This window comes from Macaca mulatta, chromosome 9 (assembly GCF_049350105.2).
Source record: "Macaca mulatta isolate MMU2019108-1 chromosome 9, T2T-MMU8v2.0, whole genome shotgun sequence".
Lineage (NCBI taxonomy): Eukaryota > Metazoa > Chordata > Mammalia > Primates > Cercopithecidae > Macaca > Macaca mulatta.
This window is the reverse complement of record NC_133414.1, coordinates 71,446,600-71,590,778: the sequence shown is the minus strand read 5'-3', so window position 1 is coordinate 71,590,778 and position 144,179 is coordinate 71,446,600. Positions and strand designations below refer to the sequence as shown.

At 46.4% G+C, this 144,179-nt stretch overlaps 1 long non-coding RNA gene across 4 annotated transcripts; it reads left to right on the top strand.

The window, feature by feature from the left end:
* Positions 1 to 61,567: 61,567 nt before the first annotated feature.
* On the top strand, positions 61,568 to 136,964 carry LOC144331123 (uncharacterized). Of its 4 annotated transcripts, XR_013398060.1 has the most exons (6): positions 61,568 to 61,579; positions 116,279 to 116,320; positions 120,850 to 120,880; positions 128,255 to 128,338; positions 131,226 to 131,368; positions 133,248 to 136,964. It is a non-coding gene; the product is annotated as an uncharacterized LOC144331123 (long non-coding RNA). The 4 variants fall into 4 exon arrangements; XR_013398059.1 differs by lacking the exon at positions 61,568 to 61,579 and having other exon boundaries at positions 116,270 to 116,320; XR_013398061.1 differs by lacking the exons at positions 61,568 to 61,579; positions 120,850 to 120,880 and having other exon boundaries at positions 116,270 to 116,320.
* Positions 136,965 to 144,179: the final 7,215 nt, after the last annotated feature.

Genomic DNA, 144,179 nt, shown 5'->3' with positions numbered 1-144,179 from the left:
TACCTTTTGTTCTGGAAAGAGTTTTACAAGGTGGGGATTATTGTCCCCATTTCATGGTGTGATGAGGATGCTAAAAAAAAGCAAATGTTGCCCTCAGCTGCCGCCATGGGAGGTGGGCATCTGGAGCGAAGGCATGGCAGGTTCTGCTCTGCCCTATCTCCCGTTGGACCCCTTCTAGGGGTTATGTTGGATTTGGAAGTCACGAGGAAGAGTCCACTCATACAAGAGCATCCTGATGGGGGCTGCCTTGAGATGATGGAGAGTGAGCTCTGTTTAGCTGGAAATGAGGAGAGAGAGGTACCCTTGGTCAAGGGCTATCATGTGAAAGAAGGGTAACATTTGTCCTGGAGTGTGGAACATATGGGGAAATAATTTGGCCTGGATAGCAGGCAGTTTTTAAACATGGAGCAGGCTGGGCGCAGTGGCTCACGTCTATAATCCCAGCACTTAGGGAGGCTGAAGTGGGTGGATCACCTGAGGTCAGGAGTTCGAGACTGTCCTGACCAATATGATGAAATCCCATCTCTACTAAAATACAAAAAATTAGCTGGATATGGTGGAGGGCACCTTGTAATCCCAGCTGCTTGGGAGGCTGAGGCAGGAGAATTGCTTGAAACTGGAAGGTAGAGGTTACAGTGAGCTGAGATTGTGCCATTGCACTTCAGGCTGGGCAACAAGAATAAAACTCCATCTCAAACAAACAAACAAATAGACAAAAACAGAAACAACACCACCAAAAAAAAAAAAAAAAAAAAAAAAAAGAGAGAAAGAAAAAGAAGAAAAAAAGGAGAAAACCTCGGAGCTAATGGAAGGGCCCTACCCTCTGGGAAGCAGCAAGCTTCCTGTTGCTGGTGGTACACAAGCAGAGCCTGGCTGCTTTCTAGGTGAGGCGGTTGTAGAAACTCTTTGGGTTCAGAGTCCTGGGGGATTTTTAGGGTTTCCTTGAACGCCCAGAGCCTGTATGTCATAGCTTCTGATTTCATAGGGACTTCCTGTTCACGCAGCTGGGATCTCTCCCAGCCCAGATTCATCATGTCTCGCCCATCCCGAGGGCTAAATTTGGAATTTAATAACAACACTTTGGATGTATGTGGTCCGTTTCCTTGGAGTCATTACATCTGTTACCCCATTAATTCTCCTAACATTCCTGGGTGGAAGGTGAGGGAGCCTGAGAGGCGAGAAGGAACCTCTTTGGCTTCTTCACCTCCTGAAGGGGAGAGGAAATGGCAGAGCAGGAGCGGGCCAGGGCTGGGGGAGCGTCTGCACCACAGCCCTTCTGGCTTTCCCCTCTCGTAAAGAGCAGGTTGCTCACTGGATGAAGGGGTGTCTCCCAGCGGGAAGCTCCTGTGTTGGGCACAGTATATGGGTGCATGAGTCTCCAGGTGGACTCTTTCAGGGCTGGGAGTGGAAAGACATCAAGATGGGCAAGATGAAGCCTGAGCCCCAAGCTTGGGAGGAGACCAACATGTCTACTACGAACCAATTTACAGATCGGGGATGGTCTGGAGGCAGCAGGATGGCACCCTAGGGAAGGGGGATTTGAGCTGGGTTTGGAAACGGTCCTGGAGAGCACCCTGGAGTTCAGTTTTCCTACCTCCTAGTCACGTGGTGTGGGTGAAGGCCATGCCTTGGTGAGCTTTCCCAGGGCATGGGTGGCCTAGGGTGCTCCTCAAGATCCTAAGGCTTGGCCTGGAGTGCTCCTGGGTGAATGGCCAGAAAGCCTGGGCAGGCAGAGGAGGGCTGGGGATTAGTGCAGGGAAGGAGCCGCTGGCACTGGCCGTGAAGGAGGAGTGGGAAGGGAAGGGAAGGGTGGCCCTGGTGGAGGGCTCTGTGGGGCAGAGGCAGATTGGAGTGGGGGTTCTTGTGTACTCCAGACCATGATGTTTTCATTCCTCCCTCTGTTCTGAGGCTTGAACTCCTGCAGGTACCTGGCTTTTTTTTTTTTTTTTTTTTTTTTTTTTTTTTTTTTTTTTGAGACGGAGTCTTGCTCTGCCACCCAGGCTGGAGTGGCTTTTACAGCCCTCCCAAGTGCTCTTCCTTCAAGCTTTGCCACTGACTGCTGCTGATCTTCCCTGGTACCAAGTGAGGGAGGTTCAGAATCCCAGGCCACAGGCTCAGAGCAGGTTGGCTGGAAGGCACCTGGACAATCCTCTGAGACTACTCTCTCCTTCCCGCTTTTGCAGATGAGGGAATTGGGGCTTGGAGTGCAAGCGCTGGGAAGAATTTCCCAGGAAGGGAGATGTACAGATGTGAAGACCTGGAAGGCAAGAGAAAGCAGGGGGATTGTGTGGCAGGTAGAAATGCCAGGACCGTGGAGTGTGTGGACATGTGGCAGATTGCAGAGGGGCTGTGGCAGGTATTTACAGGTGGGCGTTACCTGGAGGAAGACTGAAAACAGAGAACAATGCTGCCAGGTGTGCCTTTTAGAGAGGGCACTGGTCAGAAATGGAGACTTGATGTTGCCTGCCTCACCTGGTCCTGCTGGTTCTCTCCACCCTGTGGACAGCGACTTGCTCCTCCACTTGCCGAAGCCTTGTCAGCAACCTTGACTCTGTCATACCACATCCAGGCCATCAAGAAGTGTTTTGGCTCTTTCTTTGAAATCCACCAGGAATCCCGTTGCTTCTCCCCACCTTCCCGGCTCTTTGGTCTGGGCCACTGATGTCACTGTCATGCCCACCTTGCTGCATTCCTGAGGATGCTTCATCCCTCCACCTTCTTCTCCACTCAGCAGCCAGCAGTGCACCGTGGAAATCGGAGTCAGATGAGCTGGCACCTCTGTTCAGAACCCTCCAGGGCTCCACATCTCACTCACCCAAATGCTGAAGACCTCCCCAAGCCCCCACAATCCTCCATGACCTGGCCTCTGGCCTCCCACCACCTTCCAGCTCCAGCGGCTCCTACCACATTTTAGGCTTGCCTTCCTAGTCTTAATTTTTCCTCCTCAGCAGTTGATTTTATTATTTTCTTGTTTATTGATATTTTCCCATTAGAAATGAAGCTGCATGAAGTTACAGTTTTTTTGTTTGTTTGTTTGTTTTTGGTCTGTGTTCCTAATTAGCTCATTGCTGTACCTCTGGCACCTAGAACAATGCATTGGACACAGCACACAGTAGACTAAATAAATACTTGTTGAATGACTGACTGACTGACGGAATGACGGCTGTGTGGGGAGTGGATTGGGCTGTGAGGCAGACGCTGCGGCAGAAACTCAGGCAGGAGGTGATGGTGGTTCTTGGGGCTGTGGAATGCCAAGTTTAGAAACTCTTTCTCTGCTGTGGCACATGAACCGGTCACTCGAGAAGGCTTTTAGATTTAGTTGCCTAATCCCCTCTTAGTGCATGTGGGGCAACTGAGGTACACAAAAGGAATTCCCCACCAAGTTAGGGGCAAAACTTAGCCCCCCTTGTCTCCCAGATGGATATCTTCTTGTTTTTTCTTTTCTTTTCTTTTTTTTTTTTTTTTGAGATGGAGTCTTGCTCTGTCACCCAGGCTGGAGTGCAGTGGCACCATCTCAGCTCACTGCAACCTCCGCCTCCCAGGTTCAAGCGATTCTCCTGTCTCAGCCTCCTGAGTGTCTGGGATTACAGGTGCGCACCACCATGCCTGGCTAATTTTTGTATTTTTAGTAGAGATGGGGTTTCATCATGTTAGTCAGGGTGGCCTCAAACTCCTGACCTCATGATCCACCCACCTCAGCCTCCCAACGTATTGGGATTACAGGCATGAGCCACCGTGCCCGGCTGGACGTCTTCTCCTCTCTTTGTGGGGGAGGGGGAGATGCCTCTGGTGGGAAGACCAGTGTGGCAGTGACTGTGAGTGTCTGTTAGTGAACTTGGTGGCTGGTTGAGAGTCTGTTGTGGTGACTGAGGACACAAACAAAGTGCTTTTCTCAGTGGTCACCTTGGGGTTGGTGAATAGGGAGTCAGAAGATGGCTCCGGTCCTAGGGTACTGCCAGTCGATTTGGAAGATGAGATGCCTGCTTAGCAGTTTGAGGAAACACAGACCTTGGAGGATCTTCTGGTTGCCTCTTCAAGAATTCATTCTATTCCCCTTCCGCTCTCCCAATTTGTTTTTCTTGGGGGTGTGTCTTGATTGGCCAAAGCCAAGAAAGTGTGGCGTCTACTCTTGCTGTAGCGATAGCTCAGGAATAGGCAATGACCCAGACCTGAACCAATCAGTGCATGGAATTGCCCCTGGCCAAAGTGGTTGATTGAGGCTGGTGCAACCAGAGTTGCGAGAAGGCTCTCATTTGATGGTTGGAGAGGTCGCACTTGCTCCAGAGGTCATGATGTGCAGATCTGAGGCTTGGAACTGCTGCAGACGTTTTGCTACCACAAGTGAAGCCAGGCTGAGGACACAGTTGACAATTTGGAGCAGGGCAGAGCTGAGAGAACAGCAGGGAAACAGCCAGAGTCTTGCTCAAGCCTCCCTGAAGAATGAAAACCCTTGGACTCTAGTTATGGGGGCTAATAAATGTTGTATAGAGTTTAAGGTAGTTTGAGTTGGTTTATCTGTCATTTGTTATTGAAAAAGCATTTTTTTTGGCTGGGTGTGGTGACACACATCTGTTAGTCCTAGCTGCTTGGGAGGCTGAGGCAGGAGGATGGCTCGAGCCCAGGAGGCAGAGGTTGCAGTGAGCTGAGATAGCGCCACTGCACTCGCTCTGGCAACAGAGCGAGATTGTCTCAAAAATGAAAGAAAAGAAAAAAGAAGTTTTTCCATTTTCATCAAAAATTGTATTAAAGATTTTCTGTGTGCTGGGTTCTATAATATATTCTTATAGGGAATAAGATCTATATTATCCTTACCCTCTGAGAGCAATAAAAAAACAGAAATACCGAGGCAGGCAGATCACTCGAGCTCAAGAGTTCAAGACCAGCCTGGGCAACATAGTGAGACCTGTCTCTATTTAAAAAAAAAAAAAAAGAAAAGAACAGAAACACAAATATCACACGTAATTATAGACAGACACATAGCCAAGTTGAGGAATAATAGAAGCAAAACCAAAACAGTTTTTCTGGCCTGATCACTGATGAGATAGAGATCATTTATTTGCCTGGTCTTTGCTCTAAAGATCTGGTTTCTTGTTGGTTTTCTCCATGTTACTCATGAACCTCAGGAATTCTGGAAAATTCTCACCTTTCTAAGATCAAGAGAAGGTGTAGCAGTAGGGAGCACTTTGAGTGTCAGGGTGACAGAGCCCAGAGGCAAGGCCCATCTGCAGGAAGTGAAGTGACAAGTTCCTGGACGGCCCCTTGTTTAATCCTAGCATTGTCAAGGAAGAAATCTTAATTGATATTTGGGTGATAGGCAATCATGGGGAAGTGTGGGTGTGGATGGGGACGGCCAGAGACAGATGTGACTATTTTTTCTTTCTCTTTCTTTTTTTTTCTTTCTCTTTTTTTTTTTTCTTTTGGAGACAAGGACTCATTCTGTTGTTGCCCAGGCTGGAGTGCAGTGCCGTGATCAAAGCTCACTGCAGCCTCGACCTACTGGGCCCAAGTGATTCTCCCACCTCAGGCTCCAAAGTAGCTGGGACCACAGGCGTGCGCCACCATGCCTGGTAAAATATATTTATATGTGTGTGTGTGTGTGTGTGTATATATATATAAATACATATGTGTACATATATAAAATATATATGTATATATATATTTTCTTTTTGAGACAAGGTCTTGCTCTGTCGCCCAGGCTGGAATGTAGTGGTGTGATGATTGTTCACTGCAGCTTCAACCTCCCAGGTTCAAGAGGTACTCCTGCCTTGCCTCCTGAGTTGCTGGGACCATAGGCACACACTACCACACTTGGCTAATTTATTTTTCCTATTTTTTGTAGTGACAGGGTCTCCTTATGTTGCCCAGGCTGGTCTCGAACTCCTGGACTGAAGCGATCCTCCCACCTCGGCCTCCCAAAGTGCTGGGATTACAGCTGTGAGCCACCACATCCGGCCAGCTGATTGTGTTTTATTTTTGTAGAGAGGTGGTCTCCCTTTGCTGCCCAGGCTGATCTCGAACTCCTGAGCTCAAGTGATCCTCTCTCCTTGACCTCTCAAAGTGCTGGGATTACAGGGGTGAGCCACTATGCCTGGCCAGATGGGACTTTTGCTTGAAATGTGCTCCAGAGTCCTGCCTAAGTCCCGCTCCTCTGAGAAGCCTTCTCTCCCACCAGACCTGGAGGGCAAGTGCCAAGAAATGCTCTGAGCTGTTTCTTCCTGAAAGTGGCGCAGCTTGGGCTGTCAGCATGGTTTCTAGCACTGTTGGGGCCATGGAAAGAAATCTGTCTTCCTACAGAGTCACCGGCTTTTTATCCTTCCCTTCTGTTCGTGGACACGTACCCTCTTGGGAGGGTATTGATCAGAGGGGACAGCACTGATCATGCCTTTGACAGAGGTCTGTGCACACGTCCGCATGGGCACCTGTTAGCATGTGCTTACTAGAGCTACAGATGGCTTCCTGCTGCCCCACAGGTGGAGTTCTTTACCTTACTTTGCCCCTTGGTGGGTGATGACCAGTGGGCTCCCTCCTGGAGTATTTATACATGCAGAAAAAACATGAACTTACAAAGAAAACCAAGTCTGTTCAAGTACACTTAGCAAAATATTTAAACATTTGTGATGAAGTAACATAAATGTTTCCTTATTAATGCAATAATAGCTATCTTGTGACAGGTCTAATTACTACTATAGTTCAAAGTAGGGATGGAGACCCTAGTGACATTTGAAATATCTGTAGCAGCTGTGATGTTATATGGAAATATCTGTGATTTCTACTGGCCACGAAGTCTCTGGAAATGCTCAAAGTACAGGGATTTGTTATCTACATTCATGTTGGAAAAATCTTAGAAAAGAACCAAAAAAACAAAAGTCTTGAAGTTCAGGGCTGGGCGCGGTGCTCACGCCTGTAATCCCGGCACTTTGGGAGGCTGAGGTGGGTGGATCACCTGAGGTCGGGAGTTCAAGACCAGCCTGACCAACATGGAGAAACCTCATCTCTACTAAAAATACAAAATTAGCTGGGGTGGTGGTGCATGCCTGTAATCCCAGCTACTCGGGAGTCTGAGGCAGGAGAATCGCTTGAACCCGGGTAGTGGAGGTTGCAGTGAGCCGAGATTGCACTATTGCACTCCAGCCTGGACAAAAAGAGCAAAACTCCGTCTCAAAAAAAAAAAAAAAAAAAAAAAAAAAAAAAAAAAAAATCTTGGAGGTCAGTGAAAATAAAGATGTAACTTTTTTCCTATCCAAGTTCATGGGACCCCTGCATTCTATCCATGGACCCCATGGGGAGTGGTTGTGCACCCCAAGTTAAGAACCCCTGGGTGACAGGTAGTTCAAAAAATGCTTGTGTGTGTGTGTGTGTGTGTATTACATTGTGTAGATATATGCACCTATGCATCTACCAGGATTCTCCTACCCACAGTGAAAGCTACAGGGGACACCTCTTCCCACTCCAGGTGGACCTGCTGTGCACACACACACACGCACACAGTCACAGGCATGTCAGAGACACACTGCATGTGTACATGCACATGCTTGTATGCAGCACATGGGGCCATGTGCACACACCCCCCGCAGAAGTGTACACACAACTTACACTTATACCTGCCCACAGAGCTGCCGGGACACATGCTCACACACACAAGCATGTGGACACATACGCCTAGCTCTGTACCCAGCGCTTCCTGTACACATGTGCACAATTCTAAGTTCTAGGCAGGGTGGACAGAGGAGGTCAGATTCATGCCATCTGGACTGCCCCCAGGCACTAAGGAGGCCCAATCCAGGAGGATCAGAATTCTACCCAATCCACTCTCCCCAGGTGCAAACCAAGGAGCCAGTGAAGCTCTAATCTGCACCCTAATGGGATTTGATCAACGTGCCACCATGAGTGGGGCTGCCACGGAGCCCTCGATTTGAGCTTGTCTGACCCTGTGGTGGGGGAGTGGGGCAGTGGGCCCAGTACAGTGCGGGGGCCTCCTCAAAGGAAAGCATTCTTCATTGGTAATGAACATTATGTCTGCAGAAACTAATGGCCCAACCTCCTATTCAGTTTATGTAAAATAAAACAGGCCATATGCTGCTGCTTTCAGAGTTTGGGTGTTTAAATTAAATGTTGTTCAATGAATATTCAAGCCCATTTGCTCCAAAGTTGTGCTCAATGTGTTGGTGGCTCTCATCCCCCTCCTTCCTCGCAGCCCCTCCCTGCTCCAGTACCCAGGGTATTAAGCCATTAGAACGGGGTGTGAACATCCAGGCATCTGTCTTCCAACGGAAAGTTGGATATTAAAATGCCGGAGCAGATGACAGTATAAATAAAGACATACAGTGAGAGGCTCGTCTGGTTATTTTTTTGTTTGGTAATTAAGACTGAGGAGGTTTTGACTTAAGTTCTGTCTTATTGAGAAACAGAGGTAAGGGGCTGAGATCGTTCCACCTCTTCCCTCTTTACTTTGCCCATCTGCCTAGAGAGGGGCTTCTGTGTTGGCCTCCATGTAACTGGCTTATTGACGAGTGTCATGTTGGTGGCATAGAGATGTGAAATGATTTAATTTTTCTCCAGCTCCTTCTCTTTGCTGAACTCTGTCAAATTATCCTTAACCCAAGCTGAAGCAGAGTCCAGAGTTTTGTGGTCACTTATAGCTAAGTCTGGTTCAAAACTGGCTCATTTCTGTTGGAGCCCCCACCTTCCCCATCGGAGGCCGGACGTGTGCTTGGGTGAGGAAAGTGGGGAGGGGCAGTGTCTCTTCTCTCATGCCTCTGCCCACTCCAGAGTCTTGGGTCTTCCTGTCTGGGGTTGGAGGCAGGGCTTCCTGTGGGGGTGGAAGGTGACTCTACTGTGACCCTGCTTCATCAACAGTTTGCTTCCCTGGCTGGTGTGGTGGTTTCCATGTAGATGGTGGGGCAGGTGTCCTTGGGACAGAGTTCAGCTCATGCCAGCATCATCCATCACTGAGTATCCCTTCCAAGAGAAGCTGGGGGCTCTCTTCAGCCCTGTGAGTGGTGCACTCCCCCAGCCCTCTTTCTGAGTGGGGCATTGTGTCTCCTGGACTGTCCTGGGATTCCAGCCCATCCTCTAACCTCCACATCTCCATGTGGCTCCACAGGAGGGGCCGTGAAATGGGGGTGCAGAGGCCCCTACTCTTTTATTCCTGAGCAGTCTACCCTGTGCCTTCCATACCCTGCTGGTGGTGTGGGGTCTTCCACAAGCCCTCTGCCTTCCAAGTTCTCTAGGGGGACGTGGGCACCGATGCTCACATCTATTCCCAAGCTCCAGGTGTCCTGGGTTAACCTCATGGGAGCACTCCCTCCCTAGATCTTGTTCCTCTCCCACGGCAGCCACAGAGTGGTACTGCAGATCCTGCAGGTCGGCAGGCACCTGGCTGGGGAGCGAAATGCCATCTTCCATCTTTCAGGCACCCCCATTTCTTTTTTTCTGTGATAAGGAAGACTGGGGACTCTTTTTACATTTAATTTTTGAATAAATAATATATTTACATGATTCAAAAATTGAAAGAATGTAAAAGGCAAATATCAAAATATCTTTTTTTTTATTATACTTTAAGTTCTGGGATACATGTGCAGTACGTGCAGGTTTGTTACAAAGGTATACACGTGCCATGGTGGTTTGCTGCACCCATCAACCCATCATCTACATTAGGTATTTCTCCTAATGCTATTCCTCTGCTAGACCCCCACCTTCTGACAGGCCCCAGTGTGTGATGCTCCCCTCCCTGGGGCACCCTCATTTCTATGAGGGATTCTTTTGGAGCTCCTCTCATCACAATGATGGCTCTCTACATGACCACGTCCCCCACCCCCTCTTTTTTCTCTTCCCTCACCAGTCTTTCCTATAGACGGTGTGTGTTTGTGGTTTGGAGTGGAGCCTGGTATTAGAGGGGCTGGTTCTGTTTCTTTTTGATGAAGACCTTGGGGACATGTCTGCCACTGGTGGGTCTCTTTAGATATGTGATAGCGAGCACATCTTTGCCTTTAGTTTTGTTTCCAGTGTCTTGGGGCTACAGTTAAAAAAAAATCCCACTTGAGATCCTGTTGCACACATTTAGACTGAGGGTTTGTTTAGGACTGGAAAGATTTTAGAAACATCATGAGGTTCTCCTGCTTTTCCCCTTCATGTCTATCCCTAAGTCACCTCCCAACCCAAATTGCTCCCATGCCTCTAATTATCCCCTCCATGCGGGAGACCCCCAAGTCTCCTCTACCAGCCCTGAGCTTTCTCTGCAGGAGTCCTCTGTGGACCTCTGTTTCTGTCTTATTGAGAAACAGAGGTAGGGGGCTGAGACCATTCCACCTCTTCCCTAAGGTGGGAAAAGCTATCCCACCAGTTTCAGTCTGCTCATACCCAACCTCATCATCTTTCCTTCCCTTCTTTCTCCCACAATCCAAGCCAGTGTTTTCTCTATAGTAAGAATTTGCCCCACAAGCACTCAATTGAGCAGGTACTATGCACAAAGTCCTGTGATAGGTGCTGGGGATGCAGGGACAACCAAAAATGGTTGCTGCCCTCAAAGAACTCTTGGCACTGTGGGAGCCATTGACCCAAGGAGAGATCCTCAGTATGAAATGGGAAGAGCTAAGGTAAGCACAGGGCATGAATATGCCACCTTTCCTGGGCACACAGGAATGGCTTCTGGGAGGGATGATCTCTGGGCTCAGTCTCGAATTGCAATAAATGACAAAGTAAGAAATAGGAGGCATTGCAGGGAAAGGAAACGACAGGAACAAAGGCATGGAGGCATGGACTAGCATGTGCTAAGAACTTGGAGCAGTTCCATGTTCCTGGGGTCAAAAGTGCAGGGTGGGGAATGGGAAAAGATAGGCTGGTTTCCTGACTCTGTTCCTAGCACCTCCCTCCTTTCAATCATCCATGGGCAAGTTGTGGTTGACTCCTCTGCACCAAACCTTCACCGCTGCCGTTCATCCCACCACAGGGTTAATGATGGGGTGGGGTGGCTGACCACATGGTATCTTTTCACTTGGATGCCATGTTGCCAGTAGGTGAGGATAGTGAAGTCTCCCCTATGGGAGGTGGCCTGGAGGGACCATTTGGGGTAAGACAGGTACCATAAGGCCAGCCCCTGTGCCCTCACCCTGATCCTTCCTCTAGGTTCCGCTCTTGGTCTGAATTCTTAATCTCCTCGATCTTTGACTTCCCTTTGCTTTCTTAATCCTTGACTTTGCTGCAGAATTTGGCCCCCGGTTTCCATCTGGTCCCTTGAATAGGCAGCCCGGTTGGATCCATCTCCGTTGGCATTGACATTTTACACATGGCAGGACAGTCCTCAGGAAAAGGATCTGTGTTGTGTGGACCCTGAGGTATCTCTATGAGTTCTGGCCTGGCCAGCTCCCCACAACTCCTGGCTGCCACTCAACTGTCCAAGAGGATTGGGACCCTCTAGCTGAGGTCGGTTGGTAGCCTTCTTCCCTAGTGTGTGTGGGTTGAGAGAGATTGGCTCAGAAGAAGCAGAGTGTCCCTGCCTAGTGACCCAGGGACATTCACAGATACGTGGTCCACAGTGGGTGTGCTCCATCCCAGTTTGATGGGAGTCCCGGTCTAAAGCATGTACCTAGGCTCCTGGCTCTTCTAGGCAACTGGTGAGAACTCACAGAATACATTTTCTTTTTTTTTTGAGACAGGGTCTTGCTCTGTCTTTCAGGCTGGAGTACGGTAGTGCGATCATGGCTCACTGCAGCCTTGACCTCCTCAGCTCAAGTGATCCTCCCCCCTCAGCCTCCCGAGTGACTGGGACTACAGGCTTGTGCCACTACACCTGGCTAATTTTTTTATTGTTTGGCAGAAACAGGGTTTTGCCATGTTGCCCAGGCTGGTCTTGAACTCCCGAGCTCAAGCAATCCACCTGCCTCTGCCTCCCAAAGTGCTGGGACTACAGGCGTGAGCCACTCTTCCCGGCCTAAATGCATTTTCTTGATAACTAGAGCCAAATAATTCTGGAGGGGAACATGCTATAAGGAAACCATTCATTGATTTCTTCATTCTTCCACTCTGTGGCAGAGCCTGCAGTGGGAATTGGAGGATAGCAGAATGAAGAAGATACAGCTCTTGTTCTCAAGGGGTTTGTGGTTTAGTGGGAGCTGTGAGCAGGCTCTGTGATGTGTGTGTTTAATGGCAGTGGGCAGCACAGCCAGCCACCTGCAGAGGGGGAGGGGTGCTTCTTAATACCTGGGTGCTTTTAATCTATGTGTTGGGGCAGGCTGACCTACAGGAACAAATTGCAGTGCATCAGACTATGGGGTATAGTTCTGGGACATACTGTGTGATACAGAGAGGGTGAGGTGCCCCCCAGGAGAGGAATGCTCTGAACTGCGTCCATCAAGAGTGGCTCTGGGGTTGACAGAAGTGATCTGTTCCTTCACTGGGCAGAGGCAGCCCTCCTGGCTTTCTGAGATCTAAGAGTCCGGTCGTGCTAATCGTCCTGGACCTATTCCAGGGGTCCCTCCCACCACCCACAGACAAAAGGAAGCAGCTCCAAGGCTTGGGACTTCCTTATGGCCCTGAAGCTGGGAAAGGGAGTGCCCAGGAGAGGAACAACTGGTCCACCCATGTGGGGCTCCTCTCTGCAAAGGGGAGTCGGATCATCCCAGTGAGAGGTGGGAAGGGCAGGCGGGAGTCAGATGCTTTTTCTGTGAGTTGGGATCGCAGTTCTGCCTCCCCCAGAATGTTTGTTATGAGCAAATACATAAATTGTGAAAGTGTTGGGAAAAGATCAGCTCCTATGAAAAAAGAAAGCACTATTCACACTTCTACCTGAATTTCTCTCACTCTGGTGGAATTCCCCCCACCACAGATGAGTTTCTTAAAACCAAACAACAAACCAATCAGTTCACCCCCACCCACCCCATCACAACACGTTTATTTAGTGCCTACTTGTTGCTGGTTACTTACAATGAAAGAAAGGCAGGCAGATGGATAACTTCGTTCAATATTTTACGTGAGACGCATTATTTTACTAAATCGTTTCCAAACCATACCCATCAGATACTATCTCCATGGGAGTGGAGAAATTTGAGCAACAGAGAAATTTTCCTGAGGTCACAGGGATAGGCAGTAGCAGAGCCAGAATTTAAACCCCAGTCTTCTGTCTCCAAATGGCCTGCTTGGCTAATGCTAGATTGGCCTTGAAAGGTTATATTTTTATTTAGTTGAGGAGACGCTTTCAGTTCCAGGCGACCAAAACAAACAATTCTTTATGCCGTGGCTGGGTTGAAACTTCCTCAGTGAAGGGTAGTGGCTCCGGGAATATTTTACACATCTCTTTCGTCATCTTCAAAGGCGGCTGAGCCATGGTGTCCTGAGTTCTGTGGTGGCCTCATCTGCAGACTCCCACAGGAATTTAGGGAAGTCTTTGCAGGCATGTAGGGGTTGGCCCCTTGGGAAGAACAATCAGAAGTGTGGAGCCATAGCCCGTCCCATGGCCAAGAAGATGCCCCGCTGCTCCTTCGGGGTGCCCCACGGGAAGGGCAATCCCATTGTTGTGGGCGGGATTCTATGGAGCCAGCTCAAGGCACGAGGGTTGCAGGTGGGGGGGCCCGGGCAGGGCGCGGTTATTGGAGTGGGACAGGAATGGATCTCTAGATGGACAGTGAGGCCAGCGGCTGGTGAGAACTGGATCTTGGAAACCCCAGAGAGGGAGCAGCTGCTCTCTCTGTCTCCTGTCTCTCTTGGGCTAAGCGTGGCTTAGCTCTTTGCCTATTTCTGAGCTTCTGCTCTGTTTTCCAATTTGAGCCAAGCTTCCCCTGCTTGCTCTGGCTTCTCTGCTCTGTGCGCCCCCCTCCAGCTTCAGTTTGCAGGTAGCTTGATTTTCTAGAGGGCCCCTTGTGGCCGTGACCACACACAACCCTAAATGCCATCACCATCTTACCTACATTCTGTTTTTTCTTTCTACATTTTGTGATATTAAACTAGGCGAAGAATTCCATAAAACACGCGAAAAAAGCAAGGATGTGCCCAGTGCTGAAAGCCTGGGCCTGGAGTGAGAGTATGGGGGCAGGAGGCAGCGGTGGCTCCCGGGTTAGTGTTGAGGAGCTGCATTTAGGTTAATGGGGACTGGGCCAGGGCAGGGGCGGGCCTGATGGTGACATTAGCAGTTGTTATGTGGAGCAGCCCTGGGAACCTAGCTCTGTGGAAGGCAAGGCAGGGGTGGTGTCCCCAGGGGAGGGGTGGCATCAACCCACAGATGCACTCAAGGCTCAGAATCATTGGAAGGGGTGGGTGGATGCTGGTCAGCGGGTGCCCAGGCTGGACAAGTGAGTGCCCCTCCAGACACAGGCCTTGGGAGACTCAGCATGTGTGCCCCTCCCCATCACAGAGCAAGGCAATGTTTAAAAACTAGAACGGATGCCTAGGAAGAGGTACTGTGGCCATTCCAGGCACCTAGAAAAAGGGCAGGCTTCAAACAGGGAGGCCTGTGGCAACGCCTCCCATCTTTGGAGCTGAGGGAGGAGACGGGGGAGCCAAGAACAGAGAGAGGAATATTTTACACATCTCTCTTCTCATCTTCAAAGACGGCTGGGCCATGGTGTCCTGAGTTCCGTGGTGGCCTCATCTGTAGACTCCCACAGGAATTTCGGAAAATCTTCGCAGGCATGTGGGGCTTGGGCCCTTGGGAAGAACATTCAGACAGTGTGGAGTCATAGTCTATACCCAGGGTCAAGAGGCCTCGGAAGATGCCCTGCGGCTCCTTCGGGATGCTCCATGGGAAGCGCTATCCCACTGTTGTGGGCACTGGGAAAGTGGCCAGGGGGACAGACAGAAGGAGGACGGTCTTCTTGACCCCATCATCCTCAGGGCCAGGGGCACAGAGTTGGCCCATCCTGCCAGCCTCATCGCCCCTCAGAAGAGGCCACAGTTCTTCTGGCTATGATTTTTTATTTTGAGACAGGGTCTTGCTCTGTCACCCAGGCTGGAGTGCAGTGGTGTGATCGTAGCTTGCTGCAGCCTCTAATTCTTGGGCTCAAGCAATCCTTCTGCCTCAGGATCCTAGTCCCAAGAAGCTGGGACTACCGGTGCATGCCACTGTGCCTGGCTATTTAAAAAAATTTTTTTTTGTAGAGATGGGGTCTCACTCTGTTGTCCAGGCTAATTTTGAACTCCTGGCTTCAAGATATCCTCCTGCCTTGGCCTCTCACAGTGTTGGAATAATAAGCATAAGCCACCACACCCAGCCCTTCTGGCTGTTCTTGATGGTGACGTCAACCGTGCTCTACACATTCTGTTTTTCGTGTTGGTGACAGCACAGGTGACGTGTGCATGGATCTTCCTGGTGTCCTTGCACTATTCAGGCCCTCTCACTTAACTCTGATGTAGCTGGCGGCCTTGTCAGACTTGCTGACCCCTGTGTACTTGCGGAAGCAGATGGTGGGGGCTGCATGTGATCTTCTCCTCACACAGGTCCTTCTTCTCGATGAAGAGGATGACAGATGTTTCCATGACCACTTGACACAGATGCTGCCAAACAGCTTCATGTTCCGGTGTGTGCTCAGCTGGCTGAGCAGGGCTGATTCAGCTCATGCTCAGCTCAGGCCACAGATGCTCAAGGCTGCACAGAAGATGGTGGCTGTGATGCCCTCAAAGCAGTGGGTCCACTGCTGCCCAGACTGCTGACCACCACCTCAGCCATCTCGAAGAGAGTAGGTCCCTGGAGATGAAGGGTGTCTTTAAGTAGCTCCACAGCCCAACCTGTTGTGTGGGGGCGTGGTCACTCTGTGCCCTGTGACTCCAGGTCATTCAGGTGGAAGTCAGCTGAGCTGTGGAGTTGGTGTCCTATGGGTAACCAAAGCAGGATGAAACAGGCATCCCATGGAGCAAATCCAATGGGCAGCCCAGAGACTCTGGATGATGCTGGACAGCTTCAGTTTGCAGGTGGCATCTGAACAGGTTCTCAGGGAGTGCACCCTGGCCCACAACTGTGCAAAACATTGCAAACCATTGCCTGGCGTCATCCATACAGAAGATGTTGGCAAAGTCAGTCTGTAGGTTGCCTGCGGCCTTGACGATGGCCATGACGGCCTGGAGGGTGTGGCTGTAGATGACTGCCCTGCACAGCCAGCCTTCCTCCTCTGAGTAACCATCCTCTTGGATGATCCGCTTTGAAGTCCTTAGGGCAGGTATCTATCTCTAATCAAGGGAGAGTGTGTGGTACAACCATGGCTTCGTACTTCCTAGAGATGCACCTAAGACAAAGATGCTTTAACATATCTGCCTGGACCGGGGGCTAGCTGAGGACATTTGCTTCACTCCAGACTATCAGCGGGAGGGCAGAACCTGAAGCATGGCTTCCCGGGCTCAGTGTCTCATGGTCTGATCTCTTCAGAGTGGGCAGCTGCCTCTGAAGACTCTGAGCTGGGAGACTGTGTTTTTGGGGAGGACCATGAAACAGCCATTGGCTGGTGAGTTTCCCTTTGAATTCAAGTCACTGGGAGCCCATGAAGAAGACGGAGTGCTGTGGGAGACCCGCAACCACAAACTCAAGAGTCTAATAATACCCTGCTCTGAGCATCTCCCACATGCCAGGCACTGTGCTCAACATTTTACTCAGGGAATCTCATTTCATTTTCACAAGCCTGCCAGAAAAAAAGGACCTGATTACTACCATTACACAAATGAAGTCACATCCATTCGTTCGTCAAGTACTTACTGAGTGCTTCCTGGGTACCACGGCTGTGCTGGGGATATGATGGTGCACAATGGATAACGCTGCTGCAAGCTAACTACGGACCAGAGATCGTGCTAACTAAGGGTTTTACATATACATATCCCCCCACCCCTTTTCTTTTGAGATGGGATTTCACTCTTGTTGCCCAGGCTGGAGTGCAAGGGCGCAATCTCGGCTCACTGCAACCTCTGCCTCCCAGATTCAAGTGATTCTCCTGCCTCAGCCTCCCAAGTAGCTGGCATTACAGGCACCCGCCACCACACCCAGCTAATTTTTGTACGTTTTTAGTAGAACGGGGCTTCACCATGTTGGCCAGGCTGGTCTCAAACTCCTGACCTCAGGAGATCCACCTGCTCTGGCCTCCCAAAGTCCTCGGATTACAGGCGTGAGCCATGGCGTCTGGCCCGTGTCCCTTTTAATTCTTAGAACAACCCTATGAAAGAATTTCCATTAAAAAAGTCATATCCCCATTTAATTCAAGAGACTTCCCTTTTAAACCCATTTTACAAATAAGAAAACTGAAGTCCAGGGAAGTTAAGTTCCTTACAGAAGGTCACACAGCTAGTAAGTGTAACAATGTGAATTGGAGCCCAGGCCTGATGGCCTCTGATCACACAATATAAAAATTCTGGGCAAAGATGAATCTCTGCTGGCCAAGGGGCAGCCTGGGGAAGAATGTTGTCATGGCCTTGACCTGAGCTGCTTACTGCGAGTATTGAAGTGGGGATGGGGAGTGGGGTTTTTGCGTGTGCCCCTCCTACCTTCCTCCTTCATTTCTACCTCCTGTCCTTAATCCTGCTCCTCCTGCCTGGTGCTCCCCATCTTGGGGTCACAGGTACGCTTGGCCTCCACACTGTGGCATTGTGTTTGTGTCTGGAGCTCTGCAGGCCCAGCTGGCTGAGCAGGGCCATGTTTGTCAGAGCTGCCCCTGCCAGCCATGTCCCCTGTGCCCCTGTGGACTCTCCTGATGTTGGAGTCATGTCTTTACTGAATAACAAGCTGTGTGTGTGTGTGTGTGTGTGTGTGTGTGTGTGTGCGTGTGAGAGAGAGAGAGAGAGAGAGAGAGACAAAAGGAGGCCTTGGCATTAGGCCTTTTAATGAGCAAAGTGACAAGGTGACTGTCCTTAATTGGCTATCACAACAGCCAACCAGGTCCTGCTCCCTCCGTACAGGCCTCCTGCCTCTTGAAGTGGCAGCTGCCCCGCGATGCTCAGAAGGCTGGGGAGCAAGCGGCAGCTTTTCTCTCACCCTCCGGATCCGAGACAGCTTCTCCCCAGCAGGCACCAACTGGCTTGGCTGGCTTTCTGGAACCTGGGTGACAGCCTTCTCCCCTCTGCCTGGTTGCCTTCATTGCATAGAGAGACAGCTTTTGGCTATTAGTTTGAAGCTCCCAGGTCATTATGATAAACTCCTTGTATTAGAGCTACTGCAGAAGCCACCACTGAGAGGACGTGGTGAAGGGGCCAGTCCTATTTTGGATAAGCTGGGAGAATGAGAGAAGACCTTGGGTTCCTGTTGCTTCAGGATTTCCATTTTAGCTGAGGAGAGAAAACACTTATCAATGTCAGAGCACTAACCTGGCAAGAGGTGGCTTTGATGTCATGCAAAGAGCACTAATGTTGCAGTCAAGGGACTCGGAGCCAAGTTCTACTAAGATAGTAAGTAGCTACCAATAGTGTGTAGTGCTTACTATGGGTGAGCACTCTTCTAAACACCTTACATATTTTAATTCACAACAGCCCTGTGAAATAGATACATTACTTCCTCTATTTTATAGTCGATGGAACTGAAGCACTGAGAGGGTGGTGACTGGCTCAAGGTCACAGAGTCATTAGAGGCAGAGCAGACAGTCACGAGCCACTTCCCCGCACTCGGGGCCGCTATGTTGCCACTGTCCTGCTGCCGGCTTGGGGGCAGGGCCCTGGGCCTCATGACACAGGGGTAGCTGGTCGCCTGGCCCACCTGCCTGTTCCGCCCACTGCAGCTGGGCTATGGATGGGACTGTCCCAAGAGTGTGAGGCAGCAAGGGATGGAGCTTCTCTTCCCAGGGACAAAAGGAGCTGCACGGAGGGCGTCAGCACAAAGCTGCCCTAGCCAGCCTTTCCTACTTGATCACACCAGTCATTAATCCACATGCAATACGCAGTTTGGGTCCGGGCTCCAGGCCCCACAGTCATTTTCACGGGCCTGACAAACGATTCTGCTTTAGAGGCTTGAAGGGCATCTGTGCAAAGTGGTTCTGAGCAAGATTCTTTAAGACCTTTTAACACATTCCCATTGATTCTGAGGACACCTTGGGACCAGGGGAAGGAAAAGCTGGCAGTGTTGGGAAGCCAGAGATCTTTGGTCTGGAGTCAGAGGAAGCCTGTAAGGTCTTGTTCCCAAAAGTCAGAAGAGGAGGGCCTTGGAGAGCATTTAGTTCATGTTTTCCACAGTATATGAGAGGAGGCTTGGGTCCAGACAGAAGAAGCTCAAGGTCGACCAGGATTAGTCTTGTTCTGGGGCTCGTAAGACTGCCTGGCCTTTCTGAACCCTGTTACAACACATCACATCACATGCATTATCTCATTTTAATCTCCACACAACCCAAGGAGGTGGGTGTTATTAAGGCCATTTTACAGATGAGGAAATCAAGGCCCAAGTGGCAGAACTGGGATTTGACCCCAGATACTTCCATATTATTTCATGTGCTTCCCTTTAATATTAAGACCCTCTTTGTATCTTCCAGAGCACCTTCTCTTCCATGCGTAGTTTGTTTGTCCAGTGGCCATAATTCCTGAGCCAGCAATTCCTGATTGGATGGTCAGTCTAAACTCAGATAGGCGAGGTTCAAATCCAGCTCCACCATTTAATAAGTCTGACCTGGAGCAAGTCATGCAATTGTTGAAACCTTAGTTTCTACTTTGTAAATTAGGGATAATAACGTCTAATTACAGGACATTTTTTATTTTATTATTTATTATTTATTTTTTTAGAAGTAGTCATCAAAGGTAATTTATTAATCACTGACCATTTACTAAAAGTGAGACATTTATCTTCCACATTATCCCTCACAGCACCTCTGTGAGGTAAATATTATCTCCATTTATGAAACTGAGACAGTGGGATTTGAAAAGATTGTAGTACTAACCCAAAATCTTAAAGTCAGTAAATTTCAGATCAGAGATTAAAGTCCAGGGTCAGGTCCCATTAAGAAAAAAGAACTAAAGAACAATTTCAAACTACTTCATTTAGTGCATCTCTAATCCTCTTTGTGAAGCTATTTTTTTATTCAAAGTTTCCATCATTTTCAAATATGAAAATATTAATGAGGTGACATTAAAACCTTCTATCTATTTCCTTCAGGGCTACATTCACTGTTGCCCGAGGGAAAGAGCTCCTGCCAGCCATCGTTCTCTTCTGTAACTTTTTTTGCCATTCCCATTGCTATTTCCAGAACTAAGGAGAAGCTCACCCGCAAACTTGGCTGAGTGCTTTACTTTTAATCAGCACCCAGTTTACATCTAATTTCCCTCCACTTTGAACACTCCATAAATTAAACGATTGTCATAATATTCCCTAGCCATGTTAGTGCATCTGAGATCTTTTGCAATGGTAAGAATGTTTTGCTCATTATTTCCCACATAGTTCCTAGCAAAGATTCAATATTTCCTTAAAGAGTTTAACAGAACTTCATAGTTTTGTGTGTCTGCGGTGCTCAAATCTCAGCCACTCTAACTTCTTAGCCTGCTGGCTTATTAGTGGCAATTGTTTAAGAAATGCTATTTAAGCTGTTTATAATTTCTTTTTAGAGGACTATATGCTTTTCTCCACTTGTTCTTTCCTTTGGAGAATTATTAGATCCAAACATGAACTTCCTCAAATCTGAATTTACTAGTTCCAAAGTTTTTCCCCTCTAAATTTTACTTTTACATTATATCTTATACATATATATTATTTGTCCACATTCTTTAACAATCCTGTTTAACAATACTTGATCAGTAGTCAGCATAACTGCTTCCTATTGGTAAATTATTATTATTATTATTATTATTATTATTATTATTTATTTTTGAGACAAAGTCTGTCACCCAAGCTGGAGAGCTGTAACTCAATCACAACTCACTGCAGCCTTGACATCCTGGGCTTAGGCTATCCTCCCACCTCAGCCTCCTAAGTAGCTGAGGCCATTGTCCTGTGCTGCCTCACCTGGCTAGTGTTTTTTATGTTTTGTAGAAATGAGGTCTCACTATGTTGCCCAGGATGATCTCAAACTCCTGGGCTTAAGCGACCCTCCTGCCTCAGTCTCTCAAAGTGCTGGGATTACTGGTGTGATCCACTGTGCCTGACCCATAATTTTAAGTTTACAGGATGTTTTTTAAGGATGAAATGATACAGTCCTTGGAAGGCACTTATTATATTGCCAAGGATGTAAGTGGTAGCTCTAAACTTTTATTATTATTGATAAGAAGTGCCAGTATTTGATACTGAGTCTTACCCTGAAAACCTGGAATTATGTTTGTTGCAACTTAGTGCAGTCTGATTAATGCAATAATTTTTGGTTAAGACCTAAAGAAGGCATGGCTATTATTGTAATCTTAATAGGTTTTATTTTTATTTCCATAGGTTTTTGGGGAACAGGTGGTGTTTGGTTACATGAATAAGTTCTTTAGTTGTTACCATAATAGGTTCATTGCCCGACACACACAGCAAGTCAACATGCCAAGACATGGGAGACATGGGGTTGCGGCAGATAAAGAGATTTGATCATAGAGTCACTGAATAAAGAGATGGGAGGGGACCTCAAATCCATCTCCGCAAGGAATCTGGGGTAGGGTTTTAAGGGTTTTGGAGTGGGCCAAAGTGTGGAGGTGGAAGAGTAAAGGGTGAAGTCATTGGGCAGATTGAAGCAGCAGCTGTATTCTTGTGCCAATCCCATTCCTCTCTCGGAGTCTTCAAACTGGTGCTGGAATTGGTGACTGAAAAACATCTTAAGTGATCCTTCAACAAAAGCCTTATGATTCTAATGTTAGAGACCTTGTCTGTGGGAACAATGGGGATGCAAGTCAATTCTTTTTTTTCTTTTTTTTTTGAGATGGAGTCTTGCTCTGTTGCCCAGTTTGGAGGACACTGGCTTGATTTTGGCTCACTGCAACCTCTGCCTCCGGGTTTAAGAGATTCTCCTGCCTCAGCCTCCCGAGTAGCTGGGATTACAGGTGTGCACCACCATGCCCAGCTAATTTTTGTGTTTTTAGTAGAGACAGGGTTTCACCATGATGGACAGGCTGGTCTCGAACTCCTGATCTCAGGTGACCTGCCTGCCTTGGCCTCCCAAAGTGCTGGGATTACAGGTGTGAGCCACTGCGCCCAGCCGCAAGTCAATTTTTAAACAGTGTTATGATCCTAATGTCAGAAATCCCATCTACAGGAACAAGGGGATACAATTGGTCAGGATCTAGTGCTGCATGACTTTCAGCAACATGGAAGTGAGCCAAAATGCAGCCTGATTAATGCTTAATTATAAGTATATTTCTGCCCAGAACTCAGCATGCAATTCTTGTCAACTCTATAGGAGTGGTTTCATTATGATTTCATTTAGTAAGGTCTGTGGTTGAATAACGGCTCCCCAAAATATCCCAGTCCTAGTTCTGGACCCTGTGAGTATGTTAACTTATGTGGCAAAAAGGACTTTGCAGATGTGGTTCAATTGAGAATCTTGAGATGGAGAGATTGTGGTAGATGATCTGGGTGGGCCCAATGTAGCCACAAAGGTCCTTATAAGAAGGAGGCAGGAGGATCTGAGATGGAGAAGATAGGATGATGGACGCAAAGGTCAGACACAGAGAAAGATGAGGGTGGTTTGTTGCTGGCTTTGAAGATGGAAGAAGAGGGGCCATGAGCCAAGGAACACAGGCAGCCTCTAGAAGCTGGGAGCAGCTTCTCCTCTAGAGCTTCTGTGAGGAGTGCACTCTTGCCCACTTATTTTGGGCTTCTGACCTCTAGAACTGTAAGGCCATAATTTTTTTTTGTTTTGGAGACAGAGTCTTGCCTTGTCGCCCAGGCTGGAATGCAGTGGTGTAATCTCAGCTCACTGCAACTTCTGCCTCCCAGGTTCAAACAATTCTCCTGCCTCAGCCTCCCGAGTAGTTGGGACTACAGGTGCACACCACCACGTCCAGTTAATTTTTGTATTTTTACTAGAGATGGGGTTTCACCATATTGGCCAGGCTGGTCTTGAACTCCTGACCTCGTGATCCACCCTCCTTGGCCCCCAAAGTGCTGGGATTACAGTTGTGAGCCACTGCACCTGGCCTGAGTGGGCTTTGATGTAGAAGATCTGAGCAGGAATCCCAGCTCCACTCTCATTTGTGGTGTGATCTTGGGCCAGTCACCTGACCTCTCTGAGCCTCAGTTTCCTTATCTACAAAGTAGAGAGTTTAACACAGGAAAAGTACTTGACGTGGTGGGCTTGGCACTTGGCAGATTCTCACCCAATCCATCTTGCTACCTCCTTCTCCCAGGCTTGGATGCATCTGGGGATTCTCTTCCCTAGGAGAGCCCCTTTGACTCTGGGGGTCATGTTGAGTGTTTCCTGTCTAGGGGATCCCCTCAAGGACAGAATCAGGACTGGGCAGTACAAAGAGCTCACTTTTAGCCAGGGCTTTCCTGAGGTTGAAACAGCTCCTTGATACCTCCCCTGTTTTGGGGGACCCAGATGTTATAACTGTCCTCACCTGGGGCCTGTCCCACTTGGGCATGGATGGGACATTCAGCTCAGGGCTCACATTATCAAAGGCTTCAGATATGGACTTTTGAGGTCATTGCCCCATGAGGTCATACTTGCACTCCCAGAGCTTAGCTGGTGGGCCTGAAAGAAGATGTACATCTTGGGGTTTTGAACTCATGCCTCAGTCCTGCCCCTCATTACCTGTCATGTTCTTGACTTTGACTTCATACTTGTCAGGAATACAGGATTTATTTTATGACCAGCAAAATCACATTGCATTGCACTTTGTTTTGGGTTGGTGGGTTAAAACAATGTACTGGTAAATGCACACATTGAAAATTCTTCACGTTTTTTTTTTTGGCTTGCATTCTGGCTTTGGTAGTTCTTCATTTTTCACTCTACTCTGAGCTTCTAGAAGGGGAAGTAGCCTGAGTTGATCTTAATCACATGAAAGCTTTGTCCCTAACCTTCCTTTTTATCTGGATCTCCTGCATTTGAATAGAGGCTTTTCGCTTTTGAAGCCCTGTCCTGTTCATTACTTCCTGCAATGCTCTCAACAGGTCTCTGAGTGAGGTATTATTATTCTGCTCCGATTCAACAAGGATGCACGGGCAAGCAGGTTACTGCCACCGTCCACTCCAATTGGTCAGGGCCCGTGCTCTACTGATGGTTACCTATTTAAAGAGTAACTGATTATCCCCATTTTACAGATGAGAAAACTCAGGGGAAGAATGTGTGTGAAGCCAGGCAGCTGAAACCAGGGCCTCTAACTCCGAGAACCCATGAGTTTTCCCTCTGTCCAAGCTGCCCCTCTTTATGGAAGGTTTAGTCACACTGGCTTTAAAGACCCCATTACAATATCTCAGTTTCTTTTCTTTTTACCACCTTGAAAGTGGCTGTAAAAATATTAAAACCAATTGCCATCATGTTTCAGACCGCTGCATTTATGAGATGTAGCTTTCAAATGAATGGAAATAATCGAAACTCCCTCCCTGTTCCATTCTGTGGGGATATTTCAGATTTATACAATATTTCTGAAAGCTCTTATAATAGAGCATATGCACTTAGGGCATTAATGAAGTCGGCTCAGTGCTTGCTGGTCTCATTTCATGGAGCTAATTGTTAAGTGTTTTGCATACTTACAATTGAACTAAATTATTCCAAGCTAGCTGGTTTCAGGAAGTGTTAATTATATTTCAGTAAAGGAAAATCAAGGCTAAAAAATCATCCACTTAGAGCTTATCTATTTATGAACATCTCATTCTGGAGATCTCAAACATATATTTTAACGCCATGTGAATATTGAGATTAATATTTCTTCACCAAAGAAACCTTTATTCCTTCCTTGAATAGGGGCCCTCATCCCATCCTTCCACTTTTATTTAGCAGTCTAGTCTGGAAGTTGAAAGAAACCTTCCTTTGTATTTCTGGCGCCTTGAATCTTTAAGTTGGATGCCAAGAACAGCATTAGCTCCATTCATCTGGAGAGCAACTGGCCTTCTGTAAATGATATTAAGTAATTAATTTATGGGTCCTGCACAGGCCATTTAGGACCAAGTGCTCCCTTGCTTCTGGGGGTTGAGGAAATAATCATTGGGACAGTTTTCACCTGGGACTTAGCTTGGAGTGGTTGAGTGGTGAAGGGTTGTCACTCAGGCCTTAGTTCAGGGACAGGTGTGAAGGTGGAGGGCGGGTGGGAGTGGGAGGTGAGGTCCCAGTGGGAGAGGGGAGTCTGCAACACCTACATTGTCCTCTGCCACCCTTTTCTTCCTCCTCATTGGATCAGCAGGGCTGAATGAATGCCTGAATGGAGTGCTCTGAGCTTCTTTTGTATCTGATGCTCAATTTCTCTTCCACTTGTTTTGAACTTTCTGTTCATTCACCATGTATGCATTCATTTGCTCACTGAACACATACATATGAAGCTAAGGAAGGCCCATCACTCGAGAGCACTGGTCCAGGGCCTGCTAGGGAAAGCTGAGGCTGGCAGAGCCCCCACCTTCCGAAACTCACAATACATAAATGGACCTGGACCCGGGCATCAGCACCAGTGCAGGGCCTGTTCAAACACAGAGTGCTGGGCCCCACCCCAGAGTTCTGATGCACTGGGGCTGAGGAGGGCTGCTAATTGGCATAGCTAACAGGTTCCCAGGGGACACTGGCGCTCCAGTGTAGTGATCACCCTCTGAGAACCACTGCAGGAGACTGGTTATATGCCGAAACCATCTTGATTTGCTTATTTATTTATTTATTTTTTTATAGACAGAGTCTGGAATGCAGCCTCGTGATCTTAGCTCACTGCAACCTCTGTCTCCCAGGTTTAAGCAATTCTCCTGCCCCAGCCTCCCAAGTAGCTGGGATTACAGGCACATGCCACCACGTCCGGCTAATTTTTGTATTTTTAGTAGAGACGGGCTTTCACCATGTTGGCCAGGCTGGTCTTGAACTCCTGACCTCATGTGATCCACCTGCCCTGGCCTACCGAACTGCTGAGGTTACAGGCATGAGCCACCATGCCCGGCCTGCATCTGGATTTATATACACCACTGTCACAGAGCTCTTTTTGGTTGGTGTTGATGAGAGGGGCATTTTTTTTTTAACAAATAAAGATTTTTTTTCGTTAAAAAAAATCACTTTACTTCATAAATAATGACTAGAGAATAACCAATACGTGTTGAGATGTGGATGCTGGTGGTTAGTTGGGCTCAGGTGTCTGCTGCACAACTCCTGCATGCCAGCCTTCCCACCTGAGATTCTAACCCACATTTCTGCAAAATGACAAACTACTCCTTTGCAGAGGCCTGCAGGGATGCTTGTGTATCTGTGGGACATTGGATAGATTTAATATATATATATATATATATGTATGTGTGTGTGTGTATAGATAGATAGATAGATAGATAGATAGATGGAGTCGCCCAGGCTGGAGTGCAGTGGTGCAATTTTGGCTCACTGCAATCTCTGCCTCTCGAGTTCAGGTGATTATCCTGCCTCAGCCTCCCAAGTAGCTGGGATTACAGAGGCCCGCCACCACACCTAGCTAATGTTTGTATTTATTTTAGTAGAGATGGGGTTTCATTGTGTTGGCCAGGCTGGTCTCGAACTCCTGACCTTATGATCTACCCACCTCAACCTCCCAAAGTGCTGGGATTATAAGCGTGAGCTACCTCACCTGGCCTGAATTAATATTTAAGAGTAGTTACATGAATGTGATCTCAGTGTTAAGTCTTCACAGGTCCAGGTCTGCCCAAAGCTTATACAGGCCTGAGCTTGGTCCCTGGGCACTGAGCCAGGCATGACCAACAGGCAGAGAGAAGGGGGTCAGGAAAGGTCACGGGGGGTGGTGAGGTGACAGTTCACTTGGGGTCTTGAAGCATGAATCGTTTTCTAGCACTGGAGCGATGGTAGGATGAGGGACGTTTTGAGCAGAGAGAACAGTCTTTGTAAGGCACAGAGGTGAGAAAGGGCAGGAGTTGTTCAAAGAACAGAGAGAAAGGGTGCAGACGTTGCTTTGTGTGTCTGTGTGCTGAGGGGCAGGAGGAAGAATGGCAGGAGTTGAAGTGGTATTACAAAAGCCTTGGGCATGAGGCTGAAAAGTTAGACTTTATTCTGAAATACAGGTGATAGAGGATTTTATAAGAGTGGGGAGTGACTAAAAAACTGCTATTGAGTGGGGCTGGGGCTACAGAAGAAGTCTGACAGTGCTGGGAGCCAAGTGGGAGGTAAAATGAATTAAAGAAAAATAAAAAAATGAGTTCTTCAGTAGTAGCAGCCACATCCCAAAGGCTCCATGGTCACATGCAGGCCACGGCTACCACTGGACAGTGCAACTGCAGAACTTCTCCATCCTTGCAGAAAGTTGTGCAAGGCAGTGCTGGTCTAGAAGGGGCCCATGGTGTCTGCGTGGGCATATACCCTTGGATCCACAGATTCCTCACCTTGGGGGAGAGAGGGGTGTGGCCACAGGAGGACCAGAGTGGAACACTCTAAACGTGGAGGGCACGCTTGTTGCCCAAGGTCAAGGACAGTTGGCAGGTGGTGCTGAGTTGGAAGGTCATTAGACTCAGGGCCTGGGGCTGCCATGTTTGGGTGGCTGGGAAGGCTGAGTGCAGGGAGATCAGAAGCCTGTCTGTGTAGAGAGAGGGAGCAAGGCAACAGACCTGCACCCTGCATGTGACAGAAGCAGAGAGAATGGGGCCCTCATGGACTTCCAGTTCCCATGACACCTAGGTGTCTTCAAATCAATGCTGCCCCCATTTTTACCCAAGAGACTTTGAGTGAGTTTTTGTTTCTTGCAACCCCAATGATGAGGAGTGGTTGACTCCCCGTCACCCAGCCCAGGACGGGGAACACACCGGTACTCCACCAAAGCTCGCTGAGCTGTCAAGTGAACGTGGGACAAGCGGAGGGAGGGAGAAGGCTGGGGGCTGCCCCTTTTTTCCTCCTCCACCTCCTTGAATGCAGATGGCGATACTGGGGATTGGAACCTGAAAGATGTTTCCTTTTCCCTTCACCTTTGGCATCTGGAATATGGTTCCCCTCCATCCCAAGCTGCACGTGTGCATTGGTGGTGCTGTCTCTGATGTCTTCCCTCACATTACCAAGCGCTCACATCAATTCAGGTGGCAGTTTAGAGCCAATTAAAATGTATAAGCCACAGGTAGTGAGTGAAATCCCAAGGATTAATTTGCTCAGTGCAGTGTTAATCTGTGTAATGTCATAGGTGCTCCTTCCACCAATGCGGCAAGATGGAGCCGGGAGGTGCTTCCCCTCCCCTGTTTTCCTGTAAATGCCCTAATTGGTCCCCCTGGGCTGGGTGGGTGTGGTTCTGTCTCCTCTGAGCACTGGGAAGGGCTGAGTCAGCTTTTTGGGCCCTCACCTGAGCCTCCTAGAACCCAGTCCTTCTTGCTACCGGGCGGGACTGCCATCCCCTTCCCGCACTGGCAGAGATAGGCCCTCTCTTCTCTGACCAGCCTTCCTTTGCTCTGTGCTCCCTTTCTGCACTGCCCCTGGGGCAAAGTACGGGCAGGCACAGTAATGGGCAGATCCAACCTGCCCCCAGGACTTGCTTCCTAGGGCTTTGTAATTAGAATCCTTCCCAATTATCAGGTGGAGTGGATCAGCATCGCGATTCCCACCTGTCCAGCCAGCCCCTCTGCCTCCAAGACAGCCCAAAGAGCAGGAGAGAGGACTTACTGATGATGAGTTGCACGTCCAATCAGGGCTCCGTGGCTGGCTGGATGTGAGCCTGTCCACTGAGTCTTGGTGCTGGGATTCAGGAGACCTGTGTTCTAATTAAATTCCTTCCCCCACCAGAGCTTAGCTCAAGAAAACCTTGTCTCAAGGGAGCTCTGTTTTCACCTGGAGAATCTAAATGTCAGTGTGCAAGTCAGAGCACTCACTTTGCAGCCAGTGACACTGGACCCTGGCTTATGTCGCTTGTCTGGAGAGCTAGGCAGTGGCCAACAGTGGGAGCCATTTAATATAATGGCTAAGAATTATCACTTTGGAGCCAGACAGACCTAGATTCAAGTCCTTTCTCTGAACTTAGTAGCTGATGCCCTTAAGCACATTTTTTAACTTCTCTGAGCTTGTTTCTTATTACTAGAATGGGGATCCAAATACCTACATGGCAGAGTTGCATGATTTATATGAAGTGTTAGCACAGTACTTGCAAATAGCTATCCCTTAACAAGCGGTGGCTTGTATTATTGCTGTTAATAGTAATGATAACAAATGTACCCTTAAGTGTCCTGAGCTCCAGCCTTCATGCTGTCTGGTCCCTATCAACCTCCCCTGCCAATAACAAAGACCTGTTCTGTCTACCTCACCTGTGGGCTCTGACAATGAGGTGGGACAATAGATAGGATAGCTTTGAAAAGGGTATAGTTGGCCAGGCGCAGTAGCTCATACCTGTAATCCTAGCAGTTTGGGAGACCAAGGCAGGTGGATCACTTGAGGTCAGGAGTTTGACACCAGCCCGGCCAACAAGATGAGACCCTGACTCTACTAAAAATACAAAAATTAGCCAGAAATCGCTTGAACCTGGGAGGCGGAGTTGCAGTGAGCCAGGATCGTGCACTCCAGCCTGGGCAACATAGCGAGACTCTGTCTCAAAAAAAAAAAAAAAAGGTTATAATTGATATTTAAGCATAAAGGATATTGCCCATGGGGTGGGCAATATCAAGGAATCCAAGTCCTGGCTGCCATCTCTGAGGAGAGGATTAATATCTCACTCTGCCTGGGAGCCTAGCAATGCAAGAATAAAGAGATCCATGGCTGGGCATGGTGGCTCACACCTGTAATTCCAGCACTTTGGGAGGCTGAGGTGGGTGGATCACTTGAGGTCAGGAGTTCGAGATCAGCCTGGCCAACATGGTAAAACCCTGTCTCTACTTAAATACAAGAATTAGCTAGGCATGGTGGTGCATGCCTGTAATCCCAGCTACTTGCAGGCTGAGGCAGGAGAATTGCTTGAACCTGGGAGGTGGAGGTTGCAGTGAGCCCAGATTGCGCCGCTGCACTCCAGCCTGGGTGACAGAATGAGACTCTGTCTCAAAAACAAACAAAACAAAATGAAAACAAAAAACAAAAAAAAAAAGAAGGGAAAAGGGTAGGGGAGACTACATTGCCTGGTGGCCTCTGATGGGCTGGGCAGTGCATAATACAGTGAAAAGGGGTCGGGAGAAGTCTCAAAACCCCAGGGGCACACCCTTTTAAAAAGGAGGGGCAATAGCAACTCTACAGCTACAGAGGAGGCCGGTCTGTGGAGGGCTGAAGAGAGGTGGTTGGAATGGGCAGCGAGGAGGCCCATGGCAGCCCGGCGTGATGGTTTTCTAGGGCACGATGGTGGCAGGATTAATGCTGCTGCTCGAACTACACAGCTAGTCGGAAATGCAAACACTGCTGGACCTGGCACACCACGACTGGGCATTGCTAATTAGCCCTGAGATTATTCCTTGCAAGGAAGCAACTCCATCACACCTGAGTTATGGCTGAACTACCTGAGCAGGAGGCAGGTTGAGTTCGTGGCTGCCGGTGGACACCTTTCCCCTTGTTTTTTTTTTTTTTTGTTTCAGAAATGCCCCCAAACAATCACCCAGCTCCTGCCTCCTGGTCCTACCTCTCCAGGATGACAGTTCTTAGGTCTTACTAGTTAAGAGAGGGACTGATTTGCGTAACAGAAAAGTCATGAAGAGAGAATGTGGTGTAAATGTTAATCGTTTTTTTAACTTCGCATTATGTGATCCGTTAACATTAATATTTAATTTAATGCAGTCAAAGATTAATGCATGTGTTTATTTCTAAAAAAGGCAAGGATGCTTCAGGCTGCTTTTCAGCTTGGTTGAGCTTTGGGAAAAAAGAAAAAAAACACCACCACAACAACCCACCCAGCCCAGAAGAAATGTATTCATGCCATAATAATACAAGTATCCTCTCTCCCACCCGCTCTCCCTCCTCAATTCCTAAAAATAAGCCACAGGGTTCTAATGGGGACCCTGATTAAATATTCGGCTCTGTAATTTATGCCCAAGTGAATCCCAACAGGAACCAGAGGCCCTGGAAATCTGTTGTGAAATAATTATCCTGAATGACATTGTGGAGATGGTCTGCAAGGGTGCTGTCAATAATGCATTAGCCCAAATCTGTTTGAAATACAGCAAGGAAATTACAAGATATTCATGGGAACCTGAAAGAATTACCAGTAAACAAATTTAATCAACTTGATGTTATGCATACCACTCAACCTCTTATTATCTGATCATCTAGGTTTAGAACACGCAGGGGAATTGAATGACGTGGGATGCAAGGCTGAGGCTGTGGCTGTGTGTGTGTGTGTGTGTGTGTGTGTATGTGTGTAAGCTTGCTGGAATTGGCCTCAGATCTTTGCATTTCTTCTCCTTAGCTGCATTTCATTTGCATTTTTCTCTAGGCCTGATTGTTGGCTGCCAGCTCTCATCCCAGTCTGGCCCCTGAACTCCCATTTTTTCCCCCCCAGTGTCAGAGCCATCTTGAGAAAAGTCAGCTGACTGCCCACCTATCCTCCAGATCCCTTCTGTCTTCCAAAGGAGTGGCGGCCTCTGCCCAATATTTCAGAATCAAAGAGGTAGGATGGAGAGGAAGTGAGTGCTGTTATCTGGAGAGATGTTTCTGGCATAGAAGAAAGAGCCCTATAACCTCAGGGTGGGAGTGAGGATCTGCTGCTAATTTGTTGGGTGATCTTATTTAAGTCCCTTTCCATCTCTGGGCCTTAGTTTTTCCATCTGTAAAATGGAACTTGGGATGGATGTTCTGTGTGATTCTATGACATCTTGGTATAAGCTTGGCAGCATCTCATTTGCTCGATTGTTCTCTTTGTCCTCTGGAAGCTGATGGGTATCCAAGAGGAAAGGAGCTTTCTCAAGATCTTGTGGGAAGTGGAGGCAGAGTCAAGATGAGAGCTTTGAGATCCCCTTCTAACAGCTCCTCCACTCACAAAGTCAGAACATTGCTTTTCCTCTGCATTAAAAGCCCTGAGAAGCATTTTGGAGTCTTTATTTTAAACTAAGCTCTTGCTTTGCTGAGAGGGAACTTGGGTTGTCCTTCCCAGGTCTACAAATTCCTTTCAATTTATAGACCTCAGCTTCCCACTCTCCACATGACAAAGGGGTTGGATGAGGCAGCCTTTCAGAGACCTTTTATCCTAGCTTTGACATTCTACACTGTTATCTATGTTTTAAATTCCTTAATTGGCTATAGCTTTGTGCTTTGAGGGAAGGAGTCTAGTTTCCACTTCTACACTGAACGCTCCTTTCCACTTCGTTGTGAAGTGCAAGTGTATTCTTGTTGAACACCTGCTGTGGTTGGCACCCAGGACCAGGCCCTGTAGGGTGGATATGCTCATTGAGTCCTATTTTGTGCCTGGCCCTGCACCTGGTGTTGGGATAACTTGATGGAACTTGGAAGTTCTACCTGGGCACTAAGTAAAAGTCAATTCACTCAACAAGTTCTTTGGGGGCACCTACCATGTGTCTGTCCCTATTCTTGGCATTAGGTGGGATAATAGTGTTTATTGAATATGGACTATGAGCTAAGCACTGGGCTAAGCACTTCACATGTTTAAAAGCGTGGTGAATTCCCCTTGTCTCAGAATGGATCATCAGGAAGTAAAGGTAGGGAGAAGAGGCAGAATGCACTTGTATCATAAAGAATACTCAAAACAAAGAGGAGCAGGCAACCCCCACAGAAGCTACCAAATGGGTTCTTCTACCTCCAGCTATCACTGAAGCTCAGCCCTGCATGAAGCCCACATAGTCCCAGCCTAACAGATGAAAGTATATGTCTGGCACTGTCCAATAATGGTAGTCACTAACCTCAGGTGGCTGTTGAGCATTTGAAATGTGACTAGTCCAGACTGAGATGTGCTGTAAATGTAAAATATACAATGGATGGTGAAGACTTATCCAATAAAATAGTGTGAAGTTATCTCATTAATAATTTTTTATATTGAGTACATTGCAATATTTTAGAGATAATTAAGTTAAATAAAATATAGTATTAAAATTCAACCAATAGTCATATTACCTGCTTTAATATGACTAAAATTTAAAATTACGTATGTATCTTGCATTATATTTCTGTTGGACAGTGCTGGTTGAGATATTCAAAGAATTTATCTCAAGAGCTTAGGGAGTCTTTGGAGGATAGTGACTGTGGCTCCCCTGATTTCTCAGGGAGAGGTTAGAGGGGAGTTTGTCCTCCACCCCATGTAAAGAGTTCTAAGAGAATTACTCATAGAGATTTGGAGGAGCTGATGAAGATTGGTGATATGGTTTGGCTTCATATCACCCAAATTCACCCAAATCTTATCTTGAATTGTGGGAGGGACCAGGTGGAGATAATTGAATCATGGGGACAGTTTCCCCCATCCTGTTCTCATAATAGTGAGTTAGTTCTCATGAGATCTGCTGGTTTTATAAAGGGCTTCCCCTTGCTGGCAAGATGGCCGAATAGGATCAGCTCTGGTCTTCAGCTCCCAGTGAGATCAACACAGAAGGCAAGTGATTTATGCATTTCCAACTGAGGTACCTGGTTCATCTCATTGGGACTGGTTGGACAGTGGGTGCAGCCCAAGGAGGGTGAGCCGAAGCAGGGTGGGGTGTCTCCTCACCTGAGAAGTGCAAGAGATTGGGGAACTCCTTCTTCCAGTCAAGGGATGCCATTAGGGACTGTATCATGTACTCCAGCCCAGATACTGCACTTTTCCCATGGTCTTCACAACCTGCAGACCAGGAGATTCCCTCTGGTACCTACACCACCAGGACCCTGGGTTTCCAGCACAAAACTGGGAGGCTGTTTGGGCAGACACCGAGCTAGCCGCAGGAGCCACAGGAGTCTTTTTTTTTCATACCCCAGTGGCACCTGGAATGCCAATAAGACAAAACCATTCACTCCCCTGGAAAGGGGGCTGAAGCCAGGGAGCCAAGTGGTCTAGCTGGCAGGTCCCACCCCAACGGAGTCCAGAAAGCTAAGATCCACTGGCTTGAAATTCTTGCTGCCTGCGAAGAAGTCTGAGCTTGACCTGGGATGCTTGAGCTTGGTGGGGGGCGGGGCGTCCTCCATTGCTGAGGCTTGAGGAGGTGGTTTTACTCTGACAGTGTAAACAAAGCCTCCAGGAAGTTTGAACTGGGCAGAGCCCACCGCAGCTCAGCAAGGCTGCTGTGGCCAGACTGCCTCTCTAGATTCCCTCCTCTCTGGGCAGGGCATCTCTGAAAAAAAGGCTGTAGCCTCAGTCAGGGACTTACAGATAAAACCCCCACCTCCCTGGGACAGAGCACCTGGGGGAAGGGGCGATTGTGGGCACAACTTCGGCAGACTTAAACGTCCCTGCCTGGCAGCTCTGAAGAGAGCAGTGGATCTCCCAGCACAGCGTTCGAGCTCTGATAAGGGACAGACTGCCTCCTCAAGTGGGTCCCTGACCCCCGTGTATCCTGACTAGGAGACACCTCCCAGTAGGGGCCAAAAGACACCTCATACAGGAGAGCTCTGGCTGGCATCTGGCGGGTGCCCCTCTGGGAAGAAACTTCCAGAGGAAGGAACAGGCAGTAATGTTTGCTGTTCTGCAGCCTCTGCCGGTTATACCCAGGCAAACAGGATCTGGAATGGACAGCCAGCAAACTCTAGCAGACCTGCAGCAGAGGGGCCTGACTGTTAGAAAGAAAACTAACAAACAGAAAGGAATAGTATCAACATCAACAAAAGGACATCCACTCAGAGACTCCAGCTGAAGGTTACTGACTTCAAAGACCAAAAGTAGATAAATCCATGAAGATGGAGAGAAAACCAGTGCAAAAAGGCTGAAAATTCCAAAAACCAGAACATCTCTTTTCCTCCAAAGGATCACAACTCCTTACCAGCAAGGGAACAAAACTGGATGGAGAATGAGTTAGACAAATTGATAGAAGCAGGCTTCAGAAGGTGGGTAATAACAAACTTCTCAGAGCTAAAGGAGCATGTTCTAACCCAATGCAAGGAAGCTAAGAACCTTGAAAAAAGGTTAGACAAATTGCTAACTAGAATAACCAGTTTAGAGAAGAACATAAATGACCTGATGGAGCTGAAAAACATAGCACAAGAACTTCATGAACCATACACAAGTATCAATAGCCGAATTGATCAAGTGGAAGAAAGGATATCAGAGATTGAAGATCAATTCAATGAAATAAAGTGAGAAGACAAGATTAGAGAAAAAAGAGTGAAAAGAAACAAACAAAGCTTCCAAAAATATGGGACTATGTGAAAAGACCAAATTTATGTTTGATTGGTGTACCTGAAAGTGACGAGGAAAGTGTAACCAAGTTGGAGAACACTCTTCAGGGTATCACCCAGGAGAACTTCCCCAACCTAGCAAGGCAGGGCAACATTCAAATTCAGGAAATACAGAGAACACCACGAAGACACTCCTCAAGAACAGCAATCTCAAGACACATAATCATCAGATTGACCAAGGTTGAAATGAAGGAAAAAATGTTAAGGGCAGCCAGACAGAAAGGTTGGGTCACCCACAAAGGGAAGCCCATCAGACTAACAGCAGATCTCTCGGCAGAAACCCTACAAGCTAGAAGAGATTGGGGGCCAATATTAAATATTCTCAAAGAAAATTTTCAACTCAGAATTTCATATCCAGCCAAACTATGCTTCATAAGCGAAGGAGAAATAAAATCCTTTACAGACAAGCAAATGCTGAGAGATTTTGTCACCACCAGGCCTGGCTTATGAGAGCTCCTGAAGGAAATACTAAACATGGAAAGGAACAACCGGTACCAGCCACTGCAAAAACATACCAAATTGTAAAGATCATCGATGCTATGAAGAAACTGCACCAACTAATGGGCAAAATAACTAGCTAGCATCATAATGGTAGGATCAAATTCACACATATCAATATTAACTTTAAATGTAAATGGACTAATTGCCCAATTAAAAGACACAGACTGCCAAATTGGATAAAGAGTCAAGACCCATTGGTGTGCTGTATTCAGGAGACCCATCTCACGTGTGAAGATAGCCTCAAAATAAAGGGATGGAGGAATATCTACCAAGCAAATGGAAAGCAAAAAAAAAAAAAAAAAAAAAAAAAAAAAAAAAAAAAAAAGCAGGGGTTGCAATTGTAGTCTCTGATAAAACAGACTTTAAACCAACAAAGATCAAAAGAGACAAAGAAGGCCATTACATAATGGTAAAGGGATCAATGCAACAAGAAGAGATAACTATCCTAAGTCTATATACACCCAGTACAGGAGCACCCAGATTCATAAAGCAAGTTCTCAGAGATGCACAAAGAGACTTAGACTCCCACACAGTACTAGTGGGAGACTTTAAAACCCCACTGTCAACATTAGATCAATGAGACAGAAAACTAACAAGGATATCCAGGACTTGAACTCAGCTCTGGGCCAAGTGGACCTAATAGATATCTACAGAACTCTCCACCTCAGATCAACAGAATATACATTCTTTTTAGCACCACATTGCACTTATTCTAAAATTGATCACATAATTGGAAGTAAAACACTCCTCAGCAAATGCAAAAGAATGGAAATCATAACAGTCTCTCACATCACAGTGCAACCAAATTAAAACTCAGGATAAAGAGACTCACTCAAAACTGCACAACTACGTGGAAACTGAGCAACCTGCTTCTGAATGACTACTGGGTAAATAACAAAACGAAGGCAGAAATACAGATGTTTTTTGGGGCTGGGTGTGGTGGCTCATGCCTGTAATCCCAGCACTTTGGGAGGCTGAGGCAGGTGGATCACGAGGTCAGGAGTTCAAGACCAGCCTGGCCAAGATGGTGAAACCCCACCTCTACTAAAAATACAAAATTTAGCCAGGCATGGTGGTGGGTACCTGTAATCCCAGCTACTTGGGAGGCTGAGCAAGATAATGGCTTGAACCCAGGAGGCAGAGATTGCAGTGAGCAGAGATTATGCCACTGCACTGCAGCCTGGGTGACAGAATGAGACTATGTCTCAAAAAAAAAAAAAAAAAAAAAAAAAAAAATTCTTTGAAACCAGTGAGAACAAAGACACAATGTACCAGAATCCCTGGTACACATTTAAAGCAGTGTGTAGAGGGAAATTTATAGCACTAAATGCTCACAAGGGAAAGCAGGAAAGATCTAAAATTGACACACTAACATCACAATGAAAAGAACTAGAGTAGCAAAAGCAAATAAATTCAAAAGCTAGCAGAAGACAAGAAATAAGGAAGATCAGAGCAGAACTGAAGGAGACAGAGGCACGAAAAACCCTTCAAAAAATCAATGAATCTAGGAGCTGGTTTTTTGAAAAGATCAACAAAATTGACAGACCGCTAGCCAGACTAATAAAGAAGAAAAGAGAGAAGAATCAAACATGCAATAAAAAATGATAAAGGGGATATCACCACCAATCCCACAGAAATAAAAACTACCATCACAGAATACTATAAACACCTCTACACAAATAAACCAGAAAATCTAGAAGAAATGGATAAATTCCTGGACACATACACCTTCCCAAGACTAAACCAGGAAGAAGTTGAATCCCTGAATAGACCAATAGCAAGTTCTGAAATTGAGGCAGCAATTAATAGCCTACTAACCAAAAAAAATCCAGGACCAGATGAATTCAGAGCCAAATTCTACCAGAGGTACAAAGAGGAGCTGGTACTATTCCTTCTGAAAGTATTCCAAACAATAGGAAAAGAGGGAATCCTCCCTAACTCATTTTATGAGGCCAGCATCATCCTGATACCAAAACTTGGCAGAGACATAGCAAAAAAAGAAACTCTCAGGCCAATATCCCTGATGAATATCAATGTGAAAATCCTCAATAAAATACTGGTAAACCGAATCCAGCAGCACATCAAAAAGCTTATCCACCATGATCAAGTCGGCTTCATCTCTGGGATGCAAGGCTGGTTCAACATGCACAAATCAATAAATGTAATCCATTACACAAACAAAACTAATGACAAAAACCACCTGATTATCTCAATAGATGCAGAAAAGGCCTTCAACATAATTCAACATCTCTTCATGCTAAAAACTCTCAATAAACTAGGTATTGATGGAACGTATCTCAAAATAATAAGAGCTATTCATGACAAACCCACAGCCAATATCATACTGAATGGGCAAAAACTGGAAGCATGCCCTTTGAAAACCTGCAGAAGACAAGGATGCCTGCTCTCACCACTCCTATTCAACATAGTATTGGAAGTTCTGGCCAGGCAATCAGCCAAGAGAAAGAAAGAAAGGGTATTAGGAAAAGAGGAAGTCAAATTGTCTCTGTTTGCAGATGACATGATTGTATATTTAGAAAACCCCATCATCTTAGCCCCAAATCTCCTTAAGCTGATAAGAAACTTCAGCAAAGTCTCAGGATACAAAATCAATGTGCAAAAATCACAACCATTCCTATACACCAATAACAGAGAGCCAAATCATGAGTGAACTCCCATTCACAATCGCTACAAAGAGAATAAAATACCTAGGAATACAACTTACAAGGGATGTGGAGGACCTCTTCAAGGAGAACTACAAACCACTGCTCAGTGAAATAAAAGAGGACACAAACAAATGGAAAAACATTCCATGCTCGTGGATAGGAAGAATCAATATTGTGAAAATGGCCATACTGCCCAAAGTAATTTATAGATTCAATGCTATACCCTTCAAGCTACCATTGACTTTCTTCACAGAATTGGAAGAAACTACTTTAAATTTCATATGGAACCAAAAAAGGGCCCACATAGCCAAGACAATCCTATGCAAAAAGAACAAAGCTGGAGGCGTCATGCTACCTGACTTCAAACTATACTACAAAGCTACAGTAACCAAAACAGCATGGTACTGGTAACAAAACAGATATATAGACCAATGGAACAGAACAGAGGCCTCAGAAATAACACCATGTATCTACAACCATCTGATCTTTGACAAACCTGACAGAAATGAGCAATGGGGAAAGGGTTCCCTATTTAATAAGTGGTGTTGGGAAAACTGGCTAGCCATATGCAGGAAGCTGAAACTGGATCCCTTCCTTACACTGTATATGAAAATTAACTCAAGTTGGATTAAAGACTTAAACCTAAGACTTAAAACCATAAAAACCCTAGAAGAAAACCTAGACATTACCATTCAGGGCATAGGCATGGGCAAAGACTTCATAACTAAAATACCACAAGCAATGTCAACAAAAGCCAAAATTGACAAGTGGGATCTAATTATACTAAAGAGCTTCTGCACAGCAAAAGAAACTATCATCAGAGTGAAAAGGCAGCCTATAAAATGAGAGAAAATTTTTGCAATCTATCCATCTGACAAAGAATCTACAAAGAGCTTAAACAAATTTACAAGAAAAAAACAACACCATCAAAAAGTGGGTGAAGGACATGAACAGACACTTCTCAGAAGAAGACATTTATGCAGCCAACAAACATATGAAAAAAAGCTCATCATCACTGGTCATTAGAGAAATGCAAATCAAAACCACAATGAGATACCATCTCACACCAGTTAGAATAGCGATCATTAAAAAGTCAGGAAATGACAGATGGTAGAGAGGATGTGGAGAAATAGGAATGCTTTTACACTGTTGGTGGGAGTGTTAATTAGCTCAACCATTGTGGAAGACAGTGTGGTGATTGCTCAAGGATCTAGAACTACAAATACCATTTGACCCAGCAATCCCATTACTGGATATATACCCAAAGGATTATAAATCATGCTACTATAAAGACATATGCAGAGCCCACAGACTCCTTTCATTTTCAATATTTAAAATGAAAGTCTAGTCTGGCTTCAAATTGAAATTGCATGTCTAATTTCATCCTCCCCTTCCTCTCAGGCCAGCCGCCAATCAGCCTGAGAATCTGGCCATGAGGAGGGGCCACAGCCTGCTCTTTTGCCCTTCCAGCACATAGTAGGGTTATACTTTTCTGTCCCCTTGAAGTTAGGTGGAGCCATGGGACTTGATATAATAAATGCCATGTGAGCATGTATTCCACTAGGATGAGTAGAGACAGACATGAAGAATGAACAAGAAAGATTTCTGTATTGTCATAAGGCACAAAGATTTGGGGACTTTGTTACTTAGCATAGTCTAGCCTATCTAACTAATATGGGTGGCTAATGGCTCTCACACAGCCCTCTCTTTGCTGTCGCTGGTAAGAATCCCTATGTGGTAGCTCCTAAACTGATCTTGGAATGCATGCATGAGCTCTTCAGGAGATCCCACAGGAAGGGAGGCTGTCCACTAGACATCCCCAAGAGTGGCTCAACTTGACCTCCTCTGATTCCCCTCAACCACCACCCTTGGAGGACCATCTCAAAGGCTTTTGCTCTTAAGCTTTCTTCCCCTGCAGGCAGCTGCTTAGGATGGGTCTTGACAGAATGGCTCAATTCTGGCCATATATTAGTCCGTTTTCATGCTGCTAATAAATACATACTAAAACTGGGCAATTTACAAAAGAAAGAGGTTCAATTGGATTTACAGTTCCACGTGGATGGGGAAGCCTCAAAATCATGGAGGAAGGCAAGGAGGAGCAAGTCCCATCTTACATAGATGGTAGCAGGCAAAGAGAGAATGAGGAAGATGCAAAAGCAGAAGCCCCTGATAAAACCATCAGATCTCGTGAGACTTCTTCACTACCACGAGAACAGTATGGGGGAAACCACCCCCATGATTCCATTATTTCCCCCCAGGTCCCTCCCACAACACATGGGAATTATAGGAGTACAATTCAAGTTGAGATTTGGGTGGGAACACAGAGCCAAACCATATCATTCTGCCCCTGGCTCCTGCCAAATCTCATGTCCTCACATTTCAAAACCAATCATCCCCTCCCAAGAGTCCCCCAAAGTCTTAACTCATCTCAGCATTAACTTAAAAGTCCACAGTCCAAAGTCTCATCCAAGACAAGGCAAGTCCCTTCTGCCTATGAGCCTGTAAATCAAAAAGCAAGTTAGTTACTTCCTAGGTACAGGCGTTGGGAAAATTCAGCCATTTCAAATGGGAGAAATTGGTCAAAACAAAGGGGCTACAGAACCCACGCAAGTCCAAAATCCAGCAGGGCAGTCAAATCTTAAAGCTCCAAAATGATCTCTTTTGACCCCATGTCTCACATCCAATTCACACTGATGCAAGATGTGGCCTCCCATGGCCTTGGGCAGCTTTGCCCCTGTGGTTCTGCAGGGTATAGCCTCCCATTCTGGCCGCTTTCACAGGCTGGCATTGAGTGTCTGCAGCTTTTCCAGGTGCATGGTGCAAGCTGTCAGTGGATCTACCATTCTGGGGTCTGGAGAACAGTGGTCCTCTTCTCATAGCTCCATTAGGCAGTGTCCCAGTGGGGACTCAGTGTGGGGGCTCCAACTCCACATTTCCCTTCTGCGTTGCCTTAGCAGAATTTCTCCATGAGAGCCTCACTTTTGCAGCAAACTTCTGCCTGGACATCCAAGCATTTCCATACATCTTCTGAAATCTAGGCAGAGGTTCCCAAACCTCAATTCTTGATTTCTACACACTCACAGGCTCAAGACCTTGTGGAAGCTACCAAGGCTTGAGGCTTGCATCCTCTGAAGCCACGGTCCAAGCTCTATATTGGCCCCTTTCAGCCATGGTTGGAGTGGTTGGGATGCAGGGCACCAATTCCCTAGGCTGCACACAGCACAGGGACCCTGGACCCAGCCCACAAAACCACTTTTTTCTCCTAGACCTCCTGGTCTGTGACGGGAGGGGCTGCTATGAAGACCTCTGACATGCCCTGAAGACATTTCCCCATTGTCTTGGGGATTAACATTCCGCTCCTCGTTACTTATGCAAATTTATACAGCCAGCTTGAATTTCTCCTCAGGAAATAGGTTTTTCTTTTCTATCACATTGTCAGGCTGCAATTTTTTTGAACTTTTATGTTCTGCTTCCCTTATAAAACTGAATGCTTTTAACAACATCCAAGTCACCTCTTGAATACTTCACTGCTTAGAAATTTCTTCCTCCAGATACCCTAAATCAGCTATCTCAAGTTCAAAGTCCCACAAATCTCTAGGGCCAGGGCAAAATGCCACTAGTCTCTTCACTAAAACATAATAAGAGTCCCCTTTACTCCAGTTCCCAACTAGTACCTCATCTCTGTCTGAGACCACCTCGAGCTGGATTTCATTGTCCATATTGCTATCAGCATTTTGGGCAAAGCCATTCAACAAATCTCTAGGAGGTTCCAAACTTTCCCACATTTTCCTGTCTTCTTCTGAGCCCTCCAAACTGTTCCAACCCCTGCCTGTTACCCAGTTCCAAAGTTGCTTCCACATTTTCAGGTATCTTTTCAGCAGTGCCCCACTCCACTGGTACCAATTTACTGTATTAGTCTGTTTTCATGCTGCTGATAAAGACATATTTAAGACTGGGCAATTTACAAAAGAAAGAGGTTTAATTGGACTTATAGTTCCACATGGCTTGGGAAGCCTCACAATCATGGCAGAAAGCAAGGAGGAGTAAGTCCCACCTTACATGAATGGCAGAGCAGGCAAAGAGAGCATGAGGAAGACGCAAAAGCGGAAACCCCTGATAAAAACATCAGATCTCATGAGACTTATCCACTACCATGAGAACAGTATGGGGGAAACTCCCCAATGCTTCAATTATCTCCCACTGGGTCCCTCCCACAACATCTTGTACAATTCAAGATGAGATTGGGTGGGGACACAGAGCCAAACCATGTCAGATGGGGTTTCGCCATGTTGCCCAGGCTGGTCTTCAAGTCCTGAGCTCAAGTGATCCTTCTGCCTTGACTTCCAAAGTGTTGGGATTACAGGCATGAGCCGCCATGCCTGGCCCAAGTATGCACTTTTAAAAGCCATCCTTGCTATCTTGTGCCATTTTCCCGATATAAGTCACCCTTCTAAAGTAGACAAGGTAAGACATTTACATTATTATTCGTTTGTGGGTAAGAGAATAAAATTAGGAAGTTCATCAGGAGGTAGCAAAAGGGCACTTACTATGTGCCAGGCCCCACTAGACACTTGGCATGTATTATCTCATTTCACTCCTATGGCTACTCTAAGGTAAGCAATTGCATTCCAATTTTGTGGATGAGTCAAACTGAGGCATCAAGAGATTATGTGACTTGCCATTGTCAAAAAACTAGTAGGTGAGATTTGAACCCAGATCCGTCTGTTTTTCAAAAGTCTCCACCCAGCTACAATTTCCCAGTGAAAGAGTTTTGGAGTTACAGGAAGGAGAGGCCGTTGTTGGGTGGAATAGTCTTGAGGAGGGACTCGAGGATGAGGGATGGCCTGGAAGCAAGGAGGGTGGCAAGCAAAGGTGCTGAGATGAGAGTGCACACAAAGGGCTCAGGGACAAAGAGTAGGCAGAGCTGATTGGCACTGAGAACGTGTAAGAACAGAGTGGGCAAGAGAAAAGGCAGGTTGGAACCAGATCGGGAGTTGTCAGGCATGCAGGCTGAGGAGTTTGACTGTGCTCACTCCTTTTTTTTTTTTTTTTTTTTTGAGACGGAGTCTCGCTCTGTCGCCCAGGCTGGAGTGCAGTGGCCGGATCTCAGCTCACTGCAAGCTCCGCCTCCCGAGTTCACGCCATTCTCCTTTCTCAGCCTCCCGAGTAGCTGGGACTACAGGCGCCCGCCACCTTGCCCGGCTAGTTTTTTGTATTTTTTAGTAGAGGCGGGGTTTCACCGTGTTAGCCAGGATGGTCTCGATCTCCTGACCTCGTGATCCGCCCGTCTCGGCCTTCCAAAGTGCTGGGATTACAGGCTTGAGCCACCACGCCCGGCCGACTGTGCTCTCTCAGGCTATGGGGGAACATTTGGAGTGGGATTTGGCATGCTAATGAGGGGGAATAGGAAGCCTGGGAGTCTGCAGTTCCTGGGGCTACCATTGAGCATTAGCGCTGGGGCTGTCTGCCCATAGAGTCATTATCCCCTTAGCAGGTGGGAAACAGGAAGGGTCTAGTTTAGGCAGAAACATCCCTCAAGAGAAAGGCATGTCAGGGTTGGTGGAGACAGTGGGAGAAGGTTCCAGATGTAGCAGGACAGACCCTGGAAGGCAGGGAGGCAGGGGGGTGGCATAGGGCAGCATCAAGAATGCATCTCTGGCTCATGGCAGATCTTGTTCAGTTCTCAGCCTAGTCTTTGTGAATAAGAGTTATCTGAAAATAAATTTGGAGGAAAGAGACTTTATTCCAGTCAACAGTTTGCAAACCAGGGAGAGGCAGCCTTCAGTGTAAAACAAAGGTGCATTCCAGAGAACAAAGAGAGGGCTGAGCGTTTTTTTTTCCTTTTGAGACAAAGTCTTGCTCTGTCACCTGGGCTGGAGTGCAGTGGCATGATCATGGCTCACTGCAGCCTCGACGTTCTGTGCTCAAGTGATTTTCCACTTCAGCCTCCTGAGTAGTTGGGACTACAGGTGCATGTCACCATGCCTGGTTAATTTTTGTATTTTTTGTAGAGATGGGGTCTTGCTATATTGCCCAGGCTGGTCTCAAACTCCTGAGCTCAAGTGATCCATGCAACTCAGCCCTCCCAAAGTGCTGGGACTACAGGTGCGAGCCACTGCACCAGGCCAGGGTTTGAGTTTTATAGCAAAATTTCCAGCCCAGGTTTCTTTATGCAAATGAAGAATTAAAACGTGCTTAGTTCTAATTGGTTCACACAGCTGAGTTCCATTGGTCAATACAGCTGAGCCCTGGTTAGCTGAGGTAGGTGAGCTCTGATTGTTTCTGAGTTCAGGTGAACTCAGAAAGTTAAAAAGTTGTGGGTTTTTGGAGAACTCAGAGTATGTGACCTCTAGTCAGCAAATGGTCACTGGCTCTGTTTTAAATTTAGGCCCAGTTAGCCACTTGGGATCTATCTTTAAGGATTTGCTCTTTCAAGTTCACATTTGTTCACATCTTTTACCATCTGTATGACCCTGGGCATGGAATTTTGCTTTTCTGACACAAAAATTAAATGGTAGAACCTGTAAATTTCCTCAAATCATACTTTAATATGCTGCAACATGTAGCCCCTCTAGTTCATCATACCTTCCTTTTGAGCCCCTTTTCTATAGGAGAACAGGGACACTTAACAGGCCAGTCGAGTGTCTACCAGTCTGTTTAGTCGCTTTCAGTGAAAATGTTTCCACTCTGGCTTTTCTATCTTGCTATCAGGGCTGACTCAAATAGTCTTTTTGGGATTACTCAATGACTCTTTAAGTAAAAGCTCCATCTTTCAGAGTTTCACTCTTTTTCCTTCTCCTCTCCAAGATGGTGCCTGGGTATTTAAGGGGTTTACTGTAATCACAAGACAGCAGGGATAAGGAGCCTCAGGTCCACACTGTGTCCTCCATATCCAGGGCTAGTCCAGTCTGCTCCCTGGACTGTAGGCTACTAAGGCATGACAGGCCTCTTCTTGCCTCCTTGGTGATGGACAGCTGGTGGCATCTATGGTTTTGGCCATTTGTCCTCAAGTCACAAGGTTCCTATCCATGGTGGCCTCTTTCTTTGATCTCAGGCCTCTGTCCTCTTGGTACTTTGATGTGCTCTCCTGATGGAGTGTCAGGGGTGCTGCCACAGGCTCATTCATCAGACCATTTCCTGCAGTCTTACTGTGCCATCACCCTCTGCCATGTTGGAAATGAGTGGCTTTTCTTGTAGGCGCACAGACTCCTGCTAATAGACATGGGAAGTAGGTCTTTAGTTTTTTGGATGGCCTTGGTTTTCCTCTCAATCTATCTAATGTATCCTCGAGGTGAAACACAGCTTGAAGAGGAAAGGTAGAACACATTGACTTCACCTCCAGCTTCCCTTCCCTCCACCCATCTTTTCCTTTCCATGAAGGGATGAACACCTTGGCTTTACTTTGCAGAAGTACCTTGTTCCAGGCCATGTGGTTCTTGGGTGCTGACTCCATGTCTGAGTTCCAGAGACAGACAGGTAAATCAGTCCTGTGTAATCAGAGTATCCCGTTCTGGTCAGTGGCTGGTCCAGGGATGAGCATGTGAGTCACATCTGTGCAATGAGAGGCAGCTCTGAGAACTTATTAGACCTTTATAACAGAGAAGCTCTCTCTTTTTCTTGAATTGGGATGTGATTTACATAGGGTGAAAATGTATAAATCCTTAGAGTTCAGTGTAAAGAGTTTTGACAAATGTATACACATTTGTGTAATCAATACCCAAACAAAGATATAGATCATTTTAATCACCCTAAGAGATTCCAACAGGCTCTTTTCCAGTTTATGCCAGAAAGTTCCCTCTGTCTCTTCCTGGTCAATGCCACCCTCTCCCTAACACACATACACCAGAGGCAAGCGCTATTCTGATGTTTATCACTATAGATTATTTTCCTTCTTCTAGAACTTTTCATTCTCTTCTGTTTATTTATTTGTATGTTCTTAATCAAATATCACACTGACCTGATTTATGTAGTTTTATAGTAAGTCTCAAAGCCAGACAGTATACATTTCCTAATTTTTTAAAGACTGTTTACTTTGTAGGTTATTTATGTTTTTATATAAATATTAGATTCTCAGATAGCATTCTGGGATTTTGGTTGGTATCTGATTGAATCTATAGATTAATTTGGAGAAAGCTGACATCTTATTCATAGTGAGTCTTCTGTTCCATGAATATGGTATATCTATCCATTTATTTAGTTCTTCTTTAATTCCTCCCAGTAATGATTCATTGTTTTCAGTGAAGAGGTCTTTTATTATGTTCATTCCAAAGTATTTTATATTTTTTGGTGCTACTGTAAAAAGTATTTTAAAGAACTTTTTTTTTTTTTGGAGACAGTCTCGCTCTGTCACCCAGGTTGGAGTGCAGTGGTGCAATCTCTGCTCACTGCAACCCCTGCCACCCAGGTTCTAGAGATTCTCCTGCCCCAGCCGTCCAAGTAGCTGGAATTACAGGCACATGCCACCACACCCAACTTATTTTTGTATATTTAGTGGAGACGGGGTTTCACCATGTTGGCCAGGCTGGTATCAAACTCCTGCCCTCAGGTGATCCACCCACCTCAGCCTCCCAGAGTGCTGAGATTATAGGTGTGAGCCACCGTGCCTGGAGGAAATTTCATTTTTAATTGTGTGTGTGTGTTTTTTTTTTTTTTTGCTAGTGTAGAAGTTCCCTTTTTAGAGTTTGCTAAGCTGGTGAAAAGTAAGCTAGGCAAGAGCTACCATAGGGAGGCTGTATCCCTGAGAATGAATTCAAAACAGAGGAAAGCAGAGCTGAAAAATGGAGGGTGGGGGAAGGAGAGAGAGAGAGAGAGAGAGAGAGAGAGAGAGAGAGAGTTGAGGGAGAGAAAGAGGCTTGAAGAAAGGGCTTGAACTCCTATATTCAATTCTGAGTGAACTTAGGTCTACCCTGGACTTTACTGGAGACAATACATTTTATTTTTTAAAGTCATTTTGAGCTGGATTCCTGTCACTTGCAGCTGAAAGAGTCTTGACTAATCCCATTTGTCTGAGATGGCCCAGCCTTGAAGGCTAGTGTGTATGTATGAGTGAGTTTCACGCCAATGAGGAAAAGAAAAAAAAACATGGCTCACTAATTGTTATTTCATCTTCCCATAAATGAGAACTGTTGACCTGCTAATTTCCTTACTAGGTGACTGTTAAGAACTAAATGTTTGTATCTTCCAAATTCATATGTTGAAGCTCTACCCGCAGTGTGATGGTATTTGGAATGAGGCCTTTGGGAGGTAGCTAGAATTGGGGCTTAATGATGAAACTAACCCTTATAAGAAGAGATATCAGAAAGATCAGAGCTTATGCTCTCCCTTCGCTCCTTTGCACCCTCTCCTTCCCCCGCAATTTCATGCACAAGCACTGAGGAAAGCCATGTGAACACACAGTGAGAAGGCAGCCATCGGCAAGCCTGGAAGAGATCCCACTCCTGACCATGCTGGCATCCTGATCTTGGACTTTCAGCGTCCAGAACTGTGAGAAAATAAATTTCTGTTGTTAAGTCACCCAGTTTATTTTATTTTATTATGGCAGCTTGAGGAGACTAATAGAGTGAGCCCACTACTCAAAATCTTTCCTTCCTTCTTTTCTTTCCCTTCCTCCCTCCCTCCCTCCCTTCCTCCCTTCCTTCCCCCTCCCTCCCTTCCTCTCTCTCTCCTTTCCTCCCTCTTTCTCTTTCTTTTTTTTAGAGAAGCACAATCTAAACCTGTATGGAAGAAAAAATTTGTCCCTATCAGCAGGATTATGGTCCTGCCCTTTAAGAGACAACAGATCTCCACAGTTTTGCTGAAGAACATGGGATCTGTTCTTGCTTCTTTTGGGTCTATGGCATCACAGATAGCACACTAGCTTTTGATGGCTCCTTTCTCTGCAAGTCATTGCCTCTCATTAAAATCTTTTAGCTTAGTCTCTCTGATTAAGACAAGAACTTGGGGGGGTAGGAGGAGGGAGTGTGTGTATGGGAAGCACTTGACATTTTCTCCAATACAATTTAGTCATTTATCTGTTCAACCATCCATCCTATTAGCACTGAGCTTTTATTGAGAAGAAAGGTAACATATGTATTGCGTGCATTTCATACACATTATCTCACTTGATTCTCATTGCAACCCTTTGAGAGAGACATTGTTATTACTCCATTTTACAGATGAGAAAGCTAAAGTTTAGAGAGTTAAGCCACTCATAGGTCCAGACAATGAGAGTGTGATGAAGCTGACATTCACACCCCAATGCCTGTGCTCTTTCTATCTTGAGACTCCATATTGATTTTCTGTCTGCAGGGTCCATGCTAAGCAGTGCAGGTGAGGTAAGAGTTTTAGCAGGTGCCTGGGTGTGAACCTTGTCATCAAACCCAGCAGTCTATTAGAGGAGCTGAGAAAGTGAGGGAATAATTGTAACACAAAATAGAAAGCAGGAGTATCTTAATGTAGTGATACCAATCTTTAGGATTCTGGAACAACAACAACAACAACAACAAAAAAAAAAAAAAAAAAAAAGAAAAAGAAAAAGAAAAAGAAAAGAAAATCAGAACTCCAATGGCTTCTTGGGAATTTTTAAAATCATAAGTTATTCTTAAGATACTAATGTCCTTCATTTTGTGTGCTCATTATTATGTATAGATACAGTTTTATTTAAGAAATAAGAAATACGAAGTTAGTAGAGTAGAACTGTAGCCTGTAGTGGATATTAAACCATGGGAAAATGCCAGGGAACATTATTGGACAGTATTTAAATAATGTAACATTGAGATCTCCTAGCAAGGTTAACAGTACCATGCAGAATCATATATCAAAATTATGAATTTAGGGACTTCTCTTTTGTTTCCAAAACTTATTTCTTGGAACACCATTCATAGAATTTGTGTAAAGTATACAATGCATATGAACATGTTAATATTATTTCATTTGCAAGAATAACTCATTGATCACAGCAAAAAGAGCAACAAACACACACCAATAACATGACAACAGTTACACGTAAGATTGACTGATGTCAGACTTAACCTTCAACTCTGGATGTCAGCGTTTCCTATTTTTGGGAGTGGCTCGACATCAGTGAATTCCTTTGAGCCAGTAATGTCTTTGAATTGATAAGCTCTAATTCTCACAGGAGAATTATGATACTTTCTCTTGTTTTCTCAGTTTTTCTTAGGGAATTGAGATTTGGAAAACATTTAGACTTCCTGAAAAATTTAAGTTTAGAAAGGAAATTTAAATTTAGAAAAGAATTTCTGAGTGGATACACTAGTGTGGAGGCAGGTGAAGATATGAGCTAAATTTGGGGAAGGTAAGTATAATTAGCAGCTGTAGGAATCCTAGTAGACTTCCGGTAGGAGCTGGCATTGGAGTTGGGCTGTGAAGGGCGGGCAGGATTTAAAGATTGGAGGTGGGAGTAGGAGTAGGGAGGAAGGCATTCCGAGTGGAAGATGCAGCTTGAGCAAGACAGACTGAGAAGTGAAAACTGGAGGGTATACCAGGAAGGTAGATTCACCTTCAGCAGTTTGTGAAAGGGAGTGGTTGATGATAAGATGGAACAGGTAGAGTAGGACTCAATCTTTGAGGGGTGGAGCAGAGCTCATGTATCATTTGTACCACCCACCCTACAAAGTAGGGCTGTCTGTTTCCACGTTATGATGAGGAAACAGAAGCTCATGAGTTAAGAAACTTGCTGAAGGTCTCACGGGGAATAAAGGATATGAGTTAGGGAGTATGAACTCCAAAGAGCACATGTGATGTCTTGCTCAGCACAGACATTGGGAGTCTGTGGAATAAGATAGTCACTGGGGCTTTCTTAAATGTCTGTTGAGTTAAATTGATGTGTAGAAATTAGAGGGAGATAGATTTTGGTTCAGTATGAATAAACACGTTCAGGAAAAACAAACTTCAGTAACAAGTTGTTTTAACTTTTTTTTTGTTATCTATGTATCTGTCTAATGATCTATGTATCTTTTATTTATTTCTTACTGATGCTGTGATTTGTAAGGGATGGTGGTTTCCTCTTTCTTTTGGCCACAAGGAAACTTCACATCAAATTTGTAGCTCTATAGAATGGGATGGTTTGCTTTTCTAATGTTAATCATGCTAGTCATACTACTTGATTTATTTTGCTGTTCATTTTACCCCTTGGCGTTGGACACAACCATTCAAGCTGTCTCAAGTTTGGATATAATTAACTAATTAATTGGACAGACTGAGAAATTCTAATAGTCAGATGTGTTAAATGGTATGTGCTGCCATGTGAAATCATGACCTCCCCGTCAGCAGAGGTGTGTAAGAGGAGATCGGAAGAGCTTTTGGCTCAAAGTTCCCTTCAGCTCTGAGACTTTCTGATTATAAAGAGTTGGAAATAGGTCACTGTTTCACTGCGCCCTCAGCTATCCCCCAACAAGCCTCACCTGAGTTCTGGTAAAAAAAAATTCTCAAACTCTTACAGGCCTGAGGTCCTCTGGCCACACAGGCTAATGAGACTCTGGGGCTTGGGGATCCAGGCTGCCTGGTACTGGGACAACAGTGCAGTTGACATTAATAGCATGTGACTAGCAGTGGATTGATTAAGCAGATGTTAAGGTTTTGGCTGATAATGATTCATTACTATTTGGGAAAAACCTGATAGGGATGCTCCCACTGTAAGAATTAATTAGTTTATGCTTCATCAGTCGTATTGAGCAGAGTGTAAATGGCCCTTCTGAGTATAGAGCTCTCCAGTTAGAGGAATTAGCATTCCTTCCACCCAGCAAGACATGGGAGCAGGGCGCTTCCTTCCATGGAAGAGCAGGCAGAAAGGGAGAGGAGTAGCAAGGAGATCGAGAGGCCTACATGCTTGATGCTTGCCCTCCAGGATCCATCTTGTTTTCCCCTCTGCCTATCATTTGGGGATGCTCTCATTTGCCACTCTCAATCCGTGCTACCGTGGGGCTTCTCTCCAGCTCAAGTGAGGGGCCAGCATTTGATTAAGGCTGGGCCAATCATTGCACTGTATTAACTGGGCAATGGTGATTGGCTCAGTGATGTATATGTGAGACCCAATCAGATGCTCTCAGGCTCAATGAGACATTTGCTGGGAATTTAGGGAAAGCCATTCTCTCACTTTTCCTGAAGGGGATGTACGGCAGGAGCTGCAGCGGCTATTTTAATTCCAGGCTTGAAGCCATCGAGTCACTCCCAGCATTTGAACCTCTTCAACTGGTGCCACACGGAGCAGAGACAACTGTCCCCACCAAGACCTGTCCAAATTGCGGATTTGCAAGGAAAAATAAGACTCCTCCCCGCAACAGCCCCGCAGACAGTCTCACTCTGTCGCCCAGGCTGGAGTGCAGTGGTGGGATCTTGGCCCACTGCAGCCTCCGCCTCCTGGGTTCTAGCGATTCTCACGCCTCAGCCTCCTGAGTAGCTGGGATTACAGGCCTGCGCCACCACACCCAGCTGATTTTTGTATTTCTAGTAGAGACAGGGTTTCGTCTTGTTGGCCAGGCTGGTTTCGAACTCCTGACCTCATATGATCTGCCCGTCTCAGCCTCCCAATGTGCTGGGGTTACAGGCATGAGCCACCACACCTGAGCAAGACCATTGTTGTTTTGTTTTAAGCCACTGTTTGTGGTGATTTGTTACTCAAAAACTGATAACTGGAACAGCTCATGTCTTATATTTTGGACTCTAGACGGATCTTTCCTTATTGAGAACCTGATCATCTTACTCCTCTGTTTAAAAAACCCTCACAAGCTTGTAGGTTAAAGGCCAATACTTTTGTGTGTTATTCACAATAACTTTCTGGATCTACCTCAGATCTCACTGCCTTTCCTTTCCTTTCAGGAATCCTGTCCTTTTGTTACACAGAACTGTTTGTGGTCTCCTCAACAGTTCATGCTCTCTCAGTCCTCTGCATCTTTGCACATGCTGTTCCCTCTGTCTGAAATGCCTGTCCCATCACTGTCAGAAGACATCTCTCTGATGAAGTTACTCTCTCTCTTTTTCTTTAGACCTCTTGGATGAATCACTGGATTATCTCCTCAATTGTTTTTGCACAAATACTTTATGGAGAATTTCCTTGACTGTCTTCTAACCCTTATGGAAAATTTTATTTCAATAATCTCATTTTAAATTTCCAGCAGCTTTTTCTTGTTCTGTTTTTCACCATACTTTGTTTCATGTCTTATGTTTCTTGCTTCTTGGATTAAATATCTTCTTGAATCTCTCTGCTTTTCTTTCCTCTTTTTTTTTTTTTTTTTGAGACAGATCCTTGCTCTGTCACCTAGGCTGGAGTGCAGTGGCGCGATCTCGGCTCACTTCCACCTTCTGGGTTCAAGTCATTCTCATGTCTCAGACTCCCTATTAGCTGGGATTACAGGCATATACCACCACGCCTGGCTAATTTTTGTATTTTTGGTAGAGATGGGGTTTTGCCATGTTGGCCAGGCTTGTCTTGAACTTCTGACCTCAGGTGATCTGCCCACCTTAAACTCCCAAAGTGCTAAGATTACAGGCATGAGCCACCTTGCCCTGCCTGTCTCTGCTTTTCCATTTACTGAATTATCATAGCTCTGAAAGAGATTCTTTGCTTGACAAAACGTAGGTGTCTGAACTTTCTCTTAGGCCCATCTGTGTACTTCCTTGCAAAGTTCTGTTTTGGCAAAGAGCCTTGTGTTAAGTTAGTTTAGTAAGAATCCCACACCCTTGATACTTGATCACTTATGAATCTGATTTAAAAAAATCCTTGCTCCCTATCCAGCGTATCTGATTACCTGGCCTGCCTTCAGCAGAAATCCTTTCAGAGTGTTTCAGCCAGAATTCCCCCACACTTGATATCTCCTTAGTAATTTTCTGTCCACTGACCTCCCTGCTCCTTGGCTATAAATCTGCACTTGTCCTTGCTGTATTTGGAATGGAGCCTAGTTCTATTCTGGGGACTCTGTTCCCCAATTGCAATAGCACTGAATAAAATTTGCCTTTGCCACTTTGATACTTCCTCAAAGATCTGTTTTTCTATCTTTTGGTCTCTCACTTTTGTGTTGGAGGCTTGCCTCAAATGCCTGAGGATCATTAGCTGTCCATTTTGTATATAAGAAAGAGGTGCTGAGGATCCTTAGTTGTCCATTTTGTGTTTAAGAAAGAGGTGCTTGGAAGCTCTGAGGACATAGGGCTTGCAGGGTTCCCCCATGGAGGGTGAGCAGGAAATTACTAATACCATGGGAGAGTTTCAGTACCAGAAGGTGGAGGTCACAATGCTCACACGAGCTATCTTTCGTCTTCCCAGGTAGTTTAGTCCAGCTCCTGAGAGCACATACTTCCTCCTCACATCATCCCCTAACTGGATATGAAGGGAAAGGGAGGCACTCCTCATAAAACTTCAATTTAACCCCCTCCCTTTTCACCCCCATTCTGCCCTCCCACCCTCCTTCTTACCTGGCAACTTTGAGTCTCGAACATCTCTGTGATGGGACATGGCAGGATGGCTTCTGCACTGGCTGTAACCCCATTCCCATGTGTTCTAGGCTGCCTCTTCTTCCATTCTACGTCGTCAATTTCTAATCAGTTTCTATATTCAAGACATATGTGAAATCTTCTCTCCATCAATGTTCTATCCCTGTTCTCTTTGCTGTCTTGGGTTTGTGCCTTTTTAATTCCCTGGCTGTCACTTTACAGGGGTGTCACTTTACAGGCACTTTACATTGCACTTCACTATATGAACTGCAAACTCAAACTATGCTGTCTGCCTCCTTGGCCTGAAAAGGACCTTAGAGGCCACTGAGTCTATCTGAAATAGGGAAAACAAAGTTAGAGTGGGTCTAGCAACTAGCCAAAGAGGAATGGCCCAGCAGGGACAATGGTGGAGTATATTACTCAGAGGACAGATGGGCTGGGATTGAAGTCCTGGCTCCAAAACTTATAACCCTTGACAACCTGAGAGAATATTTAGCATCTCTGAGCCTCTTTTTCTTACCTATAAAATAGGAACAAAAATATAGACTTATCCCCCAAGCATCTGGAGAATCCTTCTCTTGTCTCTTATGTTGCTGCTTTGCTGAGCTTTAAATCTGTTTTGAAAAATAGACTTTTTTCTTATTTATATTCTGGCTCCCATCAAGATGATGAACTCCTGGAAGACAAGGACTGTGGCTTAGTCATCTTTATCCCCTCTATTAGGTTGGTGCAAAAGTAATTGCGATTTTTGCCACTTGAAAGTAATGGCAAAAACTGCAATTACTTTTGCACCAACCTAATAGAAAGCCAGTGAAGCACCTCATACCAAGCAGGAAGTAACAGCTTGGAGATGGATAGACCTGGATGAAGTCTCAATGCCTCCAATGAACAGCTGTGCATCCTTGAGAAACGAATTAATTTATTTGGGCCACTACTTCCTCACCTGCAGTTTGAGTCTCAAAGAAGATATACCAAACCCTGTACAAACCTAAGGGACTGCGAGAGGATGATTTCATTGAGGACATGCTGGTGATGAGACAAGCTGAATGGCAGTACAGTGACATGGATCCCCCTCAGGAAGGATGGGTTATGAGAGCAGAAACTCCAAGGATGTGCCAGAGGGAAATGGGCAGAGACAGGTAGTGGTGGGCACCCCAGGCGGTCCTGGCAGGATTGTGTGCCTGTAGGCTCATGTGGGATGTGGGAAACAGGTAAGCTGAGATGACAGGAATCTTTAGTGTAGCTGATTAGAAGGATGCTGGTGAGTGACGAGGATGAAGATAGGAGGAGAGCAAGTCTGGGTGCCAGATCAGGTGTTAAGTTTGAGAAATGTGAAGTTTGAAGTGGGGCTCCCATGCAGATGCTCCATCACACAGATGAAAGTGTGAAACTCGTGCATGCAAACAAATCTTGGATATCTCTTGTATTGAGCTGATTGTTGGTCCCCAAGAAAAAGATGTGTTGCCTGAAAGGATGTGGAGATGGAAGATCAGAGAGCTGAAGACAGAGTTTCTGGGAAAAGAGATATCTTTTGAAGATTTAGACAAGAATTGTAGCCCATGGAAAGAGGAGAGTGCTTCAAGATATAGCAGAGACCAGGAGAGAACTATGCCCAGGAGCCTGTGAGTTGGGAATTTCAAGAATGAATGTTAATTGCTGACTGGGTATTTGATGATATTAGAAAATTATTGCGAAATTTTTTTTGTTTGTGATAATGGTATTGTGTTTACATTTTGTAAAAAGTCCCAATCCTTTAGAAATATCTACAGAAGGATTTACAGATGAAATGATGTGATGTTTGGCATTTGTTTTAAAGTAAACTACTGGGCTATCTATAAAAGACACACTTTAGATTCAAACATACAAATAGGGTTAAAATAAAAGGATGGAAAAAATATACCACATAAATAACAACCAGAAGAGAGCTGGAATGTCTATACTATTAGCGGATAGAATAGACTTTAAGATGGGACTTGCTTCTAGAGGCAAAGAAGGACATTCATAATGACGAAGGGGTCAGGCCATCATGAAGACATAAAAATTATAAAAACATGTGCATCTAACAACAGAGCCTCAAATACAAAGAGAAACTGACAGCATTGAAGGGAGAAATAGACAATTCAACAATAATAGTTGAAGACTTCAATACCCCACCTTTAATAAGAGATAGAACAATAAGGCAGAAGATCAACAGGGAAATAGAAGATTTGAGCAATGTTCTAAACTAGATCTAACAGATACCTATAGAATACCCAACAAAAGCAAAATATACATTCTTCTTAAGTACACATGGAACGTTTTCCAGTTTAGACCATGGTATGCCATAAACCAAGTTTCAACAAACTTTAAATAGAAAATAGAAAAACAATAGAGAAAGTCAATGAAACTAAAAGTTGTTTCTTTAAAAAGATCAACAAAATTGGTAAGTCTTTACCTAGATTGACTAAGAAGAAAAGAGAGAAGTATCAAGTGACTAAAATCAGGAGTAAAAAGAAAATATAACTATTGGTCTTACAGAAATAAATGGATTATAAGGGAATACTATGAACAACTGTATGCCAACAAACTAGATAATCTAGGTAAAATGAACAAATTCCTAGAAAGACACCAACTACAAAAACTGACTCAAGAGAAATGGAAATTTGAACAGACTTATGATGAGTAAAGAGATTGAATTAGTAATTAAACTTTCCACAAAAAAATACCAGGGCCAGATGGCATCACTAGTGAATTCTACCAAATATTTAAAGAAAAATTAGTAACAATCACAAACTCTTAAAAATAGCGGCAGCAGAAGAAACACTTCCCAACACATTCTGTGAAGTCAGATACCATATTACCCAGATACCAAAACCAAAGACATCACAAGAACTAAAATTAAAGACTGTATCCTTTATGAATATAGATGCAGAAATCTTCAGCAAAATACTAGTAAATCAAGTCCAGCAACATAAACAGAGGATTATATGTCATGATCAAGTAACATTTATCCTAGGAATGCAAGGTTAGTTTAACATCTAATGATCTATCAATGCAATATATCATATCAATATTATGAATAACAAAACCCACATGATCACATCAGTAGGTACAGAAAAAGCACTTAAAATGCAACATGCTTTTATATTAAAATTACACAATAAACTAGGAATAGAAGATGTAGTGGGTTGAATGGTGCCCTCCTCCCCAATATGTCTGTATTTCAGAACCTGTGAATGTGACCTTATTTGGAAAACAGGTCTTTGCAGATGTTGTTAAGGATCTAGAGACGAGATTATTCTAGTGGGCTTTAAATCTAATGACATGAGTCTTTACAAGAGAGAAAAGACATAGAGACACGGGGAAGAAGTTCATGAGAAGACGGAGGCAGAAATTGAGTGATGCAGCCACAAGCCAAGGAATACATAGTCACCAGGGGCCAGGAGAGGCACCTCCAGTGCCTTTGGAAGGAGCATGGCCCTACAACACCTAGATTTTTAAACCTTGGCTTTCAGAATTGTGAGATAATACATTTCTGTTATTTTAAGTCATGAATCTTATGGCTATTTGTTATGGCAGCCATAAGAAACTAATACAGAGGGGAAATTTCCTCAACCTAATAAAGAACATCCATGAAAAACCCACAGCTAACATCATACTTAATGGTGAAAGACCGAATGCTTCCCCTCAAGATTATGTACAAAACAAGGATGTCTGCCCTCCTGCTTGTATTCAGCCTTGTCCTGTAGGTCCTAGCCAGAACAGAAACAAACTCATATAATAGAAACTCAACACAACTAGATTAAGAAAAATGAGAAATTTATTGACACTAGTAACTGAAAATATGAGAATCCAGGCATTACTGGCCCTATTTTATTATCAGAAATATCTTGAGGCTTTGCTTCTTCTGTGTTGGGTTACTTCTCAGACAGAGTCTCCAAAAATTGCCACCAGTTGCTTCAGGTGTACATCGTACCAGCTAAACAATGCCAGCAGAAGACAGAGTACCCTTTTCCTGAAATCCTCAGCAGAGGCCTTGGAGCTGGTTCTTACTGACCCAGCTGGTATTCCCAGCCCATCAGTGATCAGATCAGTAAGGCCAGGCCTCTTTTGGTTTCCTTTATTGGTTGGCTAGATCTTATCACTAGGAAGGGTTTGATTGGTGCTCTATTTCCTGAGAAATTCCCATTTGTTTCATACATGGTGACACTTTGACTGGGTTTATAAAAATTGTAAGTCATATCCTGCCCACTTCCAACCCCTGAATTCTGTGAGTTTTCCTTTCATCTTTTGACATGGACTATTGCAGAGAGGAACTTTGAGGCAAGCTCACTGTGTCCCCTCATAGCTGACTTGATTTCTTTGCTGGGTTGCCCATTGGAGTTTTTATTTCTTGAGTAAATGAGTCTGAGAGCACAAATTGTAGCTTTGCAAATCTTATCTGCAGTTTCAGATCTTTCTTTATTTTAGAATGTTGTCTTCTGTCTCTGTCCATTTTCTGCTGCTATAACAGAATACCACAGACCGGGTAGTTTATGAGGCAAAAAGTTTATTTGGCTCATAAACTATTTGGCCTTGGTTCTGAAGGCTGGGAAGTCCAGGAGCATGGTGCCAGTGTCTAGTGAGGGTCATCCCATCACAAGGAAGGGAAAGAGAGGGTGAGAGTGTGCGAGACAGAGAGAGGAAATCAGGCTGAACTCATCATTTTTATCAAGAACCCACTCCTGAGATAATTAACCCACCTTCAAATAACAGCCTTAGTCCCTTCATGAGGGTGGTGCTTCCATGGCCTAATCATCTTTTAAAGGTCTCACCTTTCAACACTGTTTGTGGATTAAGTTCCAATACATAAACTTTTGGGAGACACATTCAAAGCATAGCATTTTCTATCATATCTTTGGCTATTTTTCTGCTTTATGAATATTTTTTAAAAAATAATTCAAGAACATCAAGAAAGTACTTGCGGTATGTAATTTATCTATCCTCAATACAGAGATTATCTCTTTGATTTTTTTAATTTTGCATATTTCTCTAAAGTTGTCTTCATGTCTTGATCCTGTACCTACTTCTTACTGTTTCTATAATAACACGGTTTGCATTTCCATAATTAATTTTATTGTTTTCTTTCATTTCTTTCCTGAGGTCTAATTTCTTATCCACTTCAGGTCTGCTTTGGTCTTTTTCAAAAACTTATGTTCTTTTTAATTTCCCTGGAAATTTAAAAGAAGGCTCTTGCCTCACACCCAAGATCAAGGTGGGAGGGGGATTGTATAAAGATCCAGGATGCCTGAGGACAGCACTGAACTATCTCATAAGCATTTATTTCTTCAGAAATTGCTGAGTCATTATTTTTGCACCTAAAGTTTGACTGATGGAAAAGATTAACTGTTTTAATAAATATTATATTTTTGATAAGTATTTCCAAAATATTATGATTATACACATCAGTTTTTTTTGTACATCAGATTAAATGACTGAGTGTCCTAGTCAGCTTGGGCTGCCATAACAAAATACCATAGACTGAGTGGCTTAAACAACAGAAACATATTTCTTATAGTTCTGGTGACTGGAAGTCCAAAACCAAGGTACCAGCAGGATTGGTATCTGGTGAGGGCTCTCTCCTTGGGTTACAGATAGCTGTCTTCTTGTTTTGTCTTCACATGGCCTTTTTGCAGTGCATATGGTTGGAGAGAAAGAGAGTGAGAGTGAGAGTAAGAGCGAGGGAGAGTGAGAGAGAGAAAGAGAAAGAGAGTCTCTGGAGAGTCTCTTCTTAAAGGGAGCACTAATCTCATCATGAAGGTCTCAACCTCATGACCTCATCTAACCCCAATTACTCCCTAAAGGACCCATCTCCAGTTACCATCACATTGGGGATTAGGGCTTCAACATATGAATTTTTGGGGACACGATTCAGTCCATAGCACTGAGGCACCGTTAATTTTACCAGGTGACAATATGTAAATTGTATAGCAAATGTAAAATTACATTAGAGAATTTCTCCTGTGTTCCAAGAAACTAAGATCAGATTCTTTACCCTCCAACCATGTTGGCCCTCACCCAGAGAACATACCCTCTTCAGGTGTCAGTAAAGCAAATGCAAGGAATAATTCTGCCTCCTGCCTACTCACATGCAGCCAAGGGAAAGAGTCCCATCCTTGGAGAGAGTGAAGGGGTATGAGGCCCATCTGTTTAGACAGGTTGTGGTACACACCGATGGTGGGTACCTGTGGCCAGTCATCAGACTATACAGGAAGCATAATGCTGGCATCTGCTCAACTTCTGGGGAGGCCTCCAGTAGCTCACAATGGTAGGAGCACTGGATTAAGAAAATGTGGCACATATACACCATGGAATACTATGCAGCCATAAAAAAGGATGAGTTTGTGTCCTTTGTAGGGACATGGATGCAGCTGGAAGCCATCATTCTTAGCAAACTATCACAAGAACAGAAAACCAAACACTGCATGTTCTCACTCATAGGTGGGAACTGAACAATGAGATCACTTGGACTCGGGAAGGGGAACATCACACACCGGGGCCTATCATGGGGAGGGGGGAGGGGGGAGGGATTGCATTGGGAGTTATACCTGATGTAAATGACGAGTTGATGGGTGCTGACGAGTTGATGGGTGCAGCACACCAACATGGCACAAGTATACATATGTAACAAACCTGCACGTTATGCACATGTACCCTAGAACTTAAAGTATAATTAAAAAAAAAAAAAAAGAAAGAGAGTGAGGAAGGAGGTGTTACACATTTTTAAACAACCAGATCTAAGGAGAAACCTCATTCACTATCATGAGGACAATGTCAAAGGGGATGATGCTAAACCATTCATGAGAAATTCACCCCCATGATCCAGCCACCTCCTGGCAGGCCCCACCTCCAACTTTGGGGATTACAATTTGACATGAGATTTGGTGGGGACACAGATCCAAACCATATCAGGCATCATTTGTTGAAGACTTCTTTGTGCTCCATTTTCAAGGAGTTTTGTTGAAAAAGGAAAGAGAGACATGGAGTGGTAACTGGGGGGAAAAGCGGGGTTAGGAGAGGCTGTTTTTTTTTTCTTTAATTAAAAGAAAATAGCGTTTAAATAAACATTTTTTCCTTTAGAGACAGAGTCTTGCTCTGTTGTCCTGGCCGGAGTAGAGTGGTACAATCACAACTTACTGCAGCCTCAAACTCCTGGGCTCAAGTGATCCACCCACCTTAGCCTCCCAGGTAGCTAAGACTACAGGTGTGTACCACCACACTTAGCTAATTCAAATTTTTTTTTTTCTAGAGATGGAATATCACTATGTTGCCAGGGTTGGTCCCAAACTCCTGGGTTCAAGCGATCCTCCTGCTTTGGCCTTCCGAAGTGCTAGGATTACAGGTATGAGCCACCACACTCGGCTGATAGTATGATAGTTTATGATAGTTTTTTTTTTTCTTTCTTTCTTTCTTTTTTTTTTTAAGATAGGGCCTCCCTCCATCACCCAGATTGGAGTGCAATGTGGTAATCTCTGTTCACTGTAACCTCTGCCTTCCGGGCTCAAGCAATTCTCCTGCCTCAGCCTCCCAAGTAACTGGGACTACAGGTGCATACCACCACACCCGGCTAATTTTTGTATTTTTTGTGGAGACAGGGTTTGCCATGTTGCCCAAGCTGGTCTTGAACTCCTGAACTCAGGTGATCTGCCCGCCTTGGCCTCCTTACATGCTGGGATTACAGGTGTGAGGCACTGCCTGGCCCGATAGCATGTTTATATGCTGAAAGGGATGATTCTGTAGAAAGGTGAACATGATATAGGAGGGGGGGGGGATGAGTTGCTGAAGCCACATTCTTGAGTAGGTAAGGGAGGATCTAACCATGGAAGGTTGGCTGTAATTAGACGTTTGGTAGAAATCCCATACCCTTCAGGTCCCACTCTCTAGGAGGGGGTTGGTAAATCTTGGCAAAGAGCCCTCTGGCTTTGCCTATGAAAAGACTGGGTCTCTAGTGGCCCTGTGCTTCCACTGTAGGGCCTAGGACAGGCTGGGTAATCTCTCTGAATCTCAGTTTTTGTCTCTTTTGTAAAAGGCAGATGATCCCACCCACTCCACAGAATTGTAAGTATTAAACAAGGCAATGAAAACAGATCTTGCAGCTTGGAAAATAAAACGGATTTCATCATTGTGAGATAACTATGTTTACCATTTCAGTGTATTTTTTGTAACAGTCTTTTTTCCAAATATACAAATACATACCTAAAATAGTATCATTCTATAATATGCTTTTAGCACTTAAATATACTAAGGACAATTTTCCATGTCATTAAATATTTTTCTATAACATCATTTAAAAATATGTAGATCATTCTAGTAAGTGGACTAATATTCTGTTTTAACCAATTCCTAGTGCAGACATCACGCAAGTTATTCCTTACTATTTTCTCTTATAAACAGCACTGTTATGATCTTCCTTATGGCTTGACTTTTACATACATCCATGGTTATTTCCTTTTTTTTTTTTTTTTTTTTTTTTGAGACGGAGTCTCGCTCTGTCACCCAGGCTGGAGTGCAGTGGCCGGATCTCAGCTCACTGCAAGCTCCGCCTCCTGGGTTCACGCCATTCTCCTGCCTCAGCCTCCCCAGTAGCTGGGACTACAGGCGCCCGCCACCTCGCCCGGCTAGTTTTTTGTATTTTTTAGTAGAGACGGGGTTTCACCGTGTTAGCCAGGATGGTCTCGATCTCCTGACCTCGTGATCCGCCCGTCTCGGCCTCCCAAAGTGCTGGGATTATAGGCGTGAGCCACTGCGCCCGGCCCATCCATGGTTATTTCCTTAGGGCAATTTCCTGACAATGGAATTTTAGCTGAGTTTCAGACAAATTCTTTTGCCTTCCTCCAGATAGAGGAAGGAGCAGATTTTGGGTGATGGCACAGCCAGCCAGCATGAACAATGGTACCCAAAAGGTGCTGATAAATGGGCTGCTGTCAACCTGGAAGCAGGACTCTGGGGGCCAAAGATAAGTTTCTAGATGTGGCCTATCCCCATCAACAAGTTAATTGCTGCTATGGTTGAAGATATGAAGGCAAGCTTATCAAAGATGAGGAAGCTGTGAGGTTGAGAAGGATATGCTGAGTGACAGAATCAAGATGCAAGGAGACCCTGACTGGCAGGGAGGATGGGCTGAAACAAACAGCACAAATTGAAGGGGAAAATTGTAATGTCTTGAAAATGGTAACATTTCAAAAATCTAGAGCATACATGTGAAGGCTAGGGGAGACCTGGCAGGACACTAGGTGATTCAAAATAACAGAGATGTGGATGTGAAGTGGTTACCCTCAAAACTCATGCAAAATACCCCATAGACTCAGGCTGTATCAGTTTGAGTGTAGTGTCCTGACCACATGTTGTCAGTGGATGTTGACAAGCTGGAGCTCGACCCAAGAGAAGGTGATCAGGCTATTGTATGATGTAGACCACAGCTGTTCAGTAGAAATGTGATGTAAACCTTTGTGTGTGTGTGTGTGTGTGTGTGTGTGTGTGTGTATACAGCTGGCCCTCTCTGTCCATGGGTTCCACATCTATGGATTCAACCAACATATTCAAAAATGTTCACAAAAGGAAAATTGGGTGGTTGCATTTGTACTGAACATGTACAGACTTTTTTCCCCTCATCATTATTCCCTAAAAAATACAGCATAACAACTATTTACATAGCATTTTGCTTTGCATTAGGTATCATATGTAATCTAGAGATGATTCAAAGTATATGGGAGAATGTATGTATGTTACATACAAACACTACACCATTTTATATAAGGGATTTAAACATCCACGGATTTTGGTATCCATGTGTGTGTTTAGGGTCCTGGACCCAATCCCCCACAGATACTGAGGTACAACTGACATACAGACGGTCCCTGACTTATAATGGCTCACCTCAGGACTTTTTGACCTGGCAATGGTGCGAAAGCAAGACACTTTTATTTTTTCGAGACAAGGTCTCATTCTGTTGCCCAGGCTGGAGTGCAATGGCGTGATCTCAGCTTACTGCAACCTCAGCCTCCTGGGTTCAATCTATTCTCCTGCCTCAGCCTCCCGAGTAGCTGGGATTACAGGCATGTGCCACCACTACTGGCTAATTTTTGTATTTTTAGTAGAGACAAGGGTTCGCCATGTTGGCAAGGCTGGTCTCAAACTCCTGGCCTCAAGTGACCCACCTGCCTCTGCCTCCCAAAGTGCTGAGATTACAAGCATAAACCACCGTGGTGGGCCACCAATACATTTTTGGTAGAAACCGTACTTAGAGAATCCATACAACCATTCTGTTTTTTACTTTCACTGCAGTATTTAATAAATTACATAAAGTGGTCAAAACTTTATTATGAAATAGGCATTGTATTAGATGGTTTTGCCCAATGTAGGCTAAGGTAAGTGTTCTGGGCACATTTGTGGTTGGCTAGGCTAAGCTACAATGTTAGCTTATTAGGTTAGGTTAGATGTATGAAACGCATTTTTAATTTACAATATTTTCAACTTATGATGGATTTATCAGAATATAACCACATTGTAAGTCAAGGAGCATCTGTATATATATAAAAGTATACATATACATATATAAAAATATACATATACATATATACACATATATAAATATATATACATATATATAATTTCTAGTAGCCAATAATATATTTTGTTTTATTTTGTTTTGTTTTTAGACATGGAGTCTTGCTATGTTACCCAGTCTAGTCTTGAACCCCTGGGCTCAAGTAATCCACCTGCCCAGCCTTCTGAGTAGCTGGGATTACAGGCACAAACCACCATGCCTAGTTGATAATATATTTTAGGTAACTCAAGATATCAAAAACATTATCATTTCAGCATGTAATCCATATAACCACATTATTAATAAGATATTACATTCTTTTTTCCCCCTAAGTACTAAGTCTTTGAAATTTAGTATGTATTTTACACTTCCAGTGCATCTCAATTCAGATGCTCGATTTTTAATGATTAAAATGAAATAGATTCCTACCAAAATAATAAGTTATGTTTAGGGAAAAAATATTTTATACGGCTTTATTTTTTAATTTAAATTTTATTTATTTATTTATATTTTTGAGACAGTGTCTTGCTCTGTCACACAGGTGGTGTGCAGTGGTGCAATCTTGGCTCACTGCAAACACCGCCTCCCGTTTCAAGCAATTCTTGTGCCTCAGCCTCCCAGGTAGCTAGGATTACAGATGTGTGCCACTGTGCCCGGCTAATTTTTGTATTTTTTAGTAGAGATGATGTTTCACCAGGTTGGCCAGGCTGGTTCCAAACTCCTGGCCTCAAGTGATCCACCAGCCGTGGTCTCCCAAAGTGCTGGAATTACAAGTGTGAGCCACCACTCCCAGCCTAATTTAAATTTTAAATAATTAAAATTAAATACAGTAAAAGTTTTGTTTCTCTGTTGCACTAGCAACATTTCCAGTGCTCAGTATTCACATGTAGCCAGTGGCTAGCAATATTAGATACTGCAAACTTTGAATTGCAATTTGTATTCAGCAAATTCTCCATATGGTTCCTCTGCCAGTTAAAGGTTGAGAAGCCCTGTCAGGAGTTCAGGCCATGATTTGGGGGAATGTCTGAAGAAACTGAGTATACATTGCAACCAAAAGGGGAAAAGCTCCAGGAAGCTATGATAACAATCTTCAGATAGTTAAAGGTCTGTTGTGTGCAAGGTGAGGAAGATGTTCCAAAGTGGAAGAGCCAGGACCACAGGCAGAGGTGGGGTGGGGGTAGGAGGAAGGGAACTGGACTTTAGGAAGCTTTCTTTAGTTAATTATCTCACTTAATCCTTGAAACAAAAGAACTGAACTTGGATCAAGTTCACATTTCACTTCTGCCAATCACTGTGCATCCTGAAGGAAGAATTAACCTCTCTGAGCCTTAGTTTACTATCTGTAAAACAGGAAAAATAATAATCTGCCTCCTAGGGGTAATGTACAGACTATGTGGGCAGGGACCATATTTGCTACATTTACTGCAGCATCTCTGGGCTTGGCACAGACCTGCGGCAGAGTGAACCCTCAAGAACTATTCCTTTGTAAGGCCAGGCACAGTGGCTCATGCTTGTAATCCCAGCACTTTGGGAGGCTGAGGGGAGGATTCCTTGAACCCAGAAGTTTGAGACCAGCCTGGGCAACATGGGGAGACCTTAGCTTTACAAAAAAAAGAAAAATGATCGTGCGTGGCAGTGTGAGCCTGTGGTCCCAGCTACTCGCAAGGCTGAGGTGAGAGGATTGCTTGAGCCTAGGGGTTCAAGCTGCAGTGAGCCATGATTGTACCACTGCACTTTAGCCTGGGTACCAGTGAGAGACCCTGTCTCAAAAAGAAAAAAAAAATCCAAAACACAAAAAATTATTTCTTTGTAAACTGGCACAGCTCTAATTTGAGAAGGGTGGCTATTACTGGTTCTAGCAGGCTCGTGATTTGAGGTGACAGTTTGTGTTTCTCAGGGCACACAAACCAACCTAGCCCACATGCTCCTTCTTCCCACTGAAAGCCCGTTTTTTTTTTTTTATTTACAGTTTCAAATTGATCTGGATCAATCTATCCTCAAACCTTTTCATCAGGCGAGTGAGAATAGAAGAGCAGGGAGGGGAGGTTGGGCTCCTCCACCTTCCCTTGCTCATCAAGTAGTGGTGGATCTCGGGCCATTTCCCCACTGTTGAAACAAATAGCACCAAAGCGGAGTACTGAGTCACTTGAAGGGGTGGGGAGGCTACTCTGGCCTATCAAAGTGTTTCTTTGCAAAAGACCCCACCACAGGCTTACCAAGCCACATTTGTGCTTCTGTCAAGTAAACAAAGAATATCTACTGCTCTCAGGCAGGCACTAACATTAGCCAAGTAAGGGCTCTTTGGGGACCAGGGAAAGGAGGTTTGCATTTGAAAATGAACCACTGTACGTGGATTTATAGTGCTGCTTTTCCGACGGAGAGGGGGAAATATTTTTCTCTGGGAGATTAGAATTTACTAGTGGATTCAAGTGTAACTTTGGAGAGTGGCGGAGGTATTAGATGTGGCAGTATCACAGTATTGTTTTATTGGCAATTAGATTTCAAACTGGCACGAATGTATGAAAATAAGTCTCAATTATGGGCCTGTGAAGTTTCTCCACCATCTGTCAACAGTTTGCTCCTTATGCCACAACATGTGTACCTTTGGAGGGAAAATGATTTAATAGCCCAAGTGAAGAGGTATAGCTCACCAAATTGTATTGGAGTTTATAGCCAATGCCTGCATTTATGATTTCTGACGCAGGGAAAGCAAATTTAAGCTCACACCCATGCATGTGCATATACACAAGAGCGTGCATGCACACACACACACACACACACATCCCTTCCAGGGCCTCATAGACTCACAAACTGTCAGAGGTTGAATACAACTTCAGAAGAAGTGAGCCCAACTTTCCTACTTTGCAGTTGAAAAAAATCAAGCCCAGAGAGAGCAAAGGGCTGGTCCAAGTGACACTGTGTCATGGGGCAGAGCTGGAAATATAACCAACATGACACTTGGTGTTGGGGGCTGTGGTATGCTGGTAAGTGTGTAACGAGTTCTCTGGGAAAATTCAAGACCTGATTTGTGGCGCTTGCCTATTTCCATGGTGTAAACATTCCTGCAGTGGTTGGTTTCATGCTACCAATGTGATGTCACTGAATGTGGAGTTTGGAAGAGATGTGTCTTTCACAGGCCAATATGAGCCAGTTCCACTATACCACTGGAAAGGGGAATGAGTTTGCTGTGTGGAAATGTGTGGTTCACTTGTCCTGCATCCATTTCCCCTTCTGGCAAGAATGCCCCGATTTTTCCACAAGGCATCAACTCCTACCCTATTCTTGGCCCATGAGTTTTGGGTATGATGACGCTTTCATCAGCTCTGAGGATGACGCATGACTCGGGACTGAACCATCAGTGTATCCCATCTCCCTGGACATTGATTGGTTCAGGGATGGGCTTGCGACTCAATTCCGCTCTGGGAGTCAGGCCCAGGATTTTAAATTATGAAGGAGTAGCCAGTTTGCCACCATAAAAGGAATGGTTGTCTGAGAGTGGAGACAAACATAGAGAAAACTGAACTGGGAGATGGAGAGAATGGGCTCTGATAATATTGTTTGCTCCGGGATCTATCCCTGCTTATAAGAATCAATCAGTTCTCATGTGTCTTTTTTTTTTTTTTTTTTTTTGAGACGGAGTCTCGCTCTGTCGCCCAGGCTGGAGTGCAGTGATGTGATCTCGGCTCACTGCAAGCTCCACCTCCCAGGTTCACGCCATTCTCCTGGCCTCGGTCTCCAGAGTAGCTGGGACTACAGGCACCTGACACCACGCCGGACTAATTTTTTGTATTTTTAGTAGAGACAGGGTTTCATCATGTTAGCCAGGATGGTCTTGATCTCCTGACCTCGTGATCCACCCGCCTCAGCCTCCCAAAGTGCTGGGATTACAGGCGTGAGCCACTGTGTGTCCAGTTCCCATGTTTCTTTATCAAGTATGTCATTTTTAACAGAAAGGCTCCTAACTGATGAGTTTCTCTCTGGGAGTTATCCTAGAAAGTCTCTAGGGCCTTTGGGACCTGCTGTTTATTGAGAGTGTGAACTTTATAGGGCCATGGGTCTTGTCTGTCTCAAAGAATTCATGCTTTTACAGAACCTAGCACAACCTAGGAGATGCTCAGTAAATATTTGTTGAATGTCTTGTATCTGGCAGCTTTTGCTATATTATGATGCAGTAACAAACAATTAAATGGCTTAAGACAATAAAAATTTATTTCTCACTACTCTCTTTTGTCATGTATGTTGGCTGCAACAGTGTTCCAGGTATGTTCATCCTAGGATCCAGCCTGGTAGAACGGCTCTCATTGAGGACATGATGTTCTCATGGCAGAGGAAAAAAGAACAGAGGCAGAACTTTGTGGCGGTTCCTAAAGTTTTGGCTTAGATAAAGTACTTGTCACACCTGTTCATGTTCCACCAACTAACACAAGTCATGTGGCAGGGAGGTATATTCTACACAGCAAAGCGCTGCAAGCCATAGGTGTGGGCAGGGATTTATAATCAATGCTCTTATAGGTTGGAGAGTGATAATGGGAAACAACATTGCAGGCAGATAAAGAGAGAATGTGAGAATGCTTTGGATAGTACCTTGTGAAATTCATTTGAATATCAATTGATCCAGCCATGTTGCTTGTAGGTGTACAGCCCAGAGAGCCTCTTGCATATGAATGGACACCATGAGATGTGTACAAAAATGTTTACAGTAGCATGTGAGTACAGCACAGAAACCTCAACAATGCAAACAACTCCAATGCCTGTAGGCAGGCCAATGGATATGTAAAATTAGGATACATTTACACAAAGGAATATTATACAGCAAATAAAATGAACGAATCTCAGCTATCCAGAACAATGTGGTTGCATCTTAGAAACATAATATTAAGTAAAATAAGCATGCCTGCAGAAGGCTACATGTAGTATGAGTCCAATTTTATAATTCATTTATATGAGAAAACATTATGTACAAAACATAAAGGAATGATGTGCATAAAATTCAAGATTTGGCTACTTTGGGTGGGGGATGTCTGGGGATGGGGTAGGTGGATGCAATTTACTGGTGATGTTCTAGCTTTTAAGTTGGCTGCAGAGTTGAGGGGCAGTCATTTTAATATTACATATTTTAACTTATATGTGTTACATTCATTCTCTTCTCTACCAAATATTTCTAAAATGTAATTAGAAAGAATGCAAATAATAAAAACTAGGAAAGGAAATAATTTAAAAACAGACAAAAGTGATTATGCAAACAAGTTAGCTTATAAAAGCACGATTTCTGGAAGCAAATTTAGCAAAATTCATTTTTGTGCAGTGTCCAAAGATCGGGAATCTCAGGTGGTGGCATTGAGCATTCTAGGTCCTCTAGATAGGCCACGTACAGTGGGCAGCTCAGATCACTGGGCCTCCCTACACTATGGAGAGGATCTACAGCCCCATTGGCCCCAATATCACACTTATTAAGCCACTTCAGGGGCTGAGATACCCGGAGAGGCCCTGCTTGTAGGGATGAGTGCTCCAGGTCTACAAAGAGAGGGCCACCACTGTGGATGGATATTGGCCATCAAGTTTGTCCAAAAGTGTTCTTATTTAACTGTCACCAAGAGTTTGGACCTCTCTGGGTGTCTGAAGAAGGGCTCAATTTGGCCTTGTAAAGTTGAAGAGGCCACAGTCGGATGGCAGGTGACATCTGCCTCCTCTCCCGACCACCCCCATTCAGTGCTGACTACTCCCACAGAAGCTGCATACTGCTGGAAGGCTTCCTCATCTGCTTTCCAATCTCGGGACACGAGGAGGAAGTTTCAGATGGCAGATTCTGGGTCTTTACTTGAATAACCCACAAGCACCTGCCCCCAGGTGCCTCCCTGCTTTCTTGGGCTGAGCAAAGCACGTTACCGAGGGAAGCCTGTCCTTCTGTGGTAATTCCAGGTAATTCCAGCCCAATTATTCTCTGAGTCTATTCCCTTGGATGGAGAGGGAGAGAAGGGGGCTGCAAGCGGCCTGGAGACAATTCACAGCAGAAACCAGAGAGCAGGCGAGACCTCACTCTGAGAGAGGGGAGCTTCCTTGCTCACCTGTGGGGATCATGCAAAATCTGTCCTCTGCTCTTTGCTGGGCAGGCATGCTTGCGGATCTGTACACATTTAGGCTCATTTAGCTTATTTTAGTTTAGTTGCTTTTGGTTGCAAGTCACAGAAGCCCCTCAAAAAAGGGATTTTTTGTTTTTTTTGGTCTAATGTCTTTATACCGAAGTAGGTCTAGCTTTAAGTGGAATTCGATCCAGGATTCAAAAACCGTCACAGAGCCCGCTTTAGCTCTTGACTCTTTGGCTCTGCTTCCTGGTGTTGGCGTCATTCTCAGGGGGCTTCTTCCCACTCCCACGTGCCAGGTTTCTCCCAGAATCTCCCGGGACTACATTAAAGTCCAGCAGGAAAGAGAACTTCTTTGTCGCCGAATCCCCAACAGAAGCCCTGAAATTCGTTGTTTGGACTCACTTGGTCATGTGCCCCTACCCTAAGCCAATCACAGTGGCCAGGGAATTTGATGCCCTGATTGGCAGAGCCAGGTCACATGAGTGGGTATAAGGGGTGGAGTCAGCTTCTCTCGAACCTCATGGGTCCTTCAGTGGAAATCAAGGGCTAGGAGGAATAGGAAGGGGGATTGGAGGCTGAGAGTATAATCAACAAATGGTCATTCTTATATATTGATGCTTAAGTGAATGTGAGTCATTTGCAGAAGCTCTTTGCACCTTAAAGATAATGGTTCTTGTGCTATATTGGTAGTAAAGGCATTTTTTGCTTTGGTTGTTTGCCTTGTAGATCTGTGTTGATTTCTAAAACTTTTAAAAAAGTTTGCTTTTAACCGTGGACAGTTTTGAACATACACAAAAGCAGAGAGTAGTATAATGACACCCTCCCTGCCTTACCCATCATCTGGTTTCAACCATTGTCATACGTTGACTTTTGACTTTCAGAAGTTTCAAATTTGTACATAGTTCAATCTTGAGCTTTTCCATCGTGGTTCCTCCCACTGTTTATGTTTAGAAAGAACCTAGATAAATATTCAGCTTCATTTTCTCTGAGTTTTGGGGTTTTTTTTTTTTTTTTGATATAATGTTACAAGGTGAAGCTCTGAAAGGATTTTTTTCTCAGGTATCCACTTTCCCCAACTCTGTGTATTGAATCATCCATCGTGTGCTCACTGGTTTGTGATGCAGCCTTGATTTGATATTAAGTTCTCGCATACACTAGCGCTTGTTTCTAGCTACATATTCTGCTTTTTTGACCTGTGTGTTCTTGCACTAACACTACTTTTAAAAATGTTGTAGATGTGTAAATAAGTTTCATAGCCAATATGCATAGTTCTTTATCACGATGTTCCTTTCTTCAATATTTTTCTGCCCCATTTTATCTATTTGTTCTTCCAGATGAAACTTAGAATCATCTTTCCAAGTTCTAAAGAAAATTCCCACAGGATTTTGATTAGAATTGGTTCAAGTCATGTGCTAAGTTGGAAAAATGAATATTTTCTCCATAGTCACTCTCCAAATCTAGAAATATGGTGTGCCTCCCCATTTATTCGGGTCTTGTAAGTCCCTCTGTAAAAATGGATGGTGTTGTTATCTCCTATGGGGGTCATTCCTGGGTTGTTTATATATTTTGCTGTGTTTATGGAGGAGAGATTTAAGATCTCTCATTTTATCTTCTTTGTTCGTTCTCAAAGTCTTTTTATTTTCATTAAATCTGGGTTGTTGTGAGAGGTTTAGACCATGTTCTGAGAAGCCCAGCACCCCAACCTGCCCGAGTTTGTATTTCCTGTAAAATGGGAATCCTCTGAGATCTCATGCACAGTGGAAAGAGCATGAGATTTGACATCAAGACAGACCCAAGCTTCAGTCCCTGCTATACCCTTTACTACCTGTGTGTCCTTGGGCAAGTCAGTTTGCTTCTCAGAGTTCCATTTTCCTTACCTGCAAATGCGCATGGGTTGTTTTCTTCATTTTTCATCTTCTTTCTTATATTGTGTTTATTTCTAAACGTGTCTTTCTTCTCTAGGATGATCTAAGCTCCTTGGGAGCAGGGGCTATGCCTCCTCCATGGTTACACCTGGGGAAGATAATCACGTAACTGTGGAAGTTCAGTACCTCCAGGAAGTATTGCCAGCAGAGTCCGGCCTTGAGATAATCTAGAGTTCTTGCCAGGATTATGGTTTTTAAAGAAAACTTTGAAATACAGATAATAGTTGATAAGATTAAAATAGTTAAGGCTTATTGTGTTCTCAGCACGTACCAGGCACCAGGTAACCACATTTCAGGCATTATTTCATCAGACTCCACAATTCCCTGGCAATGAAGGTATGATCCCATTTTAGCTCAAAGATGATAAGAAACTGAGATCACACAACAAGATGTGGTATGGCTGGGATTTGAATCAACTCAGTGCTCTGTACTGGAGCATCCTACTATTTTCCCTGTAGTAATCAAGTAGAGTGTCCTAACAGTGCCTCAGGCAAAGGAAGTAGCCAGAAATGCAGGTCTGTACCTGCCTTCCCTCTTGTCCTGTTTTTAGCACAGAAGTCAAGTTAGAAAGCCATAGGTACGTGTTAGTTGCCTTCCTCTCCTCCTTCCATTTTTAGCATCCCCAGAAGAAGGGCTGCCGTCAGCACTTCTCACTCTTATGTTAAACTCTTACCCAGTCTCTGCCACCCTGTGCTCTCTTTACAAGAGCGACAGCCTGGCATGGCTGTGGAGGACCACTGAGTGGCAAGAAGGGGTACAGAGTATGAAGGGAGCACAGAGAATAGAGGCAAAGGACTTGGAACTTGGCAGGATGACAATGCGGAGAGAGCTCTGGCCATGGAGCCAGAGGTATCCACCACTTGATAGCTATGTGACTTGGTGCAATTCTCTTAGCAATCTCTGCCTCTGCCTCCTAACCCCATAGATGGTGGTTGGATACCCTTGATGGGCTGGAGTGATGCTGGTAGTTTACTCTGGACCATGCAACTGAGGGCATGTGAAGGGTGGTGTCTTTGTTGTTATTTGCACTAAAAATGAAAGAGGAGAAGAAAATAAAAAGCAGGAGAAGGCTATTCCTGACCTCTTAAACTGACTTCTGAGCAGTAGAAGCACCAATGCACCACTGGTTTTGTAGGGGACTGGAGTCAGAAGGAGGGTGACTAAAAGGGTCTCACATGGTTTCTGGGTTATACAGATTTCAGGGGATACTTTCACTTTTTGTGATTTGGATTCATTATTTTTCAGGGGTACACTGTGGTGGTATAAGGTCAACAATAGGACCAATAGCTAACATTTTATGCACTCTTACTATGGGCCAGGTATTATGTGTTTCAGATGGATTATCTAACTTGGTCCTTAGAACAGTCCTATGAAATAGGGACGATTGTTTCTCCCATTTTAGGGATAGAGAAACTAAGGCCAGAGGGTTTAAGTAGTTTAAATTTCCTAGGGTTATGGATCAAGAAAGAGGATTTATGCCAAAAGGCTGAAGAACTTAAAAACCCCTCAATGCCTAAGCCCCACCTCAGAACAATTAAATCAGAAGTTCTAGGGTGGGATTCTAGGGCAGTATAGGTGAGCAGTGCCTGAGTGATGTAAGGTGTGGCTAGGCTGGAAAACTGAACCCGACATCTCCCTGGTGGGCAGATGAGGCCTGAAAGATAGAAGCAGAGGAGGGTGAATGTGAGTTTGTGTTGGCATTGGCAGGGAAATGGCGGTAGCTGTTCTTGCTCAGGCACAGGTAGTGCTGAGGTCCCTCTGGAAGCTCCTGAGTATTGGGAGCAATATGATTTTTCTTTTGTTTTCTTTTCCTTTTTGTAGAGATGAATTGTCTTTATGTTGCCAGGCTGGTCTCAAACTCCTGGCCTAAAGTGATCCTCCTGCCTCGGCCTCCTGAGTAGCTGGGATTACAAGTGGCTAATAATGTGATTTTCCTCCCTCCTTCCCTCCCTCCCTCCCTCCCTCCCTTCCCTCCTTCCTTCCTTCCTTCCTTCCTTCCTTCCTTCCTTCCTTCCTTCCTTCCTCTCTCTCCTTCTCTTTCTTTCTCTCTTTCTTCTTGGCTTACAGGTGGCTAATAATGTGATAATGTGATTCTTTCCTTCTTTCTTTTCTTTTCTTTCTTTCTTTCTTTCTTTCTTTCTTTCTTTCTTTCTTTCTTTCTTTCTTTCTTCTTTCTTTCTTTCTCTCTTTCTCTCTCTCTTTCTTTCTTTCTTTCTTTCTTTCTTTCTTTCTTTCTTTCTTTCTTTCTTTCTTTCTTTCTTTCTTTCTTTCTCTCTCTCTCTCTCTTTCTTTCTTTCTTTTCTTTCTTTCTTTCTTCTTTCTCTTTCCCCTTCCTTCCTTCCTTCCTTCACTCCCTCCCTCCCTCCCCCCCTGCCCCCCCCCACCTTCCTTTCTTCCTTTCTTTCTTCCTTTCTTCCTTTTTCTTTTTTGTTTTTGAGACAGTGTCTCATTCTGTCGCCCAGGCTGGAGTGCAGTGGTGCGATTACAGCTCATTGCAGCCTTGACCTCCTGGGCTTAAGAGAACCCCCCACCTCAGCCACCCAAGTAGCTGAGACTACAGGCATTTGCCATCATGCCTAACTATTTTTTGTATTTTTTTGTAGAGATGGAGTTTCGCCATGTTGAAACTCGCAGGCTCAAGTGATCTGCCCACTTTGGCTTCCCAAAGTGCTAGGATTACAGATGTGAGCCACAGCACCCAGCCTGATTTTTCTTTAAGGGAAAATAAAGACGGCCAGCAGCCTGAGCCTCTGTGTGTGTGTGTGTACGCACACTCATGTGTGTGAGAGAGAGAGAGAGACAGAATGGGTATAGACGTGTGTGTGCGCATGCATGTGGTTGAGTATTTGTGTGCTCATATGTGTGCCCCACGTACTTGTATAAATTGTGTATGAATGTATATATGTGTGTGAAAAAATGTGAGTGTATCTGTGTGTGTGTGTGATTGCATGAGAGTATGTGCATGAGTATATGTGTGTGTTTGTATATGTGCGAGCACATGTATGTGAACATGTGTATGTGTATGTATTTGTGCATGGGTATGTATGGGCATGTGTATGTATATATAGTTTTGGGTGTGTATGTATACAAGTGCATATATTTTTGGCTATATACATAAGTACTTGTGTTAATATAAGCATGTGTGTGGATGTGGTTGTGTGAATATGTGTGGGTATGTGCATGTGTGCATGACCATATATAAGTGTGTGTTTGTGTATGCGCACACAGTTGTGTATGTATGTGAGCACTTGTGTATGTCTATAAATTGTGTGTGTGTATATATGTGTATAGGTATATCTGTGTGTTCTATGAGTGCATATGAGTGTGGGCAGGAATAGATATATATGTGCTCACGTGCTGCATTTGTTCATGTGTGCATGCATGTGTAGTGTGTATTTGCCAGCATGAGTGTGTGTACACTTGTTTATGTATATGTGTTTGGGAGTGTGTGTGTGCACGTGAGGGAGAATTTAAGAGTGTGGGGCTATGTGATTATGTGTGTACGTTGCACATGCATATTTGACTTCACGGCATGATGAGTGTGTATGGTTGTGTATATCTGTGTATGGGTGTATGGATGACTGTGAGTGTGCATATGACTGTATAGCTGGGGAGGCATGTTTCTATGTGTGCGCATGGTTTTGTGTATGTGTGCATTTGTGTCTGTGCACATTTGTGTGTATTCACGAGAGAATGCATGTGTAGGAGTGAAACTTCATGTGTGTGGGATTCTGTGGATGTGTGCGCATGTTGTGCATGTGGCTGCATATGTATGTGTGCATGGGTCTGTGTGAGTGTGAGCATGTGTGTGTGTGTGCAGGCGGAGGGCCTGGGCTATGGAGCGGGGGGACTTTCCTTCGCTCCTGACAGATGGTCCAGCAAATGAGGCCCCTCTGCCACCTGCCTGCTTGCCCTCCCTAGGGCCTGCTTCCTCCCAGCAGTCCTGCTGGAGCCCCTGCGGCGCTTCCTCCCTCCCTCTCTCCCTCCCTAACATTTGCCCCCCTTGGCTGCTGTATGGGGAACATGGGGTTAGGAAAGAGCTGGTCAGGGTGGTGGGCCTTGCCCCAGCTGGCTGTGGCAGGACTGGGAGGCTCAGAGTGTTATCTCTGTGTGTGTGTGTGTGTGTGTGTGTGTGTGTGTCTTGTTTCCACGGCAGGGAGGCAAAGTCCGGGCAGCCCTCACCAGCGCCTGGGCTCCATCCACAGGGTGGGCAGGCAGCCCAGGGTGGAAGGGCCTATGCTTTGCAGACAAAAATGCCAGATGGTGGGAATTTGGGGTGGAGAAGGGGGGCTCCACGGCCTGGCTGCCAAGGGTTAGAGGTTTCCAGGGCTCTGGAGAAGGGGTCTGGGGAGTTTGGAGTGTGCTGCTGTGGGCTGTGGGTTTTTTTTGGTGGTGGGGGGCATCATGTTTTTGCATATTTCAGGATATATTTCCCCTTTGGATGTCTATCAGCTTGTTAAAAAGTTGCATCATAAAAATTTAGCTGTTTTGATATAAGGAGAGTACATTTTCCTGTAAGAAAGCCAAAACTTTTTTTTTTAACAGAAAATATTTATTGACAAGTTATTAAAGCAGCACCAAATAAGACAGACAATTAGACGGGGCGGTTGGATTGTGAGTCAACCTAGGGACATGGCCAGAGGCTGGGTTCCGGTTCTTTCAGGACTGGATTTCACCTGCTGCTGGTTGGTTTTCTGAGCTTTGCTCTCCCTCAGTCTCACGTCACAGTGTATGGAGTTTTCCCAGATGGATCCACTTGCAGTGATGCATTTCGCCATGTTCTGCTGTGGACAGGTGTTGCCATCTCTGCCCCTCCAACCCAGCCAGTGTGGGTCTCTATGAAGAAGCCCCAGCGCCTTTGCCGCAGAGCCTTTGTCCCCACCAGGATGAACATGTGTGAGCAGCAAAACTGTGGACAGAAACCAAAGGCTTTTTTTTTTTTTTTTTTGGCAAAGGGAAACACTGAGGAGAGGGATGATTTTATGTGAGCATGGTATTTCCTGGCCCTTCTCCCCTCCCAAATGCTAGCGTCTGCACAGGAGGGCGGGGTGCCTCAGAAGGAGCCGTGGAACAATGGGTGGGAGCAAGAAGCGGGTTGGAAACAGGTGGCAGTCTTCACAGCCTCAAAGAAACTGCCAGCTCCCTGCCCCTGGCCTCATCCCCTTTGTCCAGGACGGTGTGGTTGTCACCAGGCTCAGAAAACTTCCATGCTTTCACATTGAATAAAGTCCAAATTCCCTGGACAAGGCAGTCCTGGCTGGAAATGTTGTCCACATCCCCACTGCACTCTCCCTTTGGTGGTCCATCTATCACTCTAACCTTTCTAGCTCACTCCAGGCTCTAAATGCCATTTGATTTTTTTAAAACAGAAAATATTTATTGACAAGCCATGAAAGCAGTGCCAAATAAAGCAGAAAATTAGATGGGTTGTCAGTCATGCTGTGTCCTCTGTCTAGGATGTCCCTCTTGTTCCTCTTCCCGCCCACATCCCATCTCTCCTGGGCTCAGCTAAAATGTCATTTCCTCCTTTCCTCTTTATGCTCCTCTGACGTGTTCTGGATGAAAACAATCTCCTGTGACTCCTGACTGAACCAACTGCTTTCTCTTGTTGAGATCAGTGGGGCTGCATTGAATCCACTCAGTCTCCCTGGCACTCAGCATAGGTCCTGGCACATGGGAGGGGCTCTGTTTGCTGAATGAATAAATAAAAACTCAAGTACTAGCTTCTTTTGGGAACTGGTAGCACCAGGTATAGATATGATGCTTCTCAGCTTGAAAACAAATGCTGATCTGCCTATACCCTTATCGTCATAATCATCATGATCATTGTTGTTATTAGGTATGCATGAGTATTTGTGGGTATGGGAACCTGCCTGTGAGATAACACTGACCCATTTAGCAGGCATGGGATCTTCCCATAAAAAGAGCATAGACAAGCTTCACTCAGGAAATAAGAGACACTGAACTTGAAGACTTTAGCCATTATCCCACCCCACATTTTTGTCTTCTGCCACTCTCTATGTTAAAGATGACCTTCATCAACACCATCTTGCGTGTGGCCTCTCATCCACCTTTTTTTTTTTAATTATCAGCTTTGCTTTTGCCTTCTAATGCTTTTCTGGTTGATTGCATTATCCCTGTGGGAATGACAGATAGAGCAACAATTCTGGACTGAGCATGTGCTGGGTGCTGAGGATGGAGAGAAGGAAGGAGTGGGACCCTTCCAGCCAGGAATCACATTCTAGAAGAAGAGACATGTGTAAACAGATGCTTCTAGAGCTGTGCCAGTGCTTCAGCAGCAATAGGAACAGACTTGCTATTGAAGCACAAGGGAGAGACCACCACACCAGAAAACTCCTATTCGTCCTCTCAGGTCCAGCTCAAATATCCCTTACTCTATAAAGCCTTCTTTGATTCCCCCAAAAGCAAGAGAGCAGGAGGGGCTTTAGATGGAGTGAATGGCATGTGCAAAGGCATGGGGCGTGAGAGAACCTCATGTATCTGGGTTATGGGGTGTGGTTTGATGTGGCTGGTAAGTATTTGGTGGGTGCAAGCCCCAAGCCTTGGTGGCTGACACGTGGTATTGGGTCTGCAGGTGGACAGAAGTCAAGAATTGAGGTTTGGGAACTTCCACCTAGATTTCAGAGGATGTATGGAAATGCCTGGATGTCCAGGCAGGAGTCTTCTGCAGGGGTGGAGCCCTCATGAAGAATCTCTGCTAGGGTGTGTGGAAATGAAGTGTGGGCTCAGAGCCCCCACACAGAGCCCCCACCGGGACACTGCCTAGTGGAGCTGTGAGAAGAGGGCTACCATCCTCCAGACCCCAGAATGATAGATCCACGGACAGCTTGCACCATGTGCCTGGAAAAGCTGCAGATACTCAATGCCAGCTTGGGAAGGCAGCTGGGAGGGGGGGCTATACCCTGCAAAGCCACAGGGACAGAGCTGCCCAAGGTCATGGGAGCCCACCTCTTGCATTGGTGTGACCTGGATATGAGACATGGAATCAAAAGATATGATTTCAGAGCTTTAAGATTTGACTGCCCTACTGGATTTCAGACTTGCATGAGCCCAAAGCCCCTTTGTTTGGCCAATTTCTCCCATTTGGAACAAGTGTATTTACCCAATGCCCATACTAATACCCAATGCCATTGTATCTAGGACATAACCAACTTGCTTTTGGTTTTACAGGCTTGTAAGCAGAAGGGACTTGCCTTGTCTCAGATGAGACTTTGTTCTTGGACTTTTGGGTTAATGCTGGAATGAGTTAAGGCTTTGGGGGACTGCTGGGAAGGCACGATTATGTTTTGAAATGTGAGGAAATGAGATTTGGGAGGGGCTGGGGTGGAATGATATGGTTTTGCTGTGTCCCCACCCAAATCTCATCTTGAATTGTAGTTCCCATAATCCCCATGTGTCATGGGAAGGACCCAGTTGGAGGTAATTGAATCATGGGGCGGTTACCACCATGCTGCTGTTCTTGTGATAATGAGTGAGTTCTCATGAGATCTGATGGTTTTATAAGGGGCTTTTCCCTCTTTGCTTAGCACTTCTCTTTCCTGCCATCATGTGAAGAAGGATGTGTTTGCTTCCCCTTCCACCATGATTGTAAGTTTCCTGAGGCTTCCCCAGCCATGCAGAACTGTGAGTCAATTAAACCTCTTTCCTTTATAAATTACCTAGTCTTGGACAGTTCTTTATAGCAGTGTGAGAATGGACTAACACAGTGGGTGAGTGTGCGGGCATAATGGGAGATGAGGCTTGCAGACAGATGGGTTAATGTCACGAAGAACCCCGAATGCCATATTAAGAAGCTTAAATTTAATCCTCTCATAAAGCACTGGGGGCCACCGCAGCACTTTTACATATATCTGCGTTTTTAAAAGACTTCTCTGAGTCAGTGTGGAGGACCGGACTGAGCAGAGGTAGAGAGCAGGGACTCAAAGGGACTCAAAGGGAGGTTGGGCTGATGAATTTGGTGACCATTTGGATGTGAGGAAAGGGGAGCACATCTCTTAGGATGTGTTCAGGTGTAAGACACAGAAGCCTTGACTGATGGGGGCTTACAGACATAGGGCTCATTTTCTCATGTGACAAACATCTGAGAACAGGTGGCTGTAGGCAGCAGTTCAGTGGCTGAATACTGTAAGAGTCTATGTTTCTGATGTCCTTTCAACTGTGTCATTGACTTCACAAGATAGCTACTAGGGTTCCAAACATCTCCTTTATATCCCAGGCAGGAAGAAGAGGAAGGGAGTGCCAGCCCATCAGTTCCTTGTATCAAAGAGCCAACTAAATGCTCAGGCTTATCTTTGGCAGACTTTTACTTTGGCCTTTTTGGCCAGACCTGGGTCATGTGGCCTCTCCTAACTGCAAGGAAGGCAGGGAATGTGAGCAATGGGATTGTTGTGATTGGTTCAGACCAGTTGCAATCCATTTCCTTGCGCTGGACACAGTGCCATGCTAAAGCAAATCAGGGCTGTGGTAGCTGGGAAGAGGTGGGGAATGGATCTAACAGTGGGGAATGGATGCTGGGAGGGCATTTGACAGTGTTGGCCACCAGCAGTGAGAACACAAGATCAAGGATGATTCCAGATGCTGGCCCTGCTGGCTGGGGATGACATTCAGCTACATGTTGGGGGAAGGAGTGGATGCTGGTGGTGGAGAGGGTGGCTTCAGTCTTGCATATGTAACCTACATGTTACCTTGGATCACTCTACCTGTTAAGATCTGGAGAAGATTTCCTTGAGCCCAAGCTTCCTTGAAACTTGAATGGATTTGTAAAAGCAAATGCGACACCAAGAGTTTAGAGAATTCCTGGGTGGCTCATGGTTACCTGGCTCTAAGCTTCTGTTGAATTAGTTCAGGTTAGTGATGACTTAGGGTACCCTCATGTGTATTTTGTCCACAAATATGGGGAACCTGATGTAGATTAGCTCTTTCCCTTATTACTCCTCCCCTTCACACACACCCCGTTTTCTCAAGGCATGTGTGTGCATAGATGCCTTCACTGATGGTGTGTGAAGAAGTGATTTATATTGCAAAAACACACACAACTTGAATTTAAGATTAGACATTTCTTTCTTTTCTTAAAATGAATCTCAACTCTTTCTATGACTTGGGTTCTAAACTTCCACCATGTTCCACTCTTCTCTCTTTACTCATTCTCTCTCTCTCAATACCCCAGTCCTTCTCATCTCTTGGGAAGAACACATGCCATCTCCAGCTGATAGTTCCTGGATTTGCCCTATGGCCTTACGTGGTTTAGGGCGGGCATCTGCCCTGATCGGTTGGTGCTCGTGCCGTACTTTGTTATCAGCTAGTTTGAATATTGCCCTGACTTAGCTCAAAGCTCAGTTCTGTGCCTCCCACCACACACGAAGGGCTTATTATTCTGCAATTACTGCTGGTTTGGGCCCACGTGATTAATATTGCCTCTGCCTCCCTAGGCTCTGTCTGCCAGTTTAGGGAGAAGGGTCTCTCATGTCCTGTTAGGCATGGATGTGTTGAGTTTGGGAAGACCCCAGAAGTTACATCACCTACTTCTCGCTTACCCAATTGCTCCTATGAGTAACTACCCAGGACATGACTGCAGTGCTGAGAAATGATGTCTTCCCCTGGGTCCCACCCTCTGTGGCTGATGATCTAGAAGTAGCTGGAAGCAAGCTCACTCCTCAGATGAGAATGGGGGTAGGGAGGAGCCCAACAAATCTTTCAGTGGAAAATACAAAGATCAAATGGTATTAATTTATCTGCACAACTCATTGGGCTTAAAAGCACAGCCTGAAATGACTTCTTGATTGAGAGAAGATGCTTCATTAATCTTAACCCTCTCATTTGAAAGTGTGGAGAATGGAGACTAATGGCTGACATTCCAGCATCTCACATCAGGACATAAACCTGCAGACACTGAACTGAAATTACAGAGGAGTCACAAGAAGGAGAGGAAGAGCAAGTGGGCCAGGTTGATGCAAGGGGACTCAGGGTCCTGATGGGTGGTGGCGTTGGGAAGCGGGGTGTGTTCGAGCTAGAAATATTATCTATTGATTTAATATCATAAACCATGCTGGAGACAGTCCTTTGGGTCCTGAGAGTGAGGGCGCTGGCCCGGGAGTCAGGAGTCCTAGATTTGAGTCTGGTTCCTTCATTGCCTGCTAGGTGACTTGAGCAGGTTGGAGCCTCTCTGGACCTTGGGTTTTATTCCTATAAAATTCAGGGAGAGAGTGTGTGGGGAGGTGCCTGATGGTTTTCAGGACCCTCTCAGTGTTAGGATGCTTGACTCTATTGACCAACGGTGACAGATGGCAGCTGGGTTTGGCACTGTAGCTTGGGGTTTAAGGCAATGCCTCTGCCTTATGCAGCAAACTCATCTGCTCATGAGATCAAATGTGAGAAGAGAGCCACATGAAGGTGTCAGAAGGTCAACATGCCAAAGGAGTGTCACATGAGGGTAGTACTCTAGTGGGGGTTCGGGGGAAGGGAGACTTCTTTGCAGTTGGGTGTAGAAAGAATCATAGATGGCTTCATGGAAGAAGAGGGCCTTATGTCACAGGTCAGGCTTTGAAAGGCAGAGAGGATAGAGGTGGAAAGCTTCTACTTCCAAATGGGATCAGGTATTTATCTTGGGGCCCATGAAAAACCGTGATTTCTGGGATGAGGGAAAAGAAAAGATCAGCTATGGTGAGATCAGCTGGAAGGCAAACTCAAGTAGCCTCTGAGCAACACCAAACCTTGTTTCATGATGCCTGAGATTCCACCATCAGACAACTATTTCTGGTGACTTAAAGGATTTTTTTTCCGGTTGTTTACCCACATGGTGACATTGGGCCTGTGATGAGGCTACTCTGAACATCAGGTTTACATCAATAAAATTAGAGCAATAGCATAGATAGGTAGGTAGGGTAGGTAGCTGGGATTAAATGATCTAAGCATTTAAATGCATAGCACAGTGCCTGGAATGTGGTAAGACCTCACTAAACATTAACTGCTGTCATAGGGTTATGACATCATTATTGAGAACTTACTGTCCCAAGCACTGTGCTTTACATTTGAATAATAAGTAATGCATTTTAATAATAACTCTATAAGGAAAGTATTATCATCATCTCTATTTTATAGAAGGCCGGGGCACAGAGAGGTTAACTAACTTGCTGAAGGCCACACAGGTAGTGAATGGTGGAGTTACAATTTGACCCCAGGCACCTATACTCTTAACCACCCTGCTACCACTTCTCTTAATATTAGTATGATTAGTTAGTTTTCAGAAATAAGGCTTCAGGTCCTACTGACTGCTGGAAGGAGAGAAGTGAGTAGAAAATCATTTCCCAGTGTTTGGTCGACCCAAGAAACCTGGGAGGCATAGTGAACCCTGGGAGCAGGAATACCATAAGCCTGCCCTAGCAGGAATTTATGATATGGGTGTGAGGTCAGGCTAGAATGGTTCAAACTGGGATCAGTGACCAGGGTCTCAGAACTAGGGTGGAATGTTCTGAAAGATGAATTGGAGCAGGCCAGAGGCAAACTTGTCCTATGTCTGTTGGGATCCGTCTACCAAGCTTTCAGCAGATGGTGAGTAGAAGTGACTCTTTGGTCATTATAAGGTTATTGCCTCAGACTTCTAGAGTTGTCTAGCTGTTGGAGAGCTCCTAGCTTCAGCTTTCCATGGACTCTTCCATGGAACATGATTTCTGGGAGCTTTTCCCCTAATAATCCTTGGAAACTGCAACTCCATCTTCCTATAGCAGCTGCTGTTAGGGTCTTGCCTATATCTCCTTCCCTGCCATGATGGTGGACTGGGCTAGATTTTCAACTGTCAGTATCTGCGTCTTTGCCTGAGGGATTTCTGCTTAGGCTTCAGAAACAAGGGGAAGTGCTAGACAATTAATGACACCCCTCTCACCTCCTGACGGAACAGCCCTCAAGCAATGACTGGCTGGCAATGGTGTATAAATACCCCAGCTCCCTCTCTCCTAGGGTGGACTAACTCTGAGGCACATGCTCCCCACCACTGCCGAGAGATCCCTGGTGGAATTAAGTTCCAGTTCTTCACAGAGATAACTTGCTTGGTACTCATCCTTTATGACTGCTTTCTCTTTCCTGTCTCTTCTTCATTTTCCTACCAAAGTTTCCTGAGATCATGTTCCAAACAAACTGCTTACACTAAATTCCTTGCATTATAGTCTGTTTTGGGGGGAACCCAAGCCAAGATAGTTGCTCTTGGAGATTCTTACAACACATTAAAGCGTTAAAGGCTTTGGGTAATCTTATAGTAAGGGTATCTCAATCAGTTCAGGCTGCTGTGACAGAATACCATAGACTGGGTGGCTTAAACAACAGATATTTATTTCTCACAGTTCTGGAGGCTGGGGAGTCCAAGATCAGGATGCCAGCATGGTCAGGCAAGTTCTGGTAACCGGCTCTCTTCCCGGTTTGCAGACAACTGTTTTCTTGCCATGTCCTCACATGGCGGAGAGTAGAGAAAGAGTAAAAGCAGGGTCTCTCCTGTCTCTTGTTATGAGGGCACTAATGCCATCTTGAGGGCATTAGTGGCCTAATTACCTTCCCAAGGCCCCATCTCCAAATACCATTACATTGGGGACCAGAGTTTCAACATACGTTATTTTAGGGGGGAGACACAAACATTCAGTTCATGGCATGAGAAGACCTATTTGACTTTAACACAGTGTTTCCCAACTTGCATGACCAGAGAAGTTTTTTTTCAGCAAGCACCTTGTAACCTCCCAGGGAGCATTATTCTGTGGTCCACACTGTGGGAAATCATGATCTAACCCTACCTTGCAGTTTATAGCTGAGTTATCTGAGGCCTAAAGAGGGAAGGGAGTAGCTGAACCCATTCTTGGCAGAGCAGGAATTAGGACTCATGTCCCATCCACTCCTGATAAATGTGTTTTCCAACCACCATACTCCTCCCCCTCCTCATCTGTGATCTGCAGAAAATAATATTGACTCCATAAGAGCTAATGTAACATGTGTGAATATCCTGAGTAAGCTGAAGAGGATTATACAAATACGCGGAATGATTTATTCTGAGAGTGGAAGCGGTGGGGGCACCAAACAGAAGGACCAGGGAGCTCACTTTTGGGGGGGATCCTGCATCCGCCCTGAAGGGGGAATGTGACCAGAATTTGTTCAACCTACTGAGTTTCCTGAAAGGAGACTCTTATGCCCCCACCCCAGCAAACCCAGTGTTGAACTAAAATATTAGCCTAGAGGAAAGTTGGCTTGAAGAGGGGCAGCATCCATCTTGGAATGTCCTTATCTCATTTCCATAGTCACTGGAGACAGCTGGAAAGATAACCAGATGTTCAAACATCTCTTCCTTGCTCTCGCTCACTTGCTCGCTTGCTCTATCTTTTTTTGTAAATTGAATTTAAAGGACCCGTTTCTTAGCAACAGCAGCAGTCAGTGGTTACGAAGTCCTCCTTGGCCATTTCAATGCCCGGGGTTTCAGTAAGCAGATGAACCTCTCACTACCAGCTGGGGACTGGGGAGAGATAGCAGGGCCATGATGAAAGTCAGCAATCTAGTGTTCCATTTGTGTGTGTGTGTGTGTGTGTGTGTGTGTGTGTGTGGGGTGTTCCCAAAGGACCTAACATGAGGGCAGTAGGGCCCTTAGAGCCATCTTTAGCTCTGGGGTGCATGATGATGACAGCTGGATTTCCCTGGGCTTAAGGCTCAGTGTGGCTGCTCCAGCTCTGTTCTGGGGAAGCTGTTATCATGGATGGTGTGGTTTTGTGACAAAAGCGCTAGATGAAACCTCAGGAAACTCAGGTCTAGTCTCAGCAACATTGTAGTCTTACCTTAGATGAGTCATCAAACTTACCTGAGCCTCAGCTTCTGCACCTGACAGGAAGGTCGTAACACCCACTTGGCCACGCTGAGGGACAGAAGAGGTCAGGGCATGTGGAAATTCCTCAAAAGGCACAAGGAACGATGACGATGTCAGGGGTTAGACATCTCTTTTCTCTGGCCTGGAATGCTTACTCCTCCCTCCCCTAGAGGAAGTGAAACTAGATCCTGGAAGCACTAGGATGTCTCTAGGCTTGTGGGCAAAAATTATGGGAAAGGGGGGTCCTACCTGGGAAAGGAGAGGAGACAGCCTCTCTGTACAGATCTGGAGTCATAGCAGTGAAGGTGCTTTGAAGACACAGAAGGACAGAATATTGGATGTTAAGGACCCTTAAGGCCTTTTATTCTAAAGTCTTTTAATGCTTAAATCCTTGACTACTGAGGTTGAAAACCAGTGGTCCACGGGTCAGATATGGCTCCACAGTGTTTTGTAATTTCTCTAATTAGTTACTAACAGTTACAAATTAGCAGACTGCATATAAAAATCATGATTTCCAGTTCCTTTGAATAATCAGAAGGAGTGATTTGCTCATCGTTCATCTAGAGCTGAGCAGAGGCTGCTCCATTTTGATGGGACAAGCACTCTCTGGTTTGTCATTGTCCCCACCATTCCCAGATGCCTTCTAACTGGGCCTCTTTGCTCACCTCATACCAACCTGATTCTTATGGACATCTGAGTTTGAAATCCCTGATTTACTGGACATCCGAAAAATGGGGATACTAAGAAAATCTACCCAAAGTAGTTACAAGTAAGTTGAAATAAAGTTATTTCCCTGGCACATAGAAGGGTTTGAAAAATATTGGTTTCCATACCCCTTTTAAAGCTTTCAAGACTTTGAGTCATTTGTATTAGTTGGTCAATCATAGGGGCCTAGAATGAGTCTTTCTAAAGGACAACCTTTGTTTAAGCACAAATTCCTTCTGCAATTCATTCATTCATGTAGGCATTACTATATCAGGGGCTGTCTCCAAAAGGTGCAAGTTTAAGGCTTGGCTACTTATGATGTGGATGACCTCGGGCAAACCTTTGACATCTGAGTTTCCCCATCTGAGTTTCATTATTTCATTGATTAATTCATGCATGCAGACATGCATTGATTTATTTGTGTGCTAGGCATCATGATACTAGGTGGTGAGGCTTCAATGATGCATAAGACACAGCCAAAAGAAAGTGTTGGTCCTGTTTCCTAGAGCAGAGGCTGAGGTAGGTATTTGGATGCACGTGAATCATGGAGGGAGTGCTATTAGGAAAAGCCTTTAATGAAAGGAGTAAAACAGGATAGTGAAGGAGGAAAAGTCAATGTGAAGTCTTGCCTAGGTCTGATCCATGAGGATAATGGAGCCCTGAATTGTAACTCAGACTGCAGCCCTCTCTTATCCATTGGGAAGAGGAGTAACCTTTTATACTTCTATGTCAATCAGGCACTGCCTGTGGACTGTATTCTCTGGGAAGAGTTGTATAACCTCTGAGCAAAGCAACACTGCCCATCAACTAAGGAAGAGCTGCTGGAGAAAGGGGGCAGCTGCGAGCTATTAGTAACCAACACTCACAGCGGTTGGAAGATGGGTGCCCTGCTTGTAAAAGAGGATCTCTGCAAGGCACCAACAACATGTAGCACAACCCACCACGTGCACCTCTCAGATTCTTTTGATTCTCACATTCAGTTCACTCCACCTGGTCTCAGCTTCTCTAGAATTCTGTGGTTACACTTCTGAGGAAACCTACAAGAGGAGAATTAGTGGGGTGCACTATATCTATTGCTGTAGTTGCTCTCAAGGCCAATATTGATAATCAATATCGTCTTCCTCTACTACCTGCTTTAGATTTTTCATATACTTGGCTAGCACTTCTGCTGGGCTGGGTGGCTTGCCTAGTGGGGTGACCCAGTCAATCACCTCTAAGGGGCCTGTGCACCTGGTTACTAGGTCATGGTTGGTTATGTATAGATAACATTGGGCACAGGAGTACCAAGGCACAATCCAGTGGATGTGGATCACTTGAATTCCAAACACATTTCTCCATGGTCTCATGTGGCAGCAAGCCACACTTCCTTATGATGTTCAGGGCCAACAACCCCTGACACTATGGCAACCCTTCCTGTGCCTACTGATTTGCTAACCCAAGAAGCAGTGGTAGTAGCTAGATCAATCTTGTTGAGAAGTCTATGCTATTGAGTTCATGCATAACTCAATCTCTGCCATTATGATTATTTTGTTTATGGGCTCATTGTGCAAGACAACAGTGGCCAAGAACTGAGACTGGCTAATATTGCCTGGCTAAGTCATCTTGTCTAGTGTTTCGCAGTGGATGCTCTCTGGTGTGTGTTCACATACAATACAGAGACATATGTGTCCATTCCCATGGCCCATTCACACACCTCTACCTAAGACTTCCTTGTTCCTGATCTTCAGCCTTGTTCATTTCAGACTCTTGACTTACAGGCTATAGCATTTGCCACTTCCCACTAGTCTATGTATATTCCTACCTCAGGCTACTTTTCTCTCTGCACAAAGTGGATGACCAGGTGACCAGGTACATTGTCTGAAGCTCTTCCCATTTCAAGAATTTCCCCTCCCCACTGTCTTTCAGGTGACTAGGTGCATTGTCTGTCTTTCAGAGCCCCCCTGAGTGGGGCTGGAGTGCAGCAATTTCCATTTTCAGCTTGTGCCAAGATCTAGGATCAAAACTTGAACTTTTCCTTTCTCCATTGGCTGGTCGTGGGGACCCTCCATGGTACCATATGTGAGCTGAGGAAGACATTGACACAAATGTGTTTGGTGACATAGAGTATGAGCCACCTGTTTGTTCAGTTACTTCTTCCCTCTGCATTTGTCTGAACTTGATCTTGGATCTTCCACTTCTATGTTCGATGTATTGTTGGCTTTTCGACTTAGCAGTGGGGCTGAATTCTGAATGAGGTGCAGTTCTGGTCTTATGGTTACCTGGAGTCCCATGATCAAATACTCTTGTCTCTACCAGAGTCTTTTCCAGCAGCATGCTAGAAGCTGTTTTTGGAACTGTGTATACATCTCTGTGGCAGATGGCATGGTTTTGTTCTAGAATCCTATAGGTCCACCTGTGACTCTGCTGTTAGGACTTGCAGAAATTCTACATGATGTTTTTTTTTTTTTTCTACCACAAATATCTCTGATACTATGGAGTCTACTGGATCATATGGCCTGATAGAATTTGGCTCTGTGTCCCCACCCAAATCTCATCTTAAATTGTAATCCTCATGCGTCAAGGGAGAGACCTGTAATCCCCAAGCAACAATGGAAGGAGGTGATTGGATCATGGGGGCAGTTTCGCCCATGCTGTTCTCATGATAGTGGGTTAGGTCTCACAACATGATGGTTTTCTAAGTGTTTGGAAGTTCTTCCTTGACTCTCTCACCTGCTGCCCTGTAAGACGTGTCTGCTTCCCTTTCCACCATGATTGTAAGTTTCCTGAGGCTTCCCCAGCCTCGCAGAACTCTGAGTCAATTAAATACCTTTTCTTTATAAATTACCCAGTCTCAGGCAGTTCTTTAGAGCAGCGTGAGATTGAACTAATACATGGTCCAAGTAGAAATACTGCTTGAATCACAGCAGTTGCAGTACGAGGCAACTGAATCTGTTGCCTAGTACTTTCTTACTCTGGGCCTCACTCAAAACTAGGAGCCTCTTGAAACACTGGGCAAACAGGTTGGAGCAATATTCCCAAGTGTGAAATATGCTACCTCTGATGTATTGTGCTTCTTTCTTAGTGGTAGAAGGTGGGCACACTAACTTGTTCTTTATTTTGGTTGGGGGGTTCTCAGCATCCCCAAGACCTTGAGACCTCTAAAAACAATAACTGGCAGGTTTCTGGCTCTTTGTAGGATTGACCTCCTGCTTTTGTAAGTACTCGTGTCTCACTTGTTACGCCTTACTCAGTAAGGCCTGATTTATGTGATGTCATCAGGGGTGCCATCAGCATGACCTTTGTGATGCTCTGTGGAATGTCCAGATGGCCCAAGCCCCTCTGGATATATTATGACAGAATCAAGGAGAATTAACAGACCCCCAGGGCAGCACTGAGTGAATACTGCTGTTCATCCCATGGGTATGAATGTGAACTGTTTTAGATATTTCCTTCTGCTGGACACGGAAAAGAAAGCATTTGCCAGATCAATAGCTGCATACCACTTACCTCCAACTATGTTAAGTTGTTCTGGGTAATTCCCACATCCAGCTCAGAAGCTGTACATGGGTTACTAATTGGTTAAGTTTGTCATAGTTCACTGTCATCTGCCATGACAGGGGCCAGGCTAGTGTATTAAGTGGGACATACGATCTGGACCATCTCCTCTGCATTTTTTTGTTTTTGTTTTTGAGATAGGGTCTTGCTCTGTTGCCCAGGCTGGAGCGCGGTGGTGTGATCTTGGCTCACTGCAACCCCTGCCTCCTGGGTTCAAATTATTCTCCCGCCTCAGCCTCCTGAGTAGCTGGGATTACAGGCGTGTGCCACTATGCCTGGGTAATTTTCATATTTTTAGTAGAGATGGGGTTTCACCATATTGGCCCCACTGGTCTCGAACTCCTGACCTCAGGTAATCCGCCTCCCAAAGTGTTGGGATTACAGGCGTGAGCCACCATGCTCGGCTTCCTCTGCATTTTTTGTCTTTGAGGTGATGCTAATCTCTGCCATTCCCCTAAGAAGTGATAATGTTTTTGGTTTACCCTCTTGGCCCAGGGATAGGGGCATCTTCAAAGGCTTCCATTTGACCTTTTGTAGTACAGGAGCTCCTAATCTACTGGTCAAGAAACTATGGTGATGTTCTGCCAACTGGTAAGTATATATGTTGCAATCATATATTCTGGAACTGGAAATGATCTTGCAGTTCTTGGTCCAGGACTCCATTTTTTACCTGACCCCATATGCCTCTACTACCATGGAGGAACCATGATGAGGTTTTGGGTCTCAGTGTCTCAGTACCAGTTTAGATCCTGTATCTAACATCCCTCAGAAGGTATGGATTTTCCATTTCCCCATTGTAATTACCCTTTCTCTTCAGTTAATGGCCATAGATCCAATTGGAAATAACTAGTATACGTATTTACTGTGGCATTGCAGAGGTCTTTCTTATGGGGACCTAGCCTCCTTTTCAGTTGATGGGTTCAGGATGTGAGAGGTGGTTTAGATCTGGAAACTGGACATGGGACCATGACTTTCCAATGGGGTTTCTAATCTCAGTCTCCTGCTTATCCATTCTTGAACTCTTTTGATTCTATATATTAAATGATACCCTGGTTGGAAACTGAGAATGTCATTTTATTAGCTATTTTCATCAATTAGAGGTTAGCAAGCAACTTCTGTAAAGGGCCAGATAGTAAATATTTTAGGCTTTGCAGGTCATAGAATCACTTTTGCAATTACTCAACTCTGTCATTGTAGTACAAAAGCGGCCATAGATAATATGCAACAAATGGGCATGACTGTGTTCAATAAAAATTTATTTATAAAAACAGATTGTGAACAGAATTAGACCTGCAGGGCTGTGGTTTGCTGATACCTGCCATAGATGTCTGCAGGTCAGGGCCCTACTTTCTTGGCTGCCATTCCAATTTAGAAGCACACAGGGTAAATCCACTGACTTTGCTTTTGAAAGTCAAGTGCCACCACCATGTCTCAGCTACATCGTAAGTTTAGCACCCTCATTGCCACTAGGGATCCCAGTTCTGTAGCAACATTTCCAACTCTGTCCAAGCCTACTGAGGACAGGCAGTACTGAGTCTATTGGCAGTGCCACTGTCCCCTCACCAGTGCACTGCTTATCCACTGGGAAGATGGCATGTACTCTGGGCCCTGCAAGGGCCATAATTGGCTAGTGTTCTAATCCCAGTCTCTAGCTCATCCATTCTCCATCTCTCCTTTGACAATTTATTAAGGTAAAATTCAAGTAACATTAAATTAAGCATTTTAATGTGAACAATTCAGTGGCATTTAGTACATTCACAACGTTGTATGACTATCATCACTAATTCCAAAACACTTCCATCATTCCACAGTAGAACCTCCCATCCATTAAGCAGTTTTTCTCCCCACTTCAGCCCGTAGCAACTGCCAATCTTCATTTTGTCTCTCTGGATTTATCTATTGTAGATATTTTACATAAATGGAATCATAAAAGATATGACCTTTTATGTCTGTCTTCTTTCACTTAGCATAATGTTTTAAGGTTTTATCCATGTTGTAGCCTGTATCAGTACTTCATTCCTTTTTATAGCTGAATAATATTTCATTGTGTGTGTATATATCTTGATATTTGTACATCTATATCTATACATCCCAGCTTATCTATTCATTCATTGATGGACATTTGGTCTGTTTTCACTTTTGGCTGCCGTGAGTAGTGCTATTACGAACATACATGTACCTACACTTTTTGGTACCTGTTTTCAATTATTTTGGGTATATATCTAGGAGTGGAATTGTAGGGTCATATGGCAATACTATGTTTAACTTTTTCGGAAATTGCCAAACTATTTTCTACAGTGGTTGAACCATTTTTCATTCTCACTAACGATGTACAAGAGTCGCAACTTCTCCACATCCTTGCCAACACTTGTTTTTTTTTATTATAGTCCTCCTGGTGGGTGTGAAGTGGTACCTCACTGTGGTTTTAATTTGCATATCCCAAATGACTAATGATGTTGAGCATCTTTTTCGTGTATTTGTTGGCTATTTGTATATTTTCTTTGGAAAAATGTGGATTCAAGCACTTTGCCCATTTTTTAATCGGGTTGTCTTTTCTGCTATTGACTTCTAAGAGTTCTTTATGTATATTTTGGATACTGGACTCTTATCAGATATATGATATATGCAAATATTTTTCCCATTGTGTGGGTCATCTTTTCACTTTGTTGATAATGTCCTTGGTTGCAAAAACAATTTTAACTTTGGTAAAGCTTTTGTTGCTCTTGTCTTTGCTGTCATATCTAAGAATCTATTACTGATTCAAGGATATAAAGATTTACCTCAGGGGAATTTTACAATTTTTTTGCCTTATATTTAAGCAGTTAATTCATTTGAACTAATTTTTATACACTGTGTGAGGCAGGGGTCCAACTTCATTCTTTTGCATGTGGATATCTAGTTGTTCCAGCGTCCTTTACTGAAGGGACTGCCCTTTCCTCATTGAATGGTCTTAGCACCCTTTTTGAAAATCGATGGGCTATGAAAGTATGAGTTTATTTTTGGACTCTCAATTCTATTCCATTGGTTTATCTGTCTGTCTTTATGATGGTACCACATTGTTTTGATTACTGTAACTTTGCAGTAAAATTTGAAATTGGGAAGTTTGAGTCCTCCAACTTTGTTCTTCTTTTTCTTTTTCTTTTTTCTTTTTTTTTTTTTACATGTAAAGCAATTTTATTTTTGTTTAACCTTAAGTTTGCCAATTTTTTTCCCTGAACAGCATTTGTCTTGTTTTGATACCCACCTACACTCATATTAGAAATGTAGTGCAAACTACTTGGTGATTCCACTTTGAATTTATAGTCATGTGACTAGGATGTTTTGAATATATGTTCTTCTTTTTCAAGATTGTTTTGATTACTTTAAACTGCTTGTAATTCCACAAGAATTAGAGGATTGGCTTTTCCGTTTCTGTAAAAAAGGCCATTGGGACTATGATAGGGACTGCATTGAATCTCCATCTCTTTTGATTCTATAGATTTTTTTTTTTTTTTTTTTTTTTGAGACGGAGTCTCGCTCTGTCGCCCAGCCCAGGCTGGAGTGCAGTGGCGCGATCTCGGCTCACTGCAAGCTCCGCCTCCCGGGTTCACGCCATTCTCCTGCCTCAGCCTCCCGAGTAGCTGGGACTACAGGCGCCCACAACCGCGCCCGGCTAATTTTTTGTAATTTTTAGTAAAGACGGGGTTTCACCGTGGTCTCGATCTCCTGACCTTGTGATCCGCCCGCCTCGGCCTCCCAAAGTGCTGGGATTACAGGCGTGAGCCACCGCGCCCGGCCAGATTCTATAGATTAAGCAATACTCTTGTTGAATCATGGCAACATCATGTTGTTATTAACCAACACCATATATCAGGGGTCAGCAAACTTTTTCTGTAAAAAGCCAGAAAGTAAATATTTTAGATTTTGAGGGCCATATGGCATTATATAATAATATAAGAGTCTCTGGACTCCTCTCACAGTCTGTGTAGCAGCTTCCAGAAGCCATCCCAGCAATGTATTAGAATCATCTCCTGGAGTCATTGCCAGGGTGTTAAATCCTGTGATAAGAGGTGTGCCCCTATATCAACAAAATTTTTCTTATCCAGCTTTATATTCAGTTTCTCCTCTTGACTCGACACCTTCAGCATCCACTTCCGTATACACTCTCCTGGTTTCTGCCGTTTCCTATTAGCCAGGTCTTATAGTTCCTTTGCTGCATAATCCCTCTCTTCCCTTAGTAGGTCAAGCACTTGCCCAGTGAAACCAGGCTGTGATTTGGTCGTGGTTATGGCTCTGGTGGTCAGGAAGGGAGGCAGGGATACCTCGTGAAGAGGGCTAGCATTGTGCTCTAAGGAACTTGCCTCATTGAGGCTTCTGTGCAAACTTAAATCAAGTCAGGGGGCAGGGGAGGATTCTTCCAACAATGAGGGGTGAGCATTTTTTGCAGGCCCAGGGAGTCCAGGAGGATTTGGAATTGAAGAGTTCAAGTGTATCCCATGTAGATATCTTTCTCTCAGACTTCAGGGTCTCACTTCTTCCCATTAGGACTTTGACTTGGTGTATGAGAATTGTCAGGTGGAGAAGGCAACTTTCTCTGAAGTTCTGCTACTCTGACAATTATATCCTGTGTCCAGACCTTACCTGGGTCTGCCGTCCAATTGCAAGAGATCAGGTTCCCTTTAAATGCTGTTGAAGAAGCTCTCTGCCTCTCACAATTGCTTTACACTGATGCCTGATTGTCCTGAGCTTGTCATTTTCTCTCTTCAAAGCATCTGTATTCAGCAACAACCACCCACGTTGACGATCCTTCTACTGACTCTTTCTCCATTGTCTCTCAAACTTCTGAGGTACCACATGAGTCTGTGTACTTCCCACCTGTGCCCCATCCCTGCCAGCACAGGTGAAAGTCTCAGCAGCCACACAGCTGCCCCCTGCTCTGGACGCCCAGTTCTCCACCTGCCACCAGGCCTGTGAGTGGCCCATCCCGGAATCCCATCCTTGGATCTGCTTCTTAAGTCCACTTCTGGCACCAACTGCCTTGGGTTGGGTTCCCTGAGCTTGAGAAGGGGTTCAGGTTCCCACGATTTATTGAGAGAGTGCTCTTCAGAAAAAAACCTGGAGAGGAGGAAGTAAATTAGGATGGGGAAGGGGAAGGAGCTGAGCAAGGCAGAGTCCAGGCTTGGCCTGATCCATGGTGGGGGGCTGTGGAGTATTAATCACTCTGCAACGTCATCTGCTCTTGAAGCAAGGGGGCCAGACTTTTGTACCCCTCTATCAGTCAGGGGTTGTGGGTGTCCATCCCTAGGGTGGGAATAACCTCCCTGGCAAGGTAACTTCCGTCAGCTCAGAGTAATTTTCTGGAGAAGGAGCAGCTGTGAATTGTTATCATCTGGGAGTGGGTGGACCCGGTAAGCATCCACTGCAGAGAGAGTGGCATATTCTGCTAGCAGCAGCAATTTCAGTAGGGCTGGGGCCTGCAAAGTGAGGCATCCAGGTGGTGGTAGTACTTGGACCAGGGTAGCTTGCCATGGGGGTGGCGAGAAATAGTTGGTTTTCAACACACACACCCATAAACTCCCCCCGGCCACACACATAGAGGGGGTCTCATTCTCTTACCCAGGCTAGAGTGAAGTGGTGTGATCATAGGTCTCTGCAGCCTTGATCTCCCAGGCTCAAGCGATCATCCCACCACAGCCTCCCGAGTAGCTGGGACTACAGGCGTGCACCACCACACCCGGCTCATTTTTTTTTTTTTTTAAATTTTTAGTAGAGACAAGGTCTTGCTATGTTGCCCAGGCTGGTCTTGAACTTCTGAACTCAAGCCGTCTTCCCACCCAGGCCTCCCAAAGTGTTGGGATTACAGGTAGGAGCCACTGTACCCAGCCTGAATATATTTTTTAAAATGACTTTATTGAGATATAATTGACATATAATAAATAAGCTGCATATAAAGTGTACAATTCGATAACTTTTAACATGTGCACGTATAGATCCATGTAATCATCACAGTAATGAAGATAATGAACATTTCCATAACCCCCAAAAGTTTCCTGTGCCCTTTGTGACCCTCTCTCCTGCTCATTCTCATTGTACCTTGCACCCTGCCTTTCACCCTCCTCCGAGTCCCAGGCAGCCACTAATCTTCTGTCTATCACTGTAGGGGAGTTTGCCTTTTTTTTTTTTAAAGAATTTTGTACTGATGGAATCATACACTAGGTACTCTTTTTTTTTTCTTTCACTGCTTTCACTTAGTCTAATTATTTCACGATTCATTCGTGTGGTTGCACGCATCAGTGGTTCATTCCTTTTAGCACTGGGTAGAATTCCAATATGTGGATGCACCACAGTTTGTTTATCCATTCATCTGTGGATGGGCATTCAGGCTGTTTCCAGTTTTTGGCAATGATGTGTAAAACTGCTATGAACGTTTGTATACAAGTCTTTGTATGGACGTATGCTTTCTTTTCTCCTGTATGAATAGTAAGCTGTGGACTGGCAGGATCACATGGTAGGTGAGTGTTTAATTTGACAGAAAACTGTCAAACTGTTTCCAGAGTGACTGTATTATTTTACCTTCCCATAAGCAGCATATGAGAGCATCAATCCCCACATCCTCACCAACCCTTGCTATGCCTAGTCTTTTAAACTTGAGCCATTTTAGTGAGTGTTCTGGATATGTGTTGAATCTACAGCCTATAGGATTCATAATGGATTGGATCTGGGATTTGAGAGAGGGGTTATTTATGCAACAAATATTAATTGAGTGCCGTCTCTATCCTAGCATTTTTTTTTAGAGGTTTGGGGCATAGTAGATAACAAAACACATATGATCCCTTCCCTCGTGGACCTTACAGCCCACATCACTTTCTTGCCTGTTTGCAGAAGACTGGGGTGGCTTGGGGTGTGAGATGAGGAGGCAAAGAAGGAGGCAAGTGCAACTGATGGAGGTGGTGAGTGGTGTGAGAGCAGAGGGTGAAGGCAGGCTGTGTGCTGTAACATTCAGGGGGTCTGGTCTAGGAAGATGCAGTGACATCCTGTTTCCTATTAGTGTGACCCTGGCTGAGTCATGTCACTGCACTGGGCAGCTTCAGTTTCTTCATCTGTAAAATGGGAGTAATGGATACTTTAGGTGAACTGAGATGTCTTACTGGCACTTAGCCAAATCTAGACACTAAGTGCAGTCCTTAGAGAATATCCTTACTGAAGTCAGTGACGTTGTATTTATTCGTCAACTTTGCTTTTTAGAGAGGACCAGAGAGTCCTGTATCCTCAGAAATGTCCCAGGGATCACAGAGTCAGCCCATGGTCCAGTGTCTTATTTCCACCCTCTTCTGCTAACCCCTCAGGTGCAGACTGTCAGCCTATGGGCCCTGAACAGGTGAGGGGAGTGTAAGGGCTGTTTGCAGTTTTATTTTTAGAGCCAGCCCTGGAAGATGGCTCAGGCTCCGAGGCTCCATGGGGAGCTGAAGTCAGGCTATATTTAGGAGACACAGCTGCATCCCACTATCCCTCCCATGTCACTGGGATTTAGTCCTGGTGTTCAGAAAGAACACCTCAGGTTTGCCTAAGCTGTGTTTTATATTTGTGGGTGTCCCCAGGAGCAACGGGGCCCCCTTCCTCGGAGCCTCTATCTCAAGCTCTCTGTGATGAAGGCGCAGGCGGGGTACAACCTGCCTCCTTTGTAACACCAGTGGTTTCTGCCTCATCGTGATGCTCACGGCTGGGAGTGTGGCTCCCTTCGGTGCCCTCTGTGTAGCCATAGCAACCATGATGATCCACATTTGTTCAGCCTTTCCTGTTTACCCAGTGCTTTTACAACCATCTCCTATTGCATCCTCCCGATGGGTCTGGAGTGTGGCATCATGATCACTATCCCTGTGTTCTGGATGAGGAAACTGAGACTCCAAGAAATGCAGGGACGTGCCTAAAGGCACTGTGTGAGTGACCGAGGTCATGAACTTAGGCTGTGGGATTCCAAGGTCAGGGTTCTCTCAGTTAAGTTGTCATTGTTGTAGTAATTGTGCAATCTCTAAGTCCCTGGCCTATCCTGCCCCACCACCTGCCTGCACAAATCCTTCTTTTTTGAGGCTTTGCAGTTGGTTCAAATGCCATCTTCTCTGGGAAGCCCTTTCTGATTCTTTTAGATGAATGTGAACTCATGGGTCATTTCATGATACAATGCAGAATGCCATGGGGGTGGAGTATGGTTTGTCATAGCTCCTATGTGCACATCATACCTCCTCTACTGCTCACAAACTCCTCTTCATATTCCCTATGTCATCTTGTCAAGACCTCATGACCATGTAGCAGGTGCTTAAGTTCTGACTGAATTGAATTCCAACCAAGTGCTGTAACTAGATGGTTCCCAGATCCCACATAGGGTTTGAGATTGGACAGATCCTTGAGCTCATAGCCTGGTGCTGCCATTTTCTGGCTGGATGACCTAGGCTATTCTCATAACCAACTCTAGGCCTCAGTTTGCTCACCTGTAATGCGGGAATAATCATAATCCTATTTCATGAGGCTGTGGTGTGAGGATCAGAAGAGCTAATGCAAATGAAGACCATGTATATTATGCGCAGTGCATTATGAATGCTAAAAAATTAGCCACACATATTCTTTTTTTTTTTTTTTTTTGAGATGGAGTCTTGCTCTGTCACCAGGCTAGAGTCCAGTGGCATGGTCTCGCTCACTGCAACTTCCCACTCTGTGGTTCAAGCGATTCTCTTGCCTCAGCCTCCCGAGTAGCCGGGATAAAGGCGCATGCCACCACGCCTGGCTAATTTTTGTGTTTTTAGTATAGGCGGATTTCACCATGTTTGCCAGGATGGTCTCAGTCTCCTGACTTTGTGATCCGCCTGCCTCATCCTCCCAAAGTGCTGGGATTATGGGCGTGAGCCACCATGCCTGGCCCATATTCTTATTCTTTACTCAGCAATCTTGACTGATTCTCTAGCAGGAACAAAGATCAGTTGATGTGTGACATAAGCTGACATCACACAAAAAATAAACAAATGGATGTTAATTAGGAATGTCCTGTGACATTAATTTATTTGCTCATTCTCTTATCCATTCAGAGTTGATATGACTCACCTGGGAGCATCAGAAAAGGGTGGGCACCAGTCCACATCTTCCCTGTCTCATGGTTAAAGCCACTCTTTGCCTGCAGAAGGGGAAACTTCTCTGCTTTTTTGGTAGAGAAGTTGGTCACCTTCCCTTTTTGCCATCAGAACTGCAGGCAGAGGCCTGGAGACTAGAGAGGAGGGGGCCTTGGGAGCCTATGATCTGAGGCAGGGATGGCCAGTGGGTGCCGGGAGGCACAGGTGCTCCCAGTGGACAGGGGCAGGGAGCTGGCAAGGATAGCAGGTGCCTGAAGCAGGGGTCTGACTGGAGTAGTCCTTTGTAGCAGGGTGACCTGGTTGGCCTAGAAGTAGTGAATGCCTAGGAATGGCTGAGTTGGTTTAGTTCTGAGCTGGCATCCAACCAGACTTTTTGTCCTGTAGGGGAGGGCTTCACTGGTCTTATGGCAAGGGCTGGCAACCTTGGCCCGGTGAATGGGAGCATGAATAGCCCAGCTGGTTTTCTTATGGAGGATAACCTTAAGGAGTTTATTCTGGCTTTACTTTATGTAGATGAGGGAGTAACTTAGCTGACTCTAGAAGGGAGGTAGGAGTGGCCTAGGATATGGCAGAGACAGTGGTGATCACATCACTGAGAGTCCATCTGCTCTCCCAGAACCGTGTGATTTCTTCTGCTTCTGTGAGTAGAAGCAAAGTGAGTCACTTCTGGGGTGCAATATGGAAGAGCTGGTGTGATATCCTGCAACTTCTCTTCCCCTGCTGCAGTGATAGAAGAGGCTGAGCATTTTAGGTGGAAGAGTCTGCCAGCCAGGATCCCTGAGTGACTATGTGGAGCAGAGCCCACCTCAGCCTCAAGCTGGCTCCGGAAGCAAGAAACCAACCTTTGTTGCATTTAGTCACAGAGATTTTGGGGTGGTTTACACTGCAAAGTGAACATTAGATACCTGCAAAAGTTGATGGTAATGGCATGGGAGGATACTAATGTTTCCTAGATGCTGGCAAATATTTTTGTTCAAGTTCCATTTATATTGTGTTCTGGGGAGCAGTTCCTATGCTGAACATCAGTTACCTTACCAATCTTCTTGATTCTCTCAACACACAGGGAAACTGAGGCTCAGAGAGGTTAAGTAACAAACTTAAGGTCATGTGGCTGGTTTCGTGGCATAGCTAGACTTTATAACCTTGGTCTTAACAAGTACGTAAGTGAGTGTTTTTTTCATAAAGAGAATTTCATTTGCCCATTGGCTTTGCTCAATTCTCTCAGTGGTGCTTCATCATCAGTTTGATTATCCTTAAGTGAAATTCACCCTGTAGTCAAGCAATTAATGTCAATAAACAAACACTCAAATGTAGCAGGAGAGCCAGCTCTGAAAGGGGAATGGGGATGAGTCCTTAAGTGAAATAAGAACTTTTTAAGAAGATGAATAATGGCTTTCTCTTTTTTGCAAACTAGAATTTTTGTATATTGAAGATTTTAAAAAATAGTAATGCCATGTATATTTTTGTGTACATATATACTTAGGTGTGTATGCATATTTTGGTGTGCCTTGTGGGTATGTGTGTACCAAGTGTCTGGATTTACAGACAATGCATTCTTGATCAACACATACCCAATTAATTGAGCTTTTTCATAATGTTTAATCATTTTATAAGAATGAAGAAAGTAAGGAAAAGTAGGAATCTTTTTTTTTAAACTATAAAATTTTTAGTATTTTGAAAGTCTTGAATTTTTCTCAAACCCAGGCTCCTAAACCTTTAGGTTGTATTAATTCATTTATTTAATGAGCAATTATTGTGTGCCTACTGTGTCCCAGGCACCTGGGCTTCAGGGGCAAAGTACTGATAATGACCTTGAAGAACCAAGGAACTTCCTAAGGGAGAAAAGACAAGAACCCAGAACTCTGTGACCCAGTAAGACAGCGGTAAGCGCTGTATGGGGATCCCCCAGAGGACTAAGAAAGTTCGGAAGGGAAATTTTTCCCACTTAGGGCGAGAAGTCAGCGAAGCCTCACAGGGAAGACAGCACTTTAGTTGACTCAGGACAGGGAGGATGGGGTAGGATTTTGATAGAGACTTCAGGAGAGGCTGTTCCTACCAGAGACAACAGCCAGAGCTCAGGCATGATGGTAAGGGTGAAATTTAACGAATGCACTTCAACAAGGAGGTTGAAATAAAAAAGCGATTCCAGGTTAACCTCTAATTAACCGGAAAATGCCAGTAACTGGAACCACTTATAGAAGGTTGTTCCATTAATTAAGATTTTCCTGTGCGTGTGCACGGTGTGTGAGACTACACGGTCACAGATATACTCACACACTTCTTCAGCCCCACGCTGCCCTAAGGACCCTCCCTTTGCACGCAGTGGGCGCGAATCTCTGCACCCCTCTGTGGCAGGGAACAGTGCTGCCCATCATTCGGAAGACAAATTCTCAGCACGTCACGCTGCGGCCCCACGGAGGCCCCATTCCAAGAGGATTGGAAATGTAATCACAACAGTTTTTATTAGCAAAAGAACAGCAGGAACCCTTCTGCTGTCCATATGGACAGATCCCGATGGGTATTCATGAAACAGTTTGCTACGGGAACAGCCGTGCTTAAAACTCCTCGTCCAATTACCTTTGAACTTGCCTTTTTTGCTGCAGTGGCTACTGCTGCTGCATGTGAAACATCTTACACAGTCGTTTATCCCCAGGAGGGAGGCATCTGCTTCAAACTGTTTGGGGTTCTTTGCCCTGGAGGCTGGGCAGCGGTGGGTCTGAGGAGACCCGGGAGTTTTGGGCCTGGTCACTCGTCATGGATGTCCGGGTGGTCAACTCGGTTTCATCTGTCCTGTTAAATTGGCCAGTTAATTGGAGCCAACAATAGCTTTTGGAGAAACCCCTCAGCCCTGTTGGGGCTTAGAACAAGGGGTGATTCTGCAAGGACATTTGGTGAGAGGGTTAAGAACTTGCTGATACAAGCATTGTTTCCTGGCCGTGTCTGAATGCTGCGCAGGTAGAGGGCAACGGGTATAGTGACCGTGCAGCCTAGGTGCTTGGAGACATTTCTAATCCCCAATACCTCTTCTCATCATCCCTACTGGTCTCTGTAAGTTCGGATCAAGTTATATGCCACAAGTCTAGGAAAGAAAATACAGTTTTTATGTATGGAGGACAGAAATACGTACATTGGAAATAGGATCCCTGTTAAATCAGAAAGAAGCCCCTGCCTTCTGCAGGTTGCAGGTGCCAGATCTTGAAATCCATTGGCTGGAAGAGGACAGAGAAGGGGGATCAAGCAACTTGAAGCCAGCAAGTCTCAGAGTTGGTGAAAATCAATATTGGGAGTGGCCAAAAAAACAAGACAGTCTTAGTGGTTGATGCCTTGTGAACTGAGCAGGTGGTCAGAGAGAAGTCAGAGGGGTATTCTGATGTTCTGCCTGCTGCGCTACCCATCTTCTGGCAATGATGTTTCCATTTTCCTTTGGGGATTCATGACTTTCCTGCTCTCAGGCAGTGGGGTTGGACTGCGCTGGCTTCTGTCCTCTGCCTTGAAGAGCGGATGTAGAACTCAAGCCTGGCCCAATAGCATCTCATGGATTAGTTGTGAAATGAGCCTACCTGGGACAATAAGGTTGTGACTTGGGGCTTTTGCTGAAACTCTCTTCAAGTGAGGAGGCTTCTACGCAGGGGAAATGTAGGCCTGAAGGTGTGGGTGGCTATGTATCTGTCACCTGGAAAGAACCTGATGAGAATGATTCCCATCCTGATCCAACTGTGCCCAAAGCTATACCATCCTGGCCACTTGGTACCTGAAACAATAGATCTTCTGTGCCTAAGCCAGTTAGAGAAACCTCTAGGGGTTAAGATTCTGCTAGATGACGCTTTTCTCAAAGGAAGTGGTCTTCCAGGTCTTCCTCCCTGGTTTCAAATCCATCACCTAAGACCTCCCATTTCTCATCGGGGGCAGCTTCTCTAGCTGGCTAGAGGCTTCAGGCATCTTCCCTGGGTGTGGAATCACATATGGCGGTGTCAGATGGTCCTGGGTACGATCCTGGCTCATTGTAGTGGCTCATTAAATCATGTTAATAATCTGACTGCATACATTTATGGGGCTTTTCCATTTCCCATCCCTGAAGGCAGAATCACCCTGGGGTTTAGTCCAGAGTGTGGGCTTTGGGGTCAGACCAGACCAGAATTCATGCTCCAGCACTGCCATTGCTAGCAATGACTTGAGAAAGTTGCTCAATCTCTGTAGGCCTCAATTCATCAGGAAAATGGGCATGACTATGCTCGTCCACCACCGGATGTTTCAAGGCCTGAATGAGAAAATTCATGCAAAGCAAAGCTTAGCCTGGCATGTTCTACATGGGAGCTACTATTGTTATTTCTAGAAACCCATAAAAACAAACTCTTGAAGCTATTAAGCCAACACCCCTCCATTGCTATTCCATTGAATTTCCCAGTACACACTCTTCCTTTTCTTTCTATCTTTCCCCCCCAGTATCCACTGAGGACTGGGTTTTCTGTTCTGAGTCTATGTTTACTCAGATGTAGAAGATAACAGGTACATTCTGAGAGCTCTCCAGGGGCGGGAGCCATACCCAACAGCCAGGAAAGACTAGAGCAGAAGAAAGTGTGTTCTGATGGAGGAAAAAGGAGCAATTCTCAGGAAGGGGACAGCCTTGCTGAGGGCTTATGAGTCCAACATCTTTGACTCCATGATACTTTGTTTGAAGGACAAAACCACTGTTGTTCCACCTTGGAGATGGGGAGATCGCCTCTTCAGTTCAATTCAGTCTTCCTGAGTATCTGCTTTGTTTAGAGTCATGGTATCCAACCCAGCTCAGATTTTCCCTCTTATTTGTTTTCTTATGCAAGTAGAAAGAGGGAGTATGCAGCAGTATGGAAATTGTAGAAATTGGCAAGCTGATTCTATAATTCATATGGAAATGAAAAAGACCTAGAATAGCCAAAACAATTTTGAAAAAGAACAAAGTTGGAGGACTAACACTGCCTGATTTTAAAGCTTATTATAAAACTACAGTAATCAAGACACTGTAGTATTGGCATCAAGATAGACAAATAGATCAACAAAATGGAATTGGGAGTACAGAAATAGACCCATGCATATACGGATAACTGATTTTTTGACAAAGTTGCAAAGACAATTCAGTGGAGAAAAGATAGTCTTTTTTAAACAAATGATGATAAAAAAATTAGATACTCATATGCAAAAAAAAAAAAAAAGCTTTGATCCATAACTTGCATTATATGTAACAATTAGATCAAAATGGATGACAAATCTAAATGTAAAACCTAAAACTATAACACTTCCAGAAGAAAACAGGAGAAATCTTTGTGACCTTGGTTTAGGCAGAGTTTTAAAATATGACACCAAGAGCATAATCCACAAAAGAAAAAATAATATATTGGACTTCATCCAAATGAAAAACTTCTGCTCTTTGAAATACACTGTCAAAGGAATTAAAAGGCAAGTCACAAACTGGGAGAAAATACACAAAAATCGTGTATCTGATGAACTTGTATCTATAATATAGAAACAGCTTACAATAAAAATAAGACAACCTAATAAAAAGCAAACAAAAGATTGTAATGCACATTTTACTATAGAATATATTTAAATGGTTAATAAGCACACGAAAAGATGCTCAACATCATTAGTCATTAGGGAAATACAAACTGAAATCACAATGAGATATCACCACACATCCTATTAGAGTGGCTAAAATGAAAAAGACTGACCATGCCAGGTGTTGGTGAGAATATGGGAACTGAAACTCTCATACACTGCCCCTGGGAAGTAAAATACTGAAAAACAGCTTGACTTTCTTATCAAGTTTAATGTGCACCTACAGTTATGATCCAGCCAGTCCACAGCTAGCTATGTACTGAAGAGAAAAGAAAACGTGTGTCCATACAAAGACTTGTACTCAAATGTTCATAGCAGCTTTACTGTAATTGCCAAAAACTGGAAACAACCTGAAAGTCCATCAGCAGGTGAATACATAAACAAACTGCGATGTGTCCATATATTGGAATACTGCTCAGAAATAAAAAGGAATTAACTGATGGTATATGCAATAATATAAACAAATATCAAAATAATTATGCATAAGGAAAGAAGCCAGAAAAAAGAGTAATACTAGTTTGATATGTATTTCATTCATATAAATTTTAGAAGATGCAAGCTTGTCTATCGTGACAAAGAGCAGATCAGTGCTTGCCTCTGGGTTGAGGGCAAGGGGCTGGCAGTGAGTGGTGGAAGAAAATTTCTGGGGGTGATGGATATGTTCATTACCTTAATTGTGATGGTTTCATGGTTTCTATATATGTCATAACTTACCAAAATGTACACTTTAATTATGTCATTTATTATATGTCAATTATATGTCCTAAGTATGCTGTTAGAAAAGAAAGAGATGATAAGACTTTAACAGCAGCACCTGGATCAGATAAAATAGTCCAAGAAAGTGACTGGCTGTCCAGGGGAAGAGGGAGAGATGGAACAGGCTACTGACTCCAATGCCAATGTCCCTCCTTTTGTACCTGCCCACCTTTTCCCTCACTGTCCCCTCTGTCAGGGCATGCCCTTCCTATCCTCCTCACCTATTTAGATTCTATTGTCCTTCTATATCTAAGAGAGAAAATGCTTCCTCCATGAAGCCTTCCAGGACCACACCAGAGTTGTGTTTTCTTCATCTTATATGCTTGTACAGCATTAATTTTGTATGTTACTCCTTGGAGCGTGCATTGTGGGTCTTGCTGCGTAGAGGACAAACAAGTGAAGGGTTCAGTCAGCATCAGTAACTGCTCTCTCAGGCTCTCCTGAGGCTTCGGCAAGTGTTTTCTCTTCCTGGTCGTTTTTCCACCTCTGCTGGGATGGGACGAGAAGGAGGTCTGCCGACACAAGCATCTTTTCAGTGAGCAGCAACTCCGCCTACCGGAGGGCAATGCCCATGAAGCACCCCTCTCTCTCCCATACACAGTCAATCACAACATGCTCCGGGCTCTCTTCAAAGCTTGAATCAACCTACTCTCTTCTCTATGGCCACGACCCTAGTCCCAGCTGCCATCACTGCATTTGCTGGGAGCGCCGCACTAGCCTTGTCTCTGGTTTATCTACTTCTACTCCTCCCACCGGTCCCAGTGGGCCTATTCTTAACCCAGCACCCAGAGGGATTCTTCCAAGAATCGCATCAGCCTATGCCACTTCCCTGCATGTCACTTTTGCCTAAATTCTCCCAACTGCACTCAGATTGAAACCAAAACCCCTTGCCATGGCCATACAGCTGAGCTGATGTGGCTTCTGCTGCACTCACTGGACTGGCCTTTCTTCAGAATGGAGCACGCCCTGGACTCCCTGCCCCTCGGGTCCATGGCACATCTTCTCCCTCTCCTGGAGCTTATTCCTCACCCAACCTCCTTTGCAGGGGAGCTTATTCTGAGATGCCTTCCCTGGATACCCACTTAAAGCTCTTCCTTCCTCTTTGTTCTTTGTCTCACAACATCCAGTTCTGTTCTTTCTTAGCACATATTCCTGTTTGTAAGTGCATATTTGTATGTTGCATTACTAACATAACAGCTGTCTGCTCCACTCAGCTGGGAGCTCTGGGAGAGCAGGGAGCCAGTCTCCCATTTACTGTTGTCTGCCATGTCTCCAGCACCAGGTTCTCAAAAATATTTGTTGAATGAATGAATGAATGAATGAATGAATCACAAGGGAAGATTTGAGGGGACTGGCTTTCTGCTGTATCCATTGTCCTAGTGACCTTGGAGCATGAGGATATATTTTTCTGCCTTACAATGCACATTTCTGAAATCAGGATGGCTCTTATCATTGTTGCATATGTCTAATGAGGCAGTATTTTTCCTCCAGGAAGCTTCTAACTTAGTGATTCACTCTTACAATAGTGCACATTATATCCAAGAATTGCAGCAATGGGAAAATCTTTGCATTGCCTAATAGATGAGAGTGTTTGGCCCTCAGTTTCTGAGAGCTTTCCTGTTGTCTCTCAGCCGTGACACCTGCTTTGTTACTTGGCTTGTGTGTTGTAATCAAATATTTAGTATTTATATTGTTCATAGGTATGTGCAGTTTCTACTTAGCTCAGACTGTAAGCTTCCTGAGGGCAGATATGGTGTTTTACACTTTGCCATTTAAGGACTCAGATTGGGCACAGAAGGGGAGGGGAGGAGATGTTATGAAGGGAAGAGGAGGGGAGAGGAAGTGAGGGGAGGAGTATCTAATTCCTGGCCATCCCTAGCCATCCCTTCAGCTCCTACAGTGTCTAGTGGCCCAGCTGTGAGACCTCTTGAACTGCCCTGGCCTCATGGGCCCGGGCCCTGCCATCAGCCTCCAGACCTCCATGCTGCTGAGAAATGATGTGTCCCAATGGTTAGGAACACTGGGTAGACCCAGGTCAACTTAGGCTCTGTCTCAGCTCTTGTATTTTGCTAGCTGTGTGGCTCAGGGCAAGTTGGTTTCTCTCTGAGCCTCAGTTTCCTCATTAGTAAAAAGGGGATGATAATAATATCCACCTTGTAGGATAAATGTAAGCGGAGGTTATGGTAAAAATATGAACAGGCTGTATTGTGTGAGCACGGGCCAGACAGCCAGTCCTAGAACAGGATTAGGCACAAACCTTTAGAGGTATCAGAGGAGGGCAGTGGTGGCTAGGGTGGAAGGAGGACAAGCAGGGGCTTGGGACGGAAGCCGTTTAGCAACCAACGTGAAAGTGATTCAATATGTTAACGACTGCCGTGCCATACAGGTGTGTGCTGCCTACGTTATAATATAACGAATGTGAGACATTTAGCATCATGCAGGGTAGATACTGCCTTGATTCAGGGTAGCAATTGCCAGTAGTGTGTCAGTAAATTCTACTAAACACTGGCTTTCATGAAAAAAAAGTCCTAATTTTTAGGGTTTGCCAATTTCCTTGGTGTAAATACTACCAACATGGTCAATTTCAAGCTACCAATGTGCCGATGCTGAACCTGGGGTGGGGAAGAGATGTGTATGTGACAGTCACCATTGTACAGAATTCCCATCACACAGACATAGGAGTCCTAGGTAAACTCAACAATATAGATCATAGTAAAGCATAGTGATATATTTTGAATATCCTTTAACTTTTGATTTTAATATAATTTATTTAACTCTAAATTTATAGATTTTACTTTGTAATAATGGCTGTGTTTAGCAACTGGCTTGCAAACTTTTTGAAAATTTAACAATTGCCTCTAGAGAAGTGGTATAAGCTGTCTTTAGCACACCTATGAATGACAATGACTATTATACCCACCAGTCTGCTTGCCAGATCTCTACCTAGTTGCATTTCTGAGGCTTCTGAGGACTCTCTTGCTCCTTGCCTGTAGCCGATCCCCTCTGATGCTCATTCCTGGCTCATTCTCTCACTTCCTGTCACACCAGTGAATTTGCTATTCTCAGGCAGGCCCCAAGTATGTGCTCCACCCAAGGGAACATGCCTAGTCCCCAGGTCCCCTCATTCTGTCTGGCCACCCCACCACCTTCTCAACCCCAGCTTCCCTGTTGGGTTGGGCCCTGATGAGACAGTGCTAATTTGGGGAGGAGAAGATAGTGTGTCTAAGGGAAAGCCATGCTTCTGGGGTGTGAAAGCTGAGCGATGTTGCATTTCTTCTCAGGGCTAGAGAGAACCAGCTACAAAAGAGGGTTTGGCCTACGTTGCCAGACTGCCTGCACTACCCTACTCTTGGCTGCCATCCTTAGCATTTCTGCTGGCGAAGGTGCTTGGCAAATTAATCCCCCAAATGCACAGAAATCTCTCCTGCCAAATTCAATTCTCCAACCAGCGATAAATGCTCACCACTGGCGTGTGCAAGCAAAAACAAAGCACAAACCCAGCAGCAAGGGCTGTGGCATTGGGGACGGGAAATTTACTGTCCTTTGAGAGCCCTGAGGTCTGTGCATCTCAAAGTTATCAAATGAATTAAAGGACCAAAGAAAAGATAAGGGGATTTGGTAAGCAGCAGTAAGCGTGGCAGAGGAAAGGGTGCTCCACCTGGTTCAGACTTTGCCAATAGGCAGATCTGTCATCAAGCCTTATCTCAAGGACACTTGCTGGAAAGAGTCAGGCATCTCAGAGGCATGTTCAGGGAGAGGAGACACTGTTAGCAGACAGCCCTGTCCTTTGTCTCCTGGATAAGGAGAAAGAAAGGAGAAGAGGGAAGCTAGGCTTGGAAGACAGTGGTGTGTAGTGAAATGAGCCAAAATGTGGAGGCAAACTGGCTTGGTCTAAATTTAGGCTTTATCACTTTGTACTTGTGTGACCTTGGCCAAATTTGGCCCTATGTCTGAACCTCAGGTTTTTCATCTTTGAAAATGGAATAGTGGCATAGTAAAAGATACTATCATTGCTTTGTCCGTATCTCTTGGCAATCACCATTCCTATGCACTCAAACTGGAGACTTCTGACACAAGCACCTGTGGATATTTGTCTAAGGGCTTTCAGGTTGTTCTAAGTATGTGTGTATGTGGCACAGGCCAGGCATTGTTGGGGAGTTAATCTGTTCTCCCAACTGGGAGCAACTGTCAACCCATGACTGGCAGGAGTGGGAGGATACACCCCCAGCTCCCTCACCCCTCAGTGGGATGACTGAGGTGTGCTGTGCACATCTCCAGAGTGGCCCAGGGTGATGGAGCCTCACAGGCTTGCAGTAGTGGAGTGCTCCAAAACATACTTTATTGGCTTCTTTCCCTTCTTTTTCTTTTCTTCCCTCTCCTGACTGGTGCTTCCTGGGTTCAAATCCCAGATAAATTGCTTACACCTGAATCCTTGCCCCAGTGACTCCTCCTGGGAGAGTTCAATCTAAAAAACACATTGTATATCATAGGATAACTTGGAGGGTTAAATGGGAATGTGTTTAAAATGCTCAGAGAAAAATAAACTGCAGTGAGCATTACTAGTAGGGATTTGAGTAGATATTGGTCTCCTGTCCCTTTCTCCGTCTCCTATCTTTTTCCCAGGAAGAATATGATACAGTGAAAGCTTCTTCTTTCCAGCTCCCTTGCAGACATTTGATCTCTCTGCAAGGGAGTGAGTGGGCGAGTGGCTATCTGCAAGGCTGTCTCCCCAATGCTCTGGATCCTGACTCAGAAGGGTGTGAAACTCCCCGCACATGGGGCATAAGTGGAGCCTCTGGGAGTTCTTTTGGGGGCTAAACAGACTCAAGGACTAATTAGCTAATGCCTGTGGAGTGCCTGGGAATGTCAAGTGCTGAGTGTGAAGTGCCATCACTTGAGATGGCTTCCCCTCTCTAAGCCCTCCACGGAAGATGCGTCGATTACCGCGTGTGGAGGAGCTGTTGCTGAGTCTCCGGTTGGGGTTCTTAACCAGGCAAATATTTACAGTCCCCACAAGGCACTCAGGGCTTCACAGGCCCCAGAGGCTGCAGCTCGCAGCTTGGCCCAGGACCACTAGACAGGGCCTTGGGGAGTGTTTCTGGGTTGCTGGTTCCTCCATGGTGCCCATGTGAGATTCTGCAGCCCAGTATCCCTGGGCCCCAGACCACTCCTCCTGTGCAACAAGCTCTTCCAGGGCACTCCAACCCACATAGCCAAGCCCTGAGGTTGCTCCTTGGTCTTTGATCATCCACCCAGTGCATGAGTCTGAAATCTGCTTCTTTCTAAACCTGTTCTTCCTCCTTCTGAAGGCGACATTGTCATCCTCCCCAACACTTCAGGCATCTTTGATCATTACCCAGAATGTTCAGCCATCCACCAAGCTGTTTGGATTCTTTCTCTGTATGAGTTCTGACATATACCTCCTGTGCATCCCATCACCACTGCCCTCGTTCAGGCCATCATCCTCTTCCCTGGTGCATTGCTTTCATCTCCTGACCACTCTCCTAGCCCCTAGTCTGCTCTCCACATAGCCAGTGGAGGCTCCTTCTGAATCGCAGTTCTGATGGAATTCCCCCTCAATGAACATTCAGTGACTCCCTATGATTTACAGAATAAACTTCGAACTTTTCTGTCTGCCAGGGGGTCCATTGTGATTTGGAGAAAGTCCTAATCGAACTTTCTCACTTTAATTTCAACTCTCTTCTTCATGTTCCCACTGCTTCACCCAGCCTGAACTACTCTGGAGTTTGGGACCACTCCCCCAGTGAACCATCTAAGCCCTTTCACCTCCTGTCTCTTCGTGTATGTTTAGAGAACAGATTAAATATCATCTCGTTCTTCTCTCACCTCCCATAACAATCTGATCCATGTCCTGGGAAAGCTATAGAGGCTTTTTGACTTTGGATTGCAGTGAAGAGTAGGGAGTCAGCTTCATGCCTCCTCTATTAATGCTGTGTCTGGCCAAGACGTTTCTGACATCTGAGTGTGGTGCTGGAATACAGTGATCCCTCTATCAATAGAGAAGATGGTTGCATTTAATCCCAGTTGCCTGCTCACGGCTTGTTATCTAACTGAACGTGTGTATGAGGGTCTGTCTTTTCTCCCTGCCTTCAAGGAGCTCCTTGTACCTAATATTTTTCCTTAGTGCCAGCAAATATTAGTTGTTCAATGCTTGTTGAAACAATATGAACTTGTGGCTTCAGAGACCTCTGTGTATAGTAGATGTGGCATCTCTTCCTTAGGATGTATTTCTGTGAGCTGGGCTGATGAGACGTGGCAGCCAGTGTGGGCTCCATGGACAGAGCTCTGCTTGGAGTCCTGTGGTCCCTTCCAGGTCCTGGGTTCTCCGGGTGACAGTACCTGCAGAGGCCTCCTACTGGGAGAGCTCGTATCAGGAAGGCAGGATGTGGAGACTGAGGGCCTAAGGGCAGGGAGCCAGTCTGGATGGGAAGGTAGAAGCTCAGGTGGTGGAAGCATTTCCTCAGCCATGCAGGAGTGGGGCTGCTGGGAATCTGGGGCATCATCTGGCCCCACTGGGTTGGGTGATGGGGCAGTGAGGAGGTGAGATCCTGCTGGAGCATTTCCATCACTTCTGGAAAGGGGCCCAGTCTGGAGTTAATCCAGATATTAGATGGCAGGAGATCTAAAGTTATTAGGTCCAGTTTTGGTTTCTTTTCTTTTTCCTTAAAATAAAACAAATAGGGGTATCTTTACCCAGTCTAATTTGTACAGTCCTGGGAGCCCCACATTGCATAATACTAGGGTGTTATGGCAGAGCTCCTGGACTTGAGCTACATAGTAGCCCTGTGATATGATTTGGATCTATGCCCTTGCTCAAATCTCATGTTGAATTGTAGTCCCCCTTGTTGGAGATGGGGCCTGGTGGGAGGTGATTAGATCATGCGGGTGGTTTCTAATGGTTGAGTACCATCCTCCTAGTGCTGTCTTGTGATAGAGTTCTCCCAGATCTGTTTGTTTAAAAGCGTGTGGCACCTTCCCCTCCTCTCTCTTCCTCCTGCTCCAGCCATGCAGCACATGCCTGCTTCCCCTTCACCTTCCACTGTGATTGTACGTTACCTGAGGCCTCTCCGGCCATGCTTCCTGTATAGCCCATGGAGCTACAAGGCAATTAAACCTCTTTCTTTATAAATTACCCCGGATTAGGTAGTTTCTTATAGCAATGTGAGAACAGACTGATACACCCTGTTGGGTCCTGACTTCACAATCTGGTAGCCTGCTGAGCAGATAAGGTCCTCTGATAGTTTTTGTTTGACCTACCAGCGTTGATAAGAAATTGAGCTAACATTTTACAATTGTGAGACTTTGCATAACATTTCACATTTCTGGTTTCTTTTAAAAAACGGGAAGACCTTGCAAGACTGGGCTTCTTACTCCTACAAGGCAACTGTAAGCTGGAGCTGGGCAGTGGTTGCTGCTCTAGGCAGGGCGGGTGACCCCAGCGTGCCTCGGAAATCACTTGGCTTGCGTCACTCACTTATTGTCCTGACCTGTGGCCTGGTCTTAGGTCACAGTCAAGGAGAATGTCACTGATACAGTGGAGGACCCTTCACCATCATATGTGAGGCCAGAACAATGCCATTGAGCTAAGCTGTGTGTATCCGAATGGCAGAATGTCAGAGTTGGAAAAGCATTTCTGGAACTTTGTCTCTGTCTCTCCTATTTGCAAACATAGACCTGGAGCCAAGAGCCAGAACGGGACTTTCCCAAGGCCACTCCTTGAGTTGATGGCAAAACTGAGACCAAAACCTGGGTCTCCTCACCCACAAGCAGGAATCTTCCCTGGTTAGAGACAGAGCGTCCTGTCTTCCCTTCCTTTGTGCCTCTCATTTCATGGCCATCAGCTCCATTGCAGACCTGTGTGGAAATTGGGGGAAGACTGTGATGGGGAGGGCTGGGGAATAAAGGCCAGGGAGGCCCAGGCTGCTCGGGATAAAGGCTGAATGCAGGGGCGTTCAAAAGCCACTGGGCACTGAGCGAATTAAGCCATGCTTGTCTCCGTTGCCCGGGTACTCTTTATGCATCGCATAATGCCATTGTTCAGCCAGAGCCAGGGGCCAGAACGAGCACTTTCTTTGCAGGTAGGCAGTCAGCGCAGGCCCGGCAGCAAGGGAAGGAGCAGGGGAGGCTGGAATATTCCAGCTTGAAAACAGCAGCTGTATAATAAAGCCGGGCTGGTTTGTCTCAGGGCCCCGCTGTCCCTTCTCCCTGCCTCAAAGTAGCAGCATGAATCAGTTCACTGCGGCAATGGTCCAGGCGATGTGACTTGCATCCCCATCAGCTACCTGATTGCGGTCCCTGGATGCACGAGGCGCTGGATGTGCCTGGCATACCAAACCGCCCGCCTCTGTGCCGCAGCTACTGGTAATGAAGATCACTGGCCCCGCCCAGCACTGCGGACAGAGCCGGGCATTCTTCAAGGCCACCACTGGCCTTTTATCTTGTCCAAGGCTCTGGGATAGTCACCGAAATCCTTGGGCTGCTTTTGACGGGGGCCACCAGCCTGTCTCAAAGATGCCCTGACAAGCCCCTCCGGCCCTGGGCAGACAAAGGCTTGAAAGGAGAAGAATTGCACACGGTCCAGACGCTGCTGTTTCTAATACGTTATTTTGACACACAATTAACTGCAAAATTTGCTCTAAGCTAAGAGCTCGGGCCCTCACAGGATTCGTACAGCACAATACAGGCAGGATTTGGTTCTGTGAAACCTCACTCTTCCTGAAGGGCTAGGGATTGCCGGCTCCCCACAGCGATGCCACCCCTCTCAGGGTCGACTGTGGGCACCGATCAGAGAGGATGCATCAGCCCGCCCAGAGCCCAGCATGGGGCCAGGGGAACCGTGGCACGAGTTGTGGGGAGGGGGTGGATAAAGCTTGCACAAAACCTTCCAACAGAGCTCCCTGAACAACAACCCTTCCTAAATAGGTGTCGCTTATCCTCAGCTGACAAAAGCCTGATTTGAGCTCTCCCCGGAGGTGGGATGAAGCGAACACATTGCCTTTTATCTCCCCATCGCTTTGAGAGGGGAAGACAACTGGTACAGAGCGTGGTGGGGAGCCCTGGAGAAGGCACTCTCGAATGAAAGGCATAATCTCCGGCTCCCTTAAACCAGGAGGGGAGGCAGCTTTCATCCCCCACCGTGGCCTGCTCCCCCCGTCCTGGAGGCATCTGAATGGGAGTGGGGAGCTCCGAAGGAGAGGCTCCTGCCGCTGCACAATGCCACACAATATTGCTTCTCCCCAGGAGCCCAGGGGAGGCCATGGGCGTATAGCATCTTACTTTGAAACCAATTCTCCAATCAGCTATTTAAATAAGAAATATAATCTCATTGAACACCCAGAGCTGTTGGTCTGAGATGCCTCCATTTACAAGGCACTTGAAGAAAGTCCCCAAGCCCCTGGTTTATCAGGACAGCCAGCTTAGGATTACTTACTGGGGAAAAGAGAGGTGCTAGAGAGGGAGGGGAGAGAACTGAAGTTGGCCCTTAGAATCCAGGCTGTCGACTGCTTGAGGGGTGAACCCACACCGCACCTGTTGGTGCTCTATGTGGAGGAGGTGGGAGAGGTCTGTGGGTTTTCAGAAAACCACCTTATAGCAGGCAATGCCCTGTAAAGTTGTGAAGGGGGAAGAAGGGGCACACAGCATTGTCTCTCTCTTTTGGAAACATCTTTTTGAGTATGTACTGAAGTCATTGCCATAGTATTTTTTCGTCAGAGGCCAAGTGGCTGTTAAGACCCAGTGGGTGAAATTCCCTGGACGAAAACTGGCCCAGCAAGGAGAAGTCAGGGCGATTGCCTTGACTGAGCCTCCCCTGCCTGAGCTCATGGTCTGCCTCTGGCACCAGCTGTGTTTCTAGGCTTTCTAGAGAGGGAGGCGTGAGGGCCTGTGCTGACCACTGTGGGAATCCTGAGAAAACTCATCTGCCACGTGCTAGCTTTTAATCTACGGGCAGCTCACTCACCGGGGGCCTCAGTGTTTCTCACTTGCAAAACGGGTTGTAAGGACCACGTGAGCTGAATGTGGACCGTGCCTGAGAGGTGGACTGTGCCCCATACAGGATGGATACGATTCTACTGTGATGATGGCACGCTCCGTCTCACTCACAACTGGGGGAACATGGCCCATTGCTCAGGTTCTGGCATGTCATTTCTGGTCAGCAGCCCCACCCCTCCTTGCCCTGTCCTGTTCTGCCCAATTCTGCCCCACTCTATCTTGTTCCCTTCGAAATCTGTGGTGCTGATGACCACCTGTGAGAGGTGATGTCCTGTGAGAGGCTGTGAAGGGGAGTGTCTATTTGAGCTGGAAGGCTGCCTGGAGGAGGTGTGGCTTGAACTGGGCTTGAGCAGTGGGGAGGATTTGGAGAGCGGAGGAATGAAGGAGAGCAGAGAGGAGAGGCTTGGAGGTAAGAACAAGCAGAGAGGGAGGGCTGGGGAAGCCAGCCTGCAGTGAGAGGAGGGGAGGTGAGGCGCTGTGCTGGGGAGAAGGAGGAGAGAAGGGTGGGAGGTGGTGGAACCCTGCCCCTCCTTTCTTGGTTGCTTTGCACACATCTGGCGTCCTTGCTGGTCAGAGGATGAATCTGGCTAGAGGGGAGCAGAACTGAAGAGCAGAGCTGTGCAGCCCTGGAAGCATCCTAGAGACCGAGACCCTCAGGGGCAAGGGCAGGGCGCTCACTCAGCCACACGGTGGGTCAGCAGCAGGGCAGGACCGCACTTTGTGCCTCCTGTCTCTTTCTCCTGTTGTGAAAGCTAGCTCTGATGAGCACTTCTGTGCACCAGGCGCTGTTCTAAGTCTTGGTATGGGTTTCCACAGTTAGTCCTAAGACAAGCCTATCAAGTAGGGAGCATTGCTGTTCCCATTTTAGAGACGAAGAAGCTGAGGCCTGGAGGAGTCTTGAACGTTGCCCGAGGTCACACTGCCGGGAAGAGGTGGAGCGTACAGGCCACCAGCATTGAGCTCCTTTCTGACCTCTTATCTTTGGGGGAGATTGGCCCAGTTTCCTTCTCCTTTTCTGAAGGAGCGTGTGCGTCCTTGGTGAGACCAGGAAAGGAGGTCTCAGCTTCATTTGGTATTCTCTCCCTCCTTAGTAAAGCACCTAAGTGCCTTCTGCGCTCCCGGAAGGTCAGGGAACATCAGCAAACATCAGCGAGGCGGGAGAGGAATGCCCCCAAACCCGTGCCCCGTGGTGCAGGAAGGGCTGACTCACTCGGCTGACTTCCATTAAACATTTGACGCATCACAGAACTGCCGAAAACCATCCATCAGGCCACCTCCCTCCGCCTGCCTCCCTGCCCTGCTCACAGGGGGGGTTTGGCCTCAGCCTGCATTCCCTGGCTCCAGGGAAGAGAGAGGAGAGGGGCAATACCCAGCCATGGCTGTGATGCTAGTAAGAGCACCATGTATTGAATGTCAGTGTGCCCAGGCAGACCTCAGCACATTACAGATTTTATCTCACTGAACCCCATGATCGTCGATAGGTACGGTTGTTACCTTTCAGTAGATGTGGAACCTCACATCAAAGAGGGCCATGGCCACTCTGAAGGCGCTAGGGCAGCACTGAGCCCAGGGGTATGAGTTGAAAGCCCCCTCCACCCTTCTGCATTCCTCGATGGGGTGGAGCAGATCAGGTACCCCACAGTGGGATGGGGCCAGAGCAGCACAGTACCTTTAGTAGTCAGTGTCCCATGGAGGACAGCCCTGGCCAGGGCAGGATGGGGGACCCCAGCACAGGGTGAATTGCAGGACAGCGGTCCATGTGTAGAGGCACTCTTTCCTTCCCTCCACCTGGTTACTGCAGCCAGACCAAGTTCTCTGGGCTCCCCCATCTCCCTAGGGCCCCCATTCAATCAGGGGCCAGTCTCTTTGGTTCTCCGAGCTAGATGTTCCTGAATCCACAATCTCACCCCCTTTCCTTCCACGTCACAGCCCCTCTTGTGGGGGACTGCCCCAGCCTCCTACTGGTCTCTGGCCTCACCTTGCCAATTTCTTCTCCCCACTGTAGCCAGAGGGATTGTTCTAGAGCCCATGTCTGCCCTCTGGTTCTTCCGCTTAAAACTCAACCTGACTGCCTCGCATGGGATGGAGCCCACATTCTGCACTCAGCCTGGCCTCCCCGGGACCCTCCCACCCGCCTCTTGGTGGCTGCCCCCCTGCTTGTGCTGGGGTCTCGGCTGTGCTGTGCTCCCGGCAAGAGAACTGTCCGCTGCTCCTTGGCTGGTGAATTTCTGCTCGTCGTTCAAACTCCAATGCAGAACACCTTTCTTCCAGGGAGTCCTCCTTGATAGCTTTTATGTGCTTCATCCCAACACTGCACAAAACGCACTGTCCCATTTTCTTTCCTGTATGTCTGTCACCCTCTATTGACCATCAGTTCCAGGAGGGCAGCGAGTGTGCCCCCTTCACCACTGCTCCCCTAGAGTAACATGGGGGCTGCTCCACAGCAGGCCCTCCAGAAAGGGATGGCTGCATGATTTGAATGAATGATGCCTGATACGGCTAAGACAGGAATCCCCCAAGGTGCAGCAAGGGTCAGGGACTCAGACGCAGGTGACAACCTAGCAGCGGGGGGGTGGTGTGATGTTTGGAGTTTAACTGACCCCAGTGCATACAAGCTGTGTGGCCTCTGCCTGCCTGTTTGCTTGCATGCAACATGGGGATAATGACAACTCCTTTACCAAGAATTTGTCCTGAGAGGCCCTGGAGATAATACCTGGGCAGCGCCCAGCCCTGTGCTGGGCACAGAGGAGGATAAGGTGGTGCTCCCTCTGGGGCTTGAGGCTGGGGTCAGGCTGCAAGCTTCTCTGAGACAGCGGGTGGAGCTGACCTGGCTCTGCAATCAGGAGGACCATGAGTCCTGGGGCTACAGTTCAGGCACACAAGAAGAGACAGGGGCAAGACATTCCCCACGCTGCTCTGGGCTGGCCTCAGCATTCGGAGGCTGAGCTCTCACCAGTAGCTCATCCTTCCTTTGAATGGAGCCAAAGGCAATCAGGAGTGCTATGAGCCCTGGGGCTACAGTCCAGGCACGCAAGTGGGGACATGGGCAAGACATTCCCCATGCCCCTCTGGGCTGGCCTCGGGCATGTGGAGGCCGAGCTTTCACCGTTAGCTCATCTTTCCTTTGAATGGAGCCAAAGTTAGAACTGGGCCACACTGAGATTACCTACATGGGGAAGCAGAGGCCCAGGGAGGGTTTGGAATGTGGGTGTGGGTGAGGAAGGTGGGATGTGGGGAAGAAACACCATTTATTAGTTACCTACTAAGGTGTGGGAGGCACGGGCTTTAGTGACAGTCAGGCGCCCCCGGTTCCTGGGTGTGTGGTCTTGGGCACATTGTGTAAAATGGGTATGAAATGGCACATACCTAGGTGGTTGCCGGGAGGGCAGGGGACGCGGTACAGAGGAAACACCCAGTGCCCAGTGCCAGCTGTGGTAAGTGCCTGCTAACTGAAGCCCACTGTGGAACCTTTGGGGTGCCTCGGTCTGGTAGGTGTGATCTCTGTTTCCAGAAGAAGACAGGAGGACCAGGGAGGTGAACCGAGGAACTCAGGGCCACGCAGCCACTAGGGACCAGAGGGACAAACGATCTGGCCCCAGGCTCCGTGCTGAGGATTTAGCTACGGGGACTACATATGGCGGGGTAGTATTTTTCTCATTGCCTTCACGTCGTGTTTCTTAATTTAAAGTGGGAAATTCCATATTGGGTGCCTCATCAATCATTTTTGTGAGCTCAGCTCCGTGGAAAGCACAGAAAACATTTATATTTGCAGCTCAAACTGTCGAAAATGTAAAACAATTTAAATAATATTAACATGTTAACAGCCTCCACTCACGGCTCTGTGAAATTAACCATTATCTCTTGGAGTATTTGTTAAAATTCAGCCGCAGGTAAGTGGTGAGATCCATGGGCAGCGTGTTTGGGGGTGAGGGTGAGAGGAAAGGCCAGGGGGCCACCCATGTGAGCTCTGAGGGGCTGGTCCCACGCAGGCTTCCTGGCCATTCTGCCAAGCCTGTGTCCTTGCTCAGGGGACAGCCTCCTGTGGCAGGGACTGTGGCTCCTCATGTCTCAGATGAAGACCCTCCAACTAGGCTGGGTGCTGGAGGCCCAGAGAGAAACACGACACTGACTCTGTCCTCAAGGACCCCGGTGGCGGGGATAGGTGACTGGCAACATGCACACTGGTGTGGGATTTATGCTATACACAAGAAGGGAGTGCTGGGGTGCTGGGGGCACTCAGGGGGAATCAGGAGCATCTCCTGGAGGAACCTGCATCTGAGATGATTCCTTGTGTTGGGCAGGCACTGTGCGAGGGAACAGATCATCTCCAAGGCGTGGCCTTGCTATAAACCTCAAGAGCCTAAGAGTGCCTGCGTTTTGTCCCAAGCAGTGAGGAAGAAGGGCCTACAGAGCAGTGCTTCTGGGTGGTTCTGTTAAGCTCCACACACAGATCTGGGTTGGGTTCATGGGAACAGGGATGCAGACAAGGGGCGGGCACTTGTTGGGCTGTTGGATGAGCCAAGAGTGATGAGCTCGAAAAGCCAAGACTCAGGAAAGAATGACGCTATTTTCCAATAACAAGAATGACAGATGACTTTTCCAATGGCTTCAGCAGGAAGAACTAGGCTTTGTGGGCAGATGTTATAAGGTGATAGTACAATTTCTTTCCTACTACATTTTCTTTTCTTTTTTGAGTTGAGTTCCTGCTCTGTTGCCCAGGCTAGAGAGCAGTGGCATAATTATAATTCACTGTAGCCTCGAACTCCTGGGCTCAAGCGATCCTCCCACCTTGGCCTCCCCAAATGCTGGAATGACAGGTGTGAGCCACTGCACCCAGCCCTACATTTTCTTACCTATTCCTTCTTTTATTGCTATTATTTACTTTTTCATTTAATCTTGCTCCTTCTAATACCTGTTCTTTCTTCTGCTTTCCCATAGGGTCATGATGCCATTGACCAGTAATGAAATGGTGAGCTCCCCGTTGTCAGGGTTGTCAGACAGATGTTGGGTGACATCAAGGACTGGTAAAAAGGGATTTCTGCATCGGACATTTATTCAGCCCCACTGTGGGCCAGGCCTTGACTAGACACCACCTCCTTGGAAAAGAGCCAGACCCAGTCGTCACTTTTGAGGGGTGTTACAGACTGAATTGTATCCACTCCCCAAATCTGTATGTTGAAGCCCTAACCCCTAATGTGATTTTACTTAAAAATTGGTAATGAAGGCTAAATGAGGTTGTAAGGGTGGGGCCCTAACCTGATAGGACTGGTGGTGTCCTTATGAGAACAGGAAGAGACACCAGAAAGCTCACTCTCATTCTGTGAGCACACAGAGCAAAGGCCATGTGAGGACACAGCAAGAAGGTGGCAGTCCACAAGTCAGGTGGAGAGCCCACTTCAGAACCAACCCCAGTGGCACCTTGATCTTGGACTTCTAGCCTCCAGAGGGGGGTAAAGAAATGACTATTTTTTATAGCACCCGGTTTGTGGCATCTTGTTATGGTAGCCTGAGCTCACTAGTCCAGGGGGTTCTTAGGTGAGGGATATGCTAAGGTTGCTGACTGTAATACAGTACTATACAGGACAGAAGTATGCACAGAGAAAGGAGTGCCTGGCTCAGTCAGGTGGGCATCAGGGAAGGCTACCTGGAGGAGGCGGTGGTGCAACAGAATAAAGAGAAGCTGGTCCTGAGGAGAGGAAGAGGAAGGAGAAGAAGCAGAGGTGGGGGGAGCAAGGTGCAAAGACACAGAGGTGTTAAAAGGATAGCAGGTTTGGGGACACCAAGAAGAATTCTGTGTGATTGGAGAGCAGGGTTGGAAGAAGATTTGAGAGGAGAGAGGAGGCTGGGACACAGTTGGGCCCACTGATGAGGGAGGACCCTTCTCTATCTTTCTGAGAAGATGATTTAGAGACTGCCACCTGCCAGAGGACTCCACAATCAGCGACTCACTTGCTGTGTGACCTTAGGCAAGTCACTTAACCTCTGTGCACTGTAATTCTCTCATTTGTAAAACCAGGCGAAGCATCGCTGCCCTGCCTGCCACCCGGATGCTTTGTGGGCTCAATAAGCGAGCGCGTGTGAAAGCACTCTGGTGAAAGCCCCATAATAGCGCCACGGAAATGGAAGGTGTTATTATTATGTAACCGCGCTGACTCCCGTCAGAGAGCGTGGAGTCAATTGGAGTCTTGAGGGATGTCAGGGAATTGGCTGCTCTCTGAAGCTTGTCATAGAGACCTGTCTTTTTATTGTACTCTTTTCATATCACTGTTGGCCCGATGAAAGAAGGGGAGAGAATCTTTGATATGTCTAAATATTCCGCTGCCACCAAGACAGGAGGAATTCCGAGGAAGAGCTATTATTAGAGGCTGAGCTGGAGGCAGGCGCTTATGTGGATCAGAGGCTGTCAGTTTGCATAAACAGCCTCCCGCACTTCCCAGGCTGCTGTGGGCCTTGGCACAGAGTAGGTGCCAACCGTGCTGGTTGAATTGCAATGCCACTGCCCAGGCAGGCAGAGAACCAGCTTCTGGTTCCCATTCTGCATCCACTTTGCTGGGCAACCCAGAGCCAGTCACTTACCCTCTCTGAGCCAAGAAAGACATTATAGTGCTTCCTGATGGTGAGGTCTTTTATGAACGGGGAAGATAAGATGCCGTATGGTATAGAGATCTGGGCAGGCCAAAGAAGTGACCAAGCACAGGCTGCTGACATCCTGGGCATGATAACGTAGGGAATTTCCTCTCTGGGAAGGATGCATTAGGATTGTGTTCTTCCTAGACCTTGTGTCAGAACCACCTGGGGAGTTTGAAAAATCAGATTCCCCAGCACTACTCCAGGCTTAGAATCAGGATCTCTGGAGGTGAGGCCTGGAACTGTCTTCCGCAAGCTCCCTGGTAGTGTGGATGCAAGTGGCTCAGCACTGGTCCATGCTCCTGCGTTTACAAAGGCCTGGACCTGGTCAACTGTCTGGCTCGGACACACTGATTCCATGGGAACAGTGTGTCCATCTGGCACAACAGTGCTAGATGACATAAGACAGGGCAGGACACCCTGCCTAGTGCTTGACCCAGTGAGTCCAGCCCTTTCCCTGTTTACTTCTAGGCCACACTAAGCCCTCCAGGAGCCTGTGAGTCGGTCCTGGACCCACTAGTCCATGAACTGGGGAAATGATGGTTGTACTCTGGCTCCTGGCCAGCTCCAGCTGGGTATGATGCCTTCCATACCAACCCTATAAAGATTGCCATGCCTAGATGGAGCCCGCCATGTCTGGCTCGAGACTTATAGAGACCAACTGGGGAGGGCTCCTGGCAGGTGAAGAATGGGCCTCTTGGTACTCATTTTTAATGACTTGTCAAAATCACTTGTCAAAGTGCCTTCGCTGACAGGGAGCCTCAGAGAAATGCCTGGAGGTACCACCTGAAAACAGTTCCCTGTTTCAAAGGTGAGGAAATGGGCTAAGAAGGGCCAAGTTGGTTTGTTGCTTTCACTAGAACCCCTGTCCTGTTGGATTAACCCTGGGACCTGGGTGAACTTGAAGAAGGCAGAGCCCGGTCAGGTGTACAGAATCGGAGACTGTTTTATGTTCTAATGTAGGCTGACATCCTGGGGGTAGATGATAGCCTGTCCCTGTCCTGGCTCTCATGGGCCTATTGAATCTCTAGGCTCAGCACATCACCGTCCCCCCAGTCCCTGCCTTCTCTCCACTACCATGACAACTGACTACCAAGGAAGAATAAGAGCAGTGCTTCTTGCCTTGGCTGCCCACTAGAGTTTCCTGGTGTACTTCAAAAAGTCCCGATACCCAGCCACACCCTTGACCAATCAAGTCAGTATCTCGAGTGTGGGACCCAGGTCTCAGTAAATATTTTTAAAGCTCCCTAGAGATTTCACTGTGAAGCTAAGGGGAGAACTGCTACTTTAGAGCGGTGATTCTCTACAAGGGGTGATTTTGTCCCCCAGGGGACACGTGGCAATGTCTGGAGACGTTGTTGATTGTTACAACTGGGGAAGTACTACTGGCATCTGGCTGGTAGAGGCCTGGGATGCTGCTAAACACTGAAGTGCGCAGGACTGCCCCTACAACAGAGAACCATCCAGCCCCAAATGTCAGTAGCAGTGGGGTTGAGAAGCCCTTCTTGGATGAAATGGGGGAGGTGACCTTGCTCACCATTCAGCCTTGCAGGCTGACCATCTCCCTCTTGCATCTTCCCAGCTCCCTTTGAAGGGAGCCTCTCCCAGAGTACTACAAGTTTCCCAGTGGGTGTGAGTGGCTCTCAGCATATTAGCCACCTGGGTTTTCTGCCATATCCAATACCGGTCGTTGAGACAACCATCAAAATCACAACGATCTTTCACCTTTACTAGATGAAAAGTAAAGGCAAACTGCTCTCAGATGAGATGGAGGGAGCAGAAGGCTGGAGCAGTGCCTAGAGCTAGAGGGCTATGATTCAGATGCATGAAACAAACATCACCACATCAAAGTTAATTTCTTCCTCATGTAAAGAAGTCTGTTGGTGTGGAGCCCAGGGCTGGAAAGACAGCCCATGTGTCAGGGACCGAGGCTCCTTCTGGCTTCTTACTCCCCCATCCTCAGCACATAGGCCCCCACTGTCGTGCAAGAGGGATGTGGAGCTCTCAGAAGGACTATGCTTTTTCTCTCCTTCCGGGACTGGTGGAGGCACCCAGCCATCCTGATTCTTCCATGTGACTCGTATAATAATCCTGTGAGGAATAGAGAGTAGGTGTCATGTCTGTCCGTTCTACAGATACAGAAACTGAGGCTCGGGGACTTTGAGTATATGTCAAGTTAGAAATGGAATTCAGGACTTCCAACTTTCCTATTGGTGGTCTTTCTCCTGCAGGGGACTGAGAGGGACACACACCTTCCTCATCTAAGCCTTTTGCATCTCAGATCTGGTGAATTTTTCTGACTCCTTCAAGGCAGGGCCTGCCTACACATATGGTGTTTACCTCCCGAGTTTAAATGACATTATGGCTAGATGACATAAGACAGTGAGGTTTTTCTTTTTTGAGACAGGGTCTTGCTGTGTTGCTCAGGCTGGAGTGCAGTGGCATGATCACAGGCTTGAACTTCTGTTCTCAAGCGATCCCCCTGCCTCAGCCTCTGGAGTAGCTAGAACTACAAGTGCACACCACCATCCCTGGCTAATTTATTTATTCATTTTTACTTTTTGTAGAGGCAAGGACTCACTATGTTGCCCAGGCTGGTCCCAAACTCCTGGCCTCAAGCAATCCTCCTGGCTTGGCCTCCCAAAGCATTGGAATTATAGGCATGAACCACCATGTCTGGTCTATGGTGGCTCTTAAAGCATTCTAGACCAGCAGCATCGGAATCATCTGGCTGCTTGTTAGAAATACAGATTCTTGGGCTAGGTGCGGTGGCTCATGCCCAGCACTTTGGGAGGCCGAGGCAGGCAGACCACTTGAGGTCAGGAGTTCGAGACCAACCTGGTCACCATGGTGAAACCTCATCTCTACTGAAAATACAAAAATTAGCCAGGTGTGGTGGTGTATATCTGTAATCCTAGCTACTCAGGAGGCTGAGGCAGGAGAATTGCTTGAACCCAGGAGGCAGAGAATGCAGTAGCTAAGATCACACCACTGCACTCCAGCCTGAGGTACAGAATGAGACTATCTCCAGAAAAAAAAAAAAAAAAAAAGGAAATACAGATTCTTGCAGCCATTGGTTTGAACAAACCTCTGTGGGGTTCTGAGTCCTGCCGTCTAAGGTTGAGAGGCTGTGGTCTAAGCCATCCTGGAGGCAGTTTTGCAAATCCCAGTCCTAGAGAGGCCATGTGAATTGCCAGAGGCCGCAGTCAGTCCCACACAGGAAACAGCTGGAATCCCAGGACTCCAGCCAGGACCTGTATAGGACTTAAGGCCAGGGCTAGGTGAACGGGCTTTATTAGCAATGGTAAGCTCAGCTGCCGAGACAAAAATAAGCCAAATCAGTAGCTAGAAGAATAATGTCCAGGTGGCGGGCTGACCCGGCCCTCACAGTCTTCCAGGGGCCCTCTTTCTGATTTCTCTCCCATCTCCTCACAGGGCATTGTCCTCATCTCTCTGGTGCACACTGTGGGGAGGGAAAAAGGAACCAGGATGTTCTTAATGTGCCAGACTGGAAGCGGCAGACATCACTCTCACCCGCATTCCAGACCTCAGTCACAAACACAAGAGGCCAGAAATGCTGTCCAGCTAGACAGCCAAGGCCCAGCTACCTCTGACCCCAGATTCCCCACCCTTCTCCTCACTTAACTACGTTCTGGCCACTGATCCATCCAAGGGCCTATGCTCTTTTTAACTCAGGCCTTTTTGCAGGTGCTGTTCCCTCTGCCAGAAATGCTTTGCCTGCCCTTGTCCCCTTCCCTGACCAGCCTATGAGCAGTGAATGCTCTCCTTGGTATTCTCTGTCTCAGCCTCCTGTTTGTTTCCTTCGCTGGGATATGACTTGAGTTTGCATCTTTGTCTGATTACTCAAATATCTTGGGCCTGTTTCTCCCACTGGCTCTAACCTAGACCTGTGGCATCAGAATCACCAGGGGTGCAAATTCTCCAGCTGCACCCCAGATCTACTGAATCAGAAACTATGGGGGTGGGGTCCACCAATCAAGGTTTTTAAAAACCCTCCAGGTGATTCTCATGCACAGCAAAATCAAAAAATAGTTCTCTGAGGCTGGAATCTGGGCCCACTGGTGAATCTCTATGGAGTGCAACTGCATCCTCCACTCCATAAGCCTACTCCTTGGCCTACAACATGGAGACAGGGAGTTGAGGAAGGTGTGACCATAGGAATAGACACAGAATTGCTGTGGCGGCAAGATAGACTGACCCCCAGGGAGCATGCAGCAGCCACATGAGACAGTGCATCATGGAGCTTTAGGAGGAGGGGAAGAGAGTGGACCATAAGCATCAGAGGATGGAATGCCTGGTCCAGAGAAGGGAGGTGAAGCACCGGTCCTTCCACCACTAGCTGGGCAACTGGGGCAGGCCCTCTCTCTTGACCTCAGTTAACACAACTCTAAAATGGTGCAACAGTGATACTTCACAGCCTTTCTTGATTAAACAAAAACAATGTGTGAAGAGTGAGATCAATGAAACTCCTAACAGTGCCTTTTATTGAGCACCCAATATGAGCCAGGCCTGGGCCAAGCACTGTATGATTTCATCTTCGCATCAGCCTTTTGAGATAAGTTCTAAATCACTCCCAATTTGCAGATGAGAATGCTGAGGCCTAGAGCTCTCAGTCACTTGCCTAGGGATAACACCAAAGCAGTAGCTGGCAGGGCTGGGTTGAGGCGAGAGGACATCAGTGCTCTTATTCTGCCTGACAATGAGCTGTGTTCTGTTCCTGCATTGCTCCCCCAGCGCAGCTAGTCAGCAAGGCAAGAAGTGCCACTGCCTGGGCTTTTGGGTGTGTCCGCTCCTCGGCCCTTTGAGGGCTCATGCAGGAAGCAGGCTTGATGCATGCTTGTCAAGTGGAACAGAACTGATTCCACTTGAATAGAACTGAAGAGATTGCCCTCAGCCTAGCCCACCAGGGAGGTCCACCGCACAGTGGCACTGGAAGTGGTTCTGCCTCTGCAGGGCCTGGTCCCACCTGCCTCACCACATCAAGGCTGGGCAAGGCTGCCTGGCTAAGGGGAATGCATTGCTCCCCGGACCTGTGCGTAGCTGTGCCCACCTAGCCATGTTGTGGGAATCAGAATCAGGTGTGCAGAGACGCAAGCAGGGCCCTTGCCTTTAGTGGATGCTCCATTGAGAAGTTGTTCATGCATTCGTTCATTCCTGCCATCCTCAGCATGTTCACTGACCTGCAGTAAGAGATGCCATCTACCAACCTCGGCATCCTGTGTAATATTTAGACACATCGATGACTAATTTTAATGCAAAATACTGGGGGCGGGGCAGTGCAGAGCAGGGACTACTTCTGCCTGAGGATGGAGTAGGGGACAGTGGAGGCTGCATGCAGGGAGGCTTCAAAGAGGAGGTGACATTTACCCAGCATCTTTAAGAACCTTGCCCCTCACTCTTATCTGTTCTTACTCTGCCACTTGAACTCACCCAAGCCTCCCACTAGCCCCTCACACACCCATGCACACATGCATAGCACCACAACTGTCAGCCAAACCCCTGCACCAGCACCAGCGAAGTTCCACCTACACGAGGTGCTTCCTAGGTGCCGGTGGAGGCCATCCGGTAACTCATGGGTCAAATTCCACCTTGAAAAGAATTTTGTTTCATCTCACAGTGTTTAAAGTTTTGAACTATCAACAATTCACAAGCCAGAGATTGCATACTAATAATTCAGAATTTTCACTTTCTCTAGAAAAATGAGAAGTCTCTCCAGCCGCAGTGATGGCCAGCACCCTGGAGCTGAGGGGGCTGAGTGGCGGCTATGCCCTTTGGGCAGGTGAGTGTGCTCCAGTCCCGGGCTCCCCACCTGCTGCACACATCTGGAGTCTACCTGGGCCGGAGAGACACTTGACTTTAAGACCTCTGGTTCTCTCCCACTGGGTCCTGTGGAATTTCCCCAGAAATGGCTGTGAAATACCCCTACTCCTTTTGCTCCCACTAAAGGGAGCAAGCATATCAGCATGGGAGTGACAGTTGTAAAAATAATAACTCATTTACAATAATCAGCATTTATATGAAATGACGGTGACACATCTCCCACCTGATTGGGTCACCTGCATGCGATGTGACCCCAGGGCTCTTAGCACAAAGTGTCGTGGCAAACTATGCCTGGCTCTACCTCTCACTGGCATTTTGGGGGACATCAAAGCTCAGTACAGACTCTGCCCAATCAATATAGAAAAAAAGTAAAACTGATCAGAAAGGCGACGACCTCCAAGGGCAACTATGTGCCTGTTCCCATTTGTCCTGACAATACTTAATGCCTTTACCTTCTCAGCTTGAGGCTGCATATTTTTTGAATCCCAGAGATACACATATATATATATATATTTTAAATCAGGCAGCCGCTCCCAGTTTTCTCACCTAGGGGTAGCTTGTGGCCAAGAGGAAAGAGGAGTTGTCTATAAGACAATTTTTTTCCCCTGGCTTTCCTTTCTAAAGCCAACCCTGAGGGGATGATGCTGGAGGTGGGAGGAGGAAGAAGGGGAAAGGGAGAGCTCCAAGGGAAATAGGAATAGGGAGAAAAGGTGCTTCCTGGCCCCAGGAGATGTCTCCAGTGGGTGCAGGTTTTGTAAGTAGTGGGACCCCACCTCTCCCTGCAGCAACCCCGGAGGAATGGCTGAGTGATTTCCAGCACCCCTGAAGGTTTCCAGCCCCAATTGTGGGACAAAAGCAGAGTGCAGGGCACCTAAAAAGACTAAGGCTGGGAACAGCGACTGTTTCTGAAGCAGGCAGAGGGGCCTGAGACCCCAAGGTCTTCCCAAAGCCTACATGTTGTGTAAGACTCTGTGACCTTCACATAATTTTTGCCTGCGGGGAAGAGCCCCTGGCCGTGATGGACTAGGGTTACATTTCCAGGGAGCATTGCAGAAGGAGGGCTCCAGAATTCAAAGCTACAGTGATTTATGGAAAAGGCTAAATGGGATTCTTCCTGTAAGCTTGAGTTTGAAGACTGAGGTTCTTACCCCCAGAGTAGATATTGAGGCAGATTAGTTCCAGAATTGGGTTGCGGGTGTTCAGAGATGGCTAATGTGTATTGTCTAGAGGGCCAGCTCACGCCGGGAGGGGCTCTCTAGGGCTCTGTGTTAAGAAGGATTCTGAGGCAGTCTTGGCTGGGTGGGGGGAAAGCAAGCTTTCATTGATGAGTGAGCTGTAGCATGGATGTGATTTTTGGTCTTATTTAACCCTTTCATTTCATAAGCAAAGAAATTGAGGGCCAGAAGAGTTAAGCCTTTGGCCTAAACTTGGGGCAGAGCTGGAACCAACCAAGAACTCCTGATGCTAGTGCTTGTGGAATCCTGACAAGATAAGGAAGCAACAAGGAGGAAGGAATTCTAGGCGGGGGAGAACAATTGTTCTGGGAGACAGCTCATCACAAACAACCTGCTAGCACAACATCCTGTTCCCAAACACCTGTTCCACATGTAACCTCTCTAGCATGACCTTATAAAACTTCCCTCCAGCCCCTTTGCAGACGGCCCCTTCTCTGCTGTGCAGCCCTTTGCACCTTTGCAACCCTTTCTCTAATAAATTTGCCTTTCTTTACCTATGACTGTCTTGGTGAATTCCTTTACTGCCTGCCACACCAGCCCCGGACAGTTGCACCCATGGCAGTGCTCTTTAACTGACAAAAAATTCAGTGAGCATTTTTCATACCCTATTTTATGCTGGTTTGTGTTAGATGGTGGGGCAGTTCGAGTATCAACATATTAAAAACATGGTATTAACTGCCTACCATAACATTTCTGATGCTCATGAGACTATTACCTGACTAATATTTATATTAGAGTATATTAACAACTTTTGCATAAACTTCAGCATTTTATGAACTAGTTCAGTATAGTGCTCCACAGGGGGAGCCTCCTTGCAGTCAATCAGGGACCCAGGTTCTTTCTATCTTGTAGCTCTGCCACCTCCGAGGGCCACATGGTTCTCTGCCGGCAGATGAAGAAGCGAGAGTGAGTGTGGAGGACTGTGTGGAGAGTTTCTGGGCTGGGCTGGGCAGATGGCTTCCACCCCCTGGTCTATGGGTCAGAACTTAACCACCTGGTCACACCTACCTGCAAGGGTTGCTGGGAATGTAGGTTGGTTGTGTGGTGATGGGAAAAGAGAAGGGGGCTTGAAGGAGATTTGCCGTGCCCGTTTTAAAGAGGAGACTGAGATTCAGAGATTTCAGTAGCTTGCCAAGGGTCAGACAGCTAGTAAGAGGCAAATGCAGAATTTGTATGAGTTTGCTAAGGCTGCCATAACAAAAGTACCACACACTAGGAGGCTTAAACAATAGGAATGTGTTGTGTCATGGCTCTGAAAATCAGAAGTCAGAAATCGAAGTGTTAGCAGGTTCGGTTCCTCCTGAGGGTTGAGAGAAAATCTGTTTCATGCCTCTCTCCTGACTTCTGGTAGCCTCAGGCGCTCCTTGACTTGTAGATGGCATTCTCTGTATTCACCTTGTCTCCCCTCTATGTGTTTCTGTCTTTGTGTCTGAGGACACCAGTCATACTGGATTAAAGCCACCCTAATAGCCTCACCTTAACTTGATCATCTGCAAGAACCCTATTTCCAAATAAGGTCACATTTACAGATACCAGGGCTAGGATTTCCACATCTTTTGGGGTGAACACAATTCAGCCCATAACAGAACTCAAACACAGGTTTTTCTGTAGGTCATAAAAAGGACGTGATGAGTCAGCCTGGAGGATTCCAAGAAGGCTTCCTGGAGAGACTCATGTTCAAGCTGGGCACTGAGGGTAGATCAGGAGTTCTCCAGCTGGAAAAATGGGTAGGGGATTCTAGAAAGAGGCATGAGGTAAGTCTCTGTTCATGTGCACAAAAGAAATAACCTGCATTTCTTTTTAGATATCCTAGAATTCAGTTGTGGAACGAATTCGTACCATCTTTCTCCTTTGAGTTTAAATTGGCATGGCCTATCTGCCCAATTGAGGCAAACAGCAAATATATGTGGAGTGCCACTTTGTGATAAGCCATATGCAATGCCCTGGGGACTCAGAGGTGAATCAAACTAAGTCCCTGCTCCCCTGGAGCTCACAGCCCAGGTCAGCATTTGGTGAGCCTACGTGAAAGATAACTAATGAAATGAAAATAAGACACACATGTCATAAGTCTGAAGTAAGTGGGACAGAAAGTTTTATTGCCATTCACAGGAGAGGGACAGCTTGGTGGCCTGGAGCAATCATGGAAGTCTTCCTGGTGGCAGACTCTAGGGCTAGGATTTGGTAGAGGGCTTCGATATGGCAGTGGGTGAGGGCTGTGGCATTCTAGACAAGGAGAACAGCATAGCCAGGACTGCTGGAAGCCAGGCTGGGGTTGGAGAATGGGAAAGTCTCGAGTGCCAGCCCAGGAGGTTGGGTTTTATGCTAAGGGCCCTGGTTTCACTACCTGGCTGCTGTCATTCTTCTGCCGGTGGGCAGAATGCATGTGAGCCTGCACCACCGGAGCTGTACCGAGTTTGGCCAGCTCTGTGGCATGTCCTGATGACACAGACCCTGGGGCCTGCAGGGACCAGCAGGGGTGGTGTGAATGGCTCCTGCATTTGGGACAGATACCAGGAGATGACTGTTAGGGCTGCGGCTCCAGTGACTAGATAAGAACAGACATCAAAAGCAGGCAATTGCTGTTCTTCCCACAAAGGGCACCCTGGGAGGGGTGGCCCTGCTAAGAGCTCAGCTCGGCGGTCTCCCTGTGGGGGGCCGGGATGGCTGTGTCACAGCTGCAGCCCCCAATTCACAGTTATTAAGCTAAAGACTGCCTCCCAAGCTCAGCGGTGGCACCAACCCTCCATCAGTTCTCAGACCTCGCTGGGAGCTCCGCTTTCATCCCTTGGCGTCACCTCGCCTCCCTCCCTGGCCTGCAGAAGATGGAAGGGCTGCTCTTCCCCATTGGCTGGGAAGGGAGAAGGTCTTCCTCTCAAGGAGGGAGGAAAGAGTTGATTAAGATGAACCCACAGCAAGGGCCTCCCCTCCCAGGGGCGCTGGTATGAGGGCAGAGGATGCGGGTAGAGTCCTGGGCTGCACGACAGGTGTCTGGTTCTGGCCCTGGCCCAGCACTGATCCACTGGGGAAACTTGGGCCTGTCATTCCTCTCTCTGTCTCAGCTTCCTCTCCAACAAATGGGGAAAATGACATTGACGGTGTGGATAAAATGTTTTCATATTAGATAAGAAACAGCTTTCAAGACAAACATTCTGCCTTTTGAGTGTTTTGGAAAATATATAAGCAATACAATTCTAGTTTTTCTTTTTTCTTTTCTTTTTTTTTTTTTGAGACGGAGTCTTGCTCTGTCGCCCAGGCTGGAGTGCAGTGGCCGGATCTCAGCTCACTGCAAGCTCCGCCTCCCGGGTTCACGCCATTCTCCTGCCTCAGCCTCCGGAGTAGCTGGGACTACAGGCTCCCGCCACCTTGCCCGGCTAGTTTTTTGTATTTTTTTTAGTAGAGACGGGGTTTCACCGGGTTAGCCAGGATGGTCTCGATCTCCTGACCTCGTGATCTGCCCGTCTTGGCCTCCCATAGTGCTGGGATTACAGGCTTGAGCCACCGCGCCCGGCCACAATTCTAGTTTTTCAAACAAACCTAGTAAGGAAGGGGTGACTGAGGTCAGCAACCGTCCTACTGGCATGAAGGTCCCAGAAGTAAACAGTCTCTGATTCTATCCCATTTGTGTGTTCACAGATCTTAAATTACATGATCAAGAACCAGGGACCAGACAACCAGAACCTAGCCGTCACCAATTAAGAAGTCAGGATTAAGGACTCGTGGACTGACTGTAGATGCCAGTGGGAACGCTAATCGCTCTGAACCTTTCCAGGAACACATTGATACAGTGAATGTTTTCACTCAGCCAAGAAGGGCTCCTTGAAAGCCCAGCTCTTCCAGGAAGACCTCCCAATTTCTCCTGTGTGACACTGCACGGGAGGGGTTTGCTAGTGTGTCTGCGTCTTTCCTAGATGTGAGTGCCTCTGGCTTGGAAACCGCATCATTGCTGTGCCCCCAGAACCTGGCACAGGGCCTGGTGGGAGTAGGTGGTCAGGGAGCGGATGTGATCACAATTCTTTCTGAGCCCCTGCCGGGTGTCCAGCAGCATCAGGCACTGCAGGGGATGCTGAGGAGTGGTCTGATCATTGCTCCAAACGTGTGCCGTGGAGGAAAATGGAGAGTGGCTAACAGGGTTGGGCCGTGTGGACAGTAGGTGGGCACGTGAGGGACTCCAGGAAGGGGGTCAGGGGGCTTCTCGAGAGGAGCACTTGGCTTGGACTTTGAGGGATGAGCAGGAGTTAGGCAGCTGGAGGAATGAGGGTATTCCAGGGGAATAGAAACATGACTGAGTGCCTGGAGACTGCCAGGAACTTTATGAAGCATGTCCCGTTCTATCCTTCCCACAGTGGTGTGTGAACAATATTATCTCCATCTTGCAGATGAGGAAGTGCAGGCTTTGCAAGGCTAGGTGATTTTTTATGTTCACACACAGAGGTGGGTTTGAGTTCAGGTCTGTCCGTCTTATGGGGACACTAGGATATGGGCAGAGACAGGAGAGGGTGTAGTCAGAGAGCAGAGCGGGGCTAGGAAAAGGGACAGGCCAGAGACACTATGGGGACTCTCTTTTCCAAAATAATTTCTCAGATCTCATTTGGCGCTGGGGCCTCCAGCCTGATCGGTTAGATTTTGCTCCCATCAGACAGTAAGGAAACGAAGACTCAGAAAAGGGGTGTGTTTTGCTGCTCTGCCAGAGATGGTTTAGGATAGGTACAGACAAAAAGGGGTGTCTCCACCAGGATGTCAGCTCTGCAAGGGTAGGGCTGCACTGGCTTGCTCAGCATCGCACCTCCACGGTCAGAGTAGAGCCTGAGTCACAGCAAGTGCACAGTAAATGTTAGAAAAAGGAACATGTGAATAAATGTAGGGGACTTCCAAGGAGAGAGAGAGAGAAAGAGAGAGAGACAGAGTATGTGTGTGTGTGTGTGTGAGAGTGTGTGTATCTGTGTGTGTGAGACTGTGTGTGCATGTGTGTGTGTGGGAGAGACAGTATGTGTGTGTTTGCGTGTGAGAGAGAGACAGTGTGTGTATGTGTGTGTGTGAGAGACAGTGTGTGTGTGAGTCAGAGAGAGACTGTGTGTGTGAGAGAGAATGTGTGTGTGTGAGAGAGACAGAGAGAGACTGTGTGTGAGAGAGAGAGACAGTGTGTGTGTGTATATGTTTGTGTGTGAGAGAGACAGAGAGAGACTGTGTGTGTGAGAGAGACAGTGTGTGTGTGTGTGAGACAGAGACAGTGTGTGTATGTGTGAGACAGAGACTGTGTGTGTGAGAGAGACTGTGCGTGTGTGAGACAGAGACTGTGTGTGTGTGTGTGAGAGAGAGAGACTGTGTGTGTGTGTGTGTGTATTTGTGAGAGAGAAAGAGAGAGAGAGAGAGAAGCTGACAGTGCTGCCTTTAGATGAAAACCTGGATGATCTTAGAAGTTCTCCCAAGGGTGCTTTCTCACCTATAACACAGAGAGAGCTACAGGCAGTGAATTTGTGAAGAGCTTGCTCTGTCCTGGAAACCGAGCCAGGCTCCAGGGACACGGACACACTAATCACACTAATCCTCTCACGGAGTTTATAGAATCTGTGGAAGACAAACCCTCATTGCTCATCCAGCAGATGGCAGAGGTGATGGGGAAGCATCCTGGGCCTCCGAGAGAGAGTAGAGAAAGAGACAGTCAAGGTCCCTGTCTGCAGGAAGCTTACTTTTTTCGTTGGGGAGGACAGAGGATAAATCAGAAAGCAACCAAAACCAAAATGAAAATGAAAGCAGAGGTGCCAGATGACCTGGGGTAGTGATAATTGCTATGAAGATAATAAAAGAGGGGACGAGTGATTGCTGTGCGGACTGGTGGAAAGAGGGTCAGGAAAGGTCTCTCCCAGAAGGTGCCCTCTAAACTGAGTCTTGCTTGGTGCACCTAAGCCAGATGGGGAAGATTTAGAGAAAGAGCACTTCCGACGGAGAAAACTGCATGTGCAAAGGCCCTGAGGAAGGTCTGGGCTTGCATTCTGGAGGAATAGAAGGAGGTTGCTGTGGCTGGAGCCCAGCAAGTGATCAGAGGAGAGGAGGGAAGGAGAGGAGGCTGCGGTGGAGGGGCGAGACCCATCACGCAGGGCTGTGCCTGGTGGTTGGAATTTTTGCAAGTGCTCCGGGAGGGATATGATAGCCATAACAGTCTAACATGTAAGTGTTGACAAAACAAGGAACCGTACTAATGAAGTGCTGCAAGAGGCCATGAAGGCTAAGTATAAGATGCCATCCTAGTAATTGTGTGGCCAAGAGGAGAAGCAACAGGACCAGATGGACTCCTTAAAGGGGGCACACTGGAAGGGGGTGAGTGAGGCAGCAGAGACGCTAGTGCTGAGTTTGGCTGAAGCCAGACTTAAGGAGGTGGCAGGGAGGATGTGCAAGTGTGGACAGATGGCAGAGCTTCCTTGGATCTGGTAGAACCTGAAGGCCTGGTTGGTCCCAAGACCATCCTAAGAAAAGGAGGGCCATGCTGGGAGTCGGAAGAAACCTGCAGCAGGTTGGAAGTTGAATGGGGTACCTTCACAAGTTCTGTCTATTGGGACCTCAGAATATGACCTTATTTGGAATAAAGGATTTTGCAGATGCAACTAAGGTAAGGATCTCAAGGTGAGATCATTCTGCATTAGGCTGGTCCCTAAATCCAAGGGCAAGTGTCCTCATAAGCAACAGAAAAGACGCTGAGGCACAGGGAGGAAGGTGTTATGAAGACAGAGGCAAAGATTGGAGTGATGTAGCCACAAGCCAAGGATCTCCAGGAGCCCCCAGAAGCTGGAAGAGGCAAGGAAGGTTCTCCATTGAAGCGTTCAGAGGGAGCCTGGTGCTCCTGACACTTTGATTTCAGACTTGTGGCCTCCAGGGCTGTGAGAGGTTGCATTTCTGTTGTGTTAAGCCACTAAGTTTGTGGTAATTTGCTGTGGCAGCCCTAGGAAACACTACAATGCCCCGTGAGAAGCCCCAGCTCATACTGCTCCTGTGATTATGACCCTCTGCTTGCATCTGTTGTGAAGAGCTCTGCTCTGTTCCTGTTTTGCTACACTCTCCCCCTCCTCTCACTAACCCCCCCCCACCATCTATATTAGAATAAGATTGAATTTTCTAGCTTGGGTTACTAAGCTTTCAGATCTCGAAAGTGTGGCCATTAATCAGCTGTCATGGGATGTCGTAAACAAGGGGCTTTAAAAACCATGTTTGCTTTTTAGGCTGATAATACTTGGAGGTGAAGCTGGGAGAGTTATACATAATGCATGCATTTTAATGGGCCACGCACTACAGCCCTCTTTAGTCCGAATGATTCGTTTTAATGTTCAAAATAAATATCAGAGACAATTTGCCAACAAAGCCGATTTTCTCCGCCCGCCATTAACTTAATCTTTATACCTCAGCCTAATGACAGAGGGGCTGGGTGGTGGGAGGGGGGCTTTGGATTGCAAGTAAGTGGGGAAAAGCAGGTGGCATGGTCATGAGCCATGGGGTGGCCGCATGTCTCGGATTGTACAGGATAGTCCCAATTTACGCCCAATGTCCTGCAGATATTCTGAGGTTGGATTGAGTGCTGCTGCCAATATTTAAATATTTTTGATGGACCAAATAACAATTTCATATGGTTTAATCTAAATATAGAAATAGCTCTTGGTTTGTTTGATAACTTACATGGTTATGGTAAATATGTCCTTTATATGTGGGAAACTGAGGTACTGAGAGCCAAAGAGCATTGTCTGGGGACACGGAACTCCATGGAGGCTGAGCTCCAGGCTCCCTGGGTGCTCCTGCTCCCAGCCCAGGTGATTTCCTCTTGGAGTGTGTCCAAACTGTCACTGCCCTCTCTCTGCCTCAGCTTGTCCAGCTCTTGCCTGCTCGTGGGCTCTCAGCCTCAAGGGCTTCTTGCTGCACATTTGGAAGGCAAACCTTGAAGGCACACTTCATTCTGCCCCAGGTCTCCTGAGGTAGTGACGCTTGAGGAAGGATCAGCAAACCCACTGTCCAAGCCCAGGCATTGCACCGTGGTGTATCTCAGTCTTGATCACCCACAACATGGAATCATGGAGACTAATCACACATACTTACAGTTAAGTAATTTTGGATAATTGACACGTATTTGGAGTAAGGTATGATCCTTGCTTTTTTGAAGGTTACTGAAGGTAGGATGGGGAAACAAGATGAATATTCCTCCATATTTTGAGGTTGATTTTTTGAATTCACTTATTTTTTTTGTTTTAAGAGACAGACCCTTGATCTGTTGCCCAGGCTGGAGTGCAGTGGTGCAATCATAGCTCACTGTAGCCTTGAACTCTTGGGCTCAAGTGATCCTCCTGCCTCAGCCTCCCTAGTACCTGGGGGCTAGAGTTGTGCACCACTATGCCTGGCTAATTTTATTTGTTTATTTTTGTATGGACAGGGTCGCTTCACTATCTTGCCCATGCTGATCTTGAACTCCTGGCTTCAAGTGATGCTCCTGCCTCAGCCTCCAAAGCACTGGGGTTACAGGCATGGGTCACCCTGCCAAGCCTGGAATTATTTTTTCTTTCTTCTATTCATTTAATAACTATGGAGTCCTCAAGTGCCAGGTGTCCAGCTGAGAGTCAGGATAAATTCATCAAAATATCCAGATTTCTGGCATTCTGGAAAAATGGTCAGATTTGGCTCCCCACCCCATGTTCTTACCTGGCAGCTGTTGGCTGGCACTGAGCTGTGGCACCCTCCCAGCCTCCCTTCACATAGCCCATATTATTCTCCTCTGTGCCACCTGCCTGGCCCCAGCAGGCACTTGAGTTTGGGAACCCTGGTTGATCTCTGCCTCCTGTATACCAAAACTGGGCATATAGTAGGTGCCAAAAAAATTCTTGCCATTTGTTGCATGAAACTGACTCCAGATGGTTCTCCTTAAAAGGTCCTGATCTTCCTTCAAATAATTCCACAGCTCCATCCATGTGTTCTGGGGGAGAAAAAGTGCTAGCCCCTCCATGAGTGAGCTCAGCTTGGGGAGGGGACCCTGATGGGCCAACATCCAACCTGGGCATCCTAGAAGTGGGTACCCACACCATGGGCACATCAGCCTTGGTGAGAATGCAAACATACCCCCCACCCCCGACATCTATCAAAACTTGAAAATCTCATGCTCTTTGGCCCAGGTGTTCCAGGGCCACATTCCACAGATGAGTTTGTAAAAGTGCATCAAGATACAGATGCAAGCCCGACGGTTACAAAATAGTTTGCAACAGCAACTAGAAACCCCCAAAACGTCCGTCAGAAGGGGCTAAGTGTGTGAGACGTGGTGCTTCCATGCCAACGGCTCTAGGACAGAATGGGGTAGGTATGGAGATATGTGCCGATATGGAGAGATTCAGACATGCAGTTTCAGCAAAATAAAGCAAGGAGCAGAGCAGTTTGTGTATGAACACATTTTGTGTATAAGAGACAGGTGATGTGAACCCTGGCTCTACCACTTACCCGCTGTGTGACTTGGGCAAGTCACTTAACCTCTCTGGGAGTCGTTACCTAGGCTGTAAACTGGAACTAATAATAGCGTCTCATCATAGAGCTGCTGTGAGGTCTCATGTGCTAATATATAGACAGAACATGAAAAGAGCTGGGCCCAGAGTAAGACCTCATTGGCTGTTATTATTACTGTATATGCATATATATGTCTTTATATTCTGGGAGAACACAGAACACTAGCAGGGGCTAGTTTTGTTATTGAGAGAGGTTTGGAAGGAGATACATCTTATTTTACATCTTAATGAACAGTTCAAAATTTTTATCATGGGCATTTTTAAAACTTTTATTTCAGAATAAACGAAAACAAATTGACCAACCACCAGGGAGGAATCTCTTTCTGTCTGGGGTAAAGTGGGAGCTGGGAAAGGTAACCGAGGAGGTTCCGTTGGAGCTGGACCTTAAAGGATCACCCAGGCAGAGAAAAGAGCTGGAGGATGGGCATTCTGGCGGAAAAAAGCAGTGTGTGCAAATGTTCAGAGGCAGGAGTGGTCAGAGAGAGTAGCGAGGGGTCAGATTTGGGGATCACAGAGGAGTAGCTGAGATGAGACTGGAGGGATCAATGAAAGAGCTTGTGGGCAGGGTTCAGACCTCCTGTACTCAAATCCATGTTTGCTTTTAGGTGATGAAGAATAGATGATATATTTTTTAAACTGGATACAGAAATGCAACATGCCCATTCTGCCAGATAAGAAAACCGCAGTCCAGAGGAGTGAAGGGCCTTTCCTGAGGTCCCACATCAAGTTAGAGGCATAGACGGTGACTGGCTGCTGGTGTCATCTTGTTCTGCCACATAGTACATGCTTCATCAGTCCCACCTGACATTATCTCACTGTAAGGTTGGGGAAACTGAGGTTCAGCGGGGAGGCTACTTTTTTCTTTTTGTATAGTCTGTCTCCCCAGTCAGCGAAGGCTCTAGGAAGGTAGGACCTCTGACTGTTCTGTGGACTAACGCTTGCCCCAGGGTTCAGGACTGGCACATAATAGGCGTGCAGTAAATGTCTGTGGAATGCAAGAATAAAACAAGGTCATGTGGGAAGTCAAGGGCAGGCAGAACAGGAACCCAGGTCTCCGTCTCTGGACCCGCAGGCTGGGCTCTATTCAGTGCACTGGGAAACTTGAACTCTTGGTGTTGAAAGGGAGCCTTGGGTATCTTGAGAGTAGGGCCTGGGTCTTGTGGTCCGTATTGCCCTTGGTGAATGAAGGAAGGAAGGAGAGAATGCACGTATGCATGCATCAGTGAGAGGATCTGGTCCAGCCCTTTGACAAAGCCCACAGAGGGGAAGGGCTTGGACGAGGCTGCACAGTGGTAGGCCCAGGGCCAGCTCAGAGCAGGGTCTCAGGCAACGTCAGCTGAATGAATGATACAGCTTCGCTGCTTGACATGGAGCAGGGACCCTTTCTCTCCCTACAGGGGCAGTTCTGCAGGGATGGGATCATCTTTTCAAGCCGCTGCCTGGGTCTTTGCATCACTCATCATCACCCCAGGAATGACATTAACGGTGGCCCCAGCTGCTTGTGACCGGCCTGCTCCCTGCGCCCTCCCCATCCCCTCACCCTGGCACATGGACCACAATAGGGCCTCTAGGAAGCCCTGCCCCTTTTCCCAAGATGGGAAGCTGGAGCAGGGACTGAGTCCTGGTGTGGCCTCATATTGCTGTGCCCTTGTCCTTGCCCCTTCCTTTCCTCCGTGCCTTGGTTTCTGCTTCTCCAACCTATGTTCTTAAGTGCTGCCTTTGGTGTGGGGATGGGACGGTGTGGAAGAGAGAGCAGGATCGGGGCCTGATCGCCTGGACCCAAACCCTGCTCCACCCTGACCACCTCTGCAGCTGGCCTGGGGCAAGGCACTCACCTCTCTAAGCTTGGAGCTTCTCCCTGCAGGATGGGTGAGAATCCAGCCACCGCCCTAGTCTGTGGTGAGGGCTGGGTGATGCCGTGCGTGCCAGTTACCTGGTACCTGCCCAGCACCTGGCCTGTGCATGCTCTGGAAGTGTGGCCAGTACTTTCATTACCTCTCCAGCATCATTGCCCCCATCCTGGCACCAGGACTCCAAAGATAAAGCATTCTGTGCAGTGAAACATTCCATCGCCAAGCCTTTGCTGTCACTTGTGCCTGAAATGCCTTCTTGCTGTTGCTCTGAATCGGAGACCCCTTACTTGCCCCCTGACTGGGCCTGGTTCTCAGAATCCCTCTGGATTCACGCTCTTTCCTCTGGGTGCCCTACAGCCCAGGCTCTTCCTCTACAAGGTCCCATCTGCAGGCTGCCCCGCCATCCGGGCCCTCCACTTCTCTCTGTTCCTGGCACAGCTGTGACTGTCTCTCCCTGCCTCAGTTCCCTGGAGGGTGCAGAGTGCCTGGATCAGGCCCTTTACCTCCCCAGCCTCACAGCCAAGGCTAAGGGAGGAAAAATGCCTGGATTCAATTCCCAGCTCTGCCACTCCCCAGCTCTGTGACCTGGGGCAAGTGTCCTCCCCTCTCTGAGCCTCAGTGTCCTCCTCTTCGCAGTGGGGATGTTGTCAGCCTTTGCTTGGCCGGGTTGTAGTGGAGATCATGTGAGTACCCTGTCTGAGATTGGTTGGGACGGGGGTCCAGCCTCCCTTAAGGCCTGTGTGAGTGTTTGCTGCCATTATTGGTCTCAGAGCTGCCAGGTTTTGAGGAGGGAGCTATGTATGTGCTGGGATCTCTGGAGAGGGAAGGAGAGCCCCGTGGGAGGAGGCAGCGCCCTTCTCCCCACGAGGGGTAGTTCTGGGAGGGGCAGGTGAGTGGCGGGGGATGTTGGAACAACACAGCTCCTGTTTACCGTGAGGGACCTTAATATTGTGACTGCTGCTTCTGCTGTGCCTCCCTGCTGTTTCACTTGGCAAATACTCTCCCTGGGGACCACGCAGGACAGGCTGCTCCCCCAGCTCCTTCTCTCCTGGGAGCAGCCAGGCGAGGGGGAGCCATGACTTTGCTCCCTCCAGAGGCCTTTCTCTCCCTTCTGCGTAGTAATGCCTGGCTGGGGAGGAACAACTTGAATCACAGCGGCGGGGAGGCTTCTGGCCCCATGCCCTGCTTGCTGTGTGACAGTGGGTGCAGAATCTCACCTCTCTGAGCCTCAGTTTCCCTACCTGGGAAGTAAAGGGCTTAGTCTACAGCTCCAAAAAATTATGAAAATTATTCTGTTTCTCTTTACCAGGAAAAGAAAAAGGAGACTTTCACTCAAAGTTGTGGTGGTGGTGGTGGTGGCGGTGGTGCTGGTGGTGATGCTGGTGGTGGTGGCGGCGGCGGTGGTGGTGGTAGTCTGTGTGGGTGTACCTAAAATGCAACCCTTCCTCCTTCCCCTAGGAAAGACTCACTTCAGGTAGGCCTGCTTCCCCCACTCCACCTTCCTCACGGAAGCCTTCCCTGACCACCCCTGCCCCCAAGTGGGTTAGAGTCCTCTGGGCATAACACCGGCTTTCCTCTCTTAAGGCACCCGTGTCTCACCCACCCTAGTACCAGGCCTGGTCTGAGGGGCCTCACCCCAACTGCAGCATAGAGCCTGGCAGAGCAGCCTCCCTGCCTATGGAACTACTCTAAGGTGAGACAACGGGAGGGATTTCTGGACTTTCAGATCAGGGCAATTTCCTGGGGGTCAGGATGCGGGTGGGCGTGGGAGTGGAAGGCCGTGCTCTCAGGATCTGTGGAGCCTCTCAATAGAATCTTGAATGGCAGAGCTGGGCAGGTGGTCCCTAGGACACACAGTGAGATGTTAACTCTCATTTCCCAGGCCTGATTTTGTATGTGGGCTTAGTTTGAGGCCTCTGTACCTCCAAGTGAGCCTCGTCCCCTCCCTGGGTGCCCCAGAGAGCATGGCCGGGCCCGGCTAGGGCAACTGGCACAGCCCTCTCTGATCCTCCCTTTCATTCTGGGCCTCTCTGAACATCCGGCCCTATGCCCTCCATCCTTGGTGCTCAAAGCTTCACAGAAGCAGCTCAGCAGGAAATGAGAGTGCTCTGACCCCTCTAGTCCCTTAAACTCTTTTAAAGGAAGAAATACCCTGATGGGAGTGTCTTCCGGCAGATTTACATTTAAAACAAAATGCCAGTCACTGCTCTACAGAATGGGAAGCCCAGGCTCTAGAGTGAAGATCAAGGTGCAGAGAGCTGGGTGGCTGACTTTTCTCATCATTCTGCTCTGGGCCAAGGGCTGCTTCTCACCCCGCTTCCAGAGAGAGTAGCCACAGGGCCAGGCTCCCTTGATCCCTTCTCCCTGCCCAGCTCTAGCTTGGTCCATGACTCTCTGAACCTCCCACTGCACACTCCTGCTTCTGTTTTTGTGGGGGCCTGGCCTCTGCCAAGCATCTCCTTCCCCTCCTAGCTCCTGACCCGAGGCCTCGGAGGAACCCTCCCTAGGTTCCAACTGGGAGGGCGTCCCTCCACCCTATGTCCTTTGAGACTGCTTCTAGAGCCCAGCATCAGGAAACTATACAGGTTTGGAGCCCAAGAGTTCTGAGTTTAAAGTTTAGCTCTGTAGCCATCGGCTTTAGAATTTGGGCAACTCACAAACTCTCCCTGATCCTCAGGTTTTTCCATCCAGAAAGTGGGTATAAAAGCACCCATCTCAGAGAGTGACTGCAAGACAGTGAATGAATGTGTGTGATGTGCCTAGCAGCCAGCCTGAGAACAGTTCTGTTCCTAGTGGGGCCCAGGACTGGTGCCATCTGCAGACTGGTCATGATAGAAATGGAGAGTAAGAATACTTGTACAGCAGCTTGACACGATGGTGACATTTTAACTTATTTCATGAAAGCATTTCCAACAAATTGGAAAATAAATTGACTGGAAATGAAACAAATGGGTTCTTCCACACTTAGAGTTTGAGAAGTCTTACTCAGCATGGAGGAAATCTCAAGAAACAGTGGTTATTTTCATCCATCCATCCATCCACCCACCCATCCACCCATATGCCCACCCACCCATCTATCCACCCACTCATCCATCCACCCATCCACCCACCCACCCATACACCCGTACGCCCACCCACCCATCCATCCACCCACTCATCCATCCACCCATCCACCTACCCACCCATCCACC